The sequence below is a fragment of the Microplitis mediator genome, chromosome 9 (genome assembly GCF_029852145.1).
Source record: "Microplitis mediator isolate UGA2020A chromosome 9, iyMicMedi2.1, whole genome shotgun sequence".
Lineage (NCBI taxonomy): Eukaryota > Metazoa > Arthropoda > Insecta > Hymenoptera > Braconidae > Microplitis > Microplitis mediator.
In genome coordinates, this window is record NC_079977.1 from 20,085,867 (window position 1) to 20,230,045 (window position 144,179).

At 29.4% G+C, this 144,179-nt stretch overlaps 8 protein-coding genes across 11 annotated transcripts; 6 read left to right on the top strand and 2 right to left on the bottom strand.

Moving 5' to 3' along the window:
- Positions 1 to 301: 301 nt before the first annotated feature.
- Positions 302 to 13,444, top strand: LOC130674682 (zinc finger and SCAN domain-containing protein 5B-like). Of its 2 annotated transcripts, none has more exons than XM_057480085.1 (3): positions 302 to 643; positions 844 to 1,035; positions 10,043 to 13,444. In XM_057480085.1, the coding sequence occupies exons 2-3, from the start codon at positions 919 to 921 to the stop codon at positions 11,240 to 11,242; spliced, it is 1,317 nt and encodes a 438-aa protein (XP_057336068.1). In that variant the 5' UTR covers positions 302 to 643; positions 844 to 918; the 3' UTR covers positions 11,243 to 13,444. The 2 variants fall into 2 exon arrangements, with proteins under 2 accessions (XP_057336068.1, XP_057336067.1); XM_057480084.1 differs by having other exon boundaries at positions 766 to 1,035; positions 10,043 to 13,443.
- Positions 13,445 to 24,717: 11,273 nt separating this feature from the next.
- LOC130674245 (cyclin-T-like) lies at positions 24,718 to 25,896 on the top strand. The gene has a single exon (XM_057479515.1). It carries the CDS (start codon positions 24,718 to 24,720, stop codon positions 25,894 to 25,896), a length of 1,179 nt encoding a protein of 392 aa, XP_057335498.1.
- A 6,488-nt stretch (positions 25,897 to 32,384) lies between these two features.
- On the top strand, positions 32,385 to 42,023 carry LOC130674427 (uncharacterized). 2 transcript variants are annotated; one of them, XM_057479751.1, is made up of 6 exons: positions 32,385 to 32,525; positions 32,651 to 32,933; positions 35,032 to 35,338; positions 35,398 to 35,524; positions 38,374 to 38,553; positions 38,624 to 42,023. In XM_057479751.1, exons 3-6 carry the CDS (start codon positions 35,125 to 35,127, stop codon positions 39,942 to 39,944), a joined length of 1,842 nt encoding a protein of 613 aa, XP_057335734.1. In that variant the 5' UTR covers positions 32,385 to 32,525; positions 32,651 to 32,933; positions 35,032 to 35,124; the 3' UTR covers positions 39,945 to 42,023. The 2 variants fall into 2 exon arrangements, with proteins under 2 accessions (XP_057335734.1, XP_057335735.1); XM_057479752.1 differs by lacking the exons at positions 32,385 to 32,525; positions 32,651 to 32,933 and having other exon boundaries at positions 34,723 to 35,338.
- A 393-nt stretch (positions 42,024 to 42,416) lies between these two features.
- Positions 42,417 to 70,933, bottom strand: LOC130674429 (regulator of G-protein signaling 7). 2 transcript variants are annotated; one of them, XM_057479754.1, is made up of 11 exons: positions 70,726 to 70,933; positions 63,992 to 64,242; positions 58,961 to 59,108; positions 54,945 to 55,100; positions 54,627 to 54,850; positions 54,336 to 54,562; positions 50,355 to 50,468; positions 50,144 to 50,269; positions 49,879 to 50,065; positions 43,964 to 44,056; positions 42,417 to 43,880 (listed from the first exon to the last, which is right to left on the bottom strand). In XM_057479754.1, the coding sequence occupies exons 2-11, from the start codon at positions 64,211 to 64,213 to the stop codon at positions 43,854 to 43,856; spliced, it is 1,524 nt and encodes a 507-aa protein (XP_057335737.1). In that variant the 5' UTR covers positions 64,214 to 64,242; positions 70,726 to 70,933; the 3' UTR covers positions 42,417 to 43,853. The 2 variants fall into 2 exon arrangements, with proteins under 2 accessions (XP_057335737.1, XP_057335736.1); XM_057479753.1 differs by having other exon boundaries at positions 42,418 to 43,853.
- Positions 70,934 to 75,731: 4,798 nt separating this feature from the next.
- LOC130674328 (serine-rich adhesin for platelets-like) lies at positions 75,732 to 100,315 on the top strand. Its single transcript, XM_057479626.1, has 5 exons — positions 75,732 to 76,455; positions 82,178 to 82,986; positions 91,730 to 92,038; positions 92,112 to 95,001; positions 100,176 to 100,315. The coding sequence occupies exons 1-4, from the start codon at positions 76,080 to 76,082 to the stop codon at positions 94,953 to 94,955; spliced, it is 4,338 nt and encodes a 1,445-aa protein (XP_057335609.1). The 5' UTR covers positions 75,732 to 76,079; the 3' UTR covers positions 94,956 to 95,001; positions 100,176 to 100,315.
- A 5,616-nt stretch (positions 100,316 to 105,931) lies between these two features.
- LOC130674831 (transient receptor potential cation channel subfamily A member 1-like) lies at positions 105,932 to 111,620 on the bottom strand. The gene is made up of 2 exons (XM_057480254.1): positions 111,431 to 111,620; positions 105,932 to 108,079 (listed from the first exon to the last, which is right to left on the bottom strand). Exon 2 carries the CDS (start codon positions 108,060 to 108,062, stop codon positions 106,014 to 106,016), a length of 2,049 nt encoding a protein of 682 aa, XP_057336237.1. The 5' UTR covers positions 108,063 to 108,079; positions 111,431 to 111,620; the 3' UTR covers positions 105,932 to 106,013.
- A 7,953-nt stretch (positions 111,621 to 119,573) lies between these two features.
- Positions 119,574 to 123,515, top strand: LOC130674527 (uncharacterized). Its single transcript, XM_057479879.1, has 3 exons — positions 119,574 to 120,466; positions 122,075 to 122,899; positions 122,972 to 123,515. The coding sequence occupies exons 1-3, from the start codon at positions 119,876 to 119,878 to the stop codon at positions 123,233 to 123,235; spliced, it is 1,680 nt and encodes a 559-aa protein (XP_057335862.1). The 5' UTR covers positions 119,574 to 119,875; the 3' UTR covers positions 123,236 to 123,515.
- Positions 123,516 to 129,031: 5,516 nt separating this feature from the next.
- Positions 129,032 to 133,625, top strand: LOC130674246 (uncharacterized). Its single transcript, XM_057479516.1, has 3 exons — positions 129,032 to 129,622; positions 132,279 to 133,103; positions 133,176 to 133,625. The coding sequence occupies exons 1-3, from the start codon at positions 129,032 to 129,034 to the stop codon at positions 133,437 to 133,439; spliced, it is 1,680 nt and encodes a 559-aa protein (XP_057335499.1). The 3' UTR covers positions 133,440 to 133,625.
- The last annotated feature ends 10,554 nt before the right edge of the window (positions 133,626 to 144,179 follow it).

Sequence of the window (144,179 nt, forward strand, 5' to 3'; positions counted from 1 at the left end):
GGTTACCGTTACCCCTTAATTAGGCTCAGAATAAATTACAATAAATTAAGAAAAAATTGATTTTCTTTTTAAAGTAATAAATTTTTAAGTAAGTAAGAAAAAAGTTGAAAAGCTCAGAAACTGGGCCAGGCCCAATGACTGGGTCTTTTACCTTATTTAAAATAAATAAAAAAGCGAATTTGAAATTTACCGCGCATATCAAAGTAACGCGCGCAATCAAAAACTTTTTTTTCCTCCCGCCAGCAGCGACCTCAAGCACAAGAATACGTAACTAAAGTCTATTAAATATAATCACACATACATACACAACAAAATTACCTCCTCAACCAACATTCTCTCATATTTTTTACTCTCTCGATATGTCTAATTGTTGATATACAAATAACTCATATAAATAAATTTTGTTACCAAATGTCACATCTCTATCCAAATAAAAAAAATACCACAAATTATTTAACAAATATCCAAAAACGTGTCTGTGAATAATAGTCGTGTCTAAATAAAATTTTAAAAAATATTTTTTTTCACTCACATTAAATACAATAAATATTTCATCAACCAGCAGTACGACAATGTGATAACCTATAATTTGTATCAATTAAATCCACAATTATAAATTATTTTTCTTTTTTTTTATAACAATGTAAGTATTTATAATTATTTTATTAATAATAATTCTGATAATAATAATTAAGAAACAGAAACACTTTTTTTTAAACTTTTTTTTTTTCTTTAATTTTTTTTTTATTCAAATTTATTTTAAAGATGTTTAGTATTGTACCTATAAAGCAAGAGTATTCAAGTGTTGAAGAAGAGAATCAAACGGCATCAAATGGTTTACAGAATAATCACCATCATCATCACCACCATCATCATCATCAAGAGTATCCGCTATTTACACACCAAGACGTCGAATACATGTATCGCCAATTACCACAATTTTGGAGTCAATCCCAAATGCAATCAGCAGCAGCTGCAGCAGGGCATATTGATGCATCTTTAAATAAATCAACCGGTCAACATAATTTATTACAAGTATGTTTTATTATCATATCAGACATTAGAAAATTCATAACTTGTAAATAAATTAATTAAATTAACGTAGGACTGCCCAAATATCACTACTAAATTTATAGAATGCGCAGAAAAAAGAATTTATTGCCGCAAAAAAATTTTAATTTGCACCAAAAAATTTTATGCATTATCAATTAAATACAATAATTGTCTTGGCATGGTCACCACATTTCTGGAAAACCTGGAAATGTCAGGGAATTATAAATATACTGGAAAAGTCAGGGAATTTCGTCACAAAGCTGAAAAAATTTTCACTTTCTTTATTTTGACTAAAAAAATCCGATAAATCTAGTTTTCTGTCTAAACTGTTCAAAAAGTTACGCGGCGCGAATGCCCGGGTAAAAAATTTTTTATTCATAATGAATTTAGATCTTAATTTCATCACGAAACTCAGATCATGACACAAATATGACTTTCATCATGAATTTGTATCAACAATTTTAATCACGACAAAATTATGACTTCATATTTAGTGACAGAATAATTAAAGAATTAATTTATTTGAAGAAAATAAGTACGATCGTCTTTTTCCTCGCGTAATTTAATTGTGATTCGAATGATATAGATAAATCTATTTATCTCAATTTTTGGCAATTAAAAAGAGTTTAAACTATGAAAAGGCACAAATTCAAGTCAAGACCTATCTAATGATACCAATTTCAATAACATTAACTAATTCTATCATATAGATATGGCGGGAACAAAATTTTCCTTATTCTCTTAATAATATAAACTAGATTTATAAAATATTCAGAAAAAAAGAATTTCGTGCCGCGAAAAATTTTAATTTCCACCAAGAAATTTTATGCATTATCAATTAAATACAAAAATTGTCTTGGGGCGAGAAAAGATTTTTTTGGTCAAGAAATAATTCCTTGCACCGAGTAATTTTTTCTAGTTCTAAATAAATTTTTGTTTTCAATTCACAATGCAAAAAATTTATTGGGGTAAGCAAAAATTTTCTTTAGGCAAGTAAAGATTTTTTGTGTCAATGAATCCTTTTTTTTTCTATGCCCACTTTTTTGGCTTTGAGAAGCTTCCTAAAACCAAAAGGGAGAATAAAAATCTGTCATTTTGGAATAAGTCACGCGATATAAATAATATAGATATATATTCAGTGACATTCAGTCATATATAGTGACAGAATAATTAAAGTATTAATTTATTTAAAGAAAATAAATACGATCGTCTTTTTTCTCGCGTGATTTAAATGTAATTCGAATGATATAGATAAATTTATTCCCGTGTAAAAAAATTTTTATTCATAATGAATTTAGATCTAAATTTCATCACGAAACTCAGATCGTGACACAAATATGACTTTCATCATGAATTTGTATCAACAATTTTAATCACGACACAATTATGACTCAGTCAAATTTTTATCCAATTGATCCGAAGTTCATTCACTAAATTAATTTTACAATCAAAACTGATTTACGTAAATCGAGTACTTGATAGAAGAAATTTATTGGTAATTTCTGAGTCGATAAATTTGACAAAAGGTTTAATTCAGTAAAAATTCAGTCAAGTTTCTATCGAAGTCATCCCAAGTCCAATTCAAAGACGTAATAAATTAATTTTATATTTGGTACTGATTTACTAGACGAAAAGTTGGAGTAAATTCATGTAATGATGAAAGTCATATTTGTGTCACGATCTGAGTTTTGTCATGAAAATTTTTTTCGCTTTCGTTAAGCGAAAATCGTTTCGATCTTCAGGTACGTATTAAATTCAGATCTAAATTCATTAGGAACAAAAATTTTTCTTACACGGGTTATCTCAATACTTGGCAATTAAAAGGCGTTTAAGCTATGAAAAGGCACAGATTCAAGTCAAGACCTATCTTATGGTACCAATTTCAATAACATAAACTAATTCTATCATATAGATATGGCGGGTATAAAATTTTCCTTATTCTCTTAATAATATAAATAATTCGCGCACTAATTTTACATTGATCTGAACACGCATTTTCCCATTTTTATTATAAGGTAAATGTCCCAATACCGGAACGACGAAGGGTATACGACTGATTTTTATCATTTTAAAAATATTCAAATAGATTATAAACCAAAATAATTTATTACATCATATAGAATAGACATTTACCTATTCAAAAATAATCAAATTAGTTCATTTTTCTTAAATTTAATATAAAAAGAAATGTTTTTCTATGACACCCAAAAGACCCAATACCGGAACGCTGAAATAGCCTTGTCCCAATACGGGAATTCGGTTGTCCTAATACTGGAACAGTAAATAAAATGAGTTATTTTTTGCATTTATTCATAATGAAAATATTAACAATTATTAAATAATATTAATGTAAAACGAGTGGGAATGTAGCAGACATCAGACAACTTTAAAATTATAAATAAATAAAATAAATAATTAAAAAAATAATATTTATAAAAAAATGACTATTAATTTCAAAATTTTTTGAATGCGCAGTTTTTAAAATTTTATTCCATTAATTATTTACTCGATTTATTAATAATTCTAAATTCGTCTGATGTCTGCTGTCACACTTATGATGCAAAATGTATTTAAAATTTTTAAATTATTAAATATTCAATGAAAATAAATATTTTGAACTGAAGAATCGAAACAAAATAAATCATTTGAGGTTGTACTATTAAGTTAATTAAAAAAAAAAAAAACTATTTTTTATGATTTAAATTAGAGTTTATCTATATTTAATGCATTTTTTATAACAATCATACATACTGCATTAAATATTAGGGCTCCAGTAATAATTAATATTGCACTTGATTTAGCCAGTCAACAAAACTCACCGTTAATGTCTCTCGATAACATTAATATGACTGGCTGTTCCGGTACTGGGCACACATTCATTTTGGTGTACCAATAGACAAACAGTAAAATTAATATAATAATACAATTTTTTTCATATTGTTAAAATGTTTTCTTGAATTTTATGTCATTCAAGATGCATATACTAAAAAAAATTAATAAACAGTAATTCTATACATTTTCTATAAGCTTAAGACCATTGGCTGATTTCTTAGCAAAACTATTAAGAGACATGAAAAAGCGATGAATCCAAGACTATTGCTATAATTACCATTTTTTTTTTTCATGTTTCGGATATATTCTAAAATCTATTTTATATCCTATTTTGTAACTAAAAGATTAAGGTTTTAAATAAAGAAAGTTTTATTTAATTTCATCGCGTACGAGTTAAAATATAATATAATGATTATCAAATCGTTCCGGTATTGGGTCTTGTTCCGCTATTGGGACATTTACTTACTAGGGTGGTCGTTCAAAATTAAATTTTCTCAGGTGCCCCATAGACAGCTTCTATTTAGTGGAAAAATACCTGGGGAACTTGATTTTTTCTTTTTCAGTAAAAAGAACACGTGCCTCAGTACCATCACAGTTCATTTTCCGAAACAATCCTGGTTTTTTATAAATATCTCATTAAATATGCAGATGAAAGGAAAAAACCATAGGAACAATTTTGTAGGAAATTAAATTTTTGACAAAAAAGGTCATATTCATTTTTTATATAAAATGTGTACTTATGAAGATATTTAAAAAAAAAGCTTTTCTTATATGAGTGTGAATGTAGCAGACATGAGACAAATTTTAAATTACAAATAAATGAATTAAATAGTTTGAAATATAAAAATTAAAAAAATGCACATACTCATTTTCAAATTCTATAAATGCGTAATTTTTTAATTTTATTCGATTTTTATTTAATTCACTTACTTTTAAATTTTTAAAATTTACAATTGTCAGCTACACTCACACATATTTTCTTAGATCTTATTAATTGAGCATTTTAAGGATTATAAATTTTGAAAATAACATTTTTCTAAGTATATAGAAACTAAAAAAATTTGGAAAATCCAAAAGTGCACGCCTCGAAAGCTCATGTTATGTTTTTTTTTAAAAGTTAAATTTCGAATAAAATTGAATATACCGCTCTTTTCTTATAGAAATTTCCATGGTAAATATACGGTAATAAAAGTAAAAAAAAAAAAATAAATAAGGAGAACATTCCTAATGAAAAATGGCGGCAGTGTGTGTTTGTTTACATGTAAGATTGCCGGTTTTAACCGTAATGATTTATTTTTAAAAAAACGAGAAGGCCTACAGTAGTGATTTTCAAAAGGAACCTTCTTTGCTTATTTCTGAAAATTTTGAAAAAAAAATTAAGTAGTTTCGTCAAGTCGTTCTCGAGATATCCGTACCACGCCGTTTTTTTGAACCACAGACTAATGGACGTCCACGATAAATTTTTTTTAATGAACTTTTTTTTATATTAATACATATTAGACAAATTAAAAAAAGTATCAGGATTATTTATTAGTGTTTCAGCTTTATATTGATGTGTTTTTCATAATGTGTAAGAGAAATAGAAAAAAAATATATGCACTTTAATGAGTGGAAATCGTGTGACCTTGACAGGTCGGTTATAAAGCACAACCTCTCCGCTTCGCTTCCGAGGCGTGCAATAACTAGCATTAATGATTGACATGTTACGAGTTACAAACCCAGACAACATTCAATTCGGAATGACTGCTTTACGACGTCCTTTTGAAGGCGTCCTCAAGAAGTCTTAAAGGTGTCATTTTTAAGAACTCTTAATTAAGAGTTCTTGAAGACTCCATAAATAAGACGTCAGTTTTGTGACGTCTGAATGTATTCTTTTTTAAACTTCTTTATGAAGTCAAAATTAGGAGCTCCTTAAAGACGTCATGGTAAATTCATACTGAAGTCATTATTTGCGAAGTCAAAAAAAAGAACTCTTTTTAAAGAAGTCTTTTTAAAGACGTATTATTGAGTTCGCTAGGTGGCTCATTCGACATCTTGAGAACTTCTTAAAGACTTCTTTAAGATGTTGATGAGACGTTCAAATTATAAATAGGAACTCATTTAGAACTTATCAAGACGTTATTTTGCTATCTGGGAAGTTGTCTACATTTACCCGTGTGAAAAAAATTCGTTCCAAAAAGATTCCAAAAAAGTTCCGCATGTGGAACTTCTAAACATGAGACAGATTAGAACTTCGAATTGAACTTTTTTGGAACGTTAGTAATTTCGATGGTAAAAAAAAAAAGTTTTTATGAGCAAATTTAGAGTCAATCAAGGACGTTCTTGGGACTTTTTTGGAATTTTTTATGGACGTATTTTTTTTGTTCTATAGAAAATTTAAAAGTAGTGATTTTTAAACTATTTTGGCATGTTTCTGGAACGTATTTAGTCTACAAAAGATGCAAAAGTAGTGATTTTGGAATGCCTTTTTTAGTCCATAAAAAAGTCAAAAGTGGTGATTTTTGAATTTTTTTGGAATGTCCATATAAAGTTCCATAACCGTCTTTTTTTGACTCTAAATTTGCTCATAAAAACATTTTTTTTTCCATCAAAATTACTAACGTTCCAAAAAAGTTCCATTCGAAGTTCTAATCTGTCTCATTTTTAGAAGTTCCACTTGTGGAATTTTTTTGGAATCTTTTTGAAACGAATTATTTTTACACGGGTAAGAAAAATCGTTATCTTTAACATGCTCCATTGATAAGATCTAAAAAAGTTTTTTAAAAATATCTTCGTAAATACACATTTTATAAGAAAAATGAACATGACCTTTTCTGTAGAGAATTTAATTTCCTACAAAATTGTACCTGTGATTTTTTCTTTTAATCTGCATATTTCATGAGATATTTATAAAAAACCAGAATTGTTTCGAAAAATGAACTGTGATCATCCTGAGGCACGTGTTCGTTTTTACTCAAAAAGAAAAAACCAAATTCTCTAGGTATTTTTTTACTAAAAAGAAGCTTTTTATGGGACATCTGAGAAAATTTGATTTTTAACAACCACCCCAATACTTACATTTTATTTATTCACTCGAAAATTTTAAAAAATTCTACTTGTCAATTACATTCACATTTATATTTACGATAATGAAGTTACCCGACGTCTAATAATTTTTTGATTTTTTTACAACCGATTAATTATAAATAAAAATATTTTAAAAATTGCACCTGTAGCTTTTTCAGTTTTGTATTTTTTTTAATTGATTTGTTGAAGAAAAAACCGAAAATTGTTAATTGTCTGCTAACTTTAGTATCATTTATATTTTATTTATTCAGAGGGTATTTTTTAATTTTTTTTTATTGTCATGCTGATTTGTGATCAGTAAGAAAATCAATTATTTCATTTAAATTCTTTGGAGGCTGAATAGATGATTTGTTTTTATATTTTTTGCGGGAAAATTTTGAGTAATTTAATAGGAATTATAATTTTTTGAAATCTATTTTTAGATCTTCGTTAATTCATTTACATCTACGTCGATTTATTTAATTGTACGTAAATTTAGTTAAATCTATATAGATCTATTGAGATCTATGTCGATATCTTTGAATACATATAGTTCCCCTAGGACTTTGGTGAATTCATTCAGAGCTCTATGCATCCACTAAGATCTAAATGTATTTATTTAGAAATAAAACTATTAAGATCTATATGAGGTAAGGGACCCAGATTCTGACCTTTTTAGAGTGCCGGTTGGGGTTATACTATAATAATTAATGAAAGATTTAATTTAATGAGAAAAATAATAATTTTATCGACTAGTTTATGATTTGTCAAATAAAGTCATGCGCGTAAAATAATTATTTGAGTTGAATTAATAATTTAAATTGTCGTTTTAAAAATTGACATTCAGAGACTTAGTTTCTGACCCTCAGAATTTTTCAGGTCGCAGTTTCTGATCTCCACAGTGGCCTAGTTTCTGACCCTTAAATTACACAAATCATGATTAGGTTGTGAAGTACTTTACCAAGTTTCAATAAACTAAAACTATCATTTAGATAAATAAATTAAATATTTATTATAACAAAAACATAATTTTTCAATATTTAAAATATAAATAATTAAAGTCACTTTAGCTAGCGCCTGTTCTCATTATTTTTCATCGTAACTCGTTGTCTTTTTTTTTAAACTCTTGAATAAAAAAACAAAAAAATTAATTTTGTCATAATAAAAATATTATTCAAGTAAAAGAGTCATAACAATTTAAATACTATCGAAATTGGCATTATTTTTACAATAATTTTATCACTCCAAGAATATGTACTTTCAAGATCTAATTATGATCTTTTATTTTTAAAAATGAATATTAAATGTTAATTTATCACTGTATTATGAATAATAGTAGAAAATAATTTAAGAAAATTATAAATATTGCTATTTTTACATTTTATAGACATGTAATTCAACAGACAACTTCGCTCGCAGTAAGTTATAATGTTAGGGTCAAAAACTCCATCATACCTTTAAAATTGAGCCTAGTTATTGACCCTCAAATTTCAACAACAAAATTCATTTTAATATGTTTTATAAATGTATTAAAATAAATTTTAATTAAATATTGATCTATCCATCTATTTTTAGTTAAATTTTTTTACTTACATGATAATTAGTGCACAGATTTAATCGTCGTACCTCCTAACGTAAACTGTTTAGACCCTACTTAAAAAATGGCTTCCTTAGCTACTTATGGCTAAAATATTCGTTTTTATTCAATTAATCCTTTCTATGTTTTTTAAATTGCCATTAATTAGGCTCAGAATAAATTACAATAAATTAAGATAAAATTGATTTTTTTTTTAAATTATAGTTTTTTAAGTAAGAAAAAAGTTTAAAAGATCAGAAACTGGGCCAGGGTCAATAACTGGGTCTTTTACCTTAGATCTATTGAGATCTATGTCGATTTCTTTGAATATATATAGTTCCACTAGGATTTTGGCGAAATAAGTCAGAGCTCTATGCATCCACTAAGATCTTAATGAATTTATATAGATCTATAGATTTACTAAGATCTATGTGAATTTATTTACATCTATGTAGATCTATTCAGATTTATATAAATCCACTAAGATCTAAATGTATTTATGTAGTAATATAACTTTTAAGATCTATTTAAATCTATATAAATTTATTCAGATCTATGTCGATCTCGATCAACATAGACCCAAATCAATTCTCATACTTCTAATAGATCAATTTATATATTCGCCTACTCAACTCATTTAACGTTTTAGTATTAAATCTGTATTGATCTATATTTATCACTTTATAGGATCTACAGAGATCTACAATCTATTTTGATCTTCATATGCTAGCTCATTTTGTTGAGTATTCCACTCTCATCGATCCAAATCTATCAACATTAATTTTACATTGATCTAAAAAAAAACAAAATCAGATTTAGATAAATCTCGATCATTTTTTCCCAGATCTTATTAATTCTTATAACAGTTTTTATAACGAAATTTAACGAACGAATTCAAATTTACTAATCAGCCTCCTATTTTCTAAGTCCACTAATAGTTAATTTTTATTTTTTTTGTTATTGATATTTTTATATTTATGTCTTTTTTTATACCGTCAGATAAAAAAATATTTTTTATTGGTCTCTTATCTAACAATTTAATTTTGTTTAAACCAACAATTTTTTAAAAATAAACAGCAAATATTCACTTTTGTTGGATTTCGAAATTAAAAAATCCAGATTAATTTATTTATAAATCAGAATTTCGTAATTAATCAAATGAAAAAAAATAATAATTTTTGTTTTGAAATGATTGACTTATTTACCATTAAAAAAAAATTATCTTCTTTTTTTCACATTTATAAATTTATTTTTTACACAAACGCAGAAAATTTACTATTCAAATTTTAGAAAAAATAGTAATTTTTCAAATTTAAACAAAACATTTTTTTATTTTGAAAAAAAGAACTTAAAAAATTTAATAATCTACAGGTCAATAAATTAGCATGACAATTCTTCATTAATTAAAAAAAATTTAACTTTTATTTGCCTAAGAACAAATAAAATTTCATAAAACTCTAAAACAAAAATCTTCTGAATAAAAATAATGAAAGTAATTCCTAAATCTAATTTAAAAAAAACAATTAAAATTTCTAGCATTCCGAAAGATTACCCGGACCATCATATATTCATCAGGAGACTGTTTACAGCCAAGACCCCAAGCCACCACGTGAGCATCCATCATGTCTGCCATCATCAGAAAGCTCCCAAATATTATTATCACCCCCGCCAATACCTGCGCATTCCATGGCCAATCACACAATAGCATTCATGCGTACTCAGACATTTCCCGTTCGTCACAACGGACCTGGTAGGCCACCAAAAAATTCGCTGACAATCCCAAATCTGACCTCACTTGGCTCAACATTTGCACGACCAGGACATCTGGGTAACACATCAGCACCTGGTACAATATCTAGCCCATCAACAACAACCGGTACATCAACAATCGATACCACCACAACCTTAGAGGCGTCAAGTTCACGTAATTCCGATACATCAACACCTGGTCTTCCTGGTACACCTGGTCCAGGTCTACCCGGGACACCAGGACCCACTGGACCAAACGGTCCTGGTCCTGGTAATGGTAGTGGTGGTCCCGGTACAAGTAACAATTCATCAACATCAAATTCACCAGCGAAAATAAAACCTAAATGTCAATGTGAAATTTGTCATAAAGAATTTGGTCATAAAAGTAATTTATTTATTCATATGCGTACACATAATGGTGAGCGTCCATATAAATGTAATCAATGTGATAAATGTTTTACACACAGTGGTAATTTAGCGATTCATATGCGTACACATTCTGGTGAACGTCCATATGCATGCCAAATTTGCGGTAAAATGTTTAGTCATTCGGGTAATTTATCAACGCATTTACGTACACATTCTGGTGTTAAACCATATAAATGTACCGTTTGTAGTAAAGAATTTCGTCATAGTGGTAATTTATCAATACATGAACGTATACACTCGGGGATTAAACCATTTCAGTGTAAAATATGTGGAAAAGAATTTTATCACAGTGGTAATTTAACGACGCATATGAAAAAACATCCAATGGATAAGGATAGCATGGTAGGAGGATTTGTTGGTGGTAGAGGACATGGTCATCCAATAGTCGTTGATGATCAACAAGTTGAAGTACAGATTGATGGCACAAGTCAGATGGACTCTGTCATGGACACGACAATGGATGAAGAAGAAAGATTAGACCCTAGTGCTGCTTGTTCTGCTGAAATTTCTGAAGCAGATGACCATGAGGCTGAACGTGTATTTGAACCGTCTAGTTAATGGCAATAATTATTTTTAAAATAATTTAAAGTTTAAACATAACGATAAAAAACAGACAGACAACTAAAAATATAAAGCCAATAAATTATTTTTTAATAATTATTAACTATTAATTATTAGTGTAATTACAGTTACTTTTTTTCTATGGCAACGGTTGCTAAGGAAATATTTACCTGATTTTTAAGGTTTTTAGTTTCATTCATTCGTAAGATGGAATGAAGTTCCTTGTAATGAATATTTTAAAATGGAAGCTTGGTTTTTTGAGATAGAAATCGGATTATGAGTAACAATTTTGAGGATACTGGAATAAATTTTTTATAGATTTTGTTGCCGGCTATTCGTAAGATGGAATGAAGTTTCCTATGGAAGCGAAAATTTTGATTTCTTTAGGAACAAACTATAAAAGTTATTAAATTGAACAAAAACTAGAGGCATAGCAACGGTTGCTATAACAATTTTATCATATTTTTTTAGTTTTCACTTCTGCAGATTCGTAAGATGGAATGAAGTTCTCTGAATTGAATAGCCAGAAATGAAAACGAAATTTTTTTAGATAAAAATTAGATTATTAGCAACAATTTTGAGGTTACTGGGAAAAATTTTATGAATTTTGTTCCTGTTTTTCCGTAAGATGGAATGAAGTTTCTTATAGAAGCGAAAAATTTTATTTTGTTAGAAACAAGCTACAAAAATTATCAAATTAGACAATAACTAGAAACATAGCATCGGTTGCTAAAACAATTTTATCATATTTTTTTAGTTTTCACTTCTGCAGATTCGTAAGATGGAATGAAGTTCTCTGTAGTGAATAGCCAGAAATGAAAACGAAATTTTTTTAGATAAAAATTAGATTATTAGCAAAATTTTTGAGGCTACTGGAAATTTTTTTATAGATTTTATTTCTGTCCATTCGTAAGATGGAATGAAGTTTCCTATGGAGTCAAAAATTAAAAATTTTTTTTGGAATGATCTATAGAAATAATTAAATTAGGCAACAATCAGAGCCCATAAAATCTTAAATCTACTCGTAAGATGGAATGAAGTTTTTGTATCAATTATTCAAAAATGAAAATTAATAATTTGAAAAGCAGTCAGAAATCATGACCCATAGCAACCGTTTCGACTAAAACAGTTGCTATAAAAATATTATCGCTCCTTGGAAAGTTTTCAATCCTTCCTTTTTAAGATGGAATGAAGTTTTCTATGGAACTGAATATTGGAAAGTTTTCAAGAATAAAAAATAAAAGATGATGCAAATCAGATCCTTAGCAACCGTTTTTTATTATAACAGTTGCTAGGGAATCAATTTCCTACTTTCTATAGTTTTCAACCGTCAATTTTTAAGATGGAATGAAGTTTTGTAGGAAACTAAAGAGCAACAAATATTTTCGAAATTAAAAATATAAAATGGAATAAATCCGTGCCCTTGAGGTTAAAAATCCGATATTTATAAAAATCTTTTTCTGTACAATTAAAAATCAAAAATTTCAAAATTTGAATTTAAAAATATTCTCATCCTGATTTATTTCATTATTATAATTTTATTTAAAGTAAATTACAAAAAATATTTAAACATATTTTAGGTTAATTTGAAATCTTAACAGAATTTGTTGCAGAATTTTATCCGCCATCTTTATAAAAAATAAGTTTAATTAAATTATTTTTAGAAATTGAAAATAAAAACTATAGAAATCAAAAGCAACCGTTTTCATTGCAACTGTTACTAAAAAAAAAAAAAAAACATAAGTATTTCTATAGTAACTGTTGCTAAAATTAATTCTATTGTAATTATTTCTGAAAAAAAACCTTTCCGTAGCAACCGTTGCTAAGGAAGTGCTTCCATAGCAACTATAGTTATTTTAAAATAAGCCGGGCTTGTTGGTACTCATTTTAAAGGAAATAATATTTCCTAAACTTATATATATACAAATATATATATATATATAAATATAAATCATTTTATAATCATTGTTTTTACAATTATGACAAAATTTAATTAATTATAAATTTAAACGTAAATATAAGTTTAAAAAAAAAAATTATTATAACTGTATAAATTTTTCGTCTTTTAAAATGATTACCAATTTATAATATTACGATGTATCTGTTTGTTGGACACATCTATAAATGTGCTGCAATTATATTTATATTAATTTGTAATTGCTGTGAATAATAGTGATTTTTGTTAATCGCCTTAAAAAAAAAGCAAAAAAAAAAAAAACAAAAAAAAAACATACATAAAAAACAAAAAAAAATAATTGATAAAATTCATGAATTAGTTGTACTGTATTATATATATATACATATATATATTATAAATATATAAAAAAAAATTATTTATGGTTTAAGGTTTTCAATATAATAATAATCATATTATAGAATCTCCAGATTTAATTAATATGTACTTAACAAAAAAAAAAAAAAATTATAAAATTCCTTTTTTTTTATTTCATTTAGTATAATTTTAATCGCAATTTGTATAAGATTTAAATTTTTTTTTAGGTTAATCGTGTCCTAGACACGTGATTTTGAGAAAAAAAAATTAAGATATGATGAATATTTTTTAATTTAAAAATTTTATTTTTTAATTAATTTTTAAACGTATATATAGATATATTATTATAAAATATAAATAATAAAAAAAAATTTGCAATATAAATTTATGACAGTACTAATAACAATAATTAATTTTACATTTTATTAATATAATTTTACAGATAATGTTTTTAAAAAAGACTCGCAAAAAATTATTTTTGTGACAGACACTTGAAATTTACGACATTTAGCGCCTATAGCCGGCAGCTAAAAATATTAAATAAGATACAGCTGGTAAAAGAGATACCTAATCGTTCTAATAGTGACGTCATTATCGGATCAAAAAATATTTTTTTGGTTACATGTGCGATAGCAAACGATCGAAAAATATCGAAGTAACTTAACGAGCCATCTTGTGACAAAATTTATCATCATTTTAATTCGTCCACTTACCGACTTCACTCTAATTTTCAACAAATACTCAAAACAATCTTACCAAATAAATAAACGCGGATTTATAACCTGCCATTTATAGGCACTAAATGTAGTAAATTTCAAATATCTGTCACAAAAACTAATGTATTTATCTAGTACAATTGAGTCTAAGACGCTCGCACTCGATAGATTAACTACTATTATTCAACGCAGGCCTGATTTGCGCGTTTTATGACGTCTGTGTTCCGAACCCTAAACGGCTGTCAACGTAAGTTTCCTCATTTTCTACCGGCGTTGTCAAAAGTGAGTGTTATAATGAAATTTCACAACGCGTCTCAAGATTTTTGACTGAGCTCCATTTATTAAGGTAGTTGTCGGGTGATGGGCACAGTGGCAGAAAATTCTAAAATTTTTTATTCTCATTAAGGGTATTAAGGTACAATTACAATTAAAATTTGGAATTGATTGACCATCTCTAATTCGAAATATTTATAATCAAAGTTCGGATCATTAACACTACGAGCAATAAGGCGTATGCGTTTCAAGTCGCGTTCGTGATTCTAATAAAAAAACTAACATTCAGAAACTTTTGAAAAATTAACAGAAAATTAATGAATTTGTCCTGAATTTATTTAAAAGAAAATTAAGTATTCACCATCTCATTGTTGAGATATGGCAACGCAAAGTTCAACAATAAATGAAAAAATATACATATCGGTGAATTGGAAAAAAACAATCTGGCAGCGCTGTACGCGAGTATACATCCCGGGAAAAAATGATCAGAACTGACCATGCCTGTTCATGTATGATCAGGCCTGAAATTAGACCTGATCATGCCTGTTCATGTATGATTAGGCCTGAAATTAGACATGATCAGGCCTGATCATACCTGTCCATGCCTGTTCATGTCTGAAGCGTTGAATACACTCAGGCCTGATCATACCTGTCCATGCCTGTTCATGCCTGGTCATGGCTGTTCATGTCTGCTCATAGATCTAAAATTTTGTTGACCAAGAATCTATCACGTATAAGATTTTTATTACTTGAAGTTCATACGAAACTTACTTTTCAACTAAATCTCTTAGGTCAGTGGGTAGCGAGTTACACTTTCGAGCGCAAGGTCCACGGTTCAAATCCTGCACATGCCCGAATTTTTTATTTTTTTTATTTTTATAGCAATAATTATATACATGTATAATTGAATATAGTTATACATAATTATATATAATTATATAGGGCCATTTTTTATATATAATTTTTTTACCCGGATGGGCATGAACAGACATAAACATACCTGATCAGACATAAGCATACCTGATTAGACCTGAACATGCCTGATCAGGCCTGGTCAGGCATGGTCATTTTTCATGTCTGATCAGGCCTGAAGACTCATGCCTGTTCATGTCTGATCAGGTCTGATCATTTTTTCCCGGGATAGTATTATTTGAGCGGTAAATTTAAACATAAACTTAGTACACTATACAGCAACTGGCAGATCATATGCGACGTTGTCAAATTTTAATTTACGAAAATGTTAAATAGTATTTGTGTATACGTGTATTGGCAGGGAGTCTAGTATATGGTGGGGACAACTGAATCGATTGCAGCGTTTGCTGTGGGCACAATTTCGTTGAATCATGCTCTCGTTGAAAATAAACACGTGAAAATTAAGTTTAACCCGTCAGCACTCCCGTCAGCTTTTCGGTATACTTTACGCCCGTGATGAGAGTTTTGCGGACACTTAACGCCTAGGCACCAAACAAATTTTTTCAAATTTTAAGCAAGAAAATATTTTTCATAAATTAATTACTCTATGTATCATAAGAATAATAAAAAATAAATAAATGATAATTGTAATTTATTTACGATTAATAAACGTAATTTCAATTTTAACGAATTCAACCGAATAACTTCACAGACTCCCGAAGGTATACGAGCAGTCACGAGAGTAACCGAACGTAGAATTTTTTTACTTACGCCTTTACGCCCGTGATGAGGAAAATGCTCACATTTTTTGAGGAGCATAAAAAAATTTTTTTTTTATAATTTCCATAACAACCAAACAAATTTTTTTCAAGCGGAATCTGAAAATAGATAAAACTATTTAAAGATAGAAAAAATTTCAACTATTCGTTCCATTTGGAAAAAAAAATGTTATTCATGTTTAAAATCGAGCGTGAGCAAAATGCTCATAACGGGAGTGCTGACGGGTTAAAAATAGTTCATAATAGTTATTGTGTCGTTAATGTTTCCCTTTGCTCATCGTTTGAGGTTAAAACAATATTTTATAATCTATTGATTTAAATCCGGTTTGGATAATTATTTTTATCATTGCCTAAAAATTATTTTTTAACCCTTTGTCGCTCGCGCTATACGGTGATTCCCCGCACAACACTACTCAACTTAATAGAGTTGGCGTGAATACGAGTGAGACACTAGAGAAAGCGCGTATAACGGAAGGTTAAAAAAACATTATAAGTTAGTACTTTCTTAGTTACGATTCACAAGCAAATTATCATGAATTAAAATAAACTTATTGACTTCAATTTTGTTAAAAAACTCAATTTACTATTTTACTATTTTTCAAAATTTTATCATTGTAGTTGTCATGTATTATTTGTTTTGATTTATCGGTTAACCTTATTCTATTCTAAAATAATAGTATTTATTATTTATTAAAATTTTTCAAACTTAATTTCTTTATCCAAGTATTTTTAATTTAATTTTCTCTATCAAAAATACAATTACACTGTTTTATTTATATCATTATAAATTTTTATATTTTGATTTTATAACGAATTTTTATTTTTTACACTGATTTTATATATCATTTATAATTCTCGAGCATGATTTTTTGTAACCATCAGATGTCGTTTTCGTCGCGCTCCCTGCCAATATAAGTAGCGTGTTGGTAAACATCTCATGGGTACAGTATCAAACAAAAGCAATGTCTCGTTTTAACACTACCACCTAACCTACTCTTACCGTGTATATGGCTCATAACTTTTTGACATTATTGTAGCAGGACAACTACCATAACCCTTCGTCGGTCGCGTAATGAGCGTAGTGCTGCCTTTTTTACATTTCATTTTTTTTCTCAGAATTGCATGAATTAGTAACTTATAAAAAAATTTGATTCCTTCTTTGAACTACAGTGAAGCCTGGATAAGTGGGACCCGGATACGTGAGAAACCTCTATACCCTATTCAAAAATTCGCATAGAATCCACTCAACTGCGACAAAAACCACATGGAATCCTATAGACTGTATTGGTTTCTATGCGGTTTTTGTTGCAGTTGAGTGGATTCTATGCGAATTTTTAGATAGGGTAGTTAAGACTTTTTGTCAGGATGGTTGATCTGAAGACTTTGGCATGGCGCCTAGTTGACCTTCCAAAGAGTTTTCCATGTCCACATCAACAATGAGTGGTTAAGCATTTCCAGCTGCCATCGAAGAAACCGATGGAATCGGTTCAGAATAATGAATCCACCTAAATATAGCGTTCGGCGGCTTAAAGACTGCAGTCTGTTGCGATGGAAAGAAGGAACGAAAAATGTCATTTGCACACACAAAAAAAGGAATTCTTGGGTCAAGAAGAAAATCGTTTCCAAAAATAAATTCTTAAATTAAAATATCCTCTTTTCTTGTTTGAAAAAATTTTCTCTTGGTAAAAATTTTTTTTTTTTTTAATTAGAGTATATAAAGCTCTTCAATAAAGAAATTCAATTTTGATTTAAAAATATAAATTTTTGCTTTAAATGTTTTTAGTTTCTCCGAACAAGAAAACAACTTGGTTGGCTCAAGAAAATTTAGCTCTTGGTTTTAGAAGATACCAACTCATTCTAAAAACATTGTTCTCTCGAATGTAGTCGATATCGATTCATTTCGATACATCGAGTTTTTAAACGGATGCACATTTAACTTACTCCAAGTAAAAATTAATTTATTTAAAGATTTGATAACATTTAGTTCAAAATAAATGTAGACTTTATCTGAAAACAATTAATTTTAGATTAAAAATATAAAAAACTCATTTTAAAACTAAATTATACATTAACGTAAAATAAAAAATACTTTTATTTAAAATACAATAATTAAGTTCAATTTTAAATTAATGGTTTTTATTAAAAATTATATTTTCAGAGTATATACAATTAATCATCAAAATATATTTTGATTCTTTATTACAATGAAATTTTTTTTTTTTGTTACAAAAATAAATGAAAGGTTAGGTTATTTATCCTGGCTTCATTGACAGCATCAACTGCATGATATATACCACACTAGAAAGGAAACAATTTTATGTAAATTTAGGATCAGAAATGATAACAAACGTGACTATCTGATATGATTAAAAACAGCATAAATAATAATTAACTTACTTTTTTGTGATTGAAACGACACCATTTAACTTAACGTGAATCAGGAAAAAACACCAGATATAATGACTAATAACTACAATAACTCACATTTTTACCGAACACTTCAATTCAAAACAATTTATGTATATGAATTAGTTAATTGTATAATTAATAAACTAATACTATTAGAATATTGGTGTGTAATATATAATTGCACATATACGGCGCCAGCGCTGAACAGACTCGTTTCATTTTTTTGGGATCTTCGGGCGTCTACGTGTATACACAAAGTAGTGTCCGAAGTAGAGAAGCTGCATAGACCCGAGTGCTCCTGTTATCCGAATGCTGCTATGGAAAAAAACCAAGAGCTTGATTTTCTTGACTTAAATTTTTTTATTTTTGTTTCAAGCAATAGCCACTAGTTGGTTTAAGAAATCTGACTCCTTACGTAGAGAAGTTAAATTTCATAGAATAAAATATTCAATATACATGAATGAAGAAATTCAAAATATTAATTCAAAAAACAATTTACTTTCTTTAAATATTTTTTCTTTTTGAACTAAAATCATATATTTTTAATTTAAAACTTTAACCCATTTGGGTCGAAAAAATAACTTTTTGAATCAAAATAATCAAAATTAAGAGAAAATTTTCTTCAACCAAGATTTATTCCATTTTCCTAAATATTCTCTTGACTCAAGATAATTCTCTTTGAACCAAGATAACCTTTCGGTCAGTGCAGCCGCCTGTATGCCATTGGAGTGAAAACTATCACTGTCTTCTCCCGAATCCCTCAACCGAGCGAACTCCTGTTCACAAATCAATCTGGTATAACTTCCCATAATACACTGTTCACACCTGAAAATTTTTTCTCTAACTGATGTCACTAGATCCGTCTAGCATTTTATATACTATCAATCCACCATGGAAGGAAGTAAACAGCTAAGGAAATAACAACATTGCAGCCATAGTCAGCTGAAATTGATAATTTTCCCACCACTATAACAGAGGTCAAAGAGTGTCTTCTCAGTAATTTTATCAACACCAATTCCGGTTATACTCATCTGTATGATCAAATTTCACGGGTAAGGTATTAAAATAATAACTTACCAAGGATTTTTAACTTTCCGCTAAGAAAATTGAAAATTTTCAAAAATTCGGAAAGTTATTAGTTTCGGTCCGATTTGCAAAAATCGAATTTCTATTAGATTTTGACGTTTTGAGGCTCTAGGAAGCTATCCTGACTAATTTTACGATGATGTCCGAGTGTATGTAAGTGTGTACGTACTTACGTACAATGGATGGCGTGGCTCAATAAGTTATAGATCAAATTGAACGGAATATGGTATAGTGCCGGATAGCTCAACTGGTAGAGCACTCGGCGCGATACCCAATTGATCTGGGTTCCATTCCCAGTTCGGGCTATCTATATTTTTCTCAATTTACTTATAAATTGTTTTTTTGAGAAGTTTATTTGCATGTTTGCATGTTTAGGTTTACACTATATTTAAATGGTACGTACGTATGTAAATATTCATAATTCTCGAACGAATCAACCGATTTCGATCTTTGAGGTGTCATTCGACGCGGCTTGTTAATATCTTGAAGCTGTAAAAATTTGAGCTTAATCGGTAAGGTGCGTTCAGAGATATTCCAAAAATAAAATTTTCTTAAAAATGTTTTATTTGGATAATTTTTAATTTGCTCGATGGATTGATTCCGAAATCTAATCAGCTCTAAAACTTTATAAGCCGCGTCGAATACCACCTCAACCATCAAAATCGGTTCATTCGTTCAAGAGAAACCGTTGACGAAAGAATTCGAAAAAAAAATTTTTTTTGGTTTTTTTAAAATTTCTCAAAAATGACTGGATAAATCAATTTAAAAATTCGATCAGCTTTAGAACTTGATAAAACGCGTCAATTGCCACCTCAACCGTCTTAATCTGTCAATTCGTTTACGAGATATCGTTGATTCAAAAAATAGTGAAAAACGTTTTTTTTCGGATATCTACAAAAAAATTGAATCAATCGATTTCAAAATCTAATCAGCTCTAGAACTTAATCAATCGCGTCGATTGCCACCTTAATCATCTCAATCGGTTAATGCGTTCGAGAGATATCGTTGGAGAAAGAAATGGTGAAAAACGGGTTCTTTCAAATATCTTCGAAACGGTTGAACCGATCGTTTTGAAATTTCAATCAGCTCTAGAATTCAAGAAAACGCGCCGATTATTACCTCAAACGTCAAAATCGGTTGATTAGTTCAAAAGATATCAGCGCTGAAAAGTTAGAAAAATAACATTTTCAGTTTTTATTATTCTTTAATAAATTTTACTTTTTCAAAAACACAGACATATAAAATTCCAAATTAATTGTAAACAAGTTTTGAGGTTATGAATACGAGCGAGAGTGTCACACCAAATCTTGTCAAAGTGAGAGTGGTATAGGTATAACCTATGCTGTTACTGTCTTTTCGCCCGCTGTTATAGATGGCGCGCGAGTAATCCCAGCACGGCAGAAATGTTAGACATTCTGCCGTAAACTCAAAGTCGAAAGTACGTACTTTCGTCCGGGCATGATGAAAAAAAAATTTTCTTCACAACTTTTGTTCTGAGGACTTCAAAAATTTTTTTAGTGTATACTCGATGGAGTATACCGTGTAAATTCAGTGTAAACTTTGAGTGTATTTGGTGTATACTCTATATGCACCGAGTATACACCAAATAAACCCCTAATTTACACTGACACTAGGTAGGGGAGGATGGGGCAGAGCGGCCCTCCTAAGCCAATTTTTATTTTTTGTGGCTTTCAACCATAAGATCACTTTACTTTTGTCCTATTTCGAACAAATTTATGGACATTTTGCCAAAATTCTGAAAATTTTTTTTTTTTTTGTGGGGCAGAGCGGCCCCCCTTCAAAAAGTGATAAAAAAAATTTTGTTTTTCGTTTTTTTTTTTTTTTTAATTGTTTTCATCATTAAGAATGTATTTCTTTCTCTTGACAACTATTTTTGGTTTTATATTACTCGAAAAAAATTTTTTAAAGCGCAAAAAATCGTTCACTCTCGATTACCTTAATTACTAATTGTTATTTAATAAAAAAAAAATCAATTCTATAATTTTACTTTATTTCAAAAATTTATCAACTAAAAAAAAAAATTTTATTTTTATAAATTTTTAGTGACCAAATTTGCCTCTTACATAGAGAAACGGCCGAAAAATATGAAAAAAAAATTTTTTTGGAAGTTTCGGCTGGTCCATTTTGCCCCAGGTGTTATGCGTAGGGCTAGAAATATGGAATTATGATAATTTTTTTGTAATTTGACGATAAAAATATGAAAAAATCACTTTTTCAAAATTTTGGGCTTGTCCATTTTGCCCCAACCGTCATGCGTACGGGTAAAAATGCGCAAACATATCGGATTTATAGTAATTAGTCGAAAAAAAAAAAAATTTTTTTTTTGGTCAAAATTTCAGGGGGGCCGCTCTGCCCCACCCTCCTCTATATATCGAGTTTACACTAAGTTCACACGGTGTATATGGATCCACTAGGGCATGAATTATACAAGGTTAATAATAATAAATTTTTTTTTTAATTACATTTATTCGTTTCCTCAATGTATGGGCCAGGTCTGGTAACCAAGCATGGGCCAGATCTGGCAACCAGGCTTGGCCTGAGATTATCATTCCAGACTTTTACCAAAACTGGGCCAAGACTAGCTTACAAGCCTCCCAAGGTTCTACAAATTTGGGCCAAGCCTGGGCTCGTGGCACTTTCCTCTCTGAGCTCAAATAGGGGAAGGGGGGAGGGGGGACCCTTAATTTTGGTCTCAATAACCCACGTTTGTTGCAAATTAAAAATTTTTTAATTTGGGGCAAAAGATACTAGAAATTTTTTCTTTCTACCAAAATTAATTGTCCATTTAACAATACGGAATTCCCAATTGGACCATTGTCTCGACTATGAAGACTATCTACTCTCTATAGTCTCGACTAGTATAGTTATCCAGTCTATCTCTCATTAACTTTCTATAACTATCTAATTATCTTTCTACTCTTAAGATTTAAATAATTTATGAACCATTATTGGAGATTTAATAAACATTGGAAACATTTTCATTTTCCAGTTGTTAAAACTAAGCTAACATTTAAATATGACGATAAGTACTACACCCACATTATCATGACACATCAGTCAGTAGGATGCAGGTACAATTTTAACGTGCAAGTTCTTTTAGGGATAATGTTAACGCGTAAGACTCATTATCCTGAATGCACCCGCAGGGCGCTTGAAATTAGTATTACAAAATATTTGTGTTTATTGATCATTATTTCAGGTAGAGCTTAAATCATTAACTTATCGAAAACTCTTATATAGTCTAGAATGTTTATTAATGAACCATAATTATTTTAAGTATTAGGATTATAATTATTAAGAAATTGTCTAGACGTTTATGATATTGGCGTCTGCAGGGAAATAGAAATTCTCATATATTACAAAATTACAAAATTTAGTGTCATCTTAAAAAGAAAATTTTTTTTTAAATACATATGGAAGATCTTTCACGATCTAATTGTGCTTATTATTTTAAAAAATATGAGTGTGAATGTAGCAGACATCAGAGAAATTTAAAACAATAAATAAATACAGTAAATAATTTAAAAAATAATATTTATAAGCCAAATTTTTCACAACTTGTTGGAGTGAACAAGCGGCGTCGAATATGCCACCTTAGAGATCAAAATCGATCCATCCGTTAAAAAATTACAGAATATTTATACATACGTACATACACACATACATATACTCAGACATTATCTTAAAAATTAGAATAACTCCCGAGAACTTCAAAACGTCAAGATTTATTAGAAAATCGATTCTCGAAAATCAGACTGAAACCGATAGCTTCCTTGTTTTTTTTTTTTTTTAATTTTCAATTTTCTTAGCGGGAAGTTAAAAACACTGGTAAATTTTGAGCTCTGAATATTAATATGAAACGAAAGTTTTTACTTCAATTTTATTCAGTGGAGTTATTTTTCATTAATAATATTTCCAACACTCCTCTTCGGAGTGAATTTCACACCGAAGGGATTCATAAATTAATAAAAAATCATCTACTTCGCGTTTACACAGCATTCCCTCCGGATTTAATCCGCTCGCACTCCGCGAAATTTTTGCAGGGTACCTACACCTAAAGTTCAAAATCCTGCCCGGTATACTGTAAAAAATTCGCAGAGTAAATGCGGATTAAATCCGGAGTGAATGCGGGAGAATGAATTATTAATTATTACGCGAACACACGTACGCACACATTTTCACACACGCACGCATACATCCGAACACACACACGCACAAATTTTCACAAACACACCCGAACATACACAAGCACACATTCGCACACACACGCAAACACCCGCACACACCCGGAAACACACATGCACACAAACACGCACTCACACACACACACACAATGTTTCACAGTGTAATATAAATTTATTTAACTACTAAAACTCCGGACCGGAGTGAATTCGGATTGAAATTAAATCCGGATTTACTCCGGATTTTTTACAGTGTATTATTGATCTTTTATTAATAATTTAATTATGGAAAGTGTTTTATAAAGAACATCAATAATATATTTAAAATCCATATAATAAATTTTTTTCAAATTATGTAATTTTTCCCGCAAATTGTTTACTTTTTTATTGGTTCGCAGATATCGAGTCAGTTATCCCCAAAAATATGAATTAGTTCAACAACTGAATATTATAAGACCGCATGACCTTAAAATTTATAAACGTTATTAGCTTAATGACCTTTACCTTTGTTACCTCAGGTACATTTCTTTCGACCCCAACTATTACTTACTCATTATCCCCATACTCTTAAGAGTATGTCGCTTTTAAAAGCGACAATTTCATTGGCTCGATATCTTAAACTGCTTTGTTCGAAAATACCTTAAATTTGAGTGTCGTCAATATTCATCATTTTATTTTTGAACTCAATACCGTACAGTTCGTTCGAGAATAAATTACAAGGGTACGAAAAAAAAGTTTGTGTAAATTCAAAAGTATATCAACTGTTGTGGTGAAATATAAACTTTACAGTAAAGTGATAGTCGATTTTGAATACTGTGTCATCATGAGTCGCAGCAATTGGTATTTCAACAACGAAGAATTGATGAACTCTCCAAGTTTTAGAGACGGTATCAACGCAGACAAAGAATTAGATCATAAGCAACAGGCCGCTTACTTAATCAACGATTTGGGCACGCGGCTTAAATTATCTCAAGACTGTATAAATACTGCAACGGTATTTATGCACAGATTCTATACCAAGAAGTCATTGTCTAGGTTTCATAGATATGAGGTAGCAATGACGGTTATTTTTTTGGCAGCAAAAGTCAAGAAAGTGCCACAAAAAATAGAAGATGTGGTTAGAGCTTTACATACTTGCCTGAAGAAAGACAACAATTACACGCTAGACATCACCACTGCTGAGTACCAGGAAGAGGTTAACACCATAATTTGTAATGAGTGCTTCTTCCTGCTCATATTGGGATTTAATGTAGAAATAGATCATCCACATGATTACATATTCAAGTTCTGCAGAACAATCGATGCAAGTAGCGAACTTCGTAAAGTTTTTCTATACATGGCGACCTACTCTCTACAGCTGACGCCGATGTGCTTAAAGTACAAACCGGCAGTTGTCGCATGCTTCTGCATCTATTTTACTGCACAATCGTCTCAGTGGAAGATTATAGGAGTCAATCAAGAGAAACCTTGGTTTTGGTTTTTTGGTCCCGAAATTACGTGTGATTTATTAATCAAAATGGAAAAAGAATTCAGGGAAATTTTAGGTAAAGTTTCACCTCGAATTCGAAGCAGAGTGATGAATTTGTTTAAAGTTTGTCCTAGTGGCCAAGTGACTCTGGCAAGCTATCCAGATAGCAGCAGCGAGCTTTCAAAATGTACAAGATCGTTAAATGAAGTGACACCTCCACGGGCAGCTAGACAACAAAAATCGAGAACTCGGCGAACGATTAGTTATCAAGAGTATTTAGATCGAAAGAAACCAGAAAAGTTAGCTAAATCGGATAATGAATCGTCGACATCCTCATCTGACGCCACTGAAGATCTGCAAGATAATTCCGTTGGAAGTACAAGGATTGAAATAACACCAGTAACCATAAATGGTATATCAGCAGATCTTAAAACCAGCATCAGTGAAATTGCTGATAGTAATTGTCGTAAACGTAAACATGATACTAGTATTGAAAGTATTTTTTCTCCTGCTAAGAAATGTAAATACGTATAATTTTTTTCAATTAATTTGATGTTAGTAATTATTAGTACATATATTATTAAGTGATTTATTATGATAGAATATTATATTAGATTTCCTAATTCCCTAATCCTCAATAAACCAAACGGCCCTTTTCAGGGCCACCAAATTTTTCAAAACGAAAACTACTCTTCAATGCTTACTAAAATTTTATTAAATTTAAATTGATATTCTAAACTTAAAACACCATTTAAATTGTGTAAGTTTTACTATCTTTAGAAATAATATTTTTGTTTGTATTTAGTATTTTTTATAATTTGAGTACACCAATAAATATCAACTGCATAAGCGAACTTGAAGAAATGAAGAAAACATTTATTGGTACGAGTAATGTTACATTTTATAATGTTTTATATAATAAATGTGAACACAAATTAGCTTTAAGTTTAAAGTATGTTACTCAATGCTATTGGTTTGATTGATGATATTTTCGATGACATCCAACTTCCAAGTACTTTTACGAGGAGTATTTTTAAAATATTGACTAATAGAGATTTGGAAAAATTACAATGAAATATTTATAGGAATATTTTTAATTAATATTATTAAGTTTGTAACCGGTGTAGTGTAAATAAGTATAATTAACAAATTTGTGATATTCATTAGTAGTAATGTAAAATAATTGCTTATATTTTTTTTTTCATTTTTAATACATATATTATGTATATGACATAAATGTTTCACTTATCTTATAAGTGTATAATTAAATCGATTAAGTTGTATTCTTATCATTTATATTTGTTTTTAAGTTCTTTGATACAAAAGAAGTAAAATCATTGGAAAATAAAAAAAAAATTAATTCTAGTTTGGTTTGAAACATCAATTTTTAATACGTAAGTTATTTTTAATCAACTCGTTGTTCATAAGTCGCAATTTAAAATTATAATTATTAATTTAATTTCCTTATTTATATCACATATATGTATATTGTATATATCAAAAATAAATTACTTTGTTTTTTTAATTTTGGGTAATTGCCACAATTTATTTTAATATTTAATCATTTATAATTTTAATTACTATTATTTATTAATCTATTTAATTCGAGTTTTTGCAATCGTTTTTAATTTGATTTTTAATTTCGTTATTCTCTATTTTAAAATAAAAGAAGTAAAGTAATAATAGAATCATTAAATAGAAAAAAAGAATAATTACATTTTCATTTCAAACATCACTTTCAAAAAAATATTTAAAATTCTTATTGGCAAAATTTACAATAGAAACTGGAATGGATGTAGTATAAGTTAATAAATAATAATTAGCGATAGAAAGTAATCATAAGTTTAAAGTTTCATTTATAATAATTAATTATAAATTAGTCTCCATTGATGATTGATTTTTTTAAAAATAACAATGAAGAACGAGCTTGCTGATTAAAGAAAAGATTCTAAAACAGGTAAGTGCGAAGTCATATTAATGATCCAGCATTTAAAGTAAATGTCCCAATACCGGAACGACGAAGGGTATACGACTGATTTTTATCATTTTAAAAATATTCAAATAGATTATAAACCAAATTCTGTATGTGTGTGTGTGTGTGTGTGTGTGTGTGTGTGTGTGTGTGTGTGTGTGTGTGTGTGTGTGTGTGTGTGTGTGTGTGTGTGTGTGTGTGTGTGTGTGTGTGTGTGTGTGTGTGTGTGTGTATGTGTGTGACCGGTCTATAACTTTTTAACTAATGAACCGATTCGGATGGTTAAGGCGGCAATCGAAAGAGCTTGTTGGCCATCAACTTTTCTGAAAATTTCAGATCATTTGATCAAGTAGACTTGAGAATATTGGCGAATTACGGAAAAAATTTTTTTTTTTTTAGTTTTTTATTGATTTCTCAGAAACGACTTAAATGATCGACTTCAACATCTAATCACCCGGGTCAAAAATAGAACTTGATTTAGACTTGGTTTACCAAGTCGAAATTGGGAGCCGTTTTTCACAAGACAAACTCGACTATTTTTTACGAAAATGAAATACATTGAGTTTTCGCCTTGATTTAGACTTAACTGGCTTACTTAGTCACGATTTAAGACGAAAAAGTTGAAATCAAGTCGAAATTGACTTGGTTTAGACTTATTCGACTTGAAATGTAAGGCGATAAAGTCTAAATCAAGTCAAAAATGACTTGATTTAGATTTATTCGACTTAAATTATAAGACGAAAAAGTCAAAACTAAGGTGAAATAATTTGTATATATAAAGGCGGAAGTAAGGCGAATAAATAACTTTTTTTCGACTTGGTTCAGCAAGTCAAAAGTAAGGTGAATGATTATCGTGCTCGAAGCAAAGGCGAATAAGTTCAAACAAAGATCAAAAAATATGAATAAGTTGAAATGTTGAAACTAAGATGAAAAAAGTTCAAAAAAGTGAAAAAATTTAATTTAAGTCGAAAAAGTCGAGATCTTATCGAAAAATCGTCGGCAAATCGATCACTTCAAAAGAAAATAAGGTGAAGCGAGCCTGAATCAAGTTTTATTTTTGACCCGGGCAGCACTAGAACTTAATAAAACGCGTCGATTGCTCAAAGCGCTCGAAAACAGCGGGAAGTTTTGGGGCTGGCCCGCAGGGTCAACCGATAGACAGATTTATTTATAATGTTATCGACTCTAGGAGATGTTTTTTTTTGGTCGGCCACATTGAGGCTTGTTTTTGACAGTCTTTTATGTATTATCCATTTTTTTCTATATACTAATGAGTTGTCGAGACACTTTTTAAATGCGAGCAAGTTTTGTTTGTTCCAATCCTTGTTTTAATGCATTTATAACGGCTTTTTCAAAGTCACTATAGAATATTACTTTGATTTTGGTAAGTTGAAATTATATAAATATCTTAACTATTAATAGATCATGAGTTGCGAAAATTTTGAATAATATAATAATTAAGTTGTTGATTCCTAGTTCAAATAGGGATATCTTAACTATTAATATATCTGGAATTATGCTAAATATATCTTGATATTTGAAACCAATATATTTCTTACTTGTATTGAATATAGATCAATTTCGCCATATTCAATTCTACCATATATTTAGATTAAATATAATTTCTTAACTATAAAGATATCGTTTTTTGAGTGTATATTTCTTTTAGAAGTACCTACTTATATTTTTAATATAATTCAAATGTACGTCACATATATTTTGGTTATATTTAATTATTATATTTACCTTATAAACTAAATATATTTTACATATATTCACAATATATTCTATTAATTATATTTTAAATATAAAGCCAATATATTTTGTATATATTTCTTTGAACTTTTACTGCCTTGATGATTATCCATACAAAATATATTATACATACAAATTATATATTCAATATAACTTCATTACATTGAACATATATTTTATATATACGAAAATCAGCTAAAAGTTATATATTCCATATATATTCTATTTATATTTTTTTTATATGTAGCATATATTCGCTTATATTTTCAGTATATTTGACATATATTTTTGTTATATTACGTTTATATATGATTTATATGTAGAAATATATTTTTAATATATTCAACATATAAATTTTTTCCATGGGGGTTGGTTGCCAGACCTGGCTTATGCATCGAAAAAACAAACAAAATCAATTAAAAAAAAATTTTATTATTATTAACCTACTAGAGTTTGTGATCATTAATGTTTAAATTATTTAAGTGAGGTAAATGACGTAAAAAAATCTCGGTGAAAATTCTGCTGGGCTTTGGGCGCGAACTGACGTCCTTCTGATTGCTGGGTTTAAACGGTAGCTACCAACCTACTCATGTTGATCTGAAATTTTTATATGATCTACTTATTCATTTTACTACAACCACTTGGTTATATGAAATATAAAGAGCAATTTAATTAATATTTTCGATTAAGAAAAAAAAAATAATAATTTCCCATTATTTATATTATAATCACATAATTTTTAAAAATAAAATTTATTAAATTTAATTGATTATTTATCAAGAAACCAGTTGAATTATCTTGCTCTAACACCATCATTAAAAATAATATTTATTATAAAAATTCATAAGTTATCTTATTCTTAATTAAATTAATTTTTATAAGTAAAATTATAAAATTACGGTTGTTGATTGCAAATAATAACGAACTAAAACATATATTAATTATTAGTTGTAAATAATTTTAATCAGAATGTTAAAATATTTATTAATTAAAACTTATTTAAATTAAAAAATAAATAATTGTTAATTTAAAAAACTATAATAATAAGTTAATTGAATAATTAATAAAAATCCTGGGTTAGCAAATTCTCGCCCAAGGATGGGTAACTATAGGTATACCCAAACTTGTATAATCCTACCTTGGCCCAAGTTTGGGTTGCCATTGAATGATCAAGGCAGGGGAACCTAGTCTTGGCTTAAACTCGGGTAATCATTGGGTCGACCAAGGCTAGGTTACCCAGTCCTGGCCCAAGTCTAGGTTTCCATTGGATGGCCATGACAGGAGAACCCAGTCTTGGCCCAAGCCCGGTTAATCATTATAACGGCCAAGGCTAGGTTACCCATTCCTGGCCCGAGTCTGGGTCGCCATTGAATGGCCAAGGCTTGATTACTCAGTCCTGGCCCAAGTGTGGGTTTCCATTGGATGGCCATGACAGGAGAACCCAGTCTTGGCCCAAGCCCGGTTAATCATTATAACGGCCAAGGCTAGGTTACCCAGTCCTGGCCCAAGTGTGGGTTTCCATTGGATGGCCAAGACAGGAAAACCCAGTCTTGGCCCAAGCCCAGGTAATTATTGTAACGGCCAAGGCTAGGTCATCCAGTCCTGGCCGAGGCTCAGGTAATGGCTGGGATGGCCAGGATTAGGTACCCATTCTTGACCCAAGCATGGGCCAATATAGATGTGCCAAAGCTAGGTTCCCCAGTGCTGAGCCAAGGAGGGCCCCTTCGTTCAACTCTGGCAGCTCCTGTATGGGTGTGACCACGATAACCAGTCGTGTTTTCGACATAATGTGTAACATAGTAATGGTTACTATGTGGAATCGTATTTAGTCATAAGTAAAAACGACCCACTCTTATTACAACGAGAACTAGTAATATGCTACAATCAGTTTCTACATACTCTACGATCATTTTTGTGATAGCACAGTAACCATTCCTATCTATTGTTTTCAGTGTAGTTGATTAGATTTCGGAATCGATCGATTGAATAGTTTCCAAAATATTGAAAACTAAAAAAACTTTTTTTTTGTATTTTTTAAATAGTTGTAGTAAATCTCACCCGTGCACATGTATACTTATGTACAGACATCACAACAAAATAGTCAGAACTTTTCTTCTTTTTTTTAATTTTAAATTTTCTTCAGTCAAAATGTCCAATTTAATTTGTTCTCGTTTTATCAAAGGATTAAATAATAAATACTCATACCGAAAATCTTTATAACTTGGTCTTTAAAAAATTGTATTTTTCGTTGGCCTCATTCATTTAAAGCCTAAAGTATTTTTTTCTCGCATGCAAATAATGAGTTTAAGTAAAAAAGTTTTCCATCAGTAAGGATTTATTTCTCCTTTTCCGAAATTTTTAATCTTAAAAACAAAAAAGTGGAAATTATTAAGAAAAAAAAAAAAATTTGTTTAATAAAAATTTTTTCCATCCAATTTAAATCCAAATTATAATTTTTCAAAAACTTGTTTATTTTTTTTCTCATTGCATTATTTTTTATCGTCAGAAAAAATTCAAATAAAAAATGTATCTCACCAATCCAAAATTTTCTCAATTCAATTTTAACCCAATTACAATTTTTGAAAATTACTTTTTTTTTCAAAAAAAATTATTTTTTATTTTTTTTCATCACATTATTTTAAAAAATTTCCAATTTCACATTTTCCTTAAAAAAAAAAAAAAAAAAAAAAAAAAAAAAACTTATTTTTACTTTTTTTTTCAAATTTCTACTTCTAAAAATACTTAACAACAGTATGCATTAAAAATTAATACTTACTAGTTAAATATATAATACATACTCATTTAGAATGAAATTTCTTCCAAGAAAATATAAAAAAAAAAAAAATAATAATCCCATCATTTCAAAGGTAGCCTTCAATAATTTTTAAAAACTATAAATAGATAGTTAGCAAAAAAAAAATGATTAAAAAAGAAAACCGCGTATTAAATGTTTTATATTTTCATTTCCAACTACTGGCTATTTATAGCCAACAGTGAAATAGGTCTAGTATCGTGATTATAGAGTACGTATGCTGTTCAACAGGTGAATTAACAAGAAGAATCAGAAAGAAGACTATATATATATAGATTATACATTAGTAAAAGAATATATATATATATATATATATATATATATATAAATATAAGTGGTAAGTGGATATAAGAAAGCAACCCAGGATCTCATCACTGAGTCAACTCACACGTTCGCATTAGAACGCGTTAGCAAAAGACGATAAAGACCAAGAAGAAGAAGAAGAAGAAGAAGAAGAAGAAGAAGACGATGCAGAAGAAGAAGAGGTTACTCTCCTCACCTGAGCTATTTTAATCCAACCAGTTTCTGAACAAATGAATAAAAAAAAAATAAAAAAATTCAAGCCCGCAAGAAAATAGTGTGCAGAAGCGTAGAAATGGCGCCGGAAGGATGAGAATTTAAAATGTAAGGGCTCTTGAACCCTTTTTTTTTTTTTTTTTTATTGGATGAATCCTCGTGTAGATTTATAGTGATTATTTATTATTTCTTATTTTGTAAGCAAATGTATTTTTGTATTTAAAAAAAAATAGTAAGAAGAAGGAGAATACTAAATCAAGAGAGTAAGGAGAGAGGTACACGAACAAGAGGACGTAGCCCGTCGACATGGAACGAGTTCTGACCCTCAGGAGTCGACTACGAACTCTTGCGCTGGTCACTCTTGTCTTCGTTTTAAAAATTTGAAAATTTATTTATTATTTATTTATTTATTTATTATCTGGATTTTTCTAATTACTGAGATCGCTAATGGAATTTTTTTTTTTTTTTGTTTGTTATCAAGACTGACTATTTTTATTCAAGGTGCTAATCTGACAGGTCAGTTAAACTTTCTATTGTTGCGTAAAAAAACTAATCAGGTTAATTTTCTTAGAATATTTTAAAAGTTTGTTTGGGGAAAAAATTTATTTTCATTTTTTTTTAAATGGAAAAAAATATATAAAATTATGTGGAGAGAATGAAACTGAGTTTTTTTTTTCAAATTAGTTTAATTAAATAAATAAATAAAAAGTTATTAAAAATATTTATTGACTTAGGGTATTTATTTTATTTAAAAAAATTCGGCTAAATAAATATATTTTTAGATGCATGTAAAAATTTTATTTGTTGACATGATAATAAATTTTTTTTTTAATACGGTTATTAAAAATTATGTAATAGATTTTTTAGATATCGTGTGACAAACAATTTTTTTTTTTTTTTTTTTTGTAAAAAAAATTTTATGTAGTTAATGATTGAATTTAAAACTCTGATATCTTTTAAACAAGTGATCCCAGGGTGATTTTTTGTTAATACTTTTTGTAGGAAATTTGATTTTTTATAAAAAGTTATCAGAAGAAAATTTTGTAATGTTGACAGTTTAAAAGTTGTAGTCAGTTTAAAAAAATTTTAAATCTTATCAATATGTCTATTCCATTAAATCGGCGATATATTTTAAACAATTGATCCTAGGGTAATTTTTTGTGAATATTTTTTGTAGGAAATTTAATTTTCTATAAAAAAGATTCAAGTGAAAATTCTGTCATATCGATAGTTTAAAAATTACAGTCGGTTTAAAAAACAATTTTAATTATCATCATTTCAATGTTTAAAATCAATTCCTTTGAAACTGCTGTATCTTTTAAACAATTGATCTTACGGTTATTTTTAATCAGCTCTTTTTTGTAGAAAATTAAATATCCTACAAAAAATATTTAAAAAAAAATTCTGCAAAGTTAATAGTTTAAAAGTTACAGTCAATTTAAAAGAATATTAAATTATTACTGACCAGTTCTTCTATTTTTTAACCAATTGCTTTAAAACGACTATATCTTTTAAATAATCAATCCTACAATAATTTTTAATCAATACTTTTTTTCACAAAATTTAATTTCCTACCAAAAATATTCTGTACCTTTTTCCCGTATCTCAATTACTTTAAAAGATATCCGCGTTGAAAAGTAAAAAACCTCAATTACAAGATAAATTTTTAAAAAACTTTTTTTTCTGACAGTAATTAAAAAAAAATGTTTTATTAAATTTTTAATTCCATCTCTGTGTAAATTACAATTATTCTATTTTCATTTCTAAAATTTTAAATTAAAAAAAAAATCAAATTTAAAAAATATATTGTTCTAAAAATAAAACAATGTCACTTTACATAAAAATTAACTTATACATGAAAAAAATAATACTAATAATTATAAATCTATTTATAAAGTCAAAATAATATTTACAATATAATAATTATTTAACTTATTATTTTTATTTTTCTTATATTTTTTTAATAATTACAATAATTATTTATTATAAATATATGTAGATTAAAAATCAAGATAAATATTAATCCTTATATATATACATATATAAAAGATAGGTAATTGCAATAGCATGTGTTAATCTCTATATATATATATATATATATATATATATATATATATATATATATTTATTACTTTTGCGATAGACAAATAGATAGAAAGATAAGACCTTGGGCTAAAATAATTAAAAAAAATATTTTCCCATAATTATAAATTTTTAAATGATTACAATAATTTTTTCCCCGTACATAAAAAAAAAATATATATGCATATATATATATATTTGACGATACTTATCTCAATGGCATATATGTAAATATAAATACGTATGTATGAATGCTAAATAATATAAGTGTCAAATAAGGATTTTAAAAAATAGTACAACCTCGTCTACATTTCAATGACTAATTACAAATGAATTACAATCATGATAAAAGCGTCTACTGTCTTCCGTGTTTATAATATTATATTTAATATTTAATTATAAAAATTAGTACTATAATTAGGCGCCACAAGTGTTACAGTAGAGTATAAAAAACCGCGTTACGTTACAGTATAAATTTCATAATATTGTTAAAATATATAAATATATATAACAAGTTTATTTATATCTTTAGGTACTGAATAAAAAAAATTATTACGGGAATTTATAATAAAAAGCTGGTGAATAAACGAAGATCAAATAAAAGAAGAAAATAATAAGTTATAAAATGACGAAAAAAGTTGTTAAAACAAAACTGGTTCCACCGGACGGTGGATGGGGATGGGTCGTTCTTTTTTCTGCTCTCCTTGTTAACTTCCTGATACCGGGGACAGTAAAGTCCTTTGGTGTTCTCTTTGTTGAATTCCTTCAGGTATTTAAGGCATCACCTACTGCAGCTTCGTGGATGCCTGCACTTTGTTACTTTCTTTACAGTTCATTAGGTAAGACTTGTTATTTATTTATTTTGTTTATTTATTTTATACATTTTATTATTCTTTAGGTCCTTTGTCAAGTGTTTTATCGATTAAGTATTCGTACAGAGTTGTTACATTAATTGGAGGTACATTTGCTGCACTTGGAATGATGTTAAGTTATTTTGCTACGTCAGTTTCTTATTTATATGTCAGGTAATGTACTTATTTATTTACTTTTGTTTTGTTAACAATGAGATGTAGGTAAATGAAATTATATCCCTGGTAGATCTGAATCACGGTAAATTATGGTAATTACCGTAATTTACGGTGTTTTTTAAATTATTTATTTGTAAGTATTGGGACGAATTACGGAAATTGCGGTGTTTTACGGTAAAGGTACGGCCATTTACCGTACATTTGTGACAATCCTGGAGTATTTTACAGTAAAATTGCGGTATTTTATCGTGAGCTCGCAGATTTACTGCAAAATTACAGTACTTTACATAAAATGAAGTATTGTACCGTGTTTACGGCAAATTGACGTATTTACAGTAAATTGCCGCGTTTTGCCGTAAATTACCGAAAAATGCAGCAAAATCACTATAGCAACACGGTAAATACGGTAATTTACCGTAACTACGGTATAACACTTCCCGACTAGAATTTTTCATAAGGGCCTGACGAGGTCCTTATCGGGTTAACCTTATTTCAAATAAGGTCCCAATCAGGGTATCCTGACGAGGATCCTGATATGGTTGTAACGCTTAAGACCCATGAGGTCCTTATCGGGATTGCCTTATCAGGACCTTACCAGGATATCCTCATCACGTCCTTATCAGGATTGCCTTATCAGGATATCCTCATCAAATCCTTATCAGGATTACCTTATTAGTAATTATTTTAAAAAAAATATTAAATTGCAAAAAAAAATAAGAGAATTTTAATTCGATCGAGAACGTTATCTATTGTATTGAGAGCATTAATTAGAGGAAGTAAACATATTTTTTATTGATGAAAAAATCCCAATAACTGCTGGGCTCGAACCTGCGTCCTTTCGATTCAAAGTCCTCGATGCTATCCACTGGGCTAACATACACAAGTGATCTTGAAAGTGTAAATATATATAATATTCATCATGATGTCAAAGAATAACTGATGAAGAAGTAAAAAATCTGTGCTGCAGTGATTGACGTGATTTTTATATAATATTCTTTTGTACTTTTTTTAATTTTTAGCCTGTAAATGAAATATTTAAAGAGATGGGATAACTTTTTTTTGAACAAGGATATCCAGATAAGGTCCTAATCAGGAACTCGTCAGGTTGACCCGATGGCAAATAGCTTTTTTTAAATAGAGATATTTTGACGAGGTCCTGATCAGGAACTTGTCAGGTTGACCCGGTGGCAAATAACTTTTTTTTGAATAAAATACTGCAATTTTGCATTAAACCCGCACGTTCATGATGAAATACCGCAATTTTACCGTAAAATATTCCGGAATCACCTCAAACCTACGGTAAATTACCGCACCTTTACCGTAACCTACCGAAATCTACGGCAATTCTTCGAAATACCGTAATTTACTGTGATTCCCATAATTTACAGTAATCACTGTAATTGCCCTAATTTACCGTAATTCAGATCCGCAAGAAATATGATACTTTTTATGGATTACTTGTACCCCTTACAAAAAAAAAAACAATGTACACCATGGAAAATTCTTTGGTGTTGAATGTTTTATCAGTGATCATTAGTATTCTGACTGAGTCTTAGAACATTATTGGTATAGTGGTATTAGTATCGATCGTTTCAAATAAACAACCCTGCAGTCCAGTCCCGAAACTTCTCGCTGTTTTCGAGCTCAAGGAGCTCGAAAAGATTGTTGTTGACTTATATTCAAGCTCTTTGAGCTCAGTAAAACCTAGATACATTGGTATTTTCGAGCGCATCAAGCTTGAAAAAAGTGACGTTTCGTATTAACCCTAGTAACACGTGTTTGAGCAAGATTCTGTAGTGAGTATTTTGAACAAGACCCCTAGCTGCTAGTGTCTTTTGCCACGTGTGTGTCTTTCGCAAAATCGTGTATCAAGAAACCTGTGTCAAGATTTGTGTAGGTCTTGCTCATGTTATCGTACACTCTAAAACCAAGTGTGTAGTCAAAATTAACACACTTCCCAAATAACACTGAAACGCCATAAGCAATCTATAGATATTTAACACACCGTGAAACGTGTTTTAAATGACTACAAGAAACTATAGTTTCGCTTATGGCCTTAAACATAGAACACATTTAATATGTGTTAAAATAATACACTTGTAACACATTTGGTATTAGAGTGTATGCAAGAATATTAAAGATATCTTGAACACAGTGCAATAAAAAAGTGTCTAACGCTTTTCTTGCACCAGTAACTTACAGTAAATACTTACGCATGGCTTGCTCAAGATCTGCTCAAGGCTCAAAATTGACCTTGAGCCTTGAGCAGATCTTGAGCAAGTCATGCGCAACTATTTTCAACTATAGTTTTCCTCCAGAATTGAGTTATAATCTGGCACGAATTTCTTGCGTAAGGCTTGTACTAGGCTTGCAATTTAAATCTGGTCACAAGTATCTGCAATAGTTTCTCTCAGTGCCTCGGAATTAATAAGCCGCGTCGAATGCTAACTTAAGCACCTAAATCGTTTCATCTGTTCAAAAGTTATGGTATATTAACATAAAAACTTATATACATACCATTGGGCAACATCTTGAAATTAGAATAGCTTCCTAGGACCTCAAAACGTCGAGATCTGTTCAAAACTCAGTTTTCGAAAATCGGACCGATACCAATAACTTCCCATTACTTTCTTTGATCTCTGTAGATCTGATAGAAGTAACGCAGATATAATATTTGGAAAAACTAGATCTCCCTAGACCTACTGTAGATCCTAGTTCATCTAAATTCATTTTTCCGGGGTATGCTTGATTTTCTTCGATTTATCAATATCGCCATTAGGAAAAGTCCCTTTTCCTAAATTCCTAATTGTTAGAAGATAAGCTCAGAATGTATTTTTATTTTTCAGCTACGGCCTAATGGTCGGTATCGGAGCCGGTCTAACCTTTCCCCCGACCATTTACATAGTCACCGCTTATTTTGAACGTCTACGCGGCCTTGCAAATGGCCTTTGTATTTCTGGAAGTGCAATTGGTACCATAGTACTACCACCATTTCTTCAGTATCTTCTAAATCATTTTGGCCATCGGTATACTAAAAAAATTCTTGACTAATTACTTTAAAGAAATATAAATCTTTAATCGTGATTCTTTTTACAGAGGAGCTGTTTTAATAATGGGCGCATTGACACTCAATACATTAGTCTGTGCACTTCTTTACCACCCGGTTAGCGAACACATGAAAGAAGTACCAGTCGAGGGTATTGACAATGAAGCATTGACGCTCGACGAACCGATAATTGAAGCTAAAATGTTAACCGATGGTAAAACAGAAGTACCGACTGACCCAAATCATGACCGCCTCACCGAGCTATCGAAATATCTCGAAAAAAATTTAGACCCATCATCCGTCACAATCATTAATGAAAATGAAAAGGATCAAGATAAATTTCAAGATGTTGAATATGAAAAAAGTGAAACTACTGAAACTAATGAACGACCAACTGAAACAGTAGTTAATTTATCGGCACTCAGCCGTACCAATTCAACAAGAGTTAGCAAAAAAAATTTCCATCTATCACGTCAGCACAGTATCGTTTCCGAAATGGGCCCGATTGCCTTAAGTCCTCGTAATAACGTTCCTGGATTATTTCGCCGTTTTTTTAAAACTCCCACTAAGAAAATTCGTCAGCGCGGTGATGCCAAGACGAAATCAAATAATTTGAAAATAGTCAAAGACGACAAGAGTGACGAAGCTTATCAGGGTACTGTGACCATCAGTAGCACGGATTCAAATTCTACAATCCATAGTTCGGAGTCCAGCGCAACCATTAGCACTGATTCAGGTTCCAGTTCTTCAACTAGCGAAGAAAACAAATTCTTCGACTTCAGTGTCCTGCGTGATCCATTGTACCTAATTATTTTAATATCCAATTGTACATCCGCAATTAGCAATACAAATTTTATGATCTTATTGCCGTCTTACGCGATTTCGGAAGGTTTTGATAAAAATATGTCTGCGCTACTACTGTCCATTGTATCAGCGCTAGATTTAGTTGGTCGTATAGGTGGCGCATCACTATCTGACATTGATTTCGTACCAAAGTATTATTATTTTGTTGTAGGGTTAGGTCTTAGTGGAATAGCGCTAGCTTTATTACCCATGGCAACTTCATACTTGATGCTGTCATTATTTTGTGCACTCTTTGGACTTTCTTCAGGCATGTACATTGGTATTACTACTGTCATACTTGCAGACATGTTGGGAACTGAAAAATTGAGTTCATCTTACGGGATTTCACTTTTTGTTAACGGGGTACTACAGTTGGTAGGACCGCCAGTGTGTGGCGCGATTTTTGAAAGAGTCGGAACATATAAGCCCATTTTTTTAGCTTTTGGAATTATTTTAATACTTGGTACAGCTTTGTGGGCTGTTGTACCGCTTATTAAAAGAAAATCTAAAGAAGAACAAACAGAATAACGATTTCATTATTTTAATTTTATTAGTGATCATTTATATTATTTTAGATTCAATATTTTTTTTTTTAGTTAAAAAAAAAGTTTTTGATTATGCCCGCATTTTTTTTATCTAGTCATAGTTTAAGATGTACAAACAATTGACAGAATTTTTTTTCTTTTTCAATCAAAAATTTATAAGAAATTTAAAAAGTAAACTCTTCCATTTTTTTTTAGATTAATTAAGATCGAGTAAACTAATTAAGAGGACTGGCAGCGTTTAGAAAAGTATCTTATACATTTTGTAGAAAATGAGTATTATATTTGAGTGAAGTTGGGTACAAGAGCTGAAGGTTAATGCTACCAACAAACTAGAGTATACCCTGCTTAAAAAATCCAATAAATTTTTATATCTGTATGTTTAAGGCTCTATATAGTCGTCCCGATGAAAGCTTGGGATTTTTTTCCACCACGGTTTCTTCCCCCACCCTTTGAATGTTGATTTGGCACATGCGCACATTTAATGACGCATGCGCTCATTCTAATATTATGGTCGTGGGGAAAGAAACTAGTTGGGACCACTATAGTTAACCACAACACCTCTCATACAACTCATTCATTCTTATAAAATGTCTATGAAAATTTATGAGAATCTATTGGATTCTATGAGATTTTCTAAACAGGGTAGTAATTTACTAGATGGATACATTAGATTTTGTAATTAATACCCGTACAAAAATGCCGTTTTACGCCTATAGAAGGCGCCATGTCCTAACTTTTGAGAAGAAGATGTGCGTAATTACAAAAAAATTACCTAGCGCATACTCAAATGATCCGCGCATGCGCATTGCGGCTTATTTGATGCGCATGCGCAGTCAAGGAATTTTTATTACGCTGATATGGTAGTACTTATTAAAATCCTTGATATTTTTAATTTAGTATTTATAAAGATTGTACTAAATACGATTGTACTTAATTAGTTCCAAGTAATAATGTCTACTGCAAGTTTCTGCTGAAGACACTACTTGCGAGGTTCTTTTAGCAGAAATCACAATAACAGGAATTATAACATACGAAAGACAATATGACAGTCTTCCAAAAATTTTATGAAAATGTCTTTCCAAAAATCTTCACTCCTGTTTCAACACTGAACTTTAAAATTGTCTTGCAAAAATTCTTTCCCTCTGCCCTTTACACCAGCTCAATATGGCCGTCATTTTAAGCCGATGGTGGGGGTAAGGTAGCAGGCGTAAGCTTGGAGTGACTTGCGCAGTTCGCTGCTAGCCATGTGTAAGGATCATTATGACAATTCTTACGCAAGTCTTTCGCAAGATTTGTATAATTTTCTTAATCTATTAGTTTGTAAAATATCTGTCATATATTTTTTCATGATCCGTTGGGTAGAATATAACAGTTCTTTTGTAAGTCCCGCACGAGACTTTAAATTATAATCTTCTACAAGTGTATAGCAAGATTTAGGGGCATATAGCCAACCAGATGTTGGTTTACAAGACTTGCGTTAGATTTTGAACACTCTGTTATATAGGTTACAAATACATAAGTATTTTTTTGCCACTAAAATTTGCCATCCTCGAGAAGAGAATTCATATTATAGTAAATTACTGTTGATATCAATAATTATGATCTGATATATGAGTAAAAAAGATTTTATGTAATTATATATAACTCTATAAAATTATATCATCATATACAATTATTCATGATTTCATGATTCATATATGAATCATTCATGCTCTATGTATGAATTATATAAGCTCTATATGTAAATCATATATGTTTTATATATAGATCACATATGGTCCAGATATAAATCGTACACGGTCTATATATATGATACATATACGCTCTATATACACGAAGAGAAATTTATGGTAACAACTACAATATATTATGGGAATAGTTCCCATAATGCATGGTAACCGGTTTTTTTAAATGTCGATTATAGGAACGAAACCTATATATATTATAGTTATCACTACTATAACATTATGGTAATCATTACCACAATATATGGTAACCATTACCACAATATATGGTAACCATTACCACCATTATGGTAACCATTACCACAATTATGGTAACCATAATATTATAGTAATCGTTACCATACTATTATGATAACGATTACCATACTATTATGGTAACAATTACCATAATATATGGTGATGGTTACCATATATTATAGTAATCGTTATCATAATATTGTGGTAACCATTACCATATATTATGGTGACCGTTACTATAATGTATGGTAATGGTGACCATAATAAATGGTAACCATTACCATAATATATGGTAATGATTACTATAATATATGGTCACCATCACCATATATTATGGTAATGGATACCATATATATTGTAATGGTTACCATATATATGGTAATGGTTACCATATATATGGTAATGGTTACCATATATATGGTAATGGTTACCATATATATGGTAATGGCTACCATATATATGGTAATGGTTACCATATATGTGCTAATGGTTACCATATATATGTTAATAGTTACCATATATATGCTAATGGTTACCATATATTATAGTAATGGTTACCATATATATGCTAACGGTTACCATATATTATGGTAATGGTTACCATATATATGGCAATGGTTACCATATATATGGTGATTGTTACCATAATGTTATGGTAATGGTTAACATAATTTTATAGTAATGGTAACTATAATAATATGGTAATGGTTACCATATATTATGGTAATCATTACCGTAATTCTTTCACATGCGATATGGGAACTGTTACCATAATGATGGGAATTGTTCCCATACTTATGGGAACTTTTACCAAAAAGTATGGGCCTATATCCCATAATTCTAAGTAATCATTACCATAACGGTATGGGATGATATTTCATAAACGTACTAGGAACGGTTACCATAAATTTCTCTATGGGTACGAATCATATACGTTCAATATATTGATAATATACGCTTCATATATGATCCATATACGTTTTATAAATGAATCATATACTTTCTGTATATGAATCATATATGCTCTATGTGGATATCTATGACTAATTTTAATAGGTGGCCATATATAATTTATTTTTCACGAGCTTATAATTTTATCTGTCAGGCCATTTTTTAAATATAATTGTATATAATTTTTTTTACTCGGGTTATTAAAATACATTACATTCATATCTCGTTTCATTTTGAAAACAAGACGATGCAATAAATAGAAGTTCCAAATAAATTCGCTAGCAGTCTCCTTAATTATTTAAATTAATTGATTTTTCTTTTTTTATTCTTTTGTTTTAAATATTATTCTATCGTTCTATTTTACACTACGGCATTTACAAGAGACTAAGATATATTTAATAACTTTGATAGTCTAAATTTTTTTGTGCATTAAATCGCAATAAATCCGCATTTATTTATAAACAATTATTCAAATTCTTGGTATGTTTTTTTTCTGTGACGATAAACGAGTATCGCAATCGTTTTTTTTTTTTTCGAAATTTTAAATTAAATTAAGATTTAAAAAATATAATAATTGAACGCGGATTTAATGCATTTTTAGACAATTAATTACAATATACTTAATAGTAATAATTATAATTATTTTTTTATGTTTATCTGTTAACTATACACAGAATTGCTCAATTCCTAGTTTTATATATATACATTAAATATTAAGTATAATTAATAAAAAAATAATTAATTAATTGATTAATTAATTAGTAATTATAATAATAAAAAAACTTATAAAAATTATTGCTGGATTTTAATTTTCAATTCCAAAAAATTTTGAATATTAAAATTAAAAAAAAATCAGTATCAAGTTTAGAAAATTTTTTTTACAGATTTTTTTAGGGTCCAGTGGCTGGTTCTTTACGTCCAGGAAATGAAACGATACTCCGGATTCCTTTCACAGAAGCCTAGAATTTAAAAGCAAATCGAAGGATCTTGATTAAATTACGTAGATGATCGTCAATTATGGAAAATTAGTATATAGATAAAGGTTTGATGTAGTGATTTAGATAATTACTTTTTTCTTTGATCCGTTTAAATAGTCTTTGTACATTTCTGAACGTAGATATCGTGAGTAACTGTCACTTTTCATTAAATGATATACATGAGCCTGAAAAACAGTTAATCGTTACAATAATAAGCGGTTGGAAACCTGTTTTAGTTATAAATAGCAAATTACATATCTAGGGAGGAAAGTAGGGCATTTTTATTCGCGTATTTAACACGCGCGCGTCGCTCAGGTACTCTCTTAAAATGAACCAGTGAAATTCCACTGATTCAACCAGTGAAGTTCACTGGTTTAACCAGTGACTAAAAGTTCACTGGTTGAACCAGTGAATTTCACTGGTTGAATCAGTGAACGTCGCGCTCACTGGTTTCAACCAGTGAACTAAAAATATGTAAGCGCGCGGGTACAGCAGCATTCTGTACATGAGTATATTTAAGTGTTTTATTATATCAATAAATAAGTAATATTTATTGATTATCTTCATGTAATATTTTAACTAACTTTTATATAACAATAATAATTATATGACACAATTTTTACAGAGTTTAAAAATAAATAACTTTGGAGTAATTTCAATAGCTTAGAGCTAACCTCAAAAATGAAAGACATAATTTTAAAATTGAACAATATAAAAAGCCCATTGAAAATGGAAACAAATTAAATATTTATAAATCCTAATAAATACACCGGCACACAAAAAAAAATAAGTTCTCTGTACTTTTGACGGGACCGATTTATTCCCATGTATTTTGACCCGCTGAATCCGAATCCGAGGTCCGTTTAACCCGTACACCCTCAGATTTTTAGAAAACTTTAAAAAACCTCAAAAATACACAAAAATCGACCGTTTTTTAAATTTATAAATTTTTTTAACCCTAACTAAGCATGATTTTTATGTATTTCGGTCCTCCACATACTAACCTGAAGTTTATTTAAAACATTAGCCATTTAAAGTCTGAGTAAATTCAAAAAAACCCCAAAAAATTGCAAAAAAGCAAAAAAATTCTTAGTATTGTATGAAAAAAATTTTATAGGGCTAAATAAATAATTATTTTCATGTATGCCCGGGAAAAAATGATTTTGCCTAATCATATATGATTATATATGTTCATATATATGATCATATATGATTATATATAATCATATATGAAGTTATATATAATCATGCATGATTATATATGGGGTCATATATAATTATATATAATTATATATGACCCCATACATAATTAGATCTGATCATACCTGGCTGTTATAAGCCCATATATAAGTCTATATATAATCAGATCTGATTATATACAAGTCTATATATAATTAGATCTGATCAGATCTGATTATATATAAGTCTATGTATAATTAGATATGATCATACCTGGCTGTTATGACCCCATATATAATCATACATAAGTCTATATATGATCAGATCTATTTATATATAAGTCTATATATAGTTAGATCTGATCATACCTGGCTGTTATGACCCCATATATAATCATGTACAAATCTATATATGATCAGGTCTGATCATATATGAGTCTATATATAATTAGATATAATCATACCTAGATGTTATAACCCCATATATGATCATATATAAGTCTATACATGATTAGATCTGATCAGACATGATTGATACAAACCCATATATAATTAGATATAGGCCTATATATAATTAGATCTGATCAGACGTGACTGATATAAACCTATATGTAGTTATATATGTCTATGATTAAATCTGATCAGATTTCATTGATATGAAACCTATAAATATTTAAATGTATATATATATATATATATATATTAAATAATATGACAATTTTTTAATATCAATGTTATTAAATTTTTATTCTGTCAACTATCAATCAAACTTAAATCCCCAATACTTAAAAAATGTTCAAAGGTTTCGGCAGTAATTTAAAAGTATAAAGTATCAATTTGATTATTTGAGTTAAGTAATGCCATAAACTTTTCTTAATTGTAAGTGTATAACAGACTAGAGGATCAGACTACAAACCATCGATAACCAAAGTTAAGCAGCATCGGCGTTGGTCATTAATTGGATGGGTGACCTCGTAGTAAAATAATTGTCGATGGTTAATAATTTTTTTTTTTTTTTTTTTTATTTAATTTTAACCAACATTGATATTGATGAAGACAATAAATCCTAATTAAACTACTTAATTAATAATTTACAGATATTCTAAATGAGATTCTAAAAATGACTATATTCGTTCATGCATGATTATATATAATCATATATGATCATGTATAAACAGATCAAGTTATGTATGATCAGACCTGGCCAATTTTTGGATCTGATCATATATAGACAATTATGCATGATCATATATGATTAGGCAAAATCATTTTTTCCCGGGTGTTTATCTGTCACATATAATTCTCGAACATCCATGGCTCAGACATCTCTAAAATTTTAAATAAATGGCAAAAATTCCCAAAAAATCGAAAAAAATAAAATTTGGTATAACAAAAATCATTTTTTAAATCGAAATAAATAAAAGAAATCATATTGTTCGATCTGTGATATATATATAAAAAATATTTTGGCCTAAAACATAAAAAAATTTTAATATGCTTCAAAAAATTTTTTTCATCACAACACTAAGAATTTTTTTGCTTTTTTGCAATTTTTTGGGGTTTTTTTGAATTTACTCAGACTTTAAATGGCTAATGTTTTAAATAAACTTCAGGTTAGTATGTGGAGGACCGAAATACATAAAAATCATGCTTAGTTAGGGTTAAAAAAATTTATAAATTTAAAAAACGGTCGATTTTTGTGTATTTTTGAGGTTTTTTAAAGTTTTCTAAAAATCTGAGGGTGTACGGGTTAAACGGACCTCGGATTCAGATTCAGCGGGTCAAAATACATGGGAATAAATTGGTCCCGTCAAAAGTACAGAGAACTTATTTTTTTTTGTGTGCCGGTGATATCATTTATTTTACTACTAAATCATTTTTAATTAAATATAATTGTTATTAAGACTCTTTTTGTTTGACTTCACTTTATTTATAAATAAACGTTTATAATAAAATAAAATTAATCTAACCTATTTTATTTATATTTATCTAGTACACCGGCGTATCACTGGTTCAACCAGTGAGCCAAGCGATCATTTTATTCCAATGGTTGAATCAGTGAATTTCACTGGAGAATCAGTGGATTTCACTGGAAAATCAGTGAAATTTCACTGGTTCATTTTAAGAGAGTAAACGGATAGAAAAAAATGTAGGGAAAAGGGAGGCAAAACAGAGCTTCCCCCTGATTAAAAATACTTATAGATAAGTACTGAAAATTATTTCAATTCTTTTCAATCCACTCAGAGATTTTGAAAAATATTAAATGAAATTGAAATTTCGATCATTTGAATACTTTCTAATTCTTATAATAAAATTCAAAAGTATTGAATAGAATTCAATCTTTTATCATTTTAGAAAAAGATTCAGAAAGATTCAAAAATGTGAATTCATTTTAATTTATTTGAATTCAAGTCATAATTGGAAATATGAAACTATTTTGGTATTGAAGGAAATTCAGAAAGATTAAAAACTGTCAATTCATTTGAATCTTTTCCAATCCAACTCTTAACCCGAAATATGGAACTGTTTTGGTATTGAGGAAGATTTAGAAAGATTGAAAACTGTCAATTTACTCGAATCTTTTTCAATTCTTTGGAAGTTTAGAAATTCTTATATTATTTTTAGATTCAATATATTTGAAAAGTATTAAATTTATGTCCAGATGAAAACCTTGGGGTATAAAAAGTATTCAAAAGTATTCAACTCTCATCTTCTTCAATACTTTTCAATGATTATTTTTATTTAGGGCACCCAAGATTTTATAAAAATTTTTTGTTTTTAAATGTTTTTTAAATTTCAAATTCACTTTTGTAAATGTAATTGTTCATTAGTTTGATTTTTTTTCACAGTTTTCGAAAAATTTTAATTTTATGAAAAAATGGTATGAAATAAAATTGATTTTTTTTTTTCTTATCAATTTACAAGAAGAAAACTCCCAGTATCAAATTACTTAAGGTGCATTTTAATAATCGACGAAAATATTTACAATTTTTTAAATTTGGAAATTTAGATAACTCTTAATTATTTTTAAATCTATTACCTTACCCCGGGAAATTTTTTTTTTTTAATTTTAAAAGTTTCATGAAGTTTGATACGACGATATAAAATTCTATGTAATTTTATAAAAATTTATCAAATTTTACATAATTGCTATCGAGGTCTTATGGAGTTATGGGTATGAAATTTTGTATATTTGTAAGAAATTTAATCGTTTTATAAAATTTTAAAATAACTTATGAAATTTTATTAGAAACCACAAAAAAATTTTGTGAAATTTCATAAACTTTCGTAAAAGGCCAAAACTTTCATTCAATTTTCATAAATATTAATAAAATTTTACATAATTGTTATTGAGATCCCAAGAACTTATTGGTATGAAATTTTATATATTTTAATAAAAATTCATGAAATTTTACAAAATTGAAGTTTTGGCCTCGCACTAAAATTTTATGAAATTTTATTAAATTACATAAAATTTTATGAATATTATCTCATGGTTTCTAATAAATTCTTATAAATATGTTTAAAATTTTATACAACTTTACATAATTTCATTTCCGAAGTTTGTTTCCATTCCCTATCCAAAAATTCCCATAGAATCCACTCAAATGCGACAAAAACCGCATAGAATCCGATAGACTGTATTGGTTTCTATGAGGTTTTTGTCGCATTTGAGTGGATTCTATGGGAGTTTTTGGATAGAGTTGTATATGATAGAATTCCGATTGAGTTTCAATTAGATCCCTCGCGGTTTTGCGAATGCCGTAAAAATGCCGTAAATTTTCGGCATTTATACACATGCCGTAAATTTACCGTAATAATTTGGTAATAATATGGTTATATTGGCCAGTTTTTTTCCTGCAGTTATACTGTAGGGTTACCAGATTACTACAGTAAAATTACTATAAAAATGCCGAACTTTTACCGAAAAAATGCCGTAAAAAAACTATAAAAATGCCGAACTTTTACCGAAAAAATGCTATATAAATACCGCAATAATGCGATAATTTTATAATAATAAAATCGTATTTTTTTGGTAATTATACCGTAGATATCCTGCGATTTTGCCAGATTTATCCTGATATAATGAAAAATTGTAAAAAATTTGGTTTTATTTTATATTTGCTTCTGCGGTTAAAATCATCGAAAATGTGCAAAGTGTAAAATTTTATATTTTATTCTATTAGTTCACACATTTCTTATTGAAACAAAAGAATGTAAGTGAAAATAAGAATCCGGGAAAATTGAGGTTTTCAATTTTCTTAAGTTTGTTTGTATAGATATAAATACAATTAGCATCAACTTTCGAATAAGCGATTTGGCATAATGGTTATCAGATCAGACTATAAATCATTAGGACTCGGGATCGAGCCCACGAGTTGGCGGGTTTTTTTTTTTTTTTTTTTCATGACAGTTATTGTACATATAACTTTATAATGTTATATATAATTATATATAATTAAATAAAATTTTATATAATTATATATAATTTTTGTTCCGGGTAGAACGGTTTGATGCTGCAAAAATGCCGAAAATATACGATAAATATGCTGTATAATTACGTTTTAATGCTGTTAAAATACCGTATTTTTTCTGTTTTATTACCGTAAATATTCTGAATTTTTTTCGTAAATTTTTGGTAGTAATGCGGCAAAAAAACTGGCCAAAATAACTTGAATAATACCATATTTATGCAGTATTTATACCGTATAATTCCGGTATTATTTCGGTATTTCCAAAACCGCGAGGGATTCAATTGGATTTAATCGAAGTTTTTAATTAGAGTTGAGTCAGGATTAAAATATTTTGTTAAAAATAAAATTACTTACAGCAGCAATATCAAATGACCAACGATCAGACTTTTCTAAATTTTTTTTAGTCATTTCGTAAGAACGTGAGTCAACATTTATAGGGCAACTGGCATCAGAACCTAGATATTCATTCCATATCTCAGTTACTCCCGTTTCTACATCACGCTGTGGTAGCGTTTTTAAATTTTGTACTGCTTCCCAAAACCTTTTAAAATTATAAAGATAATATCAATTATAAATTTTCAATCAACATATATTTCAATAATTATCAATATAAACAAACTTTAAATTTTCACCGCTGAATTCTTTGTCAAGAAATTTAACAAATTGTTCACGGCCTAAGGGATCTTGAAGTAATTCTTTTAAACTAAATGCCCAACGTTTCACACGTCTCGCTGATATGTCTTTCCTGTAAAGTGAAACAAAAAAATGCAGTAAAAATTGAGAATGACAATTATTAAATTTATTTAGTTAAACAAAAAATATATGTCTACGCTAATTTATCTTGCTCCCATAATTCTGGACTATCAGAAATCCAGGGATTGTTGAATTCCGGCTGAGTAAATAATGGATCGTATTCTATGTATTGCTCAAAATATCCAATGAGCCTGAAACAAAATATGTTTTCGTTTAAAAATAATTTTTATACTGTAATTTTTTTCAAATAATTTTTTTTTTTTCAATTAAAAAAATATAGGAGAGGGTGGGGCAGAGCGGCCCCCATGGCGCAGAGCAGCCCCCCTGAAATTTTGACCAAAAAAAAAATTTTTTTTTTTTCGGCTAATTACTATAAATCCGATATGTTTGCGCATTTTTACCCCTACGCATGAAATTTGGGGCAAAATGGACAAACCCAAAATTTTGAAAAAGTGATTTTTTCATATTTTTATCGTCAAATTGAAAAAAAATTATTATAATTCCACATTTCTAGCCCTACGCATAACACCTGAGGCAAAATGGACCAGCCGAAACTTCCGAAAAAATTATTTTTTCATATTTTTTGGCCGTTTCTCTATGTAAGAGGCAAATTTGGTCACTAAAAATTTATAAAAATTAAAGTTTTTTTTTAGTTGATAAATTTTTGAAATAAAGTAAAATTATAGAATTGATTTTTTTTTTTATTAAATAACAATTAGTAATTAAGGTAATCGAGAATGAACGATTTTTTACGCTTTAAAAAATTTTTTTCGAGTAATATAAAACCAAAAATAGTTGTCAAGAGAAAGAAATACATTCTCAATGATGAAAACAATTTAAAAAAAAAAAAACGAAAAAAAAAAATTTTTTTTATCACTTTTTGAAGGGAGCCGCTCTGCCCCACAAAAAAAAAAAAATTTTTTTCAGAATTTTGGCAAAATGTCCATAAATTTGTTCGAAATTGGACAAAAGTAAAGTGATCTTATGGTTGAAAGCCACAAAAAATAATAATTGGCTTAGGGAGGCCGCTCTGCCCCACCCTCCCCTACATAATTAGCAGTAAAATAAATTTCAAAAACTTCAGAAAATCATACATTTTAATTAGTTTTTAAATATAATTAATGTTTTTACTGATGTTGTAAGTAATGAATTTAACAATAAAATATTCAATTAAAACTAATTTTAATTATAAATAATCAATAAGTTTTTCAGCAATCGATAAGGTAATATTCTCAAATATCTGTTCATGCAATTTATTTAATAGAAAGTAACCATGAATTCCGGCAGGAGGCGCACGGTCGCTAAAGTTTTTCCTCTCAGAAGACTCTTAAGTCAGATGTTTTAAGTTCCGTTGATGAGTTCGATTTCGTCAGATACATCAAATTAGGGTTTTATCAACTTTTTCCCTACATAAACTATTATACACAAATTGATACAATTAACATAGTACCGAAACAATTACATATGGGTCATTCTAGGCCAAATCACCCGATTTTAAAAATTATATTTTTTGATCCGGTTGAATTTTTTATATGTTTTTGTACATATAATAAGACAACTAATCCTAAATTTTGAGCCCTTAAGTTTTAAAAACCTTGGAGATATGAATTTTTAAAAATCACGAAGAAATAACGATGAGGTAATTTTCAGAAATTCATAAATTCTACTTAAATTATCGTAATTTTATTTCGGCAGTGGCTATTTTCTTCATGTTTAAATGTAGTTTTCGAAAAAAAAATTTTTTCTTTTTCACCGTTTTTTTTTTCTATTTTAACTCAAATTTTGACTTTTTTTGAAGACTGACATTTTTTATTTTCTTGAAGAAAATGTATGTTTTACTAGATTGTAAAACAAATTTTTTAAGCCCTTTGTCAAAGTGGGATTCAAATATCTTCGATTTTTAAGCAACTTTTTCGCATTTTTTTAATGAAAAATTTGAGTTTTTTGAAGATCTCTTAATTTTTCACCAAAATTTCAATGTAAATATAAACAAATAATATTTTCCTACTAGTACCTCTGTTTAACGATACAGGATCGCTGACGAATAATCGTCAGACGTTCGCGTAACTTATGATATAGAACACCTATTATAATTATATAGTATAATCTTAGCAACTCTGTACTTATGAATTAATTACACTATTCTCAACGTGGTATCACTACTGAATTCGTAATCCTCAAACCGAACGGAATCTAAGCAATAAGATTTTTATATTAAATATTGTTCGACTATCAATAAACAACTGTCCCGGGAAAAAAAATTTAGATCTGTTCTGATCAAATTAGATCAAATTAGATCAGCTCAGATCAAATTCGATCATCATTTATACTGAACCCAGATCAGAATAGATCTGTTCAGATCAAACTAGATCTGATCAGATATGACATTTTTCTTTGGGGAAAAATGATCCAGATCTACCCTGATCAAATCTAATCAAGTCAGATCAACCTAGATCAAGTCAGATCAACCTAGATCAAGTTAGATCAACCTAGATCAAGTTAGATCAACCTGGATCTAGTCAGATCAAAATAGATCAACATTGATTAAACGATCAATTTATGAAGCAAATATAAATAGATCTAATTGGATCTGTACGGCTCAAATCAAACCTGAGCTGATATAACTTTTTCTCGAGAAAAAAAGTTCAGATCTGCTCTGATTAGATTAGATCTGTACAGATTATAAAGAAATATTTCTTCACATTATATTACAATTATAAGATTAACTAGCTGAATTTTGAAACATTCACCTAAATTTTGATAATTCTAAAAAGTCTATCGTTATTTAATTGGTATTTTCTTAATTATATGTTAATTTGTATTGTTTGGAGAAGAGTGATCTTGAATATGAATCTTTATTAAGTTAAATTTCGATTGTATCATTCAAAGGAGAAGATAAAGCTGATTTCATATGGAACATGATACGTTTACTTTTAATTTTAATGGCTTCAATCCTATATATTTTATATTATTGTGATATATTTAATCAGACATATCAATTTTTATTATGATAGAGATAAAAAAACAGATCTATTTAGATCTAGCGAATTAGATCAAATTTGATCTGAGCAGATCTAAGAGTGTTTTTTATTTACCTTGATCCGTTTAGATCCAAGCAGATCTATTCTGATCAGAGTAGATCTAATTTGATCTAAACAGATCTGGCCAAAATGCAGATTTGATCAGATCTGAAACATCAGACCTAATTTGATTTGAATAGATCTAAATTTTTTTCCCGGGGTGTTGAGATAATAGGAAGTGAAGTGTACTAACGCAAAAAATTAAAGGAACAGGAAAATTTTATAAATTTTTTAGTGATTTTTGGAAGGCTGTAACTTCGTGAAAAATAATAGTATTGAGATTAAAAAAAAAGCATTTTATAACTTGAAATCTCTAGTTTCAGTGCATTTTCATCAAATTTTTTCAATAGCTATGGCCATATGGCGCAAACATAAGAAATATCGCGAAACAAAAATTTTCGAATTTTTTTTTTTTTCTTTAAGAGTGTCCACGGGCTGTGGAAAAATTTGCTTAACTAAACCATTGCATAGGTCGTTTAGAAAATTTATTCAGTTTTAATTTGGTTTTTCTTGTAGTCCTGTAGGAAAATTTGTCGCAGAGAAATCAGCCTACAAACGAAAAAGGATCCTTTTTGGTTTGATCATTGATAACTCAGCTACTAATAATCGCACGGTAAATCGGAGGGCGGCGTTAAAAACTTGAATAAATTCCTTACGAGACCCTTTCACCATTTTTTGGAAGAAACTTTTTCTTTTATTTCTAACATCCATTAGAAATATAAGTACAAAAAAATGACTTTTTTTGGTTTTTCCGTAAATCAACCACTACTTTGTAAAAACCCTGTAAATTTTTAAATCGATCTATCTAACCGTTTTTCGGAGGTGATAGATCAAAGGTTTGCTAAACAATTAAAGTAACAATTTTGTGGAAATTTAGTTTGTGGAAATGCTAAATTATTCTAATCTTTATAAAATTTAAAATAAGTAAAAAAAAACGATAACAAAATTTAACTATAAAAAAATATAATAAAAACTTACGCTTCAGCAACCTTAGAAACTTTGATATTACGTCGATCCAATTTCTGTTTCAACATGTCAATTTCCTTTTGTAACGTTTCTATTGACGGATTGATAAGATCTCTAGTATCCGTCGGTGATATTCTGCCACCAGCAACACCAATTTGCGAGTGTTTACTTGCTTTCATTGTTTTATGACTTCGACACGCTTTTTTAATATCTAATTCTGTGGTATTGACACATCCAGGCTAAAATTTATTTAAATATTTAATCAACTAAATTTAAATAAATCAATAAATAAATAAAATTTACCATAGGTCGATGTACATCCCAAAAAGCGCGTTCTTGACTGTCCAAAATTTTGCGCTCAAGCTTATCCCGTTTTTTATCAACTTTACTTTGAGCTTCGGCTTGCATAAAAATAAATTCCCATTTTCGTGAAAACATTTTTTGTAAACGTGCTAAATTTTCAGCTTCATAATCAGCCAATTCTAAACGTGTTTTGTTTTGCATTGTACGTTTACATAAATATACGGCTATAAATAAATTTTTTTTTCAAGTGATAAAAATAATTATTTTATTTTATATATACATGTAAATTCTTTTGATGTCAAAGAGCTTTGTTTTTACCGTAGTCAGTATTCTCAGGTTCCCAACAATTGGATGGCCAAAAATAGGGTGTTTGAAATCGATAAAATGTGTTGTCATTTTTTACAGTAAGGCAGTGGTCGTCAATAGGAAATAAATAGCCATGTGAGGCCATTAGATGTGCCATTCTTAATGCTTCTAAATAACAATTTAAATAGAAATTAAAATTATTAATATTTTTCGTTAAAGATTTTAAATCTACACCCCGCAAAGCGTCAGTGCCTTTTAAGGTCTTAAATTATCCCATGAAAGTCATTGTAAAATTTATTACACAGGTCTACAATGATTTTGGTGCTGCTAAAAGTAAAACTGATTTCAAGTACATTCGGTACCCTGATAAAAACGTGATACTTCCTTTTTTAATGCTACGTATAGTTTTCGAGATTTTCATTTATTAAAAAACAAAAGAACATTTAATTCAAAACAGTTAAATACATTTAATTACACTTTTTATTTCACAGGTTAGAAGCTTCTCTTTTTAGATTTTCTCCGATGGATGTCTTCAGGACATTCCCGTGTAATACTCCAACAGTAATCTGCCATCATATGCTCATCCCAGCGACCTTGGTATCTATCTTCCATCACCTTTAAATCCTGATGAAAACGTTCTCATTATAGTGCCGGATAGCTCAACTGGTAGAGCACTCGGCGCGATACCGAATTGGTCTGGGTTCGATTCCCAGTTCGGGCGATCTATATTTTTCTCAATTTATCTATAAATTGTCTTATTAAGAAGGTTTGCATGTTAAGGTTTCCACTATATTTAAATGGTGGCATATCGACGGCATATCAATATTATTAATTTAAAAAAAAATTTATTGATTATAATGACATTAATTATGATAAAATACGTTTTTTAGGTTATTATATCGATCGATACAAACCTGAACGTAGCTTCATAATTTTGACAGCTTCGCACGACATCTTGTGGGCTAATTAACCAAAATATAACCTAGAATTAGCGGCACCAAACGAAAAATTTTTTTTTGTAGACCTGTGTTATAGTAACGTTTTTAGAATACTTTCATATATCTTAAGATTTGTTGTAATACCCTTAGTAGCATTGTCGTAAGCAAGTTACTGGACAGAAGTCCTTCAGAAAGTCTCTTACGCAAGATTTTACCAGGACTTGAAGAAGAAGTATCTTAAGGGTATACTTTCTGCAGATTTTTTCGTCTTGAGCGATTCTGCAGAGAAGCTTGACTTAATGGGTCTTACGCAAGAATCTTAGCTTAGTCCCGAGTTACATTTTCAGTCTTAAGTCTTAAGGGAGTCTGCATGATCAGTCTTGGGGAAGTCTACGGCACGATACTTCCATAAGTTATCTTAAGTTAATCTGTTGTCATGACTGGCTAAGATACTAAAATTATATAAAATTAAAGGAAATTTTATGTAGAATAACGTGAAATGAGGCAGACCGGGATGTTTTGAGTTGGCTTCGAACCCAAGCCCTCAACAGTCCGATTCTCCTTTACAGTACATAAAGTTCCCGACCTAAAACTTTATGACTCAGATGAACCTTCTACCACTACCGTCCATCTTACGGCATCAAATACTAACGTGAGACCCATTAGATCACACTTACTGCAGAATTGCTTAAGATACCTGCAGATGTCGACTCCTTCTTCGTGAGGCACGTATTCAGCATTAGTATAGTAAATTTGGTGGCGCCCACTCAATGTTACATTTAACTTTATCGAGCGAAAGTATTAATAATTTGTAGTAACTGAATATAAGTATCGAGCAATTCTAAAAAAAAGCAACTCGATATCTTAAACAATTCTGCAGCAACTCTCATCTAACATTGTCATCTTGGGAAAACATATTAGACATGATCATGCCTGTTCATGTCTGATCACGTTTTCTCGTGATAGTTAACATGTTGGTTAAAATTGCTGTATATTGTTTCTACGAATTTCCATAAGTCTTCAGTAAGAGACTTGCTGAAGGACATTCTCCAATTAGGGGAAGGTGGCCCAAAGCGGGTACCCCGCCTAAAGCGGGTAGGCGCTTGTGCGCCAACGCATGAAACGCAAGGGACAAGGTATGCATATGTCGAGGTTACCCGAGTACTTCCGAGTTTCGCTCAGTCCCAAACAAGCATTAATAAAGCGTGTTCAGTCACGAGCTTAATCATTTTGAAAAGCTTCGTGTACTTTCGCTACGCACGGGAGCAGCCGAACTCGCTACTGACTTGAATGTCAAAATAGTGCCGGGTCACTCGCTATCTGGGCCCGACACTTGCAATTTCTTGCTCATGACCGTGCCACGTCGGCATGAGAACCCGCTACCAGCCGGCCAATCAGAGAAATTGGCGGCTAACTATTTCCTGTTGGCGCGCTTTTAAGCCAATGGGAAAATTCGTTACTGCAGCCATACTGCCACGTCACCACCGAGCAGCCACGAAGGAAGAAGACGACGTCTCTAATTCTAATCTACATCGTGCAGTCTTACTAACCACCACGCGTTTTTAACCGCTTGACTTGTCGCATTCGCTATCGCTTATCTATCTTGTCGCATTCGCTATAAAGTATTTTCTTACAGTTTAAGTGTAAATAAGTGTAAATAAATCTATAACTTATATTTGATAAATCTTGAGTAATTTTAATTGTTTTCAACATTCACGCCATAACCAGATCCATTTTAGTTATCCTCTCATTTTACAAAGCGGTATGGCGTAATTACACGCAATTAAAAAGAAATTAATAATTTCTTTAAAAAATTAAAGGTATATATTTTCTGATTATTCAAAAATGAATACACTTATTATATCGTTGATAATTTTCTATTAATTTGAGCCTATTTAAGTTAAAATTAAGAGAAAAATATTAGCGTTTTGTTATGAATTATTTGAGTTTAGCATCACTTGGATAAAAAACGTGTTCTCGGGCAAAACGGGTAGGGCAAAAACTGCTAAAGACTAATTAAAATAGTCTAAAATTATTTTTTACCGGTACCTGGTGCGTACCGTACAGTAATACACCAAAATCTGCGAATGACTGAGTAATTAGTCGAATATTATTATTTATATAATTAACAAAAAATTTAATTATAAGTTACCGATTAAATAGTCATTTATATTGAAGTATTGCTATATTCAATAAGTTAGTCGTTTAAATTGTTAAAGACTGATTAAATGAAACTAAAATTATTATTTGAATATCTAAAATAAGCATATTTCCTTAATTGTAGTGCCAACCCGCTTTGCCCGAACGGATTACACGCTTTAGCCCCCCCCCCCCCCCCTAGGGCAAAGCGGTTTTTGGGAGTGTTTTTTAATTTTAATAATAAATCATAAATTAATACAAATTTATACAATATTGCTTATTGATTTTAAAGTTCGATAAGTCCTCTATCAAAAAAAAAAATAAATCATTATTGTTATCATACAAATACTAAATTTTCTCGGCTTTTAACGTTAACATACGCGCTTTAGGCCACCTTCCCCTAACTCATTTAAGAAAATGATTCTAGGCATAATTATATTTGGGTAGACATGGTCATTCTTTTTTTTTGCTACTCGGCGAATTGAGACAATGATGGCAAAATATTGGTAAAGAATGAAACAAATTCTTAACTGATACGACGTCTATCTGAACGAATGAGAATATAATTTTTATTGAGTCTCTGTAGTAATATATGTATGTATATGGGCTCAAAAGTTTAGACGTCAGTGCGACACTAGCGCTACTGGCTTTCTTCAGAAAAGGGCTCAACGTGACTTAGTTTTGGCATGACGTCATTACCCTGTTTAGAAAATCTCATAGAATCCAATAGACTCTCATACATTCCTATAACGATATTATAAGAATGAATGAGTTCTATGAATGCTATAGTTAAGTATAGGGTCTTGGGCATATACAGCTATAAGAATTTATCGGATTTTTTAAGCAGGGTATACCAGTTTTTAAGTGTAGTAGTAAGATTTTTATTTGTTTAATAAACATCAGTTATCATTTATTCATGTGCTCTTAAAAATTATTAAATAATAAAAGTACCTTGTTCATCAATTTCCATATTTTTAATTATCCAAGCAATTAAATCGATCCCAGTGAAAACAGAAGGTATTTTAGTCATAAAAGTTTTAACAGTTTTAACAGGTACGCCATCAGTTTCATCCAACATTTTTTCTACTATTGCTTCCATCTAAAAATAATTGTTTATATGAATACGAATGAAAGCGTTGATAGTAGGGAAGCCCAAGCGAAGATTTTGGGATTTACTCGAGCGCGGCAGGATAACGTGGGGGAAACCTTACACCCTATTAAGTACCCCCACCATATATGAACCTTTCATATACACTAAAAAAAAAGTATTTTTCCTCCCGGAATTCAAAGTATTATTGATCCAGTATTCCTATAGTAAGTAAACGTATTCATACTGCAAGAAACCTGGTATAATTCCGACAGCAATACTGAGTTTTCTTGTGGGACTAAAACTTTATACTATTTTACTATACACTGTAAAAAATCCGGAGTAAATTCAGAGTGAAATTAAATCCGAATTCACTCCGCATTCACTCCGCCACTCGGAGTTCCGGAGTTTTGAAAAAAATCACTCCGCATACGGAGTGAATTGGGAGTTTTTTTTAGCGGAGTGATCTCGGAGTGACGCGGATTTTATTTCACTCCCAATTCACTCCGGTCCGGAGTTTTAATACTTAAATGAATTTATATTAAACTGCTAAACAATGTGTGTGTGTGTGTGTGCGAGTGTGTGTTTGCGTGCATGTGTGTGTTTGGGTGTGTGCAGGTATTTTTGTGCGTGTGTGCAAATGTGTGCGTGTGTGTACAAATGTGTGCGTGTGTGTGTTCGATTGTGTGCTTGTGTGCAAATGTGTGCGTACGTGTGTGCATATCAGCTGATCAATAATGTAATACGCGAATTTTTACTTCGATTTTATTGAGTGGAGTTATATTTTATTAATAATATTTTCAAAACTCTGCTCCGGAGTAAATTTCACTCCGGAGGGATTAAATTAATAAAAAATTATCTACTCCGCGAAAACTCCCCTGCGGAGTGAATTTCACTCCGAGAGGAGTGAATAATTAAAAATTCATTCACTCCGCATTCACTCCGCATTCACTCCGGATTTAAAGCCACATTCACTCCGCGAATTTTTTACAGTATAGCAAATGCAGTGGTGTCTCCAGCGCTTACATACTTATCCTATAGCAATTTTTGTTTCCCGCATTTTTACCTCATGTTATCATGAGATAGAAATAAGAGTGCAAGTGACAACAAATATTAAAATAATGCGCGCAATATTCCGTTTTATAATTATTAAATTATTAATTAGTATTTATTTGTTTTTCGTCTCAATTGTTGACAGTACGTCTGTTATAATAAAAAATTCTCCTATTTACGTACATTCATGCATGTCAATAAAGTAGGGTTAAATTTATTTTATTTAAATTGTGGTATTGTGCCTACAGCAATACCGAGTTTTGCTACAGTCAGAATACGTATTGCTCTGTAAAATAAACTTTGATATTCTTACCACAAGAATATCAGTATTGCTACCAGAATAAAACATGTACCGGGAGGAAAAAAACTTTTTTTTCAGTGTAGGAACGTGCGCTTACACGAAAAAAAATAATCGCTAGCAGCTACCGATTGGCAATAGAACGATTGGTCAGTAAAACCGAAATAATCGATTGCAGTTACCGATACAATCGATAGCAGCTACCGATTAATTAGGTAGCAGCTACCGAAAAATAATCGGCAGCGGCTACCGATTGGCAATCGGTAGCTGCTACCGATTATTTTTTTTCCTGTAGGGCAGACGATCAGAACAGTAAAAAAAAAAAATTGGTCGTTTGAAAAATTCGAGCGCGTCAGATTAAGACAAGGCAAGTTAATTACATGCAGAAAAGTGTGCATTTCAATAATCTGACGAATTGCACGTGACATAGGGCAGTAGGAGAGTCACAAAGTTGATCAGCATGACAAGGACATCAAGCTAAATCGTCTGTATACCCGCATGAAAAAACTTTATATGTGAAAACATATATGATAAAATATATGAATATTATAATGTGATATATTGTACAATATATAAAATAATATTTATATTTTTGCCGTATTAATATATGATAATATATTGAAAAAAAATATATTGCTAGAATATATTATCAATATATTTATCAATATATGACTTTTTATGTATGTTTTACATATATATTTTAATATATCTTTTTTATATTGATATATTATATTGAAAGTAGTATATTAATTAATATATAGTATTTTTTATATTTTTTATATATGTTTTCCAATATATTGCAAAATATATGGTTTCCAATATATTGTAAAATATATGGCACTTTTTTTACTTTTCTTAGGTTATTGCCAGTAAATATAAGGTCAATGAAAAGAAGGAGAAAAAATAATAAATTTGACTTTTTTTTTTGTGGAATTGTGTAGAAATTGAAAAAGTATATTAAAAAATAAAATTTTCAATATATTGCGAAAAATATAAAATTTGATATACTGGAAAAATATAATTCCAATATACCGCGAACCATATATTTAATCATATAAATTCTTTCATATATAATCAATTATATAGAGACCATATACCACTAATTATATGAGTCAAAATATATGGATATATATATATCAAGTTTATTATATTATACTTATAAATTATATATATACTATCCATATATGATAAGAATATATTGAGCATTATATGAGATAATTTATATAGAAAAATACAAAACATTATATACAAGTAAATATATTATGATAAATATATAATCCAATATATGTAAAAAACATATATTTTTCAATATAGATATTTTTGCCGCTATATATTTATCACATATTCACCATATATTTTTTTATATACTTTTAATAATATATAGCTTTTCCATGCGGGTACTAATCTGACACGCGCGAGTATTTTTTTGTGACGACTTTTTTTTACATTTTTGAAAATCTATACCCCCTCCCCACACCACTGAAAGGACATACATAATACAATCTTTTTCTCTTTTTAGCATCTAAGCTTCACAATCCAAAAGGTTCCCACGACGCTCGAGTAACTCCCGATTTAGCCTCTCGGGCTCCCCTACTACGAGTTTAATCGTTCAAAAATGAATAAATCTATCGTTATTTATATCACCAATTCATTATCGATCTTGTCTGTTATTGTATAGATTTGCTAAAATATACCACCGACAGGTTTGTAATGAATTTCTGTGGAAAGACAAACTTACATTCATGACAGATCTAGTATTGGTATAGAAAATGGGTTATTAATATTTTAAAATCACAGTTATCAACAACAAATCTACTGCTGTCAGTCAATCAAAGACTTTTGATAGATGTTTCATTAGCTTTATTTCTAAAACAGGAAGTATGTCTACTGGTAATTTGAAAAGTTGGAAAACCCAAACGTGCATAACTCACTTGCTCATTCGATTTCATGAATTCTCAGTTTTAAGTTTTTATTAATTGTAATTAAACCAAACAGATTTGGATGGTGGTTTACAAAAGAGTTCTTTAATTTAACAGTTCAAGTGTGATAAAAGTAAAATAGATCAATCGGTTGTTTATTTTTTAATGTATATTCGGTTACAAAAAGGCCACCACATAAAAGAATTATTAATCAATAGTCAAAAGTATTTCTCGATAATTGGAAATACGTCTCTTGTTATTTCATCTTTTAATTAATGATTAACTATTATTATTCAACATCAAATATCTATTAATTATTGTGCATATTGAAATGATTGAATTATTCATTAAATGATAAGTCATTATACCACGGATAATTAATTACTTGAAACTCCACACCACAGAAATTCATTAGCAATCTATTGCAAATATTTCAACAGGTATATAATTTTTAACATTTTAATTAAATATCATAAATTTAGTGGCTTGAATTACAAATTTTCTAAATGAATATTCAATTTTTTTTTCCAAAAATTTGGATAAGAAAATTAACTGTTAAAATTACATTATAAAATTCGTATCGTAAAATATCGTACTTTTACGTAAATTTGTAGTAAAAAAACGGTAATTTACTGTAAAATTTCAGCAAGCTTGCGGAATTTCATCGTAAAGTAAAATATTGCACTGTAAAAACTCCCCAGCAGATTCAAATTACGGTAAATTACCGTGATTTACGGTATTCGGACAATTACGGTATTTTGCGGCAAAAGTATCGTACTTTTACGTAAATTTGTAATAAAAAACGGTAATTTACCGTAAAATTTCGGCAAGCTTGTGGTATTTCATCGTAAAGTAAAATATTGCACTGTAAAAACTTCCTAGCAGATCCGAATTACGGCAATTACCGTAATTTGCCATAATTTACGGTATCCAGTGGAATTGCCGTAATTCACGGGAAAAAATACGTCAATTTACCGCAATTTACGGTAAATCGTGGCAATTTAGCGAAAATTACACCGCTTTACCGTAATTTGCGGTAAAATACCGTAATTTGCGGTGAAATACCGCAATTACGGTGTCATATTTTGCCGTAAATTGCCGTGATCACCATAATTTACCGTAATTCGGATCTGGTAGAGCTGTAAACCCTAGCGGATCCGAATTACGGTAAATACACTGATTTACCGTAATTTACCGTAATTTACGGTGCCTAGCAGAACTACCGTAAATTACGGTAATCTACGGTAAATTGCCGTAATTTGCGGTAATTCTGCTAGGCGCCGTAAAATTACGGTACATTACGGCAATTCACCGTAATTTGCCGTAGATTACTGTAATTTACGGTAATTCTGCTAGGCACCATAAATTACGGTAAATTACGGTAAATCACTGTATTTACCGTAATTCGGATCTGCTAGGGAAAGTAAAAAAATATACGGGACTTACGGTAAAAATTCCGCAAATTACGGTAAATTGCCATACTTTACCACAATTCACGGTAAAATACTGTAAATTGCGGCAAATTTGCCGCGAAAATACCGTATTTAAAGTATATTACTGCAGAATGCGGTAAATTACCGTAATTTACAGTAATTCGGATCCACCAAGGTATAGACCAAACTTACCTTTTTATAAACGAGATAATTGGGACTATCTTCAGCACAAGTTGCAGTAGCTTTTGGTTTACCATCATTGATTTTTATTTTCGTTTCCTCTTTCGTCTTCGCATTTTCAATTTTATTATTTTTATCTTCGACATTATTTTGTTGCCTTTGCTCATTAACACTAACATTACTGTCTGTTGATTTTCGCCGACTGGCTGATTTTTCTGAACTCATAGTTACCATATCGCTACGATAAGTTATTCATTTCCTTCCTGAATAATTATAAATAATAATTATTATTATTCATATTATAAAATATGATAGTTTAACAAAAAAAAGAGGAGACCGCGGCACAATGGCTCCTTATAATAAGCCGCTAATTATTTTTTGTGGCTTTTGAGCACCGGATAAAAGACGTTTTTATTCATCGCGAACAAATTTATCGTAATTTAGTCATAATTTAATAACAAAAAGCTTCAGGAACTAATTTTTTTTACGTCATATTTATACGGAAAAAAATGGCCTGCACGGAAAGAAAATTATGGGAAGTTTTGCTATGCATTATGGGAATGGTTCCCATAATGGTATGGGAATAGTACCTATACTACTATAGGGATGGTTCCCATATATTATGGGAACCATCCCCATAATAGTATGAGAATAGTTCCCATACCATTATGGGAATGGTTCCCATAATGATATGAGAATGGTTCCCATACCATTATGGGATCCATTCCCATAATATTATGGGAACCATTCCCATATCATTATGGGAACCATTCCCATATCATTATGGGAACCATTCCCATATCATTATGGGAACCATTCCCATATCATTATGGGATCCATTCCCATAATGGTATGGGAATCATTCCCATACTATTATGGGAATGGTTCCCATATTGGGATAGGAACTATTCCTATAATATTATGGGAATTATTCCCATAATGTTATGGGAACCATCCCTATAATATCATAAAATTTTTTTTTTGCACAATAGTGTAGAAATTTCCCAAAATTTGAATTTTCTTGAATGTTTTGTGCTGACAAAAAATTCTTGTTAAAAATTTTAATGTTTTTTTGCCAAATACGATTTTTTTTTTCAATGTTTGAATTTTTGTTTTTATGTTTAATAATATTTATGTGTATTGTAGAAGTGATTACCGCACTTCTTTAAATTAATTTTTTCATGATAATATGGGAACCATTCCCATAATATTATAGGAATGGTTCCTATAATAGTATGGGAACTATTCCCATAATATTATGGGAATGATTCCCATAATGGTATACGAACCATTCCAATTGCATTATGGAAATCATTCCCATAATATTATGGGAATAGTTCCCATACTATTATAGGAACCATTCCCATAATATTATGGGAATAGTTCCTATAAATTATAGGAACCATTCCCATAAATTATAGGAATGATTCCCATAATATTATAGAAAGTATTCCTATAAATTATAGGAACCCTTCCTCTAATTATAGGAACCATTCCTATAGTGTTATGGGTATCATTCCCATAATTATAGGAACTATTCCTATAATTATGGGAAACATTCCTATAATTATAGGAACCGCTCCCATAATTTATGGTCGTAATTCCTATGATGGTATAGGAAAAAATTTCACAAAATTATGGGAACCGCTGCTATAATTTTCTTTCCGTGTGACGAATATTTCAAAAAATGAAAATCTTGAGCGAATTTTTATGACAACACATCAGATAATAACAAATTAATTAAATCATTGTAATGCTATAGCATAGTAATTTTTTAAGTCTTTAATTTACAACGTAAATTTTAATAACTTCTACAATTATTCTAGAGAAAATATCTATAACAAAAATTTTAAAAATGAATGATAAGTTACAAATTTTGATCGGCTGATTTTTATAATTCGTAATTTTATGATTACACTTTTTAATATTTTGAAAGCAATAAACTTTAGAGTATATTTTATTATATTCATTTAAATTAAGTAAAAATTATTTCTTATTCGATAATAAGTGTATAGTTTAATCAATATTTGATGCATCCAACATTAATAATTTTTCAATAACTCAGTATTAATAATTCATTTGATCGTAGCTATTTATATTACAAGTCGCTATACAAGAATAATAGTGTCAGCATAATAGATTTGTTGTCTGCTCTATAGTCACTGTATTGCTACAAGTTATATATATGAACATCATGATTTTTTTTTTTTGGTCGGCGAAATATTATAAAGGATCGACGATTGTTACTAAATATGGGGGAAGGTGGGGCAAAGAGGCCCCCCTGAAATTTTGATAAAAAAAAAATTTTTTTTTGTTCCGTCTAATTACTATAAATCCGATATATTTGCGCATTTTTTAAAGCTACATATGACACTTGGGGCAAAATGGACCAGCCGAAAATTCTGAAAAAATGATTTTTTCATATTTTTATCGTCAAATAATGAAAAATTTAATACACTTGTTCAGTTTTCGGCTGATTCTCTATAGCTGGGACAACTTTGGCTATCAAAAGTATTCGAAAATAAAAAATTTTTTTTTAATTTAAGCAAATTTATCTGTAATATAAAAAATTAAAAAACACGTTTTTTGGATTAAAAATAATGACAAATAAAAAATATAGAATTTTTTAACTTCCCGCAGAAAAAATTGGAAATTTTCAAAAATTCGGAAAGTTATTGTTTTCACCCCGATTTTCGAAAATTGAGTTTTCATCAGATGTCGACGCTTTGAGGTCCTAGGAAGCTATTCTGACTATTTTCAGAATGATGTCCGAGTGTGTGTATGTATGCGCGTGTGTGTGTTGTGTGTGTATGTATGTGAACTCTTTATATCTTTTTTAAGAATTCACCGATTGAGATGATTGAGGTGGCAATCGAAAGAGTTTGTTGGCCGTCAACTTTTCTGAAGATTTCAAATCGATCGATCAAATGGACTCTAAGATATAGAAGAAATACAAAAAAAAAAATTTTCTTTTCAGTTTTTTTCAAATTTTTCAGAAACGGCTCGATCGATCAACTTCAAAATCTACTCAGCACTAGAATTCAATAAAACGCGTCGTTTGCCGCCTCAGCCATCTCAATCGGTTTATTCGTTCGAGAGAAATCGATCGGGAAAGAAATGGTGAAAAACGAATTTCTTCGATTATCTTCGAAGGGACTCATCCGATCAATTCCAAAATTTGATCAGCTCTAGAACTCAATAAAACATGTCAACTGCCACCTCAAAAATCAAAATCGGTTCATTAGTTCAAGAGAAACCGTTAACGGAAGAATTAAAAAAAAATTTTTTTTTAGTTTTTTTGAAATTTCTCAAAAAACGACTCGATAAATCAATTTTTAAATTTGATCAGCTTTAGAACTTGCAAAAATGCGTCGATTGCCACTTCAACCGTCTCAATCGGTCAATTCGATTGAGAGATATCGTTGGAGAAAAAATGGTTAGAAACGGTTTTTTTCGAAAACAACGGCATACAACAGTAATTTCGAGCTCAAGGAGCTCGAAAAAAGCGGGAAGTTTTAGGGCTGGCCCGCAGGGTCAACCGATAGACCGATTTTTTTTTATCAAATACCAATCTAATCGTGGGGGAAGATTTATTACACCTTAAAAAATTTTTGTTAATTAATACAAAAGTAAAAATAGTTGTCAAGAGAAAGAAATATATTCTTAACGATGGAAACAATTAAAAATAAAAAATTTCAATTTTTTTTTTTTGGAGGGGGACTGTTTCAATTTTGAAAGACTAGCGTAATAACCCGGGTCAAAAATAAAACTTGATTTAGGCTCGCTTCGCCTTATTTTCTTTTGAAGTTACCGATGTGCCGACGATTTTTTGATAAGATCTCGACTTTTTCGACTTAAATTTAATTTTTTTAATTTTTTGAACTTTTTTCATCTTAGTTTAAACTTATTCGTCTTTACTTTGAGCACGATAGTCATTCACAATACTTTTGACTTGCTAAACCAAGTCGAAAAAAAGTCATTTATTCGCCTTACTTTCGCCTTGATATATAAAAATTATCCCGGGTCAAAAAATTAGATCTGTTTTAAAATAAATGATAAATTCAAATATTTTTCCTTTAATTCAAGTTTATAAATCGTATTTATTTTATATAAGAATTTAATCTGTTTTTGCCCGCACTATTCCTTATCCAGGCTAATATCAGACTTATTTTCGTAAGATATTTAGTCTGTTTTAAATCGCGTTTAGACTAAAAACAGACTTTTTTATTATAATTATTGGTCTGTGTTCAATTGTTTTTAAGGACAAATGCAGGACTTTTTATAAATATAAATAATAATAATAATAATAATCTAGATTTATTAATTTATTTTAATTTTCTTAGTATTTAAAACATGCTAATGTGCTTCCATAATAAGATGTCACAGAGAGAAAATGTTGGCTCGAAACCTACCAATTTTTACAATACTGTCGACTAAACTTGAAACAGGGAGTAAAGCATCCAAAAAATTATCGTGCTCTTACAAAAAATGATTATACTGTATCACATTACTTATTACGCGCGAGAAACTTATCGATGAGCTTCAATATCAATTACTTCCATACATTATAATAATTTTGATGCAGCATAATAATTTTTTATAAGAGCATAGTAATTTTTTGGATACTTTACTTTCTGTTTCAAGTTTGGTCGACAGCATAATAAAAATTGGTAGATTTTGAGCCAACATTGTTCTCCGTAGCACAAGAATTTTGATGTTTTCTTATGCCAAAATATTTTCAATTTTATCCAGTAAATAAGAGAAAATTCTTGACATTTCAAGAGTTGTTTTATCACTTTTATTCAATGATATAAATATTCAATGAAGACAACTAAAAAATTAAGCTGTCAAATTTTCATCAACTGCCGACATTTTTAAACAAAAGATAGTAAATAAAACATAATCAATTCTGCAACTTAAAATTTTTTCATAAATATTGCCCATAAATAAAAAGTTTATAAGTCCATGATTTAATCTAGTTTTGTCCTTGTAAATTTACAGAACTAAAATTTTTTAAAGTTCACGAATTAATCTAATTTAGTCTGCTCGTAACGCGTTTGTTTTTTAAAGTAGCAGGTCGAAAACAGCTTAAAGTTTTCATAAAAGATCAAAATCAGATCAAATAGTCCAATCAGACTAAAATCAGGTCAAATTGTTCAGTCCGGGTAGATCAAAAAACAGATTAGATTTTTATCGAAGTTCAATAACAGATCAAGTAGTCCAAATACAGTCCAGTTAGACTAAAATCAGATCAAATTTTTCGACCCGGGATTTTACCTTAAGTTCTGACTTTTTCGACTTATAATTTAAGTCGAATAAGTCTACATCAAGTCAGTTTCGACTTGATTTAGACTTTTTCGCCGTACATTTTAAGTCGAATAAGTCTAAACCAAGTCAATTTCGACTTGATTTAAACTTTTTCGTCTTAAATCGTGACTAAGTAAGCCAGTTAAGTCTAAACCAAGGCGAAAACAATATATTTCATACCTCCGTAAAAAAAGTCAAGTTTGTCTTGTGAAAAACGGCTCCAAATTTCGACTTGGTAAACCAAGTCTAAATCAAGTTTTATTTTTGACCCGGGAAAATTTGATGTGTTTCCTTTATTATTTTATGTATTTTTGAATCGCATTTATTAGTTTCCATGTAAATCAAATGCAACCATTTTTTCTCGGTCGCATTTGAATTTCAAATCAAATAAAATACTATTCAGTTTGACCCAAATAATTTTTAATTTAGAATAAAATCACGAACCCCTGGAATAAAGTTTTATAACTAAAATGAAATTCAGGTTTCATACCATTTTTATGAACTTTGAATAATTCCAATATAAACTTTCATTTCCGAGCTCGATTTAATGATTCGAAATTAGTGTATTCAAATTTTTGTAAACTGATATCCAACCAACATGATAATGGTTTGATTTTAAATTTAATTTCGCACATTTAAATCCTCTGACCCGAGTTTAAAATTTCATTTAATTCGAAACTTACATTAAGTCCACATTAAACCTATTTCCGAAGGTTCAAAAAAATTACAATTTAGAATAAAAAAAAAAAATTGGACTTCATAAAATATAATTTTCTAGTTTTGGAACATTTCCAAAACTATGAAGTTTCAACAGGTGAAATTAGAGTCGATTTTTTAAATGTTTCACTTCGTCTATTTTAGATAAATATACAAATAGTTGAAAAAACTTGGATGCTAAATTAGTAAATTAGCATAAAAAATCAGGTTTGAAGTTATCAGTTACACATTATTAAGCTTTTAATTACTTCATTTATTAATCCATTGATAAATTATAATGAATAAGAGACGTATATGAGTCAAAAGTGGAGAAAGAGAAAAAGAGTAGGAAACCCGATCGGAGAAACACGTAGAAGCGAAAAGGCACGATAAGAGAGTATTGATTACCGTATTTTTTATCCTTATTCATTTCATATTATTTCAACTACTTTATCCCACTCCGTTAAACATTACTCTCTTTTACAGTTTCCTCTATCCTTTCAACTCTCTTTTGTACTTCACAAATGTCTTTTATCGCCTTTATATATATGCATATTTATATATGTATATATATTTAACTCTATTATTTTAATTTCAATCACGTATTGTTATAATTTATCGTTCGTATCGGATATTAACAACCGATAATTTTCTTTAGCATTCAAATTAAATAAAAAACGAAAAAAAGGATGAATTTAACTAAAATAATAACTTTGTTTAAAAATAATAAATAAAAAACTTACTTAGCTTGTTGTTGGTAAATAATAAAAATACATTTTTTTTATTTATATTTAAATATTGGTAATTATTAAATTAACTTTTAAATTATTTTTGTTTTTATTTTTATTGTTATTTAAATAACTTTATCTATGTAAACATTTTCAAATCACTGATATTATGAGGGTCTGAGGACGACTGAGGGCTCAGATTTATTGAAAAATTTTTAGTCGAAGGACAACTGTACACTGACATCTAGAGTTGATATTTTCAATAATGAATTTTTAAATTTACCGCGCGTGCGCAAATTATTTAGCACATGCGTATATTATTTACACGGGTATGCGCAACTAATTTCCCGCGTGTTGTTGACATACAACAAATATATATATATATATATATATATATATATATATATATATATATATATATATATATATATATATATATATATATATGTATATATATGTTAGGGTGGCCCAAAAATACCGACTATTTTTTTTTTCAAGTCTCTAATGAAAATTTGTTGGTTTAAGATGTTTTAAGACGCCTTTCCAAAAATCAGCTCGATAAAAAATTTTCAAGAGGTCGCTCACTAATTTTGAAAATATCAAAAATGATCGAAATTAGGATTTTTTTGTTCTAAATTTCTTCTTTCTCGTGGCAGCTATAGTTTATATTTATGAAATTATGACTACCATGAAAATTTCAGCTCAAAATTAAAATATTTAAACGTCGCTCAAGAATTTTGAATGTTTCCGAGTACTGTCTCTTGGACGTTTTCGAGCGACCCTTGAATATTAATAATAAACCTTATTAATTTTTTTACCATCAATTTGTATCATAATGAATAAAAATACAACCCGATAAATAGAAATAATAAGGTATTTACATACTTTTTCATTTTTTAATTCAATTTTTAGGTTTTTTTGCGTATTCAAAACTTACCCAATTTTATTGTTTAAGACTGTCCTGTATATTTTCGGTTATGCAAAAGTTATATTTAAGTGAAATGACAGTAATTGAGTTATAAAAAAATACAAAAACTAATTCAAAGTATTAGTTACATATTATCAGTTAATATTCAAAATTCTTGAGCGCCGTTAAATATTTAAATATTGGGCTGAAATTTTCAGCATAGTCATAGTTTTACAGATATAAAATATTGCTGCCACGAGGAAGAAAAAATTCAGAAACAAAAAATCCGAATTCCAATCATTTTTGATAATTTCGAAATTCGTGAGCGACCTCTTGAAAATTTTTTATCAATTTGACGTTTGAGGTGGCAATCGGCGCGTTTTCTTAAATTGTAGAGCTGATTAAATTTTAATATTGATCGGATGAGTCACTTCAAAGATAATCGAAAAAAACCGTTTTTTATGATTTCTTTCGCCATCGATATCTCTCGAACAAATTAACCGATTGAGATGGTTGAGGTGGCATTCGACGCGGCTTATAAATTTCTAGAGCTGATTAGATTTTGAAGTCGATCGTTTAAGTCGTTTCTGAGAAATCACTAAAAAACTAAAAAAAAAAATTTTTTTTTTTTTCGTAATTCGCCAATATTTTCGAGTCTGCTTGATAAAATGATCTGAAATTTTCAGGAAAGTTGAGGGCCAACAAGCTCCTTCGATTGCCACCTCAACCATTCAAATCGATTTATTAGTTAAAAAGTTACAAAGAGTTTACACACACACACACACACACACACACACACACACACACACACACACACACACACACACACACACACACACACACACACACACACACACACACATACATACACTCGGACATCATTGTGAAAATAGTCAGAATAGCTTCCCAGGACCTCAAAACGTCGACATCTGATGAAAACTCGCTTTTCGCAAATCGGGGTGAAAACAATAACTTCCCAATTTTTCGAAAATCGTCGATTTTCTTAGCGGGAAGTTAATAAGTGGGGAAGTTGGTTTTTCGTTTTTAAGTAAAAAGAGCACGTGCCGCAGGACGATCAAAGTTCATTTTTCGATGCAATCGCGGTTTTTTTTAAATATCTCATGAAATATGCAAATTAAAGGAAAAAATCATCAAAACAATTTTATGAAAAATTTAATTTCTGACAAAAAAGATCATGTTTATTTTTTTTATAAAATGTGTATTTATGAAGATATTTTAAAAAAACTTTTTTAGATCTTATCAATTTAGCGTTTGAAGGATTACAAATTTTGAAAATAACATTTTTCTAAGCATATAGAAACTACGACAAGCATTAATGATTGATATGTTACGAGTTATAAAGTTGTCTATATTTAAGAAAAAACGTTATTTTTAACATTTGTAATCCTTATAATGAAAATTGATAAGATCTAAAAAAGTTTTTTTAAAATATTTTCATAAATACACATTATATTAAAAAAATGAACATGACTTTTTTTGTCAAAAATTTAATTTTCTACAAAGTTGTTGCCGTAACTTTTTCCTTTAATCTGCATATTTCATGAGATATTTAAAAAAACCGCGATTGTATCGAAAACTGAACTTTGATCGTCCTGCGGCTTTTTACTTAAAAAGAAAAAACCAAATTCCCTATAGGGAAAAAATTGAACTATATAAATTGAGAATGACAAGTAATATAATGATAAAGTGATCAGTAAAGACCATCATTTTAAATAGTAATTTTTTCGTTTATGATTCAAACGTGAATAATTACAGGATAAGTATGAAAATTTATTGTCTTTGTAAGAAAAATTACTATTTGAACTTTAAAAATCGTAACTGATACTTAGAAAATAGACGACACGTATTATAAAATTTACTATTTGAATGTTAAAATTCCCCATATTGACAATCGGGTTCCGGGTTATAATTTCAAATAGTAATTTTTAAAGTTTTTTTTTTTTTTCCGTGTACGTATTCTTTCACTAAAAAGAAGCTTTTTATGGGGTGTCTGAGAAAATTTAAGGTAATGGTCTATAATCGGGGCTCCACCTGTTTATATCAAGCAAAAATCCAAATATAGACAAATCGCTTTGAAACCAATTTCATTCTCAAGCATTTGTCGGCGGATTGAAGATATAATTGCATCTATAGGTGTTATTTGAGCCTTAATGAGTTATAAGTGTATACCAAAGGTATAAATTATGCTTGATTTAGATGTTAGATCATGAATTTTCAGTTCCGTGCAACACTGCATTATTTGACATATTTTTCATTTCATTCTGTGTATTGACTCTTAAGTCAAACACTAAAATTTAAGGTATATGCCTATTTGCTATAATTTCTGTAGTTTCGTCCTAAGTACGTTAACGGACTCGTCAGTAAGGCTATGTTAACGCACTCTTGCCTTAGACTACATCTCTTACCAGTACGAGCCGGCGTAAAACTGTGTTGTGGGTTTCAGCCAGACACTATACTAGCAAAGGAAGGCGGATACCGTCCAAACTACTTGCAACTAAATGTTAGGTGAGCTGTTGTACACCGTTTCAGTATTGAAATAACAGAAATATGCCAATTTTTCACTATACAAGAGTTCAAAAAATCTTTGTAGCTCTTAGTTAGACCTTTCTATCACCACCGTCCATCTTACGGTATTAATAAAATTAATTATTTATATTTATTAGAAAATTTATTAAAATTTATTTTGGAAAATTTGCATGATTTTATGTTATCAATTTTGTACACTCTGATTGCAAGGTTCAGATATATATCTAGTGTTAGAGACAAAAACACATACAGAAAATTTAATCCGCCGTGTAGCTAAACACGTGGAAAAAGTTTAATTATAGATATTTAAGGTGTAAGCACTTGGAACTTTGAAAAATAGGTGGAGCCCCACTTCTAGACCATTACCAAATTTAATTTTTAACGACTACCCCAATATGCATGTTTTTTTTTTTAATTGATTTGTTAAAAAAAAATCCAAAAATTGTTAACTGTCCACTAACTTCAGGATTACTTATAAATGCCATTCCTGTGATAGATATTTAAAAAAAAACCGGTTTCCATACGTTACAAAAACCATTCTCATATTATTGCACGCCTCGGAAGCGAAGCGGAGAGGTTGTGCTTTATAACCGACCTGTCAAGGTCACACGATTTCCACTCATTAAAGTGCATATATTTTTTTTCTATTACTCTTACACATTATGAAAAGCACATCTATATAAAGCTGAAACACTAATAAATAATCCCGATACTTTTTTTAATTTGTCTAATATGTATTAATATAAAAAAAAGTTCATTAAAAAAAATTTATCGTGGACGTCCATTAGTCTGTGGTTCAAAAAAATGGCGTGGTACGGATATCTTGAGAACGACTTGACGAAACTACTTAATTTTTTTTTCAAAATTTTCAGAAATAAGCAAAGAAGGTTCCTTTCGAAAATCACTACTGTAGGCCTTCTCGTTTTTTTAAAAATAAATCATTACGGTTAAAACCGGCAATCTTACATGTAAACAAACACACACTGCCGCCATTTTTCATTAGGAATGTTCTCCTTATTTATTTTTTTTTTTTACTTTTATTACCGTATATTTACCATGGAAATTTCTATGGGAAAAGAGCGGGATGTTCAATTTTATTCGAAATTTAACTTTTAAAAAAAAACATAACATGAGCGTTCGAGGCGTGCACTTTTGGATTTTCCAAATTTTTTTTACTTTTATTACTGTATATTTACCATGGAAATTTCTATGGGAAAAGAGCGGGATGTTCAATTTTATTCGAAATTTAACTTTTAAAAGAAAACATAACATGAGCGTTCGAGGCGTGCACTTTTGGATTTTCCAAATTTATATTGGAATTGTTACCATTCTACTCTATCTCCCAAGTCCCCTGTCTACCAATTCTCCATTTCAAATTTTCCCGCCCAATATTACAGTTTCAAATCTCCCATATTTTCTACTTTCCCAACTTCCTTTGTACCTCACATCGATAACTTATCACTCTCTCAAAGTAAAATAAAAAAAATATATATGTATATAACACAAACTATACTATAGACTACGACCTTTTAATACTCAAAATATATACATCTATACATTACGATGATGTTATAGAGACGGCAACAATGATGGCTGCTCGTGTTTCGCCAACTAGCCAGTGAATAGTTAAATCAAATGGGTGCTAAAATAAAATCCCGTTTCACAAATACACACATCATACTCACAAACGTTCTTAATTACCTCAAATAACTCCCGCGCAAGTTAAAAAAAAAAATATTTTTTTTTTATTATTTATTTTTTCATAAATTAAAAATAATAATGCAGTTGTAAATAATCGTTGATGATTTATCGCGAGTGTCGAATTAAAATAAATTTAATAATAAAAAAAAAAAAATAATAAATAAAAAAATCAAAAATAATTATTTATTTATTTAATAATTAATAAATATCAAAAATGAATGAAGGTGCTTGCATAGTTAAAGATTGTGATTTGATGTTATCAAATAATCAAGAATCAATAACAATCGATTCAACAGAACGTCATAAATCAATTTCTGATGACGATAATGAGGATGATGACGGTAAACAACAGCCGACCTTGGATCAATTTAATAATTCATTAATTACTAAAACTAATGATACTAATGATGATGATCATGATCATAATAATGATGATGGTCATGTTGATGATAGTAATTATGGTGACAAAAATATTGTCAATGATATCGATCGATTATCAACAATTGAAGATAAAACATCACGTGTCAGTTTTCCTCCAGATGATCAATTGATTACTGGGTATTTGGAACCTGCGAATCCATGGCAAGAAGGTATACAATTTTTATGATACTGAAGTTAGCCGACGTCCAATAATTTTTTGATTTTTTAAAAATAATAAATTATCGAAAAAAAAATTTTTGAAAAAATTGCATCTATAGTTTTTAAAATTTTCTACATGTGCATTTTTTTGTATTTGATTTGTTGAAAAAAAAAAATCCGAAAATTTTTAAGTGTCTGCTAACTTCAGGATCATCAATTTTTATAAATTTTCGATTTTTAATCAATCACTTGTCAGACTGTAAATTTTTTTGTTCAATGAATTTTTTAGAAAAAAAAATTAAGGTCTTCAGTATAATTTCTTAAAAAATTATTCTAGACCAGAGATTAATTACTTGGTACATTGACTCATCAACAGACAAATGATTTTGTTTCACAATATGATTTATTTTAAACATTTTATTTCGCAACTTATCTCAGAACGTTTGTTAATTGATTAACTAGATCTACGTGTCTTATATTTTTCTATGCATTTTATTTTATTTTTTTTGAATGATTCATTTAATTTTCTAAATAATTGTAATTATAGATAATGAGCGATGATAAATTTTACGGTAAATGTTTATTTTTATTTTATGACAAAGTTATTTTAGTCATTAAATTGTTTAGGCGGATTTAGGCGAAAATTATTTGGGGATTTTTAATGACGAAATTACGGTTTGGAAAACGAAAATCGTGTGGTGGATTAGAGAGAAAAAATTTTAGATGACAGAAAAAAAATTAACTTGGTTCAAATAAATTATTTTCTTAAAAATATAATTCTTGTTTCAAAACATCTAAACTTTTCAATTAAAAAAAAGTTCAATCTTGAATAAATAAATTATTACTCTTCAATGGAGACTAAAAATTTTTCTTACAAAAATTTAACTCTTGAAAGAAGAATTTTTTGTTTTCAAACAAGATGCATATTTATTTCTCCCAATAATTTTTTTCTCTTGGTTTGCCCGCATGAAAAAACTTTTTGTGTGAAAAAATATATTTTAAAATATATGAATATTATAATGTGATATATTGCACAATATATAAAATAATATTTATATTTTTACCGTATGAATATATGATAATATATTGAAAAAAAATATATTGCTACAATATATTAATTATATATTTATCAATATAACTTTTTTATGTATGTTTAACATATATATCTTGGTATATTTTATTATATATTAATATATTGTATTGAAAGTAGCATATTTATTAATATACAGTATGATGTATATTTTTTATATAAGTTTTCCAGTATATTGCAAAATATATGGTACTATACATATTTGTCGTACTATGGTATGTCCCGCATGGAAAAGCTATATATTGTTAAAAGTATATGAAAAAATATATGGTGAATATGTGATAAATATATAGCGGCAAAAATATGTATATTAAAAAATATATGTTTTTTACATATATTGGATTATATATTTATAATAATATATTTACTTGTATATAATGTTTTGTATTTTTCTATATATATTATCTCATATAATGCTCAATATATTCTTGTCATATATGGATGGTATATATATAATTTATAAGTATAATATAATAAACTTAATACATATTTCCATATATTTTTACTTATATAATTAGTGGTATATGGTCTCTATATAATTGATTATATATGAAAGAATTTATATGTTTAAATATATGGTTAGCAGTATATTGGAATTATATTTTTCTAATATATTAAAACTTATATTTTTCGCAATATATTGAAAATTTTATTTTTTCAATATACTTTTTCAATTTCTACACAAATCCACAAAAAAAGTCAAATTTACTATTTTTTTTTTCTTTTCATTGACCTTACATTTACTGAATAACTAACGCAATGATCTAAGAAAAGTAAAAAAAGTGCCATATATTTTACAATATATTGGAAACCATATATTTTGCAATATACTGGAAAACATATATAAAAAATATAAAAAATACTATATATTAATTAATATACTACTTTCAATATAATATATCAATATAAAAAAGATATATTAAACTATATATGTAAAACATACATAAAAAAGTCATATATTGATAAATATATTGCTAATATATTCTAGCAATATATTTTTTTTCAATATATTATCATATATTAATACGGCAAAAATCTAAATATGATTTTATATATTGTACAATATATCACATTATAATATTCATATATTCTATCATATATGTTTTCACATATAAAGTTTTTTCATGCGGGGTTACATAATAAAAACCATGCATTTTTGTTTATAATTTTCATTTCTATGCTATCGGATAGGTTCTCAAAAAATATAGGTGTATAAAGACTATAATTTTCAATATATCGAGAAAAATATAATTTTTAATATATTGGAAAAATATAACTTCAATATACCGCAAACCATAGATTTAAATATATAAGTTCTTCCATGTATGATCAATTATATACAGCCAATATATCACTAATTATATGAGTCAAAATATATATAAATTTTATTGTATTATACTTTATAAATTACATATATACCATCCATATATGACAAAAATATATTGAGCATTATATGAGATAATATATACAGAGAAATATAAAACATTATATCAAAAGAAATGTATTAAAAAAATATATATAATCCAATATACGTAAAAAACATATACTCATAAATATATATATTTTTGCCGCCATATATTCATCACATATTCCCCGCATGGAAAAGCTATATATTGTTAAAAGTATATAAAAAAATATATGGTGAATATGTGATAAATATATAGCGGCAAAAATATCAATATTGAAAAATATATGTTTTTTACATATATTGGATTATATATTTATCATAATATATTTACTTGTATATAATGTTTTGTATTTTTCTATATATATTATATCATATAATGATCAATATATTCTTATCATATATGGATAGTATATATATAATTTATAAGTATAATGTAATAAACTTGATATATATAGCCATATATTTTGACTCATATAATTAGTGGTATATAGTCTCTATATAATTGATTATATATGAAAGAATTTATATGATTAAATATATGATTCGCGGTATATTGGAATTATATTTTTCCAGTATATCAAAACTTATATTTTTCGCAATATATTGAAAATTTTATTTTTCAATATACTTTTTTAATTTCTACACAATCCCACAAAAAAAAGTCAAATTTATTATTTTTTCTCCTTCTTTTCATTGACCTTATATTTACTGGCAATAACCTAAGAAAAGTAAAAAAAGTGCCATATATTTTACAATATATTGGAAATCATATATTTTGCAATATATTGGAAAACATATATAAAAAATACTATATATTAATTAATATACTACTTTCAATATAATATATCAATATAAAAAAGATATATTAAAATATATATGTAAAACATACATAAAAAGTCATATATTGATAAATATATTGATAATATATTCTAGCAATATATATTTTTATCAATATATAGCTTTTCCATGCGGGTGAGGCCGATAATATTGACTCAGGATGATACCGACTTAGTTTAAGTATGGCGCATTTTTTGAATCAGGATGTTATTTTACTCGAGTCAGAAATATACAAATATATTTTTTAAAATTATAAATCAGTTTATTACTACAATAGTTACTCATACTAATTTTTGATTTGGAAGTTTAATGCATATTTTTAATTTAAAAAAAATTTATTTATACTAAAAATCCTGAAACTCTTTGAGCCAAGAAATAAATTCTTAAAGCAAAAAAAAAAATAGAATTTCTCAAACTAGTATTCTTGGTTCAAGAATACTTCAATTGAATCAAGTTAACTTTTTTTTTCTGTGTAGAGAAAAATTCTTGATTGAAAGTAAATATTCTTGATTCAAGAAAGTTTTTTGAAAAGCTCAGTTTTCTCGGATAAAGTAGAAATCTCCGACTAAGACAAATTTTCTTGGCTCAAGAAAATCTTGACTTAGTTCCCGAAAACTTTTGTCTTCCAAAATATTTTCTTGACTCAAGATAACGTTTTTTTTTCTCTAGTTTAGTTCGGAATTACACAAATAGAATTTAGAAATTCATGAATTTTATTGAATTAGAGAATTTGAAATTTTAAAATTAATTGGAGTTACATTTGGAAATCGATTAGTTTTTTTTAGGTACCTGAAGATCGAAACGTTTTTCGTGCAACGAAAATGAACTAAATTTATGTAATTCGACTGCTTGAGGGGTAGTTCCGAAAGTTAGGGTTGGTCTAAGATTTTCGACTGACAAGTCAGCATCTATATGTGAAAAACTTGAAAAATCTAGTCATCCAGCAGAATTTTACCATCAATTGTTTTTTTTTATTGCCCGAAAAACGTTCCGATCTTCAGGTACATTTTTTTTAATAAAATTGAGTTGAACAAAATTGGTCTGATCTTATAGAAAAATGAAATGAAATTTAAAAAATCTGGTTAAATTCTATCAAAGTTAAAAAAGATGTCAAAAATCGGTTGAATTTTTTAGAATTAAAAAAATGAAGAAGTTAAATCCGACTTTTTTTATTTGAAAGTTCAAAATTAATTTAAAATATCGGTTGTTTCATGAAATGTTGAAATGAAATTTAAAAATTCGTTTTTTTTTTCTGTGTAATTTATAAAAAAACAACTTCTCGAATTTTTTGAAAATCGTCGATTTTCTTAGCAGAAAGTTAAAAATTTTTAAATCCGCCTAATTTTTTGAAAAGTCAAAATTGAATTTAAAAATCTCTTAGATTCCGTTAAATTCCGAAATTCAATCGGTTAAATTATCTAAAAATAAAAATCAAATTGGTTTATTTTTTTAAACTATCAAACTACGTTTAAAATATTTTATTAAATTTAATTTTACATCGTATTTAAGTTGATAACAAATTATTTGATTGTACGCTAAGTCAAAAAAATAACTATTAAATAATAGATAATCTCAGACCTCAAAATTATCATACATTATTTTTCGGATCAATGAATTATTTTATTCATAAAAACAAATTTTTAATCAGAAGATAGCCTATACTTGTTTTCGCAAATTCATGAAATAAAAAAAAATAATCATTTTTACTTAAATTTCGACGATCAAATTTAATTTAAATCTTTCATAAAAAAAAATGATTTCTTGATGCAAGAAATTTTTTACTCATACAGAAAAAAATAATTTCTTGGTGCAAAAAATTTTTACTCGCCCCAAGAAAATTTTTTACTAGTCCTAAGAAATTTTTCGCATTATAAATTGAAAACGAAAATATTCTTGGGACAAAAAGAAAATTTCTTGAGCCAAGAAAAAACTTGTTGACGCAAGAAATTTTTTCAAGTCCGAAGAAAATTTTTGCCTTCATTTCATAATGAAAAATTTTTCTTGCGCCGAGATATTTTTTTTCTGTGAACCTCAAGATATTTCTTGCATTTTAAATTGAAAATAAAAATTTTCTGAGGGAAAGTAAACAAATTTCTTGCATTAATAAATTTTTTCTCGTCTTAAGGAAAATTTTTTGTTTTCAATTCTTAATGCAAAAAATTTCTTAGGACGAGTAAAATATTTTCTTGGGGTGAGAAAAAATTTTTTGCGTCAATAAATTTTTTCTGGTTTAAAGAAAACTTTTTGTTTTTAATTATTACTGTAAAAAATTTCTTAGGACTAGTCAAAGTTTCTTGAGACGAGAAATCCTTTTTCTTTTGTCTATTGAAATAAATATTAAAAATTAAATGAAAAATTTATCGATAATAATAAAACTAATGACATTAATTTGTTACAGCTCACAATGTTAGTCTTGAAATTTTATTACGTGCATATATAAAATCATGTGAAAAACACGGTAGCACACCAATACAAAATGTTATACGACAGTTAGAAAAATTAGATTTAACAATAAATGATAAACGTCACGAGGAATTGAGTTTACGAAATGAGGAATTGGGTAAATCAAATTCCGAACCACTGGAAGAAGTATTCAGGCGGTTGCAATTTGTTAAAATAGATCTCGAATCATCAGGTTTAGATGATGAAAGTGCTGAAACATTATTCGATATGTTTGAATACTACGAGTCAGCAAATCACGTTAATATTTCTCATAACGGTAATATTGGAGCACGTGGTTGGCAAGCATGTGGATTAATGATCAAAAGGACACTTTGTCTTGAGCAGTTGGAAGCACGTGATATTGTTTTGACCCAACAGCACATGAATATTCTTAAACGTCCATTGCAATATGCAGCACATCTACAAATACTTAAACTTGAAAATTGTGGTCTAGCTGGACGTGCTTTTGTAATACTGGCAGCAGCATTAAAAGTTTGTACGGGTTTAAAAGAATTATATTTGGCTGATAATAACTTAGCTAAGTATGATGCTATACAATTAGGAGGAATGTTAAGAATCAATCATCATCTACAATTACTGGATGTTAGTAATAACAATTTACAAGATGGCGGCGTTAAGGAAATTTTAAAAGGTTTGATTGCTCAAGCGGTTGAAGAAAACAAAGAGGCTCGTGGTCTGGGTGTCTTAATATTGTGGAATAATCATTTTGGACGTGATTCATCGGATGTATTTTCTGATGTCTTGGTATGTTGGAATATTTTTTATTTTTTATCAATTTTATTATGTATTGCAAGCCTCAAGCGCGAAAGCGCTGAGGGTGCTTTACGGACGGTTTGTTTTATTCGACTATTTTACGCACATAAAAATCTTTCTACACTATTTTTATTACACCAAGATAGGTAAAATTGTATACTAGCATATAGAGAATTTATTAAGGAACAATTTGAACCCAAAATTAAGTCGATTCAGTATTTTATTCGTTTAAAATAAATTATTTTAACTGAAGAAACCAGTGCTGTCAATTGTTACGTATGAAACTTCGTAAATACGATAACTCTAGATAGACACTATAAATCGGCCTAACTTTTTTTTGTTGTCTTTGTATTTTTTATCACAAGAACCCTTATGAAAATTACTATCTGAATCCTTTTAGTTTAATTGTAATTATATACAAAAGTAAAACTGATTATTCGTGAAAAATTTAGCTGCTATTTTTACTGTTGTTATTATTCTTTTCATTGTTTCTCTCTATCAACTACTGGTGGCAGCACTAGCGTATCAATATGCTTGAAAACAAAAAGCGACATCTAAGACAAAAGGCGGGATATTTAAAAAAAAATGTTAGTAAAAAAATATTAAACTGAAAATAAGAAATAAAAAAATCAAATTGATAATTTGTAAGTTGAATAAAAGTTCGTAATAAAAAAAAAATACATTAATATTATATAATAAAAGTAAAGATTAAAAATAAAATGAGCAATTGAGGTTTGCACTTTTGGATTTTCCAACATTTATTTTTTATCACTTGAGTTTAAAAATTCCAATATTTGAAGCTTGACACGTGAGTACACGGAAAGAAAGTTTCACTAAAATTTACGATATTAACATCGTAATTGTGGACTGTACTTTCATTAGCATCAATTTTCAAATGTCTTACTTAAAAATTTACTATGTAGGTTACATTTTTTACTATTTAACATCGCAATTTTAACAAAGACTTGGATTAAAAATTATTTTTCTCACCTCCAGGCGGAAAGCGTCAACTTTCGTCCCGCTATGCAAAACGAAGTTGCCGCTTTCCGCCTCCGTCGAGGAGGAAAATAGTATACACTGCTCGGGAAGTAAATAAGAAAGCCTCAGATCACATGTTTGTTGACCTCGGCTTCGCCTCGGCCAACAATTACATGTGATCTGAGACATTTCTTACTTTACTTCCCTAGGTGTGTAATATACTATAAAAAATTACAATGTTAACATCGTAAAAAGAATAAAAAAATTGCCGAAGTGACCCTGGCGGTTCTGAATCACTCTGGAAACACCCTGGGAGTGGAAACACGCTGGAATCACGGTGGATCCAGGGTGATTCAAAACTGTCAGGGGAGGTGAAAAATTTTTCGATCGTAAAGCACACGCTGATGCTTCGCATCATGAGTCGTGCAATAAAAATTACAATTTAAAAACTATATTTATTCTTATATTCAACTTTCAATTTAATTTTAAATAAAGTAAATATTACAGTACTGCCTCTGTTATAATACGATGCAAGTTATAAAAATTATGATATTACATCGTAATTTTTAAAAATGTTGGAAAATCCAAAAGTGCACACCTCAATCGCTCATTTTATTTTTAATCACTACTTTTATTATATAATATTAATGTGTTTTTTTTATTATGAACTTTTATTCAACTTACAAATTATCAATTTGATTTTTTTATTTCTTATTTTCAGTTTAATATTTTTTTACTAACATTTTTTTTTAAATATCCCGCCTTTTGTCTTAGATGTCGCCTTTTTTTCAAACATATTAAACGCTAATGCTGCCACCAGTAGTTGATAGAGAGAAAAATGAAAAAAAATAATAACAACAGTAAAAATAGCAGCTAGATTTTTCACGAATAATCAGTTTTACTTTTTTATATAATTACAATTAAACTAAAAGGATTCAGATAGTAATTTTCATAAGGGTTCTTGTGATAAAAAATACAAAGACAATAAAAAAAAAGTAAGGCCGATTAACGGTATCCATCGAGAGTTATCGTGTTTACGAAGTTTCATACGTAACAATTGACAGCACTGATTTCTTGAGTTAAACTAATTTATTTTAAACGAATAAAATAATGAATCGACTTAAAATTGGGTTCAAATTGTTCCTGAATAAATTCTCTATATGCTAGAATACAATTTTACCTATCTTGGTGGAATAAAAATAGTGTAGAAAGATTTTTATGTGAGTAAAATAGTCGAATAAAAAAAACCGTCCATAAAGCACACCTGCGCTTTCGCGCTTGAGGTGTGCAATAGTAACTGTGTCCACCGTAAATTCTATTTGATAAATATTACCACTAAAAATCAGGGGTATGACACTCAATGCTTTTAGATGGGACCGAATTTTGTCCACTTAGTTTATCGAAAACGCAAACCTAAAGAAATAAACCCCAGATTCTCTAGATTCCAACCGGAATTTTTGTTTTCAACCGTCTTGTAGGTTGGTAGCATATCGAGACATAATCAACGCTGTTAATCGTGTCTCGATGTTAATTCCCCACTATGGATATGCGCAGACCACGTCGGTACATAAAGCAGCTGTTAGGCTAGTATTTTTTTGTGTTGATTAAATTAAATAATTATTTTCATCATTAATAATTAACATTTTCGTATAAACTTTGAGACCAAACAATTCAGAAAAGATTGAATTATTTTATTTTGTACATTTATTTAACTGCATGGGAAAAATCTTTATCCACTATCTTAAAATGAACCAGTGAAATTTCACTGATTCTCCAGTGAAATCCACTGATTCACCAGTGAAATCCACTGGTTCAACCAGTGAATCGAGCGGTCACTGGTTCAACCAGTGAAATTCACTGATTCAACCAGTGGACTAAGATGATCGCTTGGCTCACTGGTTGAACCAGTGATACGCCGGTGTACTAGATAAATATAAACAAAATAGGTTAGATTAATTTTATTTTATTATAAACGTTTATTTAAAAACAAAGTGAACTAAAAGAGTCTTAATAACAATTATATTTAATTAAAAATTATTTTGTAATAAAATAAATAAAATTTATTAGGATTTATAAAAATTTAATTTGTTTCCATTCTCAATGGGCTTTTAATATTGTTCAATTTTAAAATTATGTCTTTCATTTTTGAGGTTAGCTCTAAGCTATTGAAATTACTCCAAAGTTATTTATTTTTAAACTCTGTAAAAATTGTGTCATATAATTATTATTGTTATATAAAAGTTAGTTAAAATATTACATAAAGATAATCAATGAATATTACTTATTTATTGGCATAATAAAACACTTAAATATACTCATGTACAGAATGCTGCTGTACCCGCGCGCTTACATATTTTTAGTTCACTGGTTAAAACCAGTGAGCGCGACGTTCACTGATTCAACCCGTGAAATTCACTGGTTCAACCAGTGAACTTTTAGTCACTGGTTAAACCAGTGAACTTCACTGGTTGAATCAGTGGAATTTCACTGGTTCATTTTAAGAAAGCAGTATTCCGTTAAAGTAGACCGAGGCTTTACTTGCAAAAGGTTTTTGTTAATAACAAAAAAAATTACACTTTTTTTTGCTAGGTTTTTGTATCGGAAGATTCACCAGATTTTTCTCTACTCTATTCAATTTTTTATTTGGCTACGGCAATTTTTCGCCTCAAAGTTTCGTAGTAGGGCAAGTAGACTATCAGTAAAATTACGATAATAAATTGTAAAAAATTTTTTGTAAACAGTAAGCTTTCATATAAAATATTTGATAGTTTACGGTAAAACTAGTCGGGTCCAGGATTACGATACTTGTATAGTAAATTTTCCTAGAATTTTTTTTCCGTGTAGATTAATTCTTGAGCTTAAAAAAACTTCAATCTTAAATATTTGTAAGGACAAAACTAGATTAAATCGAGGACTTGTAATATTTTTATATACGGACAATATTTATAGAAAATGTTCGAAGTTCTAGAATTGATTATGTTTTGTTTGCCATTACTTAATAACTGTTGTTTATAAATGTCGGCAGTTAATGATAGTTTGACAACTTTATTTTTTAGTTTTCTTGACTGAATATTTATAGTATTGAATAAAAGTAATAAAATTACTCTTAAAATGTTAATAAATTTTTCTTATTTACTGGATAAAATCGAAAGTATTTTGGCATTAGAAACCATCCAAATTCTCGTGACATCTTATTACGAAAGCGCATTAGCACGTTTCAAATATTAAGAAAATTGAAATAAATTAATAAATCTAGATTATTATTACTTTTTATTTAAAGGCGATTGAAAGTAGACTAAAAATTAGAATAAAAAAGTCTGTTTTTATCCTAAAAACAACTGAACACAGACTAAGAATCATAACAAAAAAGTCTGTTTTTAATCTGAAAGCGATTAACAAGAGACTAAATATAGAACAAAAACAAGTCTGATATTTGCCTGGATAGGGAATAGTACGGTCAATAACCGATTAAGTTCCCGTATGAAATAAATACGATTTAAAAATCTAAATCCAATAAAAAATATTTGAATTCATCATTTATTTTGAAACAGATCTAATTTTTGTAATAACATAGAAGAGTAAAAAATCTGTAATAAAAGGAAAATGTTGGAAAATCCAAAAGTGTAAATCTCAATTGCTCATTTTATTTTTAATCGTTACTTTTATTATATAATATTAATGTATTTTTTTTTTTTATTATGAACTTTTATTCAACTTACAAACTATCAATTTGATTTTTTTATTCCTTATTTTTAGTTTAATATTTTTTTACTTACATTTTTTTTTAAATATCCCGCCTTTTGTCTTAGATGTCGCTTTTTGTTTCCAAACATATTGATACGCTAGTGCTGCCACCAGTAGTTGATAGAGAGAAACGATGAAAAAAATAATAACAACAGTAAAAATAGCAGTTAAATTTTTCACGAATAATCAGTTTTACTTTTGTATATAATTACAATTAAACTAAAAGGATTCAGATAGTAATTTTCATAAGGGTTCTTGTGATAAAAAATACAAAGACAACAAAAAAAAAGTTAGGCCGATTTATAGTGTCTATCGAGAGTTATCGTGTTTACGAAGTTTCATACGTAACAATTGACAGCACTGGTTTCTTCAGTTAAAATAATTTATTTTAAACGAATAAAATAATGAATCGACTTAATTTTGGGTTCAAATTGTTCCTCAATAAATTCTCTATATGCTAGTATACAATTTTACCCATCTTGGTGGAATAAAAATAGTGTAGAAAGATTTTTATGTGAGTAAAATAGTCGAATAAAACAAACCGTTCATAAAGCACCCACAGCACTTTCGCGCTTGAGGTGTGCAAAAATAGACAAATTAAGAAAAATAAATCATTCAAGAACCCCCGATTGTCGTGAATATTCAAAAAGTAAAAAATATTTCTTGTTCAACAATAATTTAAGATAAACATGAGCTCCTTGAGCTCGAAAACAGCAGAAAGTTTTGAGGCTAACCCGCAGAGCCAACCGATACCCAGTTTTTTTTCTTGTTTATTATTTTAATTTTCCCCATTTGCCGCAAAAAATGAAATTTTTTTTCTAACCGCAGCTGAAAATTTATTCTATTCACTTTGAATATATATACCCGATGAAAAAAGATTTTATACAATTGTATAAAATTATATACAAAAAATGGCCCGATCCAATTGTATACACAGTGTTACCAGATGGACTCATCTACTTTCCCCTAAACACCCGCGTAAAATCCTCTACACGGAAAAAAAATTCACGGATTTTTTACGATTTAACTATCGTAATTTTCATTATATAGTATTGTAACGCTGGACTATAAGTTTTCAATAATAATTTTTACAATAGACTATCGTAATTTTTATTTTATAATTTATACTACTACCAGAAAGAAAAAATCAGATACTATAGAGTAAATTATACAAGTTGTGTTAACATAAATTCTAATACAACTATCGTAAAATGAATGAGTCGGTAATGTAGAATTTCTTTAAATATAAAATAATAATTAGAAGTCAATGGAGTAAAATATATTTTCTTAAAAAAGTAGAACTTATAATTAATAAAAAAGAAAAATTTATCATTTGGAATTATTTTTTTTTTTTTAACAGTTAAATTGAGAAGGAAAATACAATCTCGAAATAAAAATAAAACATGTTGAAGTAGTAATAATAAAACATTTATTTAATATTTTTTCAAACATATTTTTTTGGTATATATAAAATTTATGAATAAATAACTCATTTATTTGTATTCAAAATACGCACATGTAGAAAATTAAAAAAACCATGGGTGCAATTTTTTCGAATACTTTTTTTCTATAATTTATCATTTTTAAAAAAATCCAAAAATTATTAGGCGTCTGCTAACTTCAGTATCATAAAGAAATGTTGAATGTCCATAATTTGAGGTTATTGAAATGTTTTACCTCTCGCAAAGCCGGGTAAAATTATTCATTGTCGACAAATGAAGATTATCCTGTAACAAAATTAGGAGAATTGAATTTATTAGAAAAAATAAATTTTCATTCATTTAGAATCATTTATCCTATGACCACAAAATACTACTAAATTGTTTATAAAAATAAACTTCTTGTCCAGATAAATGATTTTAAAACGAACGATATACATGATACTGAAGTTAGCAGATATCTAATAATTTTTGGATTTTTTTTTAGACGATAAATAATTAAAAAAAAAATATTTAAAAAAATTGCACCCATAGTTTTTTAAATTTTCTACATGTGTATTTTTTTAGTTTTTTTTTTTTTGTAATTTCTTTGGTGAAAAAAAAAATCCGAAAATTACTAATTATCTGCCAACTTCAGGATCATACGATATACCCACAGAATATTAAGTTTAATAAAAATTGAATAATAATAATTATACTTACACCACCAAATTATTATATTCCACAATCTATGTAGGTTTGTAATGACGAAAGTACAGTTTTTATTTTAAATTTCTTATTTACAATTGTCCGAAAAACGTCATGAATAATAACCTCTATTTCTGCACTACACTGTGGATAAAGATGAACTGATTTATAAATATATATAGTTGAACCACAAATAATACAGACAAAGTAGATGTCATCATTTGTATTTATATATATATATACACTCATACAAGCATCACATCATGGTTTGTGACAACACTTGTCTTTCATACGTAAACGCTTCAGATGGCATATACTATACCATTTCAGAAAATTTACAATCCAACTATCGTAATTTTTGTAGCTTGTATTGTAAAAACATAGAGGCAGCACTGTAAATTAAAAGGAAGAATAAAAGAATAAATAGTATAATTAAATCTTATTTTTTATTCTTTTACTATTTACGATAGTAACATTGTAATATTTCTTATTGAATTGATTACAATAAACTCTTAATGAAATTACGATAGTGAATAGTAAAAAATCTTTTAAAAACTGTAAATTTTCGTATCATATATTTGAATGTTACAGATAATAAAAGTATAGTCCAGGATTACGATAGTAATATTGGAATTTTTCGTCGAATTTTTTTTCCGTGTAGATTGAAATAAAATCCCCTAAATTAAATGACTTACAAATTATCAGACGCCTGATGACTTATTGAATTTGTTTTTTTTAATAAATAAATTATATAAATATAAATTGAAAATTTGCACGTGAAAAAATTAAAAAAACTTGAAGAACATTTTGGGATAATTTTTTTTTATAAAAATTCATCTCTTAGAAACTTAAAAAATTTATAAAATGTCTGCTGACTTTAATATCATTAAATCAAAGATCTTATAATTAATATTGTAAAGCTTGTTGAAGAATCAATGTACTATATATTGTGCTTAGTATAAAATGTGTTTAATTATGATTAAAAATTTTTTTCCGAAAAAAATAAACCATTTTTAGTACAGGTGATAATAAAGTATGAAAAACATATTTTTATACGAAACGTAGTATGAATAATAAGTTAAATCATATTTTATAAATTATTTAATAGTTAAAATCTTTTAAAATTTTTCAATTATTGTTTAAAACTCTAATAAATTATTTAATTCAGACGAGGACGCTGTTTAACATGTGGACACCGATCATTTGCCATTTTTCTTTTTTTTTTAAAGAAAATATGTTTTTTTATCTATAATGAAGCATGTTAGTAATTCTCATTGATAATTTATTAAAAAAAATTTAAAAATTTCTGGTCTGAACTGAAATCGTTCTTCGTTTATTCTTTTCAACTTAAATTTAAGGAAGTTTGTAATCCCCTGAACAAATCCCCTAAAAAAATGTTTCCCCTATATTTCCCACCAAGCCGTCTAAAATCCACTAAATTTAGGGAAAAATCCCCCAACCTGGCAACAGTGTGTATACAACTGTATAGAAATTGTATACAATTCTATACAAATTGTATACAAGTCTATATAATTATATACAATTTTATACAAATTATATACAATTCTATATAATTTCAATATATAGAATTGTATACAATTTGTATAGAATTGTATACAATTTCTATACAAATTGTATACAATTGGATCTGGCCATTTTTTCTATCCAATTATATATAGCCTATATATAATTATATATAGTCTATATATAATTATATACAGTCTATATATAATTGTATAAAATCTTTTTTCATCGGGTATCAATAAAAAAAAAAAGATTTAACGTATTTGAGTCTCCACAATCTTCTTATTTCCTCAACTCCTCCCCCCTCCCCTCCTACCTGTCCATATATATATACATAAAGTAACATTGTATGATTTTTTTAGATGCACTCAAAGACATTAGAGACATTGAACATCGGGCAAAATGCTATGGGCGATGAATTTCTTGAAGTTTGTAAAGAGTCGCTACGTCGTAATCAAACTCTCCTGCAGCTAGGAGTCCAATCAACGGGCCTCATTCAAAAAGGTGTTCTCGCACTCGCGGAAATTATCGAAAAGAATGAGACACTCGAGAGGATAGACCTGCGAGACAACAATCTTCAGCTGACCGGTTTGACGTTTCTGTCTCTGGCATTAAAAAAAAATACAAGTATCACTCGTATTGATTTGGATGACAAAGCAATCAGTAAATCTGTAAGTAAAAACTATAAATCAAAACGTAAAATTATTAAATTAATTGATAATTTATTTAAAATATTTTTTCTAGCCGGCAATGGCTGATCAGTATATCGAGTTAATAAATGAAATACGAGGTTACTGTGAACGGAATGAAGAATTATATGATCAAGAAGAAACTACATCAGAATCAACTAGTCCGGAACATCGCAGTCGCGTATCAAGCGTTAGCTCGCGTAAGATCTCGTTGACTTGTCAGACACTGCCAGCACGCTCACCTCCTTTAATGGGCGCCACGAGCGAGGTCGTTGTCGGAGGTAGCAGCAGCTCTGCAAAAACGTCATCGTCTGTATCGTCTACGTCAGCATCCTCGACAATGCAAATGGCTAAACGTACAAGCGGTGGACGTTTACGTTCACCAGCACCATCGCCAATTCCCTCGCCCGTGGCAAGCCCAATTCCAAGTCCATCACGAAGTCGTTTCGTTGTTTCACGTGTATCTGAAACATCATTAAGTTCTAATAATTCATCAGCTTCATCATCACCTGTCACACCTCCACCTTCATTTTCATCATCACCCACTATCTCATCATCCTCGTCCTCCTCTACGTCAACGTCCACGTCCACGTGTTTCTTTCCACCGGATGGTTCACGTTTTCGCGTTACTGTTATTGCACCAGCATTAAAAATTAATGAAACAGATTTTACGGATTCTGATGATTCTGATAGTGTTTTTGTTAATCAATCATCAATAAGGCCCAATTTGACGTCTGCAGATACAACAATAAGGCCCAATGTTACAACGGATATTAAAAAAGATATTCAATTGTCTACAGAAAGTTTAGATTCTTTAGAATTAAATGTTATTGATGTAAGGCCCGAATTAAACGAAGAAATAAGGCCCAATGCAGTTGAAGAGATAAGGCCCAATTTGGTAGATGTAAACCCTGCTTTAACAACAGTCGTTGACTCTAAATTACCTTCGGAGAATTCAGAAATGTCGACGGATTCATCAAGTCCCAATTTATCAACTGATATGATAAGGCCCAGTTCATCATCTGGAATACCTAATTTATCTGACGATAATTGTCAAAATGTAACGGCGGTAACAACGATAAAATCTAGTTTTACAACAGAAATAAGGCCCAATTTTACAACAGATATTATAAGGCCCACTTTTACTTCCGAAATTTTAATTTCCAATGTATCGTCGGTAGATGATGCTTTAAACTTAACGGTAACAGATGTTACTGACTCAACTACTGCTGAAATAAAGCCCAGTTCATCTGACATAAGGCCCAATGTACTAACTGAATTAAATTCAACGTTAACTGACACAAGGCCCAATATCTTAATTCAATCAATGGAATTGAATTCATCACTAATAGAATTAAGTCCCAATTTATCAACGGAACAAATAAGACCCAATTTGTCATCTGAAGAAATAAGGCCCAATTCAAGTGAATTGATCCCCGTAGAAAATATAACATCTGATAGATCTTCGCAAAACAATAACTTAAGGCCCGATTTAACGGCAGTTAACTTAAGGCCCAATTCATCAGAAATTGATATAAGGCCCAATTCATTAAATGATACAAATTCATCTGATCTTAAAATCATTGATATTTCTTCAACAAGTGATATAAGGCCCAGTTTATCTGATAATAAAATAAGGCCCATTTCACCACCAAAAATACTTGGATTTAATTTACCACTAAGTAATAAAAATCCCAGTACTTCATCGCCAGAATTGAATCCAAATACATGCGGAAGTGATCAAAAATCAAAATCATCTAAAATAGAAATAAGGCCCTCTTCATCAACAAGTGATATAAGGCCCAATTTAACATCTCAAACAGAACAAACTATCACTGAATCAAGATCACAAGCATTACCACAATCATCATCATCATCAACATCGAGTCTTGATCGTCTTTTGGGCCTTTTTCAAAACACTGGAAGTTTATTTACAACTTCAGCATTCGAGCCATCGCGTAATTACACGTCACCATTTCATCGGGTTACAAGTATGATGGCGCTCGGTGATAAATTTCAAAAGTACCTGCGAGAAGGATTGATTGATTCAGATAAAAATTCCGATGATCATAAAATAAACAATCATCATAATCATCATCATCATCACAATGATCATCATAAAGAATCATCAGAAGCAGCATTTAAAGACAGTAATGTACCTGTTGTAAGTGTTTTAGTTGAAAATAATGATGATAATCATCATGACAATGATGATTATTCGTTACCAATGACGTCGTTAAACGTCACTGAAAATTGTGATAACACAATCATCAGTATTAATCATCCTAATTTAATAAATAACGTTGATAATGATAACGATACTCATTTATTATGTAATATAACGTGTGATATAAGTGTAAATAATTTATTAGATGATTTAACGGTTGACAAGGACCATAATAACGATAATGATAAGGATAATGATAATATATTAGTTAATGATTTATTGCATCCGGAGGTAGAAATAATTTACGAACACTGTGAATCCTTTGATGATCACGACAATTGTAATTTAATTGATAAAAGCAATGAACAAGTTTCACTCTCGCAAAATTTATTGATCGATAGATCTATCGATCGTTCAGTTGCCCATCGCAATAGTCAGGATTCGGGAATTGAAGAGACAAATCCATGTTGCGAAGATAATCTGGATGGTTTTGCTGGTAGCTTAGATTCGGGTATTGAATCTGAATGTTCATCGGTTTGTGTTAAAGCTGATGAAATAGTTAATGATGACACTAGTGGTGGTGATGATGATCACAGGAATAATGATAGTCAAGATGTTGTTGTTGTTGTTAATGATGATGATGCTGATGATGATAATAGAAGATTAGAAGAATTAAAAAAGGCATTTAACATTCCGGTATCTAATGATGATAAGATTTTTTCAAACTCATAGCTGTGGATACTGATGGATTAAATTTTATTATTTATTATTTAATCAAGTGAGTGGTGATTAACAAATTAATTAATATTAATTATTAATTTTTATAAACTTTGATTTTGACGCGATTAATTTCCTGTAATTTCTACATTCGTAACTAAATTTTAGTACCTAAAATTATTGTGTTTTGTTTTTAATTTTTTTTAATAATTTAACTGGAAATAATTTTTAAATTATCGTTGAAAAAAAAAATGAATTTTTTTATAATAAGAAATTTTTTTTAGAAAATTTAAATTATTTAATTCTCAGTGGTCACATTTTAGATTTTAAATTAAAAGAAAAGTGAATTTTTGAAATTATTTGTAAATATTCAGTTAATAAAAAGTGTTAGGGACTTTTTTTTTTAACAAAAAAAAATATCTTGTACTTTTTGGAAAAGTTGAATAGTTGGTAAGATTGTTTCAGTTCAAAGTTTTCTGAGGTTTTATGGATTCAATGTGACCACTGAGAGTAAAGAATAAGTAATTTTTTTCTGTTTATAAAATGAATAATTTTTTCAAGGTTGTAATTTGCGTTAAAATTGTATTGCGTTGATGAAAAAAAATTTGATAATTCAAAAAGTGCATATTTCAAATTCTCATTAGATAAAAATGTGAATTATATTTTTTCTTGATTTATTTTTTTTTTTTATGTATAATAAATGCTCAAAATAAATGCCGTTAAATGCCTAACGTCGGTCTCATTAACTTTTTATTGAACATTGATCATTTCTGATTGGTCGGATGCAGTGTTTAATTTTTCTTAAAGCACTAGTGCATTCCCTTCCCCGAAATTTTACAGAAATGCACAATGTTTTTAACACGAGTCGTAGGTGCACATGCACGAGCTCCAGCGAGTGCTTAGTGCACTGTTGCCAGGTTGGGGGATTTTTCCCTAAATTTAGTGGATTTTAGACGGCTTGGTGGGAAATATAGGGGAAACATTTTTTTAGGGGATTCGTTCAGGGGATTACAAACTTCCTTAAATTTAAGTTGAAAAGAATGAACGAAGAACGATTTCAGTTCAGACCAGAAATTTAAAAATTTTTTTTAATAAATTATCAATGAGAATTACAAACATGCTTCATTATAGATAAAAAAACATATTTTCTTTAAAAAAAAAAGAAAAATGGCAAATAATCGGTGTCCACATGTTAAACAGCGTCCTCGTCTGAATAAAATAATTTATTAGAGTTTTAAACAATAATTGAAAAATTTTAAAAGATTTTAACTATTAAATAATTTATAAAATATGATTTAACTTATTATTTATACTACGTTTCGTATAAAAATATGTTTTTCATACTTTATTATCACCTGTACTAAAAATGGTTTATTTTTTTCGGAAACAAATTTTTAATCATAATTAAACACATTTTATACTAAGCACAATATATAGTACATTGATTCTTCAACAAGCTTTACAATATTAATTATAAGATCTTTGATTTAATGATATTAAAGTCAGCAGACATTTTATAAATTTTTTAAGTTTCTAAGAGATGAATTTTTATAAAAAAAAATTATCCCAAAATGTTCTTCAAGTTTTTTTAATTTTTTCACGTGCAAATTTTCAATTTATATTTATATAATTTATTTATTAAAAAAAACAAATTCAATAAGTCATCAGGCGTCTGATAATTTGTAAGTCATTTAATTTAGGGGATTTTATTTCAATCTAGAGGATTTTACGCGGGTGTTTAGGGGAAAGTATATGAGTCCATCTGGTAACACTGGCTTAGTGTGCACCGGAGTGCTAAGAACATTGTGTTTGACGGATAAATGCGTGACTTGACCCACGTGCTATGCAATATACTTTATTCAACAATTGTCTGATTTTTGCGAATTATTAAGTCAGTAAAGTAACCCTGATTAAACAACTGAATTCGATTGAATTAAACAGGATTAAATTTTTAATTCTATTTAATTCAGATAAATTCTATTAATTCGGTACCTAACTTAAAAATGAATTCTGTCTAATTCGGCAGGAAAACCAGAATTGGTCCCAATTAAAACGAATTTAAATAATTCTATTCGGTTTAATTCCGTTTAATTTTAAAATAATCCTCGATTTTCTAAATCTGACCCCAAATTAAACTGAATTAAAACGAATTCAAAATTTTTAAATCGGTTTTATTCTGTTTAATTCGAAAATAATCCTTGAATTCTTTTGATTTCCGCCTTACCGAATTTAACAGAATATTACAAAATTGAAATTTTCAATTCAGTTGAATTCTGTTTTGCAGAATTCGACAAAATATAACAGAATTAAAATTTTTAATTCGGTCGAATTCAGTTGTTTAATCAGGGAAACCCTAAATCAGGTGGGGATCTATATGATACTGGTTCTTGACTTTTCTCACCACTCATTTCTTGTTTATTTTAATAAATAAAATTTAACCAACGTATTCATAAGTAGACTCTGACATCAAAGTGGTTAGATTGATTGTACTACTCATTCTAAATATATTTATTGTCGAGATTATTTGCTCTAGTGATAAAAGTAGAGTTTGTTTTTGAGATCGGTCGATAATGACTTTTGAGGAATGTGTTTATGGATTCAATTGCGTTTGTTCATGACCCCATAAACACACGCTGTTGCGGAACATGGGACGCCATTTGCTTTTTGACGAATTATTAACCACCGAGCAGTAAACGGTCAATTAGGGTTTGTTTTGCATATATGAGAAGTGGCGATAATCAGGCATGCGTTGAATAAAATAATTTAATAAATAAAAATTTATGAGGACGAATTATTATAATAATTGCGACCGCATTACGCCGTCTTTAGGAATTTAGTGGTGGTTTTAGTTTGAGCATTCATTGTATAAAATGAAGTAAACAACTAGTGGCATCGAGTATGATACTCTTGTTCGGTTGGTAACATTCACTGGCGCCCAAGTTCCCAAACTCGGGTACTATATTCGTTAACATCAGTTACCTAAGATACTATAAAATAAAGACTACTATAGGTAACTTTTTGTTTTCTATGGAAAATATTTTGATTCTTAAATTGTCAAAATTTTGGTAACTCATCAATTTATTACTTAAGTCGGAAGAAGTACTGATTTTAATCTCTAATGCACTTTTTGCACACCTCAAGCGCCGAGGTGCTGAGGATGCTCTGTAAACGGTTTCTTTCCGGCTATTTTACTCACACAAAAATATTTCTACACTCTAGTAATTACATCAAAATGTATCCGAGCATACAGAGATTTTATTAAGGAACAATTTGAACTTAATATTACGTCGATTCGTTACTTTATTAGCGTAAAATAAATTATTTTAACTCAAAGAACCACTGCTGTTCATTGTTACGTATTAAACTTTGTAAACACGATAACTCTCGATAGACACAATTAATCGGCCCAACTTTTTTTTTATTTTTTTTGTATTTTTTGTCACAAAAACCCTATGGGAAATCATCATCTAAATCCTATTAGTTTAATTGTCATTAATTAAAAACGTAAAACTGAGAATTCACGAAAAATTTAGCTGCCATTTTTATTTTTACTGTTGTTATTATTTTTTTCATTTTTTCTCTCCATCAACTACTGGCAGCAGCACTAGCTTAACAGTATAGATTTGAAAAAAAAGAGCGACATCTAAGACAAAAAGGCGGGATATTTAAAAAAAATGTTATTAGAAAAATATTGAACTGAAAAAAAAATCAAATCGATAATTTGTAAGTTAAATAAAAATTCATAATGAGAAAAAATTAATTAATACTACAAAATTAATTTAATGATTAAAAGTAAAATGAGCGATTGAGGTGTGCACTTTTGGATTTTCCAACATTTATATTTTTTTCCTATTGTTCAAGAAAGTTAATTCACGTAACAGTCAGAAAAAATTGTTTTTGTGACAGACACTTAAAATGTACGACATTCAGCGCCTATAGCCGGCAGCTAAAAATATTAGATAAGATACAGCTGGTAAAAGAGATACAGTGCCCCCCCCCCCCCCCTAAGATATCAGACTCGGGGCTCTGGTTCCATGAAAAATATCTTAGAAAGGTACACCCGCTCTTAAAAGGTGGAGCTATTAAAAATAGAAGCATGCGCGGTCTTACTATCTATAAGTATATCTACACAGAAAAAAAAGTTATCTTGAGTCAAGAAAATATTTTTGAAGACAAACGTTTTCGGGAACCAAGTCAAGATTTTCTTGAGCCAAGAGAATTTGTCTTGGTTAAAAAAAATTCGTCTTGGTCGGAGAAGATTTCTACTTTATCTGAGAAAATTTAGGTCTCCAAAAAAATATTCTTGAATCAAGAATATTTACCTTCAGTCGAGAATTTTTTTTTTTCTGTGTATGTGTATGTAAACAGCTGACTTATAGTAGCGGCTTAAGCGCATGCGCTAGTAAATTCCACTGAGTGTAGTGGGGAAACTGAATTGAGGGGAAATGGTAGTAAAATCAGGGGAAATGATATCTTACAGAGGGATACCTTAGGGGGGGGGGCACTGTACCTACTCGTTCTAATAGTGACGTCATCAACGGATCAAAAAATATTTTTTGGTTACATGTGCGATAGCAAACGACCAAAAAATATCGAAATAACTTAACGAACCATCTTGTGACAAAATTTATCATTATATTAATTAATACACTTACCGACTTCTCTCTTATTTTCCAAAAATACTTAAAAAAATCTTACCAAATAAATAAATGCGGGTTATAACCTGCCATTTGTAGGCACGAAATGTAGTACATTTCAAATATCTGTCACAAAAACTAATGTATTTATCTAGTACAATCATGTCTAAAACGCTCGTGTGTTGGTACCCTTGCCTTCGGCTCAGACACCAATCTTCACACCTCGCGTCTTAAACACAATCGCACTCGATAGATAAACTACTATTAAAAAAAAAATATTTTTTAATAACAAATTTAAGTTTTATATTTTTCATCGAATTGATATCGACAAACGTAAAATTCAATAGTTCGAAAAAAAATAAATACAAAAATTTTTAACAAAATTATTAAAATATAAACAAAAAAAAAAAAAAAATATAAAATATTAGTTGCGTAAAATCAAGTTTTCAAAAATTATAATGAATTTATTTTTTCCGTTTCCTTAATCAAATTATTTATAAAAAATTTCTATCCATAATTTATATTTTATAATTTAAAGAAAAAAAATAAATAAATAAATAAAGAAAATTTTTTTATTTTGGGGTTTAATAAAACTTAGTGTCCGACGAGGAAATAGTCGTCAGTAACCTTCAAGTGAAAAATGAACGTCAAAGTAACGTGTACGAGTACCATTTGACTGAAGGCTTAGATGACGTCACCACCGAGCTTGAACCAGAATACCAACGGTATACAAAATGGCGAATTTGAATCAATGAATAAAAAATTTATAAATATATACATAAAAAATAAAAAAAAAGATTAAAAGACATTAAATATTTAAATCAACTTGAAACACTTAAATTATTAAAAAATGTAAAATTTTAATCATGTTGTAAATTTTTTTTAATTCATGAACTATACAATTAAATCGTTTATCAAATAATTATTTTTACGATCTCATTCCCGGTGTCTTGCGTATAAATATATATACTATATATAAATATAATTATATGAAAAAAGAAAAAGAAAAAAAAATTGAAGTTGTACATAAGTGTGATTGTTTTATTTAAAAAAAAAAAAGAAACTTTTAGTAAAATGAATTTTTTTAAGATCAATTAAAAGTGATTCCTATGGAAGATATATACCTACAAATACATACATATATATAAATATAAAATTATTAAAAAAAAAAGTTTTCAAGAAATTAAGATCATTGTTATCAATAATTAATTTTAATCATGAAAAAAATAAATATAAATATTAATAATATGCGTTGATTGTTGAAATAAAATTAAAAGTTAAAAAAAAATGTTATAGTATATAATGTATATGAATGAATGACAAATTAATTGATTAATATTTGTATATAATTAATTTTAAAATAATAATTATTCACCATTGTCTATTATTAATATTAAACTGTAAACTTACTTTAATTATTGATAAGAAAAACTTAAATAAATATCGGTTACAAATAAAGCAACAATATAAATTCACCGTTGAGATTTATTCATCTAAATCATAAGTATAAAGCCCTCCCTCAAAGTAATTCATGTAACAATCTTTATTCAACTCATGCGCGCTATTCACGTCACTGTTGCCAGGTTGGGGGATTTTTCCCTAAATTTAGTGGATTTTAGACGGCTTGGTGGGAAATATAGGGGAAACATTTTTTTAGGGGATTTGTTCAGGGGATTACAAACTTCCTTAAATTTAAGTTGAAAAGAATGAACGAAGAACGATTTCAATTCAGAACAGAAATTTTAAAATTTTTTTTAATAAATTATCAATGAGAATTACAAACATGCTTCATTATAGATAAAAAAACATATTTTCTTTAAAAAAAAAAGAAAAATGGCAAATGATCGGTGTCCACATGTTAAACAGCGTCCTCGTCTGAATTAAATAATTTATTAGAGTTTTAAACAATAATTGAATAATTTTAAAAGATTTTAACTATTAAATAATTTATAAAATATGATTTAACTTATTATTTATACTACGTTTCGTATAAAAATATGTTTTTCATATTTTATTATCACCTGTACTAAAAATGGTTTATTTTTTTCGGAAAAAAATTTTTAATCATAATTAAACACATTTTATACTAAGCACAATATATAGTACATTGATTCATCAACAAGCTTTACAATATTAATTATAAGATCTTTGATTTAATGATATTAAAGTCAGCAGACATTTTATAAAGTTTTTAAGTTTCTAAGAGATGAATTTTTATAAAAAAAAATTATCCCAAAATGTTCTTCAAGTTTTTTTAATTTTTTCACGTGCAAATTTTCAATTTATATTTATATAATTTATTTATTAAAAAAAACAAATTCAATAAGTCATTAGGCGTCTGATAATTTGTAAGTCATTTAATTTAGGGGATTTTATTTCAATCTAGGGGATTTTACGCGGGTGTTTAGGGGAAAGTAGATGAGTCCATCTGGTAACACTGATTCACGTTTTATCATGCCTAAAATGCGAACCCTAAATGGCCGTTTACCGACTGGTGAAAAATTATTTGTCAAAACGCAATAAAGATGTCTACTATCCCGGCTATTGTGACGTAATGAAAATAAACGTAACTATCTTTCAAGCTCTTACTGAATACGGGGTAATTACAATTCCCTGTTGTTACCCATTGAGTAGCCAAGATTGTGATGCCGAATGTTTTTTTTCACCATGTCACTAAACAGCTATTGAGACTTCGCTTTTTAGGCGATTAATAAAACGTGAATAGCGCATATGAGTTGAATAAAACTATGGGCGCAACATGTAGGGTAAGTCATAATCCGTCACCCGCATCGCGCTGACACATTATGAATCACTTACCCTACTAGTTACGCCAATAACTATATCGTCATCTTGCTCATGCCTTGGTGGATCTAAATTACCGTAACTTACCGTACTTTACGTAATTTATTGCAAGATACGGTATTTCTACGGCAAATCTGCCCAACCCAGCATTTTACCGTGATGTTATGTAACTTTTGTAACGGTATTTTAAAGTGTATTCAGCCAAAATACGGCAACTTACCGTAATTAGTGGCATTTTTACCGTAAGTGCCATATGTCTTGTTACTTTTACAGCCCTTGCGGATCTGAATTACGGTAATAACTGTATCCAACAAAATTCCAGTAATCTCCAGTATTTTACCGTAAATTACGGTAAAATGCCATCAATTGCGGTAGATTGTATATTTTTACCGCAAATAATGCACGGAAAGAAAATTATGGCAGCGGTTCCCATAATTTTGTGAAATTTTTTCCTATACCATCATAGGAATTACGATCATAAATTATGGGAGCGGTTCCTATAATTATAGGAATGATTCCCATAATTATAGGAATAGTTCCTATAATTATGGAAATGATACCCATAACACTATAGGAATGGTTCCTATAATTATAGGAATGGTTCCTATAATTTATAGGAATACTTTCTATAATATTATGGGAATCATTCCTATAATTTATTGGAATGGTTCCTATAATTTATAGGAACCATTCCCACAAATTATAGGAACCATTCCCATAATATTATGGGAATGGTTCCTATAATAGTATGGGAACTATTCCCATATTATCATGAAAAAATTATTTTAAAGAAGTGTGGTAATCACTTCTACAATACACAGAAATATTATTAAACATAAAAACAAAAATTCAAACATTGAAAAAAAAAATCGAATTTGGCAAAAAAACATTAAAATTTTTAATAAGAATTTTTTGTCAGCACAAAACATTCAAGAAAATTTAAATTTTGGGAAATTTCTACACTATTGTGCAAAAAAAAAATTTATGATATTATAGGGATGGTTCCCATAACATTATGGGAATAGTTCCCATAATATTATAGGAATAGTTCCTATACCAATATGGGAACCATTCCCATAATAGTATGGGAATGATTCCCATACCATTATGGGAATGGTTCCCATAATGATATGGGAATGGTTCCTATAATATCATGGGAAGCATTCCCATAATGGTACGGGAACCATTCCCATATCATTATGGGAACTATTCTCATACTATTATGGGGATGGTTCCCATAATATATGGGAACCATTCCTATAGTAGTATAGGTACTATTCCCATACCATTATGGGAACCATTCCCATAATGCATAGGAAAACTTCCCATAATTTTCTTTCCGTGTGGTAATTCTGCTGGATAGCGCAAATTATGGTAATTACCCGAGTCGAAATTTAAAACGTATCGCAAGCGTCTCAGGCGTTTAAAACGTACACTGACAAATAATTTCTCTTTGGACAATTAAATCGGTTTTGTTGAATTCTATTAAACTAAAATTTATTTGGGACAACTAAATTTTATTACGTGAATATAATCTATTTTATCATTTTTAACAAATGATTTAATAGACTCTATTTGGTTGACATTAATATTTCTGTCTCTAAGATAATTAAATCATATGGTAGAGTTAAGAAAATATTTATTTAATGGGCAACTAAACTATTTTGTAGTGCCAACAAATCCAAATATTAGAGCAAAATATTATTATATTAACTCTAATAAATATTAATTAGACAAAAAAAATATATTCGCTTAGAATAAATATATATATATTTGTTCGAGGTTAATAAATATATATTTGAACCTAATGATTATTGATTTAAAAGTTATGGTGTTAGGCAGCAGCAGCTGGAGTAGTTCGGTGCTCGCCACTAGATCGCGCCCATCATTTGTGGTGTCCCTGGTAAGATACTTATTTCAGAGTTTTTATATTCCGAGCTTGAAACATCTGTGGGACCAGTTATCTGGTTAAATTTTTGATAGTAGTATAGAGGTATCCTGTATTACACTATGACATTAATGTTTAATATTGATATTTTTCCTGAACAATTTTTGTCATAGTACGAAAAAAAGTACTTGTGAAGGAAATAAATAATTTTTCTAAAAATGCATTTATTGAACTGTTGAATAAATATTCTGTCACTTAAAAATAATATTTAATTATTATTAATAACTCATTCTCTATAATAATCACTCATACATTTCATTATGACTACTTTATAAACTCTACAGGTAATCAATTTGATTTTATGCTTGCTACTAAACGCGTAATTATCTTTACTAAATATTTTATAGTTTCTAATAACTCGTTTTGTTGGTGGATTATAAAATATTTAGTTAAATCAACTAAATATATGATTGGCAATGGGTAATCAAATCATTTTCTTGTCATAACTAAAATTTAGTTGTCAGGAGAAAATTTTTTTCTCAGTGTAAATTAAGCGTCTCAGGCCTTAAAAGCGCGTTCAAGATGTCCCGGGCGTTAAGAGCGTGTTTAAAACTTTTAAATAATTTTTTAATTCCGATTAAAATTAAAAAGGTCATGTACTGGGTTTAGGTAATTTTTTTTTTTTCCATTTTCCGTCAAGTTATGACCTCTATGATGTTTTTATGATATTTCGGGCCAATATGTGATATATGGGGCATAATGAACCATTCGAAAAAACATTAGGAAACCGGTTGACCCTAAAGGCCATCCCTGCAACTTCCCGCCTATTCCATGCTTAAGCGCTCAAAATTGCACTTATTACGTTTTTTAGCAATTAAAATTATACACAAATATCGCGTTAAAGATGACATTAGGTCATATATTGGCAAAAGGTACCGATGAAAAGTAATAAGGACGTATAAAAAAATATTTTATTTCAAAATTTTAATTTTTTTCGTCCTAAGAAAAATTGAATTTTTAATTTTTTTTGTTTTCGAGTCCAAAAAAAATTTAATTTAGACAAAATTTTTTTTGTTAACTTTTCGCAATGAAGAGCTTCAAACTTTCAAATCGATCATTTTTCGAGCATTTTGAGCTCGTACATAGCGGGAAGTTTTAAAAAAAGTCTGCAAGGTCAACCTTTCCAGATTTATTAACTTTTGCATGTATTAGGAAGAAATACGTCAATTCTGACAAAAGAATTTCATTTTATCCGTGTTTCTAATGCCTGAAATGTTTTAATCACGCTTACAACGTCTGAGACGCTTGACATACGCTTTAAACGCCTGAAGCGCTTGAGATAGTTTTAAATTTCGACTCGGGTACCGTAAGTTACCGTAATTCGGATCCGCTAGGGAGTGCAATAATTCATTTTTTGGTAAAATACCGTAGGCTTGCCGCAATTTAATGGTAAATTACCGTTCTCGTACTGTAAATTTGCGGTAAAAATACCGTACTTTTGCCGTAAAATACTGTACGTTTACCGTAAGACACCGTATTGTACTGTAAATTACAGCAATTACCCGTGACCAGGTTTGCGTAAGATTTTAACAAGGTTTTTATGGGAAGCACACCACATGTTGGCGCTTAAGGTCTGCAAAAAATAATCATCAACTTTCTATCACTTATGAACAAAAAAAATTATAGCATTTATTAAAACAATCTTAAAAACATCACAAAATTTTACAATAAATTTTTGTTTCAAATTCAACCGCCACTCAATTTAGGCATCATAAGAAATTCATATTCACTGATCACATCTTTCAAATCACTATTACTAAAGCAATCCATGATATTACGCATACAAGGATACGGTAAGTTATCTATCATATTGAAAATAGTTAGCTTATGAGCCTCATCTAATAATTTCTTCCTCACCACACCCTTGTAGAAACACCCTCTTATAACATTCTCATACTCCGGGAACATGGATCCGAAATTTCCAGACTCAAGAGTTTCAAAAATCACTTTGTTTTCTAAAAACACAACCGTTTTATACAAATCAGCAGTTACAAAATCGTAAAACGTTACGCCATTATCAATAACTCTGTGCTTCATTTCTTCTATTTCTTCTTCATAAATTTCTCGATACTTGAATGTTTTCTCTGACCTATTAATCAGCTGATCATAACCACATTTATTACCATCTAACCTCAAAAATTTAATCTTAACAACGTACTGGCTTACAAAATCAACAATGTCTTCAAGATCTTTATTAAAATTATCTACGTTATAGTATCCATCTTTATAAACAGCTTCAAATAATTTACGCTCAAGCATATAATCAATCGGAGTGTAACCGCCGTCACACATTAAATTCAAATTACCACCGAATCTTAGTAACAATTCGATTGACTGTTTCCGTCTGTACCAAAAAGCCTTATGGAGTAACGTCCGTCCATTTTGATCTCTACAATTAATGTCGACGCCATATTTAATTAATACATCAAAAAATTTAATAAAATCTTCAGAGTTAAACGAAAATTTATTGTGTTGCGTAACAATGTGCAGAAGTAAATTTGGTGATCGGTCTTTTATTAAATCATTATAAATTTTATTTCGTATACTAGCTTCTAAATTGTTACAGTACTCAATAGTAAGCACAAGAATATCAACTTGAAGTTTTTGTGCCGCTGATATTAAAATAGCCTTAATATTTATGAAATCTAATACAAGATTTTTATTACCAATCAAATATTTGAAAATTTTACAATTACCTTTCATAGTATTGTCATATTTTCTGGGAGGTACGGCTGCAAAAATGGATTTATAACCTCTGTGATCTTGGAAATTAATATCAGCGCCTCGGGTGATAAGTAATTCAACTATTTCTTGTCTGTGATACTCACAGGCTAAATACAACGCAGTATACTCTGTTCCAAATGGCGTAACATATTTTTTATTGCTATTATCACCATAATCAAGTAATTTTTTGACAATATCAGTGTATCCGTAGACAATTGCTATGTGAATTGGATATAAATTATATTGATCAATATTTTTAGGTGAATTACTGTAAAAAAATTCATATTTAATGTCCATACTGGCGCCATTTTGTAGTAACATGTCAACCATTTTGTAATCACCGATTCTACAAGCAATGTATAATGCTGTTTGTGATCCAAAACGTGAATAATTTATAAAATTGATATCCACATGACGATTTAATAAACTTTCGACTATCGAATAATAATTTTTTTGCACAGCAATGCATAAGAAATTAACCGCGGCCATTGCGTGGTTGATATCAATGTGGAGACATTTTGTTAAGACTTTTTCCATAAGTTTATGGTTACTGGTTTTTAGCAAATCAGCCAGTAGCTTTATGTAACTTTCATCCGAAATATTAGTATCTGATATATGATCTACTAATAATTCGAGTATTTCTAAATTACCATTTTCTATTGCGATATCAAATGAATTACGTCGATATATATTTTGTTTGTCTATTTCAGCACCTTTTTGTATGAGTAACTTTACTGTTTCAACTTTGTTTAATTTAACTGCCGAATTTAATGGACTATTAAGATATTTTTCAGTCACACTATTAACTGGAGCGTTCGTTTTTAAAATTAATTCTATTATCTCATCTTGGTTATATTCGGTAGCGATACAAAGAAATTTGTATCCGTTGGGCCATAGTTCAGTTGGGGACAATTCTAAGGAGTTAATTATGTTTTCAACTTTTTTCAATTCTCCTTTAATTATTGCGGCCATTAATCTATTTTGTAATTGTATATCATTTGGTTTTTCCATTATTTACTTCAATTAATCTGAAATTTCAAATATAGAAAATTAAGATGACGATAGAGGAAGCGATGGAAAATTTAATGTTTCTGTGAGAGAAATATTATTGCTTAAAGATTCCGATTGAAAGTCAATCGAATTTCAATTGGTCAACCGGAACGCGGTCGAAGCGCCCTCACAGTTTCCAATTAAGATTCGTTCGGGAAGTTAAATTAATCTATTTATATATTTTCTGATTGAAGACAGTCAAATCCAATTCGAATTTTCTATGGAATCCAATTAGTAATTTTCAATCGGTTTCAATTGGAGTTTACTATTAGGATCTCCGGAAGATCTAATTCACTCTATTTTGCGGCAATTGTACTGTAGAATTCAATAAAATCACGGTATATTTACGATAAATCCACGGTAATTTACGAAATGATATGAATTCCCTACAAATTACGGCGGGCTTACTATATTGTAGTAATATATATAGTGTAATAAAATTGCAGTAATTTTCGGTGGATGATCACTTTCGCGGTGACTCAATATAAATTATGGTTATTTGCTGTGAATTTTTAGTATGTATACCGTATATTTTACGGTAGAATTCAAAGAACTATGGTAACCCTAGCGGATCCGAATTACGGTAAATACAGTGATTTACCGTTATTTACCGTAATTTACCGTGCCTAGCAAAATTACCGTAAATTACGGCAATCTACGGTAAATTACGGTAATATACGGCAAATTACGGTAAATTGCCGCAATTTACCGAAATTTTACGGCACCTAGCAGAATTACCGCAAATTACGGCAATTTGCCGTAGATTACCGTAATTTCCCGTAAATTGCAGTAATTTACGGTAATTCTGCTAGGTACCGTAAATTACGATAAATTACGCTAAATCACTGTATTTACCGTAATTCGGATCCGCTAGGGAAGCAACTATAATTTACGGTTTCATATCAATGTCCGTAACTTACAGTGAGTTTGCCGTAAATTGTAGTGAGATTACTATATATTATGGTGAGAATTGTAATTTTCGGTAAATTACTGTAATCTACATTAAATGTACCGTAAACTACGGTGATAATTACCATAATTTGCGGTGAATTAACGTATCTTACGGTGGATTTACCATACATGATCTGTAGATCTACTATATCTTTAACGATGAGTCACCGTGCATCACCCCCATCCACCTGAACAGCGGTAATCTGCCACGTATTACGGTTACCCTTCCGTAATTTACAGTGTTATCGTCATTTTTCGTAAGCTTACTGTAAATTATGGTGAGAACTGTAATTACTAGTGGATTACCGTTTTTTTGGTGGATTACTGTAAACTTGAGTGGATATACCGTTACGTCGGTGGAAATCATAACTACCATAATTTATGGTGAATCAACGTATCCTATGTTAGATTTCTTATACACTCTGGCGGACCCTGGTTACGTTAAATTACGGGAATTTATCGCACTTTGCTGTAATTTCCCGTAAATTGCGGTATTTATATGGCGAATTTGCGACAATTTACGGCATTTTGCGGTAATTCATATTAACATGCTGTAATTTACTTTATTTTACGGTGAATTATAGTAAAATACAACAATTTACTGTCATTTGCAACATTTTTACCCTAGGCACTATGCCTCTCTATTTTTATAGTTTTTACAGTGCAATTCTTCACTCAACGGCAAGATACCGCAGGCTTGCCGCAATATTACGGTAAGTTACCATACTTTTGACGTGAAATGCCTTACTTTTCCTGTAAAATACCGTACGTTTACCGTAAAGTGCCGTAATTCTTTCAAATACCGTAAATTAAATAATTATCGTAATTTGCCGCAATTCGGATATACTAGGGCATGATCTGTAGATCTATTATATTTTTAACGACAAGTCGTCGTAAATCTCCCCAATCCGACTACATGATGGTACTATACCATGAATAACGTAAAACCCACCGTAATTTACGGTGTTACCTTAATTCTTCTTGAATTATGATAAGCTTACCGCAAATTATGGTGAGAACTGTAATTTCCGGCAAATTTTACGTAATTTTACGAAATTTCGATGTAACTGACAGTAAATCTACCGTAACTTATGGTAATTGACCGTAATAAACGAGAATTGACCGCAAAGGATGGGAATCTTTTGGACTTTACCGCAAATTAGTTCGGTTAGGGGCATTAACAGTTCTGATTACCACAAATTTACGACACAGTATATAAAATGTCCGGTAAAATTACCGCCTCCAGCGGAAAATTTCCATGATTTATGGTAGTGCTACGAAAAATCAACAGTAAAACTACAATATTTTTACGGTGTTTTTATTTAAAGTCTAATTACAGTACTTTCACCATAAACCCTAGCGTACCTGATTTACCGTAATTTACGGGAAGTCTACCGTAGAAATTTGGTGGGTATTACCGCAATTTACCGCACTTTTGCGGTAAATTACGGTAAAACCACCACAATTTAGGTAAATTGCCATAGTTTGCGGTTAATTACCGTAACTTACGATGGGTTTGCCGTAATTTACGATAGATTACTGAAGTGCCGCTGTAATTCAGATGGATTACCGAATTACCGTATTTTAAGGCCGATTACCGTACTTTTACGGTAAATTCACCATAAATCACGGTAAAGCTATCGTAAATTGCGGTAAATCCACCATAATTTACAGTAACTCGGCATTTTACGGTTGATTATCGTAATTTACGGTCATTTACCGTAATTAGGGTCTGATAGGGACTACACCATAGTCAAACGGCGTTCTTTAAAAAAAATGATTATCCTGAGGTTATATCTTTCCCTAGCGGGTCCGAATTACGGTAAATACAGTGATTTACCGTAATTTACGGTGCCTAGCAGAATTACGGTAATCTAAGGCAAATTACGGTAAATTGCCGTAAAATTACGGTAAATTGCGGCAATTCGCCGTAATTTGCCTTAGATTACCGTAATTTACGGTAAATTACCGTAATTTACGGTAATTCTGCTAGGCACCGTAAATTACGGTAAATCACTGTATTTACCGTAATTCGGATCCGCTAGGGTTGGAAATAGTCGTTATTTAATAGAAAGTCTTTAGTACATTTTATAAATTGTATAAGTAAGTGAATAATGAAAATAAAGATTAGAAATATAAAGAATAAAGAAAAAAAATTATACCAATACATCCTTTGTTTTTTATTTTTCCGGCACATTGTAAAAATTTTAGTAGCTATTTATCCGACAAATAAATTTTAAAACAATAATTTTTTTTTTTGGTTGATATAAAAAACTAATAATGTATTTATTTAAATTGACATTACTACTGCCATATTTTTTTGTATATTTGATATTCATATATATATATATATTTAATAAGAAATTTTATTTATTTACCATAGAAATAATTAGTATGATTATAATGTTCCATTAAATTGTCCCTGAAATGATCGAACAGAAAATATATGAGAGTTTTATAATAAGTTGAAGTCAAATTTCTTAATAACAGCTGTTTTTAAATAATAATCAGAACAATAACACTTTACAGCTGACAGTTTGGCGAAATCGATAGTAAATAGTAATAACATAAGCACATAAGCTTCGTGGAAACTCTGCGTGATGCTAAAGCGCCGACGCTTCAAGAGGTAGGTATCTTAGCAACGAGGGATTGACTGACAACGGATTCGCTGACTGATCGACGTAATGATGAGGTTGAAAAACTAGATTCCGCCAATTCCGGAAGCAAGACGGCTTGACCCAAGGAGCCATCGCAGCCATAGGAATTCAGATAAGAACCCTGATAGTCACCATCACCGTAAGTTAGCTACAAGCTACTGCCGTATTCTGAAGGTAACTTAAAGGAAAGTGTTGCCGAGCAAGCAATTACCTTTAAGTTAACAGTAAATTGTCTGTAAAGTTGAATTCAATTTGACTACAAATGTTACTGTCAAACAATGACGTTAAGTTGATTGAAAGTTTCACTTCAAATTGACGGTAAGTTCTTCTGTCAAATTACATTCAGATGACGGCAGTCGATTTGCATCAACTTGCACGCAAATTCAAGTGAATTTAAATATCATTATTTTTTATTTTTTATCCATTTTTTACATTTTCAATTATAAAACTTGCTGTAATTCATAAACTATCGGTCGGAGCAACTTAGGTCTAAGGACTTTTTTTGAAGAGGATGAACTTTACTTCAAATATATGTTTCTTTTGTTTCCTTATACTTAGCGGTTCGTCCTAAAAAGTGAAAAATCACGATTTTCGTCAAGAAATTTAGTTCGATAGCTCTTACTGGTGAACCAGCGTGAGCTACATTAAAAAGTCCAAGAGCAATTTTAAAGAGCATAGAATCTCCTACAAGATTCAACAATTCGTTTCTCAATATCATAGAAAGCAGCTTAGTATTAGAAATTTGAAAAAAAAAAAAAAAAAAAAAAAAAAAAAAAAAAAAAAATTACATGCATTTTAAATGGGAAAAGATCAAATTCCCAGACGGGAAGTGCGACGGGCCCAGGCTTGACCCAGGTTTGGTTTAACTATGTAGAACTGGGCTAAACTTGTAAGCCAGCCTTGTTCCAGCCTTGGTAGAAGTCTGGAATGATAACATCGTGCCAAGCCTGGTTGCCAGCCCTGACCCATACTTGCTTGCCAGACCTGGCCCATGCTTGGTTGCCAGACGTGGCCCATGCACCGACAAAATAAATATATTTAATTAAAAAAAAGTTTTATTATTATTATCCTATTAGAGTTTGTGATCATTAACGTTTAAACTATTCAAGTGAGGTAAATGACGTGAAAAAACTTGGTGAAAATTCTGCTGGGCTCTGGGCGCGAACTGCCGTCCTTCTGATCGCTTGGTTTGAACGATAGCTACTTGACGAACCTACACGAAAAAAAAATTCTATGAAAATTTACTATACAAGTATCGTAATCCTGGACCCGACTCGTTTTACCGTAAACTGTCAAATATTTTATATGAAAAATTTATTATCGTAATTTTACCAAAAGATTGTTGTATTAGCATGCGACAATGCTGCCATCTAGTGAATTTTTAACAAGTTATCTTAGCATATATATCTCAGCATATATCTCACAGATATCTTAGCATATATATCTCAGCATATATCTCACAGATATCTTAGCATATAAATACTAATATTTAATGCTCAAAAGCTATAAATTAAAATATATTTTATGCCATGACTTAAATAATTAAAATTAATACGAATATTCTCTAAAAGATACAAAATATTATTTATTTAAAAAAAAGATATCGTTATTAACCTTCAATATGAAGCTATATGAAATCTTAAAAATAATGATGTATTAATAACTATTAACCCTTCGTTACCCACGTTCTTTTGCCAGCCGAATTTACCCACGTGGTTAGCGTCGCGCCGACGTGTTAAATTGAACGCGCTGTTGCCAAACGTTCAACCACGACTATTATACAGTATTTAATAATTATCAAAGAAAAATTGTAATATAAATTCGCAGTTTTTTCATGGAACCAGATTATTTATTATCAAAAATTGAAAAATTAACATTTTCAATTATATTTATTATTTATATTTATATACATATATATATAAATATTGTATTCTATGAATAATAATTTTTTCAGAACTTATTTGTACTAAAGTTTATATCATTATATTTCTATTTTATATAATAATATTCTAACACTCTAATACTCTAATAAATTCTAATACTCACAAAATTATAAAACAAAATTATTTTATATAAATAGTATTAATTATTATTTAATAACAATTAATTTGTAAACAATATAATTAAAATAAAAATTAACCTGAAAAATCACTTCTCTTTACCAGTTGTGTTGAACGTGTGGTAAAACAGGCTAAAATACTGGCGGCAAAGAAAGTTGGCAACAGCGCAGTTTGAAAAAGATCGGGAGACTTACCCACGATGGACGGCAGAGCGCCGCTTTCTCAAACTCGGTCTCGAATTTTAGAATGTAAAAGTATTTTCCAAGGGTTTTTATGCATGTAAATAGCATTAAAAATTTTTTAATAGATCAAAGAAAGAATTAAATTTTTTTCAAAACTACGAATTTAAGTACCCTAGCGGATCCGTATACACCGTGTAAACTTAGTGTAAACTCGATGTATACCTAGTGTCAGTGTAAATTAGGGGTTTTTCTGGTGTATACTCGCTGCATATTGAGTATACACCAAATACACTTAAAGTTTACACTGAATTTACACGGTGTATATGCGCACGATATACACAGAGTTTACACCAAGTATACACTAAAAAAATTTTTCAAGTCTTCAGAACAAATGTTGTGAAGAAAATTTTTTTTGAAAAAAAATTGAAATAAAAAAAAATCCTATTTTGAACACAATTAACATTTTTAAAAAAATTAAAATTTTTAGAAAAATTAAAAAAAAAATACACATAAGGTAAAAGACCCTGTTGTTGACCATGATCCAGCTTCTGACTTTTTCAACTTTTTTCTAACTTCCTTAAAAAACTATAACTTTAATAAGAAAATCGATTTTTTCTTAATTTATAGTAATTTACTCTGAGCCTAATTAATAGCAATTTAAAAAACATAGAAATTATTAATTGAATAAAAAAAAAATGATTTAGTCGTAGGTGGCTGAGGAAGCCATTTTTTAAGTGTAGTGTAGTCTAAGCAGTTGACGTTAGAAGGTGCGACAATTGAATCTGTGCACTAATTATCATGTCAGTAAAAAAATTTAATTAAAAATGTATGGATAGATCAATATTTAATTAAAATTTATTTTAATATACTTATAAAACATATTAAAATGAGTTTTGTTGCTAAAATTTGAAGGTTTGTAACTAGGCTCAATTTTAAAGGTGTGATGAAGTTGTTGACCCAAAAATTCTAACCGACTACGAACGAGGTTATCTTTTTTTATTACATGTCTATAAAATGTAAAAATAACAATATTTATAGTTTTATTAAATTATTTTTTACAATACAGGTATAACTTGACATTAAATATTTATTTTTATAAATAAAAGATCATATTTAAATCTTGAAAGTATATTTTTGGAGTGATGAAATGGAGGAAAAAAAAATAAACCAGAGTAGTTTTAACAAATGATTTTAATTTTTTCATTTATTGTTTTGTAGCATGACTAATTATTTATATTTTAAATATAAAAAAAAAACTATGTGTTTGTTACAAAAAAATTTTTTTCCAGTCACACTTGAAAAATTTTTGACTTTGCTTACAGCAAGATACATGTAGTCAGCACTTAGAAATTTTTATGAAAATGGGACTTAGAAAAAAATTTTTGGTGTAAACTTGGTGTATACTCAGTGTATATACGCCGCGTATACACCGTGTATATTTGGTGTATACTTAGTAGATAGCGATCCGCTAGGGTAGTTACGAGAAAAAAAAATAAAATTTAAAAAAGGCGGCGCCACGCTCATAGCGTGGGTAAGGAAGGGTTAAATAAAAAAACTTTTGTGATAAGAATAATATGATTGATGTTATTTCATATTTGTTGCATCATTTAATGATTGAAAGTTATTTTAAATATTTTAAAAGAAATTTTTAAAATGGTACATGAAAATATTATTTTTATTCGACTTTAAAATGATTACCTGTACAAACTAAAACTAAAATGTCTCGGTGAATTCCGGTAATACAATGATCGATTTTTTTTAGTTTTTATTTGAGAATACATTATAATTGAAAATTTTCGTCACAAACGCTTATATAGATGCAAATGACCAAATTAATGACAGTTTTTAATGTGACCGTAAATTTTGCATCAATTCTCCAAAAATGCTTTATTAAAAAATTCTGTCAAAAACGTCTATATAGATTAGGGTGGCCCAAAAAACCGACTATTTTTTTTTTCGAGTCTCTAATGAAAATTTGTTGGTTTAAGATGTTCTGAGACACCTTTCCAAAAATCAGCTCGATAAAAAATTTTCAAGAGGTCGCTCACGAATTTTGAAAATATAGAAAATGATCGAAATTCGGATTTTTTTGTTCTAAATTTCTTCTTTCTCGTGGCAGCTATAGTTTATATTTATGAAATCATGACTACCCTGAAAATTTCAGCTCAAAATTAAAATATTTAAACTTCGCTCAAGAATTTTTAATGTTTCCGAGTACTGTCTCTTGGACGTTTTCGAGCGACCCTTGAATATTAATAATAAACCTTCTCAATTTTTTTACCATCAATTTGTATCATAATGAATAAAAATACAACCCGAGAAATAGAAACAATAAGTTATTTACATACTTTTTTATTTTTTAATTCAATTTTTAGGTTTTTTTGCTAATTCAAAACTTTCCCAATTTTATTGTTTAAGACTGTCCTGTATATTTTCGGTTATGCAAAAGTTATATTTAAGTGAAATGACAGTAATTGAGTTATAAAAAAATACAAAAACTAATTCAAAGTATTAGTTACATATTATCAGTTAGTATTCAAAATTCTTGAGCGCCGTTAAATATTTATATATTGGGCTGAAATTTTCAGCATAGTCATAATTTTACAGATATAAAATATTGCTGCCACGAGGAAGAAAAAATTCAGAAACAAAAAATCCGAATTCCAATCGTTTTTGACATTTTCAAAATTCGTGAGCAACCTCTTGAAAATTTTTTATCGAGCTGATTTTTGGAAAGGCTTCTTAAAACATCTTAAACTAACAAATTTTCATTAGAGACTCGAAAAAAAAAAAAATTTGGAAAATCCAAAAGTGCACGACTCGTAATGCTCATATATTATGAAATAATAAATAACAATAAAAAAAATGGCGGGAAGTGCGAATAAATTTAAAATATATACAATTCTCTTTCATTAAAACTTGTCTTGTTTTTTATTATGTTATTATTTTTTTATAATTATAAAAGAACTTATTCAAAATATCTCGATTAATGACAAAAAAAAAAATAAACGTAAATAAAAACAAAAATAAAAAAAAATTGAATTGAAAAAAAATTCAGGCCTACCAATTAGCAAAAAAAACAGCTGTTCTAGGACGGTAATGCACAAGCGCCCCTAGCGGAATAAATGTCCGTATAATGTATAGATATATCACCATCCATGTTAGTTTTACATAGATATATAGATATATAGTTATACAGCCTTTTTTATTCTTTTATTAATTGTAATTAAACGACACTGAGTTACCTAGCCATTTGCAATAGGAGACCTACAATTATTTCAAAGAATTTTTTAAAAAAAAATTTGATTCAATTACTGCATTTTTTCGCAAGTTATCGTGTATACGGGTTTCATACTTAACGGACAGGAAATTTTTTAAAACTATTTTTGATGTTTTTTCCGTTTTTATTCAACTAAATAAATTTTTGAAAAGTATGGAATAAATCTCCATTAAATTTTCTTCAAAATAGTATGCAAACCATCTTAATTCCGTAAACTAACAAGGGTATAATAATTGATTAGTTACCGAAGTGAGGCGAAAAAAAATTTTTCGATCGTAAAGCACGAACGAGTCGTGCAATAGTCTGTTTTTTTGGGCCACCCTAATATAGATGCAAATGACGAAATTTCTGACCGTTTAAAACGTGGCGGTCATTCCAGCATTACATAATTTTTTTAAAATTATGTGACGGTCTCAAGACGGTCTTATGACTATGTCCTGACCGAAAATAAAAATGACGGTCATTCCGCATTTCTACTCGTATTGTAAGCTTTACGAACCAGACTTGTATCATTTGCTCTATAGAATTGGTCATCATAATGTTTTTGGTAGCAATATTTATCAAATAGAAGTTACGATAGTATATAGTAAAAACTATTATTTGGAGAGTCTGGTCCATCAGCGTTACAATTTTATACAATAAAAAGTATGATAAAAATATCGTGAAAATTGCGAGAATTTTTTTTCCGTGTATTAATGTTGAGCTAAAACTTTTATATGTTGTACTTATTAATTTCACTACAATCACTTGGTATTATGAAATATAAAGAGCAATTAAATAAATATTTTCGATTAAAAAAAAAAATGATAATTTTGTACTATCTTTATTATAACTACATAATTTTTAAAAATAAAATTTATTGAATTTAATTGATTATTTATCAAGAACCTAATTGAATTATCTTGCTCTACCACCATTATGAAAAATAACATTTATTATAAAAATTCATGAGTTATTTCTTACTTTAATTAATTTTTATAAGTAAAATTATAAAATTACGGTTGTTGATTGCAAATAATAACGACCCTAGCAGACCTGACTTACCGTAAATTTACGGTATTTTTACCGTAAATCTGCCGTAGAATACCGTAAAATTCGAGTCGATTTACCGTAAATTACGGTAAATCCACCCTAAATTACGGTAAATCCACCGTAAATTACGGTAAACCCACCGTAAATTGCGGTAAATCCACTGTAATTTACGGTAAATCGGTACTTTACAGTGGATTACCGTAAATTACGGCGGGTATACCGTAAATTTACCGTCGAATACGATAAATCTACCGTAAAAAAATTTGTGTGGTTTACCGAATTACCGTAATTTACGGTGGATTACCGTATTTCCGTAAATTATGGAAAATCCACCGTAAATTACGGTAAATCTACCGTAATTTACGGTAAATCGGTATTTTACGGTGGATTGCCGTAATTTACGGTGGGTTTATCGTAATTTACCGTAATTTGGGTCCGTTAGGGTCGAACTAAAAAATATTTCAAATATTAGTTTTAAATAATTTTAATCGCAACATTATCATATTTATTAATTAAAACTTATTTTAATTCAAAAACAAACAATTATTAATTTAAAAACCATACCTAATAATAAGGTAATTGAATAATTAATAAAAAACCTGGGTTAGCCGATTCTGTCCCAAGGATGGGTAACTATAGGTATAGCCGAACTTGGATAATCCTACCTTGGCCCATATCTGGGTTGTCATTCAATGATCAAGGCAGGGGAACCTAGTCTTGGCTTAAACTCGGGTAATCATTGGTCCGGCCAAGGCTAGGTTACCCAGTCCTGGCCTAAGTGTGGATTGCCATTCAATGATCAAGGCAGGGGAACCTAGTCAGCCTAAGCTCGAGTAATCATTGGGTCGGCCAAGGCTAGGTTAACCAGTTCTAGCCCAAGCCTGGGTCGCCATTGAATGGCCAAGATAGGGGAACCCAGTTCTGGCCCAGGCTCGGGTAATGATTGGAATAGCCATGATTGAGTAACCATTCTTGACCCAAGCATGGGCCAATATAGACGTCCCAAAGCTAGGTTCCCCAATGCTGAGCCAAGGAGGGCCCCTTCGTTCAACTCTGGCAGCTCCTGCATGGGTTGAAATAGTAAGTACTTAGCATTGGAGTTAAGAACTCATCATAGGTGAGAATTTTTTTTTTTTTTTCGATGTAGGCTGAGATTTTGCTTGAGCACTTAAAAAAAAAAGCTTTTGCGGAAATGAATCGCCCTACTATATATCTAATTATATCAAATCCTCATGATTCAGGATTCGTCGAGATCTTGATAAGAGCGATAATTTTGTTTTTGTCGTAATATCAGTAATGAATCAGTTTGCTATATGTAAGAAGTTTAGAAAATTTCGTATGATAAAAAAGATTTCAAACTCTTCAAAATTTTGAAAACGAGCTTCAGTCTCAGCAAACAAAAATAAAAGCAATTATTGATAAATGCTTTATGGTTTCTTAACCAATCACAATTACGATTTATTATTAGTGTTGACGAAATTTCTTATCCAAGGCATTTATATCTGGCCCATAACTGCATTTAATCGATTGGGAGTAAGTTGTGCCAAATAATAAGAGTAATCAGTTATATACAATACGTTTGATAAAATAACAAGTGTAATAATTGTATAGAATGTACGCGATAAAAAATAAATTATTGTTTAATATCATCATTGTGCTTGTCGCAATAACTATTAATGCTTCAAAAGTGCCATTACTCGAATTATCTATTGGTGACATCGTTGATATAAATGATTTCGAAGAATTTTCAACTGAAACCTTTGGTAATATATTAGAAGGTTATAAAGCAGTGGAATTTACTAAAACTGAGCATCTTATTAGCATCCATTATACCGCTGTCAAAAAAGAAAAATGTGTACCACTAAAATCTTTAGTGTCTTATTCTTATCCGGAAATCATCAATGATGATACAGAAGCCGAACCACTAAAACTATTTAACAGCACCGATAGGCTAAAGTATAATTATTTTGGCATTGGCCAAAGTTACATTGATGATAAATATTTATATGGTATTATTAGACTATGCAAGACTAGAAAAATTCAAAATTTAAATATTCCAATACTTGCTAAAGGGGATATTTCATTTAATAATAATCAAATAAAATATAAACTATTACTTGATGAAACAGCTGTTTTACGATTTAGAGGAAATAAAAGTACACATTTTGTGACGTCTATCACTACCGGGGAATGTCTATCCCAAGTAAGAAATTGCTTAAATTTAATTTGAAAATAATATATTGCGTGGCATATAATGAAATGAGAGGTCATTACCCGGCTAGAAATTTTTAAGTGCACCCACTTCGAGCTCGAAAATACTTTTGTATGCCGTTCTTTTCGAAAAAAATAGTTTTTTACCATTTTTTCTCCAACGATATTTCTTAAACGAATAAACCGATTGAGACGGTTGAGGTCGCAATCGACGCGTTTTATCAAGTTCTAAAGCTGATCAAATTTTGAATTCGATTTATTGAGTCGATTTTGAGATATTTCAAAAAAAATAAAAAAAATTTTTTTTTTAATTCTTTCGACAACGGTTTCTCCCGAGTCGAAAAGTTTCAGCATTAATTCAGACTGAATAAACTGCTAACCGACAGTAGAAAAAAATTAAAAAGTGGCTATTTAAAATACATTAAAAAATGCACTGATATCTATACTAACTGGATAGCTGATTCGATAGTCCGCTATTGTCATCGATCTGTGCCTACAGTAGCGCCTTCAAATAGTTGTCAGAGAACTAAATCGTAGCCAACTGCGCTTGCGCGCCCATAATTTTTAAAACACGTTTTCGAGCTCTTCGAGCTCAAAAATACTTTTGGATGCCGTTGTTTTCGAAAAAAAACGTTTTTCACCATTTTTTCTCCAACGATATCTCTCAAACGAATTGACCGATTGAGACGGTTGAGGTGGCAATCGACGCGTTTTATTGAGTTCTAGAGCTGATTAGATTTTGAAATCAATTGATTCAATTTTTTTGTAGATATTCGAAATTTTTAAATTAAATGTAATTGTTTATAATTAAAGAAAAATTCCGTTAAAAAGTTTATTATCGTGTCGTCCTTTAGGATGTTTGTCTGTGAACCGCCTGGATTTATGCCATCGAGAACAATGAATTAACCTTATTCTTGTTGTAGAAGTTGTCATTCATCCTTGGAATGAACCCTATTGAATATTAGCAACAAACTCGTTTCCATTCAAAAGATAGCAGTAAAAATCGATGAATTTTCTTCAATTCTTTCTTAAAGAAAGACTTTTTTTCCACGTTTACATTCGTATACATCTCGCTCTGTTTTTTGAACGTATACCTTATGTATTTAACTCATGTATGTACTACTAGCGTCCCCTATAAGAAAATACATGCATTCCAAAAGGCAAGGGACCCTTAGTTTTATTAATCCCTGGAAACTCTGTAAAATGTAAATATAAGTAATTATATATTATTACACGTAATTCCTGATTACCTATGATTATATGTAATCTTAGTGGGCCATTTTTAACATATAATTATATATGATTTTTCTTACACGGGTTCCTGGTTGCATTTCTTACATTTGCATGTTTAAAAAACAGCATTATTTTTTTGCCACACTATCGGTCAGAAGTTAGCCTGCTTTGACTGGCAGTAAACATTTAACCTCCCAGTTTTGGTGCAGGCAATAAGGAAAATATAATGCGTGGAACGAAATAAATTACAATTTTAAGCTCCGGGTGATGACATTCCTGGCCTTTCCCGAAACTTTACCCTTCAGTAAAGGCAAATTTGTTGATGGCTGCGTAAATGAACTCAATTTTCATGAAATTTGGTTTTCAGGTTCATGTCAACAAAGCAGAAATGTGTGAATTACACGCGGAATGCCAGGAAAAAATAAATTTGGAGGACCATTTTTTCGAAACTTCTGTGCATAAAGGCCGCGTAATAACAGCTAGCAATAGTCGCGATCTTGAAAATAAGATCAATGGAGATTTAAATGAATCTGTGAAATCACTTATTGATTTGATTCACGATCCAACGAAATTCTCCAGTATTTTTGGTCTACTTGGTGAACACACTGTTATTCATCTTAAATTACATTCACTGCCTGAACTACCAGAATCACAAACCACATTAGTACTGGATCCAATTACTCATAAAACTCCGATGAAATATTTAATCCCTGGTGACATTGTCAATGTTGATGATTTAAAAAATTTCAGTTCATCTATTGTAGTCGATAATATTTTAGTCGACGTATACGATGGAACAGTTAACTCATCCACATCGATAGTTTACACTGATTGTTTTAAATACGACGATAATGACGCACCAAAACTGGATTATGTCACTTATCAAACGTACAGTCATTATCCCGCAGAATCTTTTTATAAATTTGACGTATTTGACGAAATGGTTAAACGCAAAGACTATGGAGTTGATCGCAAATATTTAAATAATAATTACAGATGTATGAAGATTACTGTTTGCTCTGAACTTGAAAGACGAAAATTAATTATTCCGTCAGTTCGTGTTATCAATTTGAGCGAAAGAAATATTTATTATTCATATATTTTTAAAAACGAAAATATTGTCTTTCGCTATAAGATAAATAACGAAACGCATTATGTTGCTCGTACAGAAAAAGGCAATTGCTTGTTTCAGGTAATTTTTAATAAGTATTATTTCGCGAAATTATACTGTTAATTTGACATAATTTTACTATTTTTATTTAAGGCATTAGTGTTTCCAAATGATGATGACAATCTCAAATATAAAAATTCGCCTCTTTTATACATAGGTAAAATAATATCAGCAACTGATGATCCTGTCCTGGAAAAATGGGCAGAATATTTTGTTAGTAATTTGACAATTACTACCTCTAAAACCCTTATTGCTGCAATAAATGATCCTGCAGCTAAAGCATCTTTTTTCTCCCAATTGTTTCTTAGTAACCGTGGCACAACTCAACTAAACATTTATTTAGACCGTCTGTATTAAATTTTTTGAATTCAATATGGAAGTGTTTTAAATAACATGTAAATTATTGAAAATAAACAATGTAATAAGGATGCCAATTGGCACCCCAATATTTTCACGTACACTATGACCAATCTATAACACTATTGCTATACACTCAGAGAAAAGTCGATAGTCATTGTAACTAAAAAGACTTCAACTATTAAAAATTAGTTATTGGTACTAATGCGTTAGTATGGCTAACGATTCAGTAGTTGCTCAAATTAAAAAAAAATAAATTAAAGCACCTAAAATTTTTTAGTCTCCGAAAATTGTTGTTTTAACTAAAAAAATTTAGTTGATAGTATATGAATTTTAAAATTAACTATAACTTGATTGTTTTAGAATAAGTAAAGAGAAATTGTTTTTATTATAACTGTTGATTTAAAGTTAATATGAAATAGTTGTTATAAATATAAATCTAGTTAATGAAACTGTAATTTCGTAATTACTTACTCTCTTAAAATGAACCAGTGAAATTCCACTGATTCAACCAGTGAATTTCACTGGTTGAATCAGTGAACGACGCGCTCACTGGTTTTAACCAGTGAACTAAAAATATGTAAGCGCGCGGGTACAGCAGCATTCTGTACATGAGTATATTTAAGTGTTTTATTATGTCAATAAATAAGTAATATTTATTGATTATCTTCATGTAATATTTTAACTAACTTTTATATAACAATAATAATTATATGACACAATTTTTACAGAGTTTAAAAATAAATAACTTTGGAGTAATTTCAATAGCTTGGAGCTAACCTCAAAAATGAATGACATAATTTTAAAATTGAACAATATAAAAAGCCCATTGAAAATGGAAACAAATTAAATATCTATAAATCCTAATAAATATTATTTATTTTACTACTAAATAATTTTTAATTAAATATAATTGTTATTAAGACTCTTTTTGTTTGACTTCACTTTATTTATAAATAAACGTTTATAATAAAATAAAATTAATCTAACCTATTTTGTGTTTATATTTATGTAGTACACCGGCGTATCACTGGTTCAACCAGTGAGCCAAGCGATCATCTTATTCCACTGGTTGAATCAGTGAATTTCTCTGGTTCATTTTAAGAGAGTATACCTTAATTTACCGTAATTCAGATCCGCTAGGGAGTGCAATACTTCACTTTATGGTACAATACTGTAGGCTTGCCGCAATTTAATGGTAGATTACCGTTCTCTGACTGCAAATCTACGGTCAAACCACCGAACATTTGCCGGAAAATATTGTACGTTTACCGTAAGACACCGTATTGTACTGTAAATTACGGTAATTACCCGTGAACAGGTTTGCGTAAGATTTCAACAAGGTTTTTATGAGAAATACTTCACATGTTAGCGCTCTAGGTCTGTAAAAAATAATCATCAGCTTTCAACCGCTTATGAACATAAGCGAATATAGATTTATTGAAACTATATTAAAAACATTACAACATTTTACACAAATTATCGTCTCAAATTCAACCGTCGCTCAATTTAGGCACCATAAGAAATTCACATTCACTGATCACATCTTTCAAATCACTATTACGGTAATTGTTTAGAATCACGGCTCCACCTGTTTATATCAAGCATAAATCCAAAAATATTCAAATTGCCAAGAGACTTGTTTCATTCTCTGGCATTTGTCGGCGGATTAAAGATGTACTTGCTTATTTAGGTGTTATTTAAGCATTAATAAATTGTACGTGTATACCAAAGGTATAAAATTAGCTTGATTTACAGATTTAGTTTGAAATTTTTCTGTTCCGTGCTACACTGCACCATTTGACATATTGCACGCCTCGGAAGCGAAGCGAAGAGGTTGTGCTTTATAACCGACCTGTCAAGGTCACACGATATCCACTCATTAAAGTGTATATATTTTTTTTCTATTACTCTTACACATTATGAAAAGCACATCAATATAAAGCTGAAACACTAATAAATAATCCTGATACTTTTTTTAATTTGTCTAATATGTATTAATATAAAAAAAAGTTCATTAAAAAAAATTTATCGTGGACGTCCATTAGTCTGTGGTTCAAAAAAACGGCGTGGTACGGATATCTCGAGAACGACTTGACGAAACTACTTAATTTTTTTTTCAAAATTTTCAGAAATAAGCAAAGAAGGTTCCTTTCGAAAATCACTACTGTAGGCCTTCTCGTTTTTTTTAAAATAAATCATTACGGTTAAAACCGGCAATCTTACATGTAAACAAACACACACTGCCGCCATTTTTCATTAGGAATGTTCTCCTTATTTATTTTTTTTTTTTACTTTTATTACCGTATATTTACCATGGAAATTTCTATGGGAAAAGAGCGGGATGTTCAATTTTATTCGAAATTTAACTTTTAAAAAAAAACATAACATGAGCGTTCGAGGCGTGCACTTTTGGATTTTCCAAATTTTTTTTCTTTTTATTCTATGTATTGACTCTTAAGTCAACCACCAAAACTTAACATATATACCTAATTTGCCATAATTTCTGTAGTTTCGTCCTAAGTACGTTAACGGACTCGTCAGTAAGGCTATGTTAACGCACTCTTGCCTTAGACTACATCTCTTACCAGTACGAACCGGCGTAAAACCGTGTTGTGGGCTTCAGCCAGACACTATACTAGCAAAGGAAGGCGGATACCGTCCAAACTACTTGCAACAAAATGCTAGCCCGGGGAAAACGATTTAGATCTGACCATATATAATTATATCTGATCAGATCTGATTTGTCAGATCTGGCCAGATCTTTAAATTGTCTCTATCTGACGAGATCTGGACAGATCTGATCAGATATAATTATATGTGGCCAGATCTAAACCTTTTTTCCCGGGATCCCTATTAAAAAAACAAAATAAATTGCAAAAAAAAATAATATAGTTTTCATTCGATCCGAAATGTAATCTAACGTATTAGAAACGTTACTTAGAAGAGTTATACATGAATTTGATTGATGAAAAAATCCCGATGACTGCTGGGCTCGAACCTGCATCCTTCAGATCCAAAGTCTTTGACGCTATCCACTGCGCTGCTCCACGTATGTGATCGCGTGAATGTAAATAATCAGATATGAACAATTTTCATGATTATATCTGAGCAGATATAACAAGATCTGATTATGTTAATTGTTGTATTTAGTTCAGATATAGTTATATCTGGTCAGATCTTACGACATATACGCCGATCTGACTAGATATAATCATGTCTGACAGTCTATCTAGCCTAGATCTAATTATATCTCATTAGATCTGACCGGATATAAACGGTGGTTGGCCAGATATAATAAGATCTGATCATGTGTAATTATTAGTTCTGATCAGATATAAATGATCTGCAAAGATATAATTTTATCTGATCAGATATAATTTTATCTGGTCAGATCAAAATCATTTTCCCCGGGTAACTACGTAATCGGATCTGATCGAATCTGATGCTGTTGACAACTTCGATATAGTTATATCTGGCCAGATATGATAAGACCTTTTCATGTCTAATGCATTTTGCAATTCAGATATAGTTATATCTGTTTAGATCTGGCCAGATATGATAAGACCTTTTCATGACTAATGTATTTTGCAATCCAGATATAGTTATAACTGTTTAGATCTGATCAGATATGACTAGATCTGATCATGTCTGATGAATTTTTTAACTCAGATATAGTTATATCTGTTTAGATCTGATCAGATATGACTAGATCTGATCATGTCTGAGCTATTTTTCAACTCAGATATAGTTATATCTGTGTAGATCTGATCAGATATGACTAGATCTGTTCATGTCTGATGAATTTTTCAACCCAGATATAGTTATATCTGTTTAGATCTGATCAGATATGACTAGATCTGATTATATCTCAAATCCCATATCTAACCAGATATAAATAGATCTGATCAGATATAATTAGATCTGACCAGATATAATTATATCTGGTCAGATCTAATCCGTTTTTCCCGGGAGGTGAGCTGTTGTACACCGTTTAAGTATTGAAATAACAGAAATATGCCAATTCTCACTATACAAGAGCTCAAAGAATCTTTGTAACTCTTAGTTAGACCTTTCTATCGCCACCGTCCATCTTACGGTATTAATAAAATTAATTATTTGTATTTATTAGAAATTTATTAAATTTATTTTGGAAAATTAGCATAATTTGTGTCATTTTTTATCAATTTTGCGCACTTTAGTTACAAGGTTCGGATAGATATTTTATGTTAAAGACATAAATACATACAGAAAATTCTTTCCGCCGTGTAGCAGAACACGTGGAAAAAGTTTAATTATAGATCTTCGATGTGTGAGCACTTGGAACTTTGGAAAATGCGTGGAGTCGCTATTGTCAACAAATACCACTATTACTAAAGCAATCCATTATTTTACGCATACAAGGATACGGTAAGTTACCAATAATATTGAAAATAGTTAGCTTATGAGCGTCATCTAATAATTTCTTCCTCACCACACCCTTGTAGAAACACCCTCTGATAACATTCTCATACTCCGTAAAATCGCTTCGCTCGTACCTGCGCACCTGCGATTCGTGCAAAACGCATCGCGCTGACACATTGTGAATCACTTACCCTACTAGTTACGCCAATAACTATTTTCCAACTAACTACTTTATTTACTGAGGAGGGCTTGAAAAAAATTTGATTTGACCTAAAATTTATTTTAATCTTTTTATTTTAAATTATTTACTAGTTTAATAAATTTTTTTCATATAAATTATATTACAATCTATTTTCTACTGGAGGACGTCAGGGTCAGTCCATTTTTTTCATTTATTAGAACTTTTTGGGAAGGTCAGAGTTTTTCACTCATTGACTCGTTCAAAAATAGTCCGGGAAATGAGTAATTGGAACTAATTTTGAATTTTTTATAAACTCACAAAATTGACAATTCAAATCAATTCTGCTTAAAAAATGAAAAAAAAAAACACATTAAATAAACATTTTAAAGTTCCAAAAATATTCAAATCAACCCTGCTTAAAAAATCCGATAGATTCTCATAGCTGCATGTATAAGGCTCTATACTTAACTATAGCACTTCTCATAGAACTCATTTATTCTTATCAAATTTCTATGGGAATTTATGAGAATCTAATGGATTCTATGAGATTTTCTAAACAAGGAAAGCTCAAAATTGTTTCAATTTTGAAAGTTCACTGTAAGAAAAATTTTTGGAACATATTTTTGTTATACAGATAAGTTATCATTTTATTCTCTGGTGATTATTTTGATCACGAATCTTTAAAAAGTCTTTTCGTTCCGTATATTTTTATGCGATTTAATTATAGGTAAATTTTTCCACAAAATTTTACAAGACATACGCACTCGCTCAGGGTGGCATTCACTGAAAAGTTGTCCTTGGAAAGAATTCGCTAGAAAATACTTATATAAAATTATATATAATCATATAGACGAGGAAATTGTTTGTTGTCGAGGATAGTAATTTTTGTTCCGTCAAGTCAGAAAAGTATAGATATCCTAAAAATTATTATAATTTATTATAATGGACAGAGTTATAAATTCTACAAAATGTAATTAATGATTATCGCTTGTAGCAGATAAGAAATTAATAATCATTAACGAGTTTTTTTATATTTCTTTGACCAATAGAAATCCCAATTAATTTTGGTTAAGATAAAGAATTAGTGGAAATCATTAATATCTAATCTACAACATTGTTTTTTTGGAACACACTAAGTTTTATTAAACAGAACGAATAATCAGTTGGTCACAATACGTTCGATAAAAAAACGAGTGCAATAACTATATAAAATGTACGCAATAAAAACTACATTATTGTTCAATATCATCATTGCACTTATCGCAATAAGTATAAATGCTGAAACAGTGCCATTATTGGAATTGTCTATTGGTGACATTGTTAATCTAGACGATTTCAACGCATCGTCAATTGAAACCTTTGGAAATATGTTCGATGGTTATAAAGCAGTGGAATTTACTAAAACCGACCTTCTTAATAACATCCATTATGTAACTGTGAAAAAAGAAAAATGTTTACCTCTAAGATCTTTAGTGCCTTATTCTTATCCGGAAATAATAATTGATGATACAGCAGCCGATCCACTAGAACTATTTAACAGCACCGATAGGCTAAAGTATAATTACTTTGGCATTCGCGACAGTTATATTGACGATAAATATTCATATGGTATTGTTACAATATGCAAGACTAAAAAAATTCAAAATTTTAATATTCGAATAATTGATGAAGAGAATCTTTCATTTATTGATAACCAAATAAAATATAAACTATTACTTGATGAAACAGCTGTTTTACGATTGAAAGGAAATAGAAGAACACATTTTGTGAAGTCTATCACTACCGGGGAGTGTCTATTCCAAGTAAGAAATTGCTTAAATTTAATTTGAAAATAATATATTGCGTGGCATAGAATGAAATGAGAGGTCATTAATTAGTCCAGTCGAGTTAGGTCCAAAAAGTAACTCTTGCTGGTGATAATTCCTGGCCGAATAATTTTTCTACAGAATGATTCAGAATATGCTAAAACTACGACAACCGAAAAAATCCACCAAAAAAGTGCGTCGCAAATATGTTTTTTTATAACAAAATGGTCAGGATTCCCGTTTAACGCAAATATCTAACAAACTATAGCACATGGATAAAAAAACTCTTAATAAAACTTGAAGAAAAAAAAATAATAAATAAAATGAGCCCTCATTTAAGTTCCTACGAGCTGTAATTTGTAAATTATTTAAATGTTAATTAATTTTCTCGTCATCTCGATGTTATTTTTTATACATCAGCTGTCCCGACGCCGAAACTTGTCGAAGTGTGACGATGTATGACGAAGCTGCATGAACGAAACTTTTTCCTAGTTCGTTTGACGAATATGATGCATGAACACTTTTTTGTAGAGAATTTAATTTCCTATGAAATTATACTATGCGGAATTGGAAAAAACAATTTTTTTCATAGTCTTAATAACAAAAAACTTAAATAAAAAATTTTCGCGTGTATTTTAAATGGGAAAGGTGACCCCCATTTGTGATAGCTCAATTTTAAAGATATCTGGCTGAAATTCGGTAAGGATTTTTCTTATAATATAAAGTAACTTTTGAGCCCATAAGACGTTGAAAAAAAATTTGTTTTTTTTTTTTTTGCGACACCCTAATACTTGTATATTTTTTTATACTATTGGGAAATATTTTAAACGTTGATACAGAAAAAAATAAATTATAATAAAAAAAATTTTCTACGTGAGGAGGGTGGGGCAGAGCGGCCCCCCTAAGCCAATTATTATTTTTTGTGGCTTTCAACCATAAGATCACTTTACTTTTGTCCTATTTCGAACAAATTTATGGACATTTTGCCAAAATTCTGAAAATTTTTTTTTTTTTTTTGTGGGGCAGAGCGGCCCCCCTTCAAAAAGTGAGAAAAAAATTTTTTTTTCGTTTTTCTTTTTTTTTAAATTGTTTTCATCATTAAGAATGTATTTCTTTCTCTTGATAACTATTTTTGGTTTAATATTACTCGAAAAAAATTTTTCAAAGCGTAAAAAATCGTTCACTCTCGATTACCTTAATTACTAATTGTTATTTAATAAAAAAAAATCAATTCTATAATTTTACTTTATTTAAAAAATTTATCAACTAAAAAAAAAAATTTAATTTTTATAAATTTTTAGTGACCAAATTTGCCTCTTACATAGAGAAACGGCCGAAAAATATGAAAAAATAATTTTTTCGGAAGTTTCGGCTGGTCCATTTTGCCCCAGGTGTTATGCGTAGGGCTAGAAATGTGGAATTATAATAATTTTTTTTTAATTTGACGATAAAAACATGAAAAAATCACTTTTTCAAAATTTTGGGCTTGTCCATTTTGCCCCAAATGTCATGCGTAGGGGTAAAAATGCGCAAACATATCGGATTTATAGTAATTAGTCGAAAAAAAAAAAATTTTTTTTTGGTCAAAATTTCAGGGGGGCCGCTCTGCCCCACCCTCCCCTACTTATTTGAACTATAAAAAAATTTAAGTTTGTTAAAACGCAAGATTTTAAGAAAAAAATGAGTTTTTAATTTTTTTTTAATTGATCCACCACTTCAAAAAATTCAAAAAAATTCCTGGGTATAGAGGAGTATGAAAGACATTTTCTGACAAATTTTGGTGAGTGACATATTTCAAAAAGGCTAAAAAAAAAAAAAAGATCATAATTTTCTTTTCTCCGTTAAAAATCGGCTTTCCGTTTGAGAATCACGATCATATGATTTTTTTATGTTTTGGACTCGTAAGAATTAGGAAAAAAATCATCATTGATTAATTCCGAATTTTACTATAAAAATAAAGTCTTTCTGTCTTATTCTTCCACTTTTACATTCGTATACATCTCGCTCTGTTTTTGAACGTATACTATCTATGTATGTACTACTAGCGTCCCCTTCAAGAAAATACATGCCTTCCAAAAAGCAAAGAGACCCTTAGTTTTTTTGCAATCCCTGAAAACTGTGTATTGTGGTCCCAGTAAGAGAATGCACCTCGGAAAATTCCCCCACTACCAAACATTTGTGAACTGCGCATGCGCACAGAAAAGTGGGAGAACATTTAGACATAAAACATCTAGAGTGGAAGTAAAAAACGACAACACTCGAGATGCATTCTCTTGGTGGGGTGACAATAATATGTAATATTATTAGTATATACAATTATTCGTAATTTCTGATTACCTATGATTAAATGTAACCATAGTTGGCAATTTTTCACATATAATTATATATGGTTATTTTTCACGGGTTCTTTTAGTATTATCTTTTTACCACACTATCGGTCAGAAGTTAGCCTATTTTGACGGGCTGTAGAATTTGACTTCCCAGTTTTGATGCAGGCAAGAAGGAAAATATAATGCGTGGAACAAAATAAATTACAATTTTAAGCTCCGCGTGATGACATCCCTGGCCTTTGACGAAACTTTACTCTTCGGTAAAGGCAAATTTGTTGATAGTTGCGTAAATAAACTCAATATTCATGAAATTTGGTTTTCAGGTTTATGTCAACAATGCAGAAATGTGTGAAGTACACGGAAAATCTCAGGAGGGAATAAATTTGGAAGGCGATTTTTTCGAACCTCCTAGGCATAAAGGCCGCGTAGTAACAGCTAGCAATAGACACGACCTTGAAAATAAGATCAACGGTGATTTAAATAAATCTGGGAAATCACTTTTTGATTTGATTCATGATCCAAACAAATTCTCCAGTATTTTTGATCTTCTTGGTGAACACGCTGTTATTGGTCTTAAATTACATTCACTTCCTGAATTACCAGAATCACAAACCACATTGGCACTGGATCCAATTACTTATAAAACTCCGTTGAAATACTTGATTCCTGGTGACATTATCAATGTTGATGATTTAAAAAATATCAGTTCATCTATTGTAGTCGATAATATATTAGTCGAGGTACCCGATGGAACAGTTAACCCATCCACATCGATAGTTTACACTGATTGTTTTAAATACGACGATAATGACGCACCAAAACTGGACTATGTCACTTATCAAAAGTACAGTCATTATCCCGCAGAATCTTATTATAAATTTGACGTATTTGACGAAATGGTTAAACGCAAAGACTATGGAGTTGATCGAAAATATTTAAATAATAATAACAGATGCGTAAAGATTACTGTTTGCTCTGAACTTGAAAGACGAAAATTAATTATTCCGTCAGTTCGTGTTATCAATTTGAGCGAACGAAATATTTATTATTCATATATGTTTAAAAACGAAAATATTATCCTTCGCTATAAGATAAATAACGAAACGCACTATGTTGCTCGTACAGAAAAAGGCAATTGCTTGTTCCAGGTAATTTTTAATAATTATTATTTCGCAAAATTATACTGTTAATTTGACATAATTTTATTATTTTTATTTAAGGCATTAGTGTATCCAAATGATGATGACCATCTTAAATATAAGAATTCGACTCTTTTATACATAGGCAAAATAATATCAGCAACTGATGATCCTGTCTTGGAAAAACGGGCAGAAAATTTTGTTAGTAATTTGACAATTACTACCTCCAAAACCCTTATAGCTGCAATAAGTAATCCTGCATCCAAAGCGTCTTTTTTCTCCCAAATGTTTCTTCGTAACCGGAACACAACTCAACTAAATATTTATTTAGACCGTCTGTATTAAATTTTTTGAATTCAATAATGGAAGTGTTCTAAATACCATGAAAATTATGAAAAATAAACAAGGTTATAAGGATGCTAATTTGCACCCCAATATTTTCACCTACACTCTCGATGAAAAAAGATTTTATACTAATGTATAAAATTATATATAAATTGGATAGAAAAAATGGCCCGATCCAATTGTATACAGTCGTACATAATTATATCTAATTGTATACAATCATATACAATCGTATGCAAATTGTATACAAATATATACATTTGTATATAATTACATACTGTATTCGTATAGATTATATATAAGTATATACAATTCTATATAATTGTATACAATTCTATACAATTATATTCAATTGTATATAATTTTATTATTCTTTTTTGCATTTTTAAATAGAGGTATATACGATTGTATATAATTGTTTATAATTATATCAAAATTTTATATAATTATGCAGCACCTCTATCTAATTGTATATAATTCATATATAATTGTATACTAGACCGGTTAAAAAAAATCGACTATTTTTTTTTTTCAAAACCGGCAGTGAAATATCTTCCGAGTCATGAAAAAAAAGCCTGTAAAAATGGGAGCTCTCAATATCAATTTTGAAAAGTCGCTCATCGCAAATTTCTATTTTAAGTTTAAATAACATGGAAAAAAAAATTTTTTAACTCTGGAATTTTACAACTCATTTTGGAATTAACATGTCGGGGTGAGAGATACATATTTTTGAAGAAAATTGAACGCTCTAAATAAATTGTCTCTTATGTTTTTTCTCTAAGTGTACTCCTTTAAAAGTTATTCGAGTTTAAAGTTCAACATGTAATTAATTTAACCTTTTTTTCTTAATTTTTCTTAATTATTTCATAATTGTTATTGAAAAAAAAATTTGTCTTAAAATAGCAAATCATCAAGTTCAACGTCGTTGACAAAGTAGATCTTTATTGTTTTACTATGAGGAATAAATGACTTTTCAATTTAAAGAATCTGTCTTTCGGTTGACCCTGCGAGCCGGCCCCAGAACTTGCCGCTGTTTTCGAGCTCCTTGAGCTCAAAGAGATAGAAAACATTGTTGTAGATACATATCCGAGCTCTTCGAGCTTGAAAATACTTTTGTATACCATTGTTTTCGAAAAACCGTTTTTTAGCATTTCTTTCTTCCACGATATCTCATGAACGAATTAACCGATTTTGATAGTTGAGGCGGCAATTGACGGATTCTATTGAGTTCTAGAGCTGATAAGATTTTGGAATTTTTTAGTTCAGTTGTTTCCAAGATATTCGCAAAAAACCGTTTTCTACCATTTCTTTCTCCCGCGATAACTCTCGAGCGAATTATCCGATTGAGATGGCTAAGGCGGCAATCGACGCGTTTTATTAAGTTCTAGAGCTGATTAGATTTTGAAGTTGATCGTGTGAGCCGTTTCTGAGAAATCAGTAAAAAACTAAAAAAAAAAAAATTTTTTTTTCCGTAATCCGTCAATATTTTCGAGTCTACTTGATCAAATGATCTGAAATTTTTAGAAAAGTTGATGGCCAACAAGTTCTTTCGATTGCCGCCTTAACCATCCAAATCGGTTCATTAGTTAAAAAGTTATAGACCGGTCACACACATACATACATACAGACACTCGGACATCATTCTGAAAATAGTCAGAATAGCTTCCTAGGACCTCAAAACGTCGACATCTGGTGAAATTTTGATTTTCGCAAATCGGGGTGAAAACAATAACTTCCCGAATTTTTGAAAATTTACAATTTTCTTAGCAGGAAGTTAAAAAAGTGAGAAGATGATGATAAACTCTTTTTAAATAATGTCTATATGTCTATTGAGCGAATTTATTTAATAAAATGAACATTAGTTGACATTAATATGTAAAATAAAATTAAACTTTTATTAATTTTTTGTTTTCATTATTTATTATAATAAATATAAAAAAAAAAATCTACTCTCTAAACTTGAATCAGTGAAATTTTCACTAATTCATTTAATGAAAAATTTTTCACTTTAAGAGTAGTGATTTTAGCGGATCAATTAGTGAATTTTTTACTGATTTACTTGGTAATTCAAATTTTCATTATTTTTCCGAGAGATTATCATACATAATATTAGTGATTTTTAAAATCACTGATTAAGCAGTGACTTTTATTAAGCAACCAGTAAATTTCTCACTTTAAGCAGTGAAAATTTAACATATTAATTTAGTAGCTTGAAAAATCACTGTTCTATTGGTATTTTTCACTTTAAAACAGTAACTTAGCATTAGTGAGGCTAACAACAAATTATTTTGTAATTACTTCCGTAGCTTCTACAACATACCCGGGTCAAAAAATTAGATCTGTTTTAAAATAAATGATAAATTCAAATATTTTTCCTTTAATTCAAGTTTATAAATCGTATTTATTTTATATAAGAATTTAATCGGTTTTTGCCCGTACTATTCCTTATCCAGGCTAATATCAGACTTATTTTCGTATGATATTTAGTCTGTTTTAAATCGCGTTTAGACTAAAAACAGACTTTTTTATTATAATTATTGGTCTGTGTTCAATTGTTTTTAAGGACAAATACAGGACTTTTTATAAATATAAATAATAATAATAATAATCTAGATTTATTAATTTATTTTAATTTTCTTGGTATTTAAAACATGCTAATGTGCTTCCATAATAAGATGTCACAGAGAGAAAATGTTGGCTCGAAACCTACCAATTTTTACAATGCTGTCGACTAAACTTGAAACAGGGAGTAAAGCATCTAAAAAATTATCGTGCTCTTACAAAATATGATTATACTGTATCACATTACTTATTACACGCGAGAAACTTATCGATGAGCTTCAATATCAACTACTTCCACACATTATAATAATTTTGATGCAGCATAATAATTTTTTATAAGAGCATAGTAATTTTTTGGATACTTTACTTTCTGTTTCAAGTTTGGTCGACAGCATAATAAAAATTGGTAGATTTCGAGCCAACATTTTTCTCTGTAGCACTAAAATTTTGATGTTTTCTTATGCCAAAATATTTTCAATATTATCCAGTAAATAAGAGAAAATTCTTGACATTTTAAGAGTTGTTTTATCACTTTTATTCAATGATATAAATATTCAACGAAGACAACTAAAAAATTAAGCTGTCAAATTTTCATTAACTGCCGACATTTTTAAACAAAAGATAGTAAATAAATAGTAAATAAAACATAATCAATTCTACAACTTAATATTTTTTCATAAATATTGCCCATAAATAAAAAAATTTTATAAGTCCATGATTTAATCTAGTTTTGTCCTTGTAAATTTTCAGAACTAAAATTTTTTAAAGTTCACGAATTAATCTAATTTAGTCTGCTCGTAACGCGTTTGTTTTTTAAAGTAGCAGGTCGAAAACAGCTTAAAATTTTCATAAAAGATCAAAAACAGATCAAATAGTCCAATCGGACTAAAATCAGGTCAAATTGTTCAGTCCGGGTAGATCAAAAACCGATTAAAATTTTTATCGAAGTTCAATAACAGACCAAGTAGTCCAAATACAGTCCAGTTAGACTAAAATCAGATCAAATTTTTCGACCCGGGTAAATCAATAAAATATCTCCACGTGAATCTGTGATGTTAGTTTTGAGTTTCATGTAAGTGAAACACTGTATAATTGCTGTGCAAAAAATTGTAAATAAAGAAAACAAAAAAATCGTCTTGAATGAATATTTACAGCACATCAGGTAAATATTATTTATAATAATAATAAATCAACAATATGTTTAATGAATTATCTCACAATAATTACCAATATATGATTCGAAAAAAAACATTTGATATTCTTTATTCTTATTTGACCAAAATTTATATAACAACCTTTTCTCGAGTTGAAATTTATATGAAAAGCTCATTTTTTTAAATATAATAAAAATTTTATAAATAACAACTCTTCACCGAAGAAAACAGTGATTTTTGACAAACTTCACTTCCAAACCAGTGAAAGTTCGTTTAATATTTTGCCGTGTCGTTGAGAGCGCCACTTTGAGTTTCATGATCGGTCAGTGTAATTGGAGTGCGATAAATTGGCTTAAAAATTTTTACATTTTTTGTCAAAAAACCGATAACATATTTTGTCTTGTTAATTTTTTAACAGAAAGCATTGGATATCTTAAAATTTTAAATTTTAATTATTACATTTTAACTTATCAATATCGAATGGAAACCGTATTGTTGTTTTAACCTCAAAAAATTCTATATATTGGTTAACTCTAAAGTTTTTATATTTTTAACATAATTGGTACCATTTTAATATCTTGAGATAAAAAACAATTTTTTTATTTAATTTTTTTTATTGCTACTGTTGGATTCTCTATACAAAAATCAATCTTTATTCTTATATATATTTTATTTAATATTTCTCTTTACTAAATATTCTGTTCGAAATAATATTTCGAACAGTGTTGCATTTAAGTTGTAGTATATATATTTAAGTTGAGTTCAAAATATGTATATGTTTACTTAAAGAAAAAGAAAGCTAGCATGGATCAAATTTTATGACCTTAGGTACATGGGTCGACGAGAGATTCCAAGTAAATGCAAGGCAATATGTTTTTCTTCATTTGCACTCATATATATATATTTTGAACTTAGAGATCTTTGTTATAAAAAAAAAGAGGAGAGGTTGGTGGACCTCAGTGTTAAATAATATTGAAAGAATAAGTTAGTCTAAGCTAAATCTCTTACGAGTGAAGACATACCCTAGAGCGCGTATTTTAATAAAAGATATAATATTCAGTTGTTTAATAAATTGATTTGTTTCATTCACGATTACCATACCTAAATTCCCAACAATATATTTATATATATAATGACTAATTGACAATAATAATTATTACGTGTAATTATGATTATTAATTGCGTTTTATTTAATCAATTAATTTTTTTTAAGTGTCGGGTTGTTGGTACTCTTTTGAGAGGAAATTTAATGGAGATCGAAATTAAGAATTTTTTTTTTTTAATTTTTATAGTTTCAAAAATTTATTGTATGAAAAAAAAATATTTGAAAATAAGGCTGTGGGTACTCGTTTGAGAGGTAATTGATCAGAAAATACGAATTTTTATATCTCATTTTCAAAGTCAGAATTTTTGGAAATTTCGGGTAAAAAATATTTGAATGCTACTGCATATTAATTTCCATTAAAAAATCGATAACAATCAACTTTTTGTGCTGATTAATCAATTCGAAAAAACAGAATGAACACACTCGAAGTGAGGATCAAAAATTAATTCTTTGATAAATCTTTTCACCTCCACACAGGACTGCGTCTTCTTGCAGCGATATCCACAAGTCGAAGGAGATATTTGAGTGGCAAGGAAGAAATCGGTGCTAATTTGTCCGTATGATCACCTACACTGAGAAAAAAATTTTCTCCTGACAACCAAATTTTAGTTATGACAAGAAAATGATTTGATTGCCCATTGCCAATCATATATTTGGTTGTTTTAACTAAATTTTTTATAAACCACCAACAAAACGAGTGATTGGAAACTATGAAATATTTAGTAAAGATAATTACGCGTTTAGTAGCAAGCATAAAATCAAATAGATTACCTGTAGTGTTTATAAAGTAGTCATGATGAAATGTATGAGTGATCATTATAGAGAATGAGTTATTAATATTAATTAAATATTATTTTGAAATGACAGAATATTTATTCAACAGTTCAATAATTGCATATTTAAAAAAATAATTTATTTCCTTCATAAGTACTTCTTTTCGTACTGACAAAAACTGTTCAGGAAAAATATTAATATTTAACATTAATGTCATAGTGTAATACAGTGTACCTACATATTATTGTCAAAAATTTTCAGCGGATAACTCGTCCTGTGAACGCTTCAAGCTCGGAATATAAAAACTCCGAAATAAGTATCTTACCAGGGACACCACAAATGGTGGGCGCGATCTAGTGGCGAGCACCGAACTACTCCAGCTGCTGCTGCCTAACACCATAACTTTTAAATCAATAATCATTAGGTTCAAATATATATTTATTAACCTCGAACAAATGTATATATTTATTCTAAATGAATATATTTTTTTGTGTCCAATTAATATTTATTAGAGTTAATATAATAATATTTTGCTCTAATGTTTGGATTTGTTGGCACTACAAAATAGTTTAGTTGTCCTTTAAATAAATATTTTCTTAACTCTACCATATGATTTTATTATCTTAGAGAGAGAAATATTAATGTCAACCAAATAGAGTCTATTAAATCATTTGTTAAAAATGATAAAATAGATTATATTGACGTAATAAAATTTAGTTGTCCCAAATAATTTTTAGTTTAATAGAATTCAACAAAACCAATTTAATTGTCCAAAGAGAAATTTTTTCTCAGTGTAAGTTAGTTAAAATATTCAAAATGAAATGTGGCTGATGTGTACCAGTAGAATTGTGTCGAGTACTTTCGTGTTATTTGAAAACATAAATATTTTCATTTAAAATTTAAAAATCGATATCACTGTTATGGTTCCAAATATATATACATATTTTTTCAATGCATCCTTGACGTGAACCTTGAAAGATGGAATCAGTTGTTGGGTGACTTAATTGGTTACAAACAGATAGGTACACACTTTGCAAGCGCTTGATTGCCTGAGTGCATAGAACAATTCGTAGAAGGACATAAAGATGCCTTTAGATAACAGCAAATATAGATAATTCGTCACGGTAGATTGTCATCAAAATGTATTTTTTGCAGTAACGACTGTTGTCATAGAGACATTTTGTGGTTTTATAATTTGTGATCCCTTGCGAAGCCAGTAGTTATTTTGCTAACGCAGCACACTGACCTACTTGAAAAGTTCTCCATCAAAATAAGTCTAGGAAATTTATTGTTTAAAAAAGAAAATGTAAGACTAATAATTTAAATTATATTTAGTTTCATTGTCTTCAATAGAGATTAAAGTCATTGAATGTTGTGGCGTTATTCTGTCAGAATAATGAGGTGTAATAAAATAGTATTATTTTGTTATTGTTTATTTATTGTCAATGATACGTGCAGTAATATAAAAATTTACGCGTCTTCACCGGAAGAAGATTCAGCAAAACGTCTCATTAGCCATGCGGTAATTTTTATTATTAATTTAATTTTTTAAAATTTATTTCTAATTAGCGATTAATTAATAAATTATATATTGTTACCAATAGAAAGAAATAGTGGAGAAATGTTTTACAAATAATTCAAATCCAATTATAATTAGTGCTGAGTTGATTAATGACGATGACGAAGTAAAAAATCCACCTGATATTGATAATATAAAATCGTCAGTCATTATCATTAACGAAGATTTCAAGCCAACGATGATCGAAGGGCACATTCCTGCTTATCCGACGTATGTCCTTTTGTTTAAGTCGATTCTAAAACTGGCAGCGCTTATTGGAGAGTTGCGAAAAACAAAAATCTGGAGTATCAAGTCTCCGTTTTTTGTTCTCGACACGACGAAAGATCCACTTTGTATGAATGCTCAAGTCGTACTTGGAATGCTATGGAAATATAATTTATTATCTGCATATTACTTGTGTTATAAACATGGCAGAGATTCGACAACTGTTTACACTTTAAATCCGTATACGAATTACGCTCCGTCACCGTGGGTCCAACTTGATGCCAGCCACGAATTTGTAAATAAAGCTGAAAAAAAATGGACATTCTACAGCCTCAAATATTCAAAAGGTATTTATTTGATTTCAAAACACTTGCGTTTTATATATTTCAGAATTTTATCAAACTCACATATTTACATATGTATTTATTAACTGTACTGTTCGGTTCGAACTACAAATCGCATAATTCGGATTATTTGCAAGTTAACGCTTATATGTATTTGAAAATTTCCGAAGAACTCACAAATTTCCTTTTAAACGACTAGAATTGTAACATTTTATCCTATAAGTCAAGTCGTGCTAAAAAAGGAACGTTTGATTTAATTCGATTCAAACACGATTCACATACCTCTTTGTATTACAGTATTCATATATTCAATTACAGATAAAAACATATGTCAGAATATAATTTTCGACAAAACAAAAAACTTAGACCAATATGAAATAAAAGTATTATCTCTTGGGCTATTTCCAAATGTGACTTTCGATGAGAAAGTAAAAATGATGAAAAATTACTTGAACGAATTTTTGAAAGAGAAATCAGCATCATTATACAGATTAATTCCGTATATTAATGCAACATATTCAGTCTACTTCTTGGATCAAGGTTTTTCCAAAGAAATGATGAATAATGGTTACATTGACGAGTTAGCACGAAAAAAGTATGATGCCAGTGATAAGTTAGCACAATTAGCAGACACTAATTATCAGTTTATGGATATAATAACACGGCATCATGTAGTTGAATATTCAATATTGACTAGAAAGTCGAATTACTTGACGGTGATCAGCGAAATAACTTACAATCTACAATTCATTATTCTTTCAATCGTTTTTCTGTTATTGATATTAGCGCTCATATTAATTAATAATACGTTCAGGGTTAGTGAGAGTATTATGGACGTGGTGAGAATGTTGGCTAATATGGGAGTTATGTCTCCAATGGATCGCTTATCCATGAGAATCATTTACTTCTCCGGATTTCTATTCATGTTTATAATAATGCCCGAGTTTCAGGGGCAAATATCCGCAATGTTGTCAAAACCAATCCGACGTAACGTCGAGTCGCTGAAAGATCTCCGAGACAATAAATACCACGTATATTATCACGGACTTTTAGAGAATGATATGATCAATGAAAAGTTGTGGGTTACTGATGAGGACAGAAAATATTTACATCCATCGAGTTTTCTAGATCTTAAGAAATGCGAATATGAAGCTCAGAATAATTCGACTGTTGCATGTATCGGTATAAAGATGTCTCAATTAAATTCCGCTTTAAAATTAAAAAATTTATATATTTCGAAAGATGTCATATTTAGGAAATATTTCGTACACTGGACAAGGAAGGATTGGCCGCTGAAAGATAGAGTCGATAAAATGGGTTCACTATCCGTGGAAACAGGTTTAGCTTACTATTTTAATGACAAACCGAGCAAAGAATATTCGAAAAAGTTAAAGAAGATTAATAAAATTCAGGAAAATGAAAAGTATGACCAAATTGACTTTGATAATTTGGTGTTCAGTTACATGATCACTGGGGTGATTCTACTGTGGAGTGTATTCATTTTTGCAATCGAACTGCTCTTTCATAAATATTCAAAACTTCGCAAACAAGTTCTGATAAGGCGACGGTTCGGGAATATAAAATCATTGAGATCGCAACCGAGAATTGTTTTCTTTCCTGGGCGAATGGTTCTTCTCAATAGCCGCAAGTGATTTGTATCTCGAAACCAAGTATCAAATTAGTAGTAAATCCGTAATTAGTATTCACTGATTGGTTGATGTGGATTTGATAATTGCACTTGATGATATTCAAAGAAGGTGTCATCTGCAAGTTTTGGTGACTAAGTAAATGATAATTTAAACCCTCAAATATCTTAATATCAATGATACCCAAAATACAACTCTCATTTTTCCGTAAAGCATAAAATATAATCCAATAAATTTTGATTTAACTTTTTTCTTAAAATCGACCTTTAAATCTCTGGAAACTCAAATGTAGATAATGGATTTAAACTTAAAAGAAATTACACCGCTGCTTAAAAGATGAAAGTGAAATAAATGTCGTGTTGTTTGTTATTAACAATTATAAATTTGCGATTTCCATGTATTGAGTGTATTGATTAATTAATAAAAACTTAATTATAAAGATATCATTTGAAAAAACTTAAATTAGAAATCTTTTCTTAACATGTTCGTTTGTAGGCAGTTAAATGAAAACGTAAACGTAAGTATCAAATTATCTAACATCGCATATAATATTGCAGGAAATTGAATGTCATACAATTTGATCGCAATTTTATTTTAAATCAGAAATCTAAACTTTCGAAGCATTCGAAGATTTTTGTCAAATGATTATTTCAAAAATTTGAAGCAGCTGCTTTAAACTCGAAATAACTCCATAAACATTAAAAATATCCATAAACTGGTGATTGTTTTTTTGGTTGAGTATTTAGTTTTCTACAATTAAGTGTCTGTACACTTTTCACCTAAAATTGATATTTTCTTCACAAAAACGCACGAAATAAATTTATTATCATGCTAAAAAAATATTGTAATTTTTCCGATTCATATGCAATCACCAGTAATGTACCATTCTAAAATATTTAGTAATTTTAAACTCCCCATCATTAACTCTTTATCAGCTTCATTATTTTAATTGTTAAGTAAATGGAATGAGTGGCATCAAGTAGTAAGAGTCGATATACAGTCAAACAATCGTGTAATCCGGCGGTAAAATTACCATAATTGCTTTTCTTATTACAAAAATCCATGTGTGATAGCATGAGAACCCATAGAAATCCATATAGGAAAGTATATATTTGTACAAGAATCGATGGAAATGAATATAAGATTATATGGACTTACATAAGAATTCAATTTGATTATTGTCAGACAATGACGTCAAGTTGATTGAAAATTTCCCTTCAAATTGACGGCAAGATTTTCTGCTAAATTACATTCAGACGACGGTAGTAGATTTGCATTAACTTGCACGCAAATATTATCCAGCCAAGGCTTGTCAGAAACGTAACTATGGATACATTCTCATTAAGATCTCGTACTATATCCGGTCTTGATA

Excerpts from the sequence above, each read along its gene's own strand:
- LOC130674245 (XM_057479515.1), top strand. The coding sequence starts at position 24,718 with ATGAGTCGCAGCAATTGGTATTTCAACAACGAAGAATTGATGAACTCT.
- LOC130674328 (XM_057479626.1), top strand. The coding sequence starts at position 76,080 with ATGAATGAAGGTGCTTGCATAGTTAAAGATTGTGATTTGATGTTATCA. Across the intron at positions 76,456-82,177 it reads TGCGAATCCATGGCAAGAAG|CTCACAATGTTAGTCTTGAA; the intron begins GTATACAATTTT and ends AATTTGTTACAG. Across the intron at positions 82,987-91,729 it reads ATGTATTTTCTGATGTCTTG|ATGCACTCAAAGACATTAGA; the intron begins GTATGTTGGAAT and ends TGATTTTTTTAG.
- LOC130674831 (XM_057480254.1), bottom strand. The coding sequence starts at position 108,062 with ATGGAAAAACCAAATGATATACAATTACAAAATAGATTAATGGCCGCA.
- LOC130674427 (XM_057479751.1), top strand. The coding sequence starts at position 35,125 with ATGACGAAAAAAGTTGTTAAAACAAAACTGGTTCCACCGGACGGTGGA. Across the intron at positions 35,339-35,397 it reads CTTTCTTTACAGTTCATTAG|GTCCTTTGTCAAGTGTTTTA; the intron begins GTAAGACTTGTT and ends ATTATTCTTTAG. Across the intron at positions 38,554-38,623 it reads CTAAATCATTTTGGCCATCG|AGGAGCTGTTTTAATAATGG; the intron begins GTATACTAAAAA and ends TTCTTTTTACAG.
- LOC130674527 (XM_057479879.1), top strand. The coding sequence starts at position 119,876 with ATGTACGCGATAAAAAATAAATTATTGTTTAATATCATCATTGTGCTT. Across the intron at positions 120,467-122,074 it reads CCGGGGAATGTCTATCCCAA|GTTCATGTCAACAAAGCAGA; the intron begins GTAAGAAATTGC and ends TTTGGTTTTCAG. Across the intron at positions 122,900-122,971 it reads AAGGCAATTGCTTGTTTCAG|GCATTAGTGTTTCCAAATGA; the intron begins GTAATTTTTAAT and ends TTTTTATTTAAG.
- LOC130674429 (XM_057479753.1), bottom strand. The coding sequence starts at position 64,213 with ATGGTAACTATGAGTTCAGAAAAATCAGCCAGTCGGCGAAAATCAACA. Across the intron at positions 54,851-54,944 it reads ACCTGAGAATACTGACTACG|CCGTATATTTATGTAAACGT; the intron begins GTAAAAACAAAG and ends ATTTATTTATAG. Across the intron at positions 44,057-49,878 it reads GGTCATTTGATATTGCTGCT|GCTCATGTATATCATTTAAT; the intron begins GTAAGTAATTTT and ends ACTGTTTTTCAG.
- LOC130674246 (XM_057479516.1), top strand. The coding sequence starts at position 129,032 with ATGTACGCAATAAAAACTACATTATTGTTCAATATCATCATTGCACTT. Across the intron at positions 129,623-132,278 it reads CCGGGGAGTGTCTATTCCAA|GTTTATGTCAACAATGCAGA; the intron begins GTAAGAAATTGC and ends TTTGGTTTTCAG. Across the intron at positions 133,104-133,175 it reads AAGGCAATTGCTTGTTCCAG|GCATTAGTGTATCCAAATGA; the intron begins GTAATTTTTAAT and ends TTTTTATTTAAG.
- LOC130674682 (XM_057480084.1), top strand. The coding sequence starts at position 766 with ATGTTTAGTATTGTACCTATAAAGCAAGAGTATTCAAGTGTTGAAGAA. Across the intron at positions 1,036-10,042 it reads GTCAACATAATTTATTACAA|CATTCCGAAAGATTACCCGG; the intron begins GTATGTTTTATT and ends TAAAATTTCTAG.